A 144,179-nucleotide genomic window follows, 5' to 3' on the forward strand; every position below is an offset into this window, starting at 1 on the left:
GTTGTACTGATCTAACAGAAAGTGAATCAATAACTAACTGCAACTACTTTGGCACTTAACTCTCTGCTGTGATGTCTGCTTCACCAACCGAGCTGAACTCTCACTGATGCATTATGTGATTCACTGAGATTTTATACAGCTGTGTTGAATGATATAAATTCTGTATCATCTAATTTCCTGGGGGGAAAAAAACACATGACTGCATTGATGTATTGTATATATTCTAACAATGTGAAGAATAAATATTTTAGCAAATATAACTCAAATATTCCCAAATATGTCACTTTAATTTCACCTTCAATAGATTTTAAGCATAGATGGGACAGTATTTTTAACAGCACTTGCCAAGATTGCACCCTTGACACCAAAGAGATAATCCTTGATGTCTGGTGCAACATTCAATACACAAATCAAAGAGTAAAACTGTGTACTCTTAACTTGATCTCGACTTAGTCTTAAAAATTAATTTTCTTATAATGGCTGTATTACATGAAGTTCGCAGTGACATTTAATGTTTCAATATGCTGCATTTATGGGACTTATATTTTGTTTTATTGTTATTTTGTTGCAAATAACAAATAGGTTATGTGTTTGTCAAAATAATACAGGTTTTTTTTTTTTACTTTAACAGCTTATTGTGCCATCATTTTAAGGAAGTTTAGAGATTTTACAGGGAACACCGTGTTCCAATAGTCAGCAGTAATGTATAAAATATTCATTGAGAATTGTATTTTAAAAATTTTATTCAAATTTACTTAACCTCCTCAACTCTGGAGTCATCCATGTCTTGCAGAGGCTGTAGCTGGCTCAGTTTAAAAGCCACAGTTAAGATTCTGGGGTCAGGTTGTCTGGAAGGGAGCTAAATAACACTTCAAAGCTAGGCTTTATTATTTATTTTGGCGTGGGAAAAATTGGCATGGAAATTTTCAAAGGGGTCCCTTGACTCTCTCACCCAAGGATGTCTGAATACAAATGGATTCTGGGCACCCAAGAGTCTCCACTTTTGAGAAATGCTAATCTTAGTAGTTTTGTGCAAAAAACATGCAGTTTTGTACCAAATCAAAGCATGATTTTCTCTGTGGTGTTCCTAAGTTTTTGATGTCTTGATCTAGTATTTATTAATTCTTACATGGTCAAAAGTGGTTAAAATCTGCCCCAAATCTGTGTAATAAATGGCATCAACCCAAAATAAATCACAATGTTTAGTGCAGATTTATGACTAGAAAAAAATGACACAGAATGTTGAGCTGCATCTCAAATTAATATTCAGGTTCTAGCTTTTAGAGTATATAAATATCTACCTATATTTCTATGTGGTATATACTGCTGACCTGCTGTCTTGCCTCAAAGTCTCCCGTGTGCCTCCTAAAAATGACAATTGGCTTTCTATTTCTTAATGCATTTTCTCATTCTTTGTTTATATCATGCCTTGCTTTTGTCCCAGCTGAATCCTTTTTCTTTTGCAGATCCAACAGCCTAATTTCCCTAAAGGATCATGATTTTTAAAAATCATATTAAACTCACCAGTCCATTTATTGCTGCCTCTCTGTTTAGACGTACCTGCAAACAAGATGTATGAGGCGAAAGTGTTGAGGGTGACCAGCAAGGCGGGCAGTAGGGTGCCAACGGGTCCATCAGGGAATCCTACGAAGGCAGCGCCCCACTGGATGGAGGAGAAGGTGGGAAGGTGACCTGTGGCGTGGAAGAACTGGGTGGCAGCCAGGGACCACAGCACCACTGGAGTCCAGGGCACATTAAAGCCGCCTGACGGGGAACAATCAAAGGAGTGTGAGCAGAGTAAAGAAAAAAGTGATAGCCCATGTCATAAGGTACAAACAAACTACACATTCTGAGAATCTCACCAGCATATGTTCCATGTAGGCCACTGAGAGTGGTGGAGGAGGCGTGGATGTGCAACAGAGCTCCCATTTCGAGTAGCAGCAGGAGGAAAGACAGAGCCATGCCCTCTGGGTGCAGCAGCAGCAGGCCAATTCCCAGCAGGCCACAAAACAGCAGCAAAGGGGCAGAGTAGACAGTTCCCAGTCCGTAGGCCTCCACAGCGGGCCTGCTGCCCACCTCAGCACCGCCGCTGAACTCTCCGTCATCCAGAGAACGACGCATGCGCTGGTAGATCTGCGGGATGAGGTGGTGCAGCTCAGCTTGGGGGCTGATGCCGGTGCTGGCTCTGTAGCGGGGTGGGGGCAGGGTCGAACCTCTGGCTGATGTTGCCGCTCTAGTCTTCACGAACACGGTGAGAGGGTTGAGCCAGATGAGCAGCACCCCCAGTCCCAGGAGGACGAAGGCGGCCCTGGGGAGCGCCAGCTGCGCCAAGCCGATCAGCTCGGCCAAATTCCTGAAGCTGTCCTCCGGAGTGGCGCCTACGGCCCAGTGGAGTGCCAAGCACACAGACAGCAGCGGCAGGATCCAGCGGGCCGTGAACACCGTCCCGCCCGAGGAGTTGAGGTTACCATAATGGCGGAGGCAGCGTCGCAGCAGGTACGTCCACAAGCCCAGGGAGCAGACAGAGAGGACGTAGTGGAGGTTCTTCAGCTGGTTGTCCTGCAGCCGGGATAGAGGCGAGAGGAACGGCGACGGCTCACAGGAACCCTGTTCTTCCCGACAGCCGTGGAAGGAGAGGGAGAGGTAGAGGCTGCCGATAAGGAGGCCTAAGCAGGCGAGTAGCGTGCTGCTTTCTTTTCTAACAGTTGATGGGGGCAAGGCTGCGGCTGGCAGGAGCCCTGCAGCCTTCAGAGGATCATGGCTGGGAGGCAGGAGCAGGCCGTCCCAGTTGAGACGGATGGGAATATAAAGAGCCAGAGAGAACACCAGGAAGGTCACGGCACGGCCTTCTGCGATCACGTAGCTATCTGAGAGCAGGGAGGCACAGCGAAGGAGCGGCACCAAGAGCGGGGGGATGAGGAGGCGGCGTGGGGTCAGCCAGCTAGTGCACTTTGGAGCTTTAGATCCATTCTTCGCCACAGTGATGGCTCTAGATCGATGAGCTCTCCAGAGAAACAGAACCTCAGAGCTGAGGGCGGCAGCTGCCAGGCACCACGCCACCTCGACGTAGCCCTGTGTGAGCAGCTGACTGGCAGCCACGCAACACCCCACCGTTAGGGCCACAACGACTGGGGCCTTCAGTCCGGGGCTGTTCTCCCTCATCAGCACGAGGGACAGCTCAGACAGGATGAAACATGTCAAGCAGGCGAATGCCAGGATGGCCAAACCCACTGCCATCTTCAGCGGGTTGAATCGAGCCCAGGTGGCGCGGCAGGTGTCTCTGACGGAGGTGAGGTAGGCCTGCAGGGAGGCGGCCAGCAGCGGGGAGGGTGAGCGACCCTCTCTGATCGAGGTGAGGTACTCAGAGGAGAGGCAGGAGAACTGATCCTTCAGCTGAGAGAGGCTCTCTGGAGGGATATCTTTGGCCATGCCAGAATACGTCTCCAGGAAACGGTTGACCTTCAGAGACACAAGAGTCGCATGAGTTAGTTAAATACACAAAATTACAGAACATGCTCCAGGATATGTCAAGTCTGAAGCATTTTCTATGTGGAAACAAAAAAAATGGTATTTGACAGCTCCTCAATAAGCAGAGTACCTGTTTTGCGTTGATCCACAGCGCCTCCAGCTGGCTGAGACCTCCAACTGCATCTTCTGTCTGCCCATGAGAGGGGAACAAAGGCAGGAGAACCTGCCCCACGTTGCTGTACGGGATGGGAACTCCCAGCAGCAGAGCCAGGGTGGGCACCAGGTCTGTCTGGGGAACCACTTCTGGTTCACTCTGCAAACATGAGAAAATCAGTGTTAATAAAGGGATAACTACCAGAGTTACTATAGCTTCTTATTTTTCCATTTTTGTTTTCAGTTCAGTTTAGTTTCAGTTAGTTTCCAGAGTAGGTTTGTTCATCTCAGTCTTCAGTTATTATCAATTAATTCGCTTTTTCGAAAGTGTTTTTTTTTTTTTTCAATTTCATCTAGTTTTAGTGAGCTTTAAGTGAGACTTTGTAACTTTTGAAAGAAGAATGAACTCAATTGTCATATTACAAAAGAAAAGTTGAATTCATAAACACTAAAGTACACCCTTGTTCATTCCATTGTACTGAGAATTTGTGCTGCTACAACCTTATATGTTTACAGTGTATTTTTTGAGGCAAAATGTTTGTATGGCTCATTGCACAGCCCTGGTTAAGAGGACTGGTAATAGTAAATAATCAAAAACAGAATTAACTTTTAAAAGCAGAAGGTTTTTCTTCCTGTGAAACTTTAAGAGAAGCTTGTTCTTTTTATACATAAACTGAGCAAACTTTGTGCAACTCATCTGTAATTTATAAATAGCAAAGGATGAAAATTGAGATTTTGTTTTCAGAGGATGAAGAAAATCGGCTGGTAAAGTTTACTTTAACCTCAACCATGGAGGTTATTTTTTCAGTGCCGTTTATTTTGCCATTTGTCTGTTTGTAGCAGGATTATGGAAAAACAACTGGCCTCATTTTCATAAGAATTGGTAGAAGGGTGCAGCAAGGAATAAGTCATGAAGTAGTTGCTATGGAGGGCTGTAAAAATGCTTTTTTCTTCTATGGAAACCTAACTACATGCATCCAAATGTGAACTATCTGCAATAAAATCCACCAGAGAGATGAAGGAAAAATAATCAAACTTTAAGCTTCATGAGAACATGCAATAATATTAAACATGAACTTTGCGCTTGCAGATTGCTTTTTCTGAGAGCATTTCCAGTTGCACTATGATGATGGTAACTGTCTGGCAGGTTTATATATGCTTGTTGCAACTGCAAGTATAGTAATTACAGGCAAAGAGTGGAATTTTGAGCAACTAACTGCAAAAAATCCCCAAAAGTTGGCAAAGTCCCTGAACTGCAAGCAGACTGTAAATAATTGGCTCAGTTAACACAAGCCACCACTGCAGTGGTGTGTTTGGTGGATCTGTTCACTCCTTGTGAAAAATAACTGACTGCTGAATAATGGGTTGTCTCATAAGACATCACGTCTAATAATCTTCCCTTTCCTCATAGTAGTACCATTTCTGTGTACTCATATTATGATCGTGTTTTACCAAAAATGCATTGTATGATGTTTCAATTAAACCGCAATCATGAAAATCAGTGCTGAAGTTCACATTTCCAGTGAGAGATCTACTTTTATCCCTGGAAAGGCGGAGACCACCTGCCAGCATCCATTTAGAGGATTTGGGGAACTGCACAGCCGACCGTGAACAGAAACAATCATGCGTGGATGGTTTGATGTTTCATATTCATAACACAGCAAACACTCTGTTGATTTGGCAAGATAAATGCAAAGTAAACTGACAGTTGCTGATAAAATAAGAAGAAATATCAACATGCAAATAAAAAAAATAGTCACGAAATCAAATAGTCACAGGATTTTCCTCTGGTTCCTTAGCAGCTCATTTGCGGACCAAATCTGTTGTTTGACAGCTCTTTATATTCTTTAAAAAGGTCCAGGAGTCAAAAGTTTCTTTCTGCCAGTCATGAACAGAAAATAATGAATCTGCTCCTTAAACTTTCAGCAGTCTAAAACGCTGTTTATCTCTCACTCTGTTTTTAATTTACATCTAGTTAACCCATTACTGAAATCAGGCCTTTAGCTGAGACAATACAGGATATCTGATATTAAAGGGACAGTTCAACCCAAAATCAAAAACTGCATATACACATATTTTTCCTCTTACCTGTCCTGTACCCGCTTTGCTATGAGTTGTTGAGTTTTGGAGATATAAACCATAGAGGTGTCTGCCTTCTTTCTGATAGAACTAGACAGATGGCACTCGGCTTGTGATGCTCAAAGCACCAAAATACATTTGAAAAACTCAACAGCAATGAGTCTTTGCAGAAATCATGATTTGGTTACTCAAGATGATCCGCAGAGCTTGGTGTGAGCAGTTTCAAGCAGAAACTTCTTTCTTTCTACCCAACTGCACCTGCCAACCACATCACTGAGCTTAGGGAAGTGTGAATCTACTCACGGAAAAAAGGCTACAGCTCAGTTGAAAGAGATACAATTAATGTTTACATCCTGCACCTTCATGAGCGTGTGCCTCACGTCTGCGAGTAGATGTACACTTCTTTCTGCATAGTGATGCATTTAGCAGATGGTAGAAAGAAAACACACTAAAATATACTACATGAAACTGGTCACAACGAAAGAGAAACTGCTATTTGGTTTTTCAAATCTTTTAAATGAAATCTCTTTAACCAATATCTCCAAAACTCTGCACCTCACACCAAAACAATCTAGACAGATAAATGGCACTACAGGTAAGTATTTATTTTTGATTTCGGGGTAAACTGGCCTATAATTAATTAGCTATTATTACAATTTTGTAATTTTTTTGTATCATTACTGTTGATTCCTACTAATTCATATAATTTCTATGCTTTTCAAGTGGTTACTGAGGGTTTTAAGTCTTATGACTTTAATTAGGATTTTTGTTTACATAGACCTGTGATTTAGTTTGTTATTGCTCTACAATATGGTAAAAAAACAAATAATAATAATTTTTAAATCACACTGCAATTACTTTGACAGATGTTGCGATGTCGCTATGATTCACGATTGGTGGTAACAATAATTTCTGCATCAAAATGTTCATTTAAACTGAAATAAACTATCAAAATCATGACGATTTGGCATTTAGTTGGGGTCTCCACCAAACAATCTGGAGAACAAGATCTGGAGGTCGGGGCATTGCTGCAGCACCACAATACATCATTATAATGATGTTTTGTTGCACATTTTTCCTTTCCACATTTATCAAAAAATGCAGGTTGTATATTGTGATTGTGCATATTTTGATTTAAGTGTCCAGCCCTAATAATAACTATATAAAGCTTCTAGAAAACTGTATTAAATACTGTTGCATTTAATTTTATTCATTTGTCAGACGCTTGTCTCCAAAGTGCTGTATGAGTTTAGACCACAAAATAAAATGCTTTTTCTCATTTCCTTCCTTTGCATGACTAAATTAAATTATCTCATGTTAAAGCTCACCGCAAAAAAAGGACACTACTTCACGAACCTGGGACGGTGGTGCAGGAAACAGAGGGGAAGGACTGTAGAGGAAGATCGCAGCGTCGGTCTCCTTCTGACTTTCTCCACCGTGATCTCCGGTGTCTGTCATCCCGTGATCTCCCATCACCACTAAGAGGGTGTCATTCTGCAGACGGTCAATCACAGACCTGGAGTCAAAGGATGAATGTGGTCAGAAGAGATTAATTAGATTAAATTCATGATTTCTCAGGTGTGGAATTGATCGTTTTAATGTTTAATTATTAACAGTGTTAACAATTGAGACATTCAACAATTTTACTTCTTACAAAATGGCTAATAGTGCTAGTGAAGCTTTACACTTTATACACCTGCTCATTTTTTAGCATTAAATATCCTCCCTATGTATTGTTTTGTTAAATTTCGCCTTTTTAATGATTATCTGTCTCAGCATCCCCCAATAAATACTAATTAACTAAGGGACATGACACATTGACAGTACTACAGGTGCACTATGACAGCACATGATGGGGATTACAGCTGGGGGACGTTGTCAAACAAGCCTGTAGCAGCTGTACTGTTGTCTGACCTGATGACTCCGTCCATCTGGGTGAGCTTGTCAGCCATGGCTGGGTGGTCGGGACCAAACCTGTGACCACAGTGATCCACTCCGAGGAAATGAGCTACCAGGACGTCCCAGTCATCCCCCACCACTGTCAAAACCAACAGCAAGTGACAGACGGAGAGATATGCAGCGCAAATACAATACAAGAAGAGTACAGAATAAAGAGATGCACCCACTACTTTGCATACTAGTTGCTGAAGATCATGGTACAATCAAATCATATTAACCAAATACATACTAGTTGTGTAAAGGTGCTGGAGGATCCCATTGTCCACCGTGTGCAGATCCTTGACATTGAATGAGGGGAAGGGCAGAGATCGGTGAAACCTCTTAGGAAAAAGACTCTCCCAAGTGTCATCACCCATGAACACCACCCGTTTTCCTATGAAGGGACATACACATTTAAATAAATCAGTCTAAATCATAGAAGATTATTAGTTTATTCCGACACATTCTCACATTAGATTTGACAGATTTTGAGATGTGATTGAGCACAACGTATGCAGAACAAACATGTCTGTAGGGTTATATAACTCGCTGGATTATTTTTCATTTTTCATTTTTCACAAGTAAAAATGTGAGATGGCTTTAAAGTGGATATGAATCAAAAATGCTGTTAAAATCCTTTAGATTGCATCTCTGGTCAAACTGTGCGCCCATTTAATAATATATGCTGAAAACAATACCAATTTCATTGTATTCTCATGTCAAAATCTATCTATCTATCTTCCTGTAAAAAACAATATGCCATGTGCTAACATATCATATCATAACATCCACCCAACACTTAATCTTTTACTTTCAGTGACACAGAGCTAAAATCATTTGTTAGCTAACTAGAAACAGCATTTTAAGTTGGGTTATGACATATCTACTTTTCAAAGTTTCACTTGGGAAAATGTTTTCCTAGAGGGGAATCCAAGATTTGCAAAACTCTTGCAAGATGTATGCGTGTTATTTCTTAATTGAACTAACTAATTCTGTTTTATAATGTGACAATGCTGTGGTTAAGATCTGGGCAGCTTCATGGACAAAAAAAACACATGGTGAGGTTTAAGGTAAGATCATGGTTCGAGTTAAAATGATCACTCTAGCTGGTATATCAGACTTTTACAATATATACAATATCAGCTCTCTCTCTCTCTTTAATGCTCCTCTGCACTAAAATCCAAAACAGTCTTTGTTTTGCTGCTGGAAATATCTGTCCTGACCTATTCTCAAAGCCAGGACCAAGGTCCACATGTGGATGGAACAGTGAGTCAGTGCAACTGACTACCCCTACCCATTGATTTGATGTACATACTCCACCTCAGGTGTCTATAAAACTGTGAGACTAAAACGTATTTAAATTAGGAAGGGGCAGTAGGGGCGATCGTGACAACTGTGCCCTCTTAGATGCCCCACTGTGAATCAAACATGATTACGTCTCCTGTATGAAGGCCCATTGAGCCAGAAAATGTGATAAAGTGTCCTCTAGGTTGCACTTCCAGCAGAGACACCGTAATGCCCCTGCATGCAGCTGGTTTTATTTTACTTTCCACAACTGCACATGTATATGTTTGTTTTTTTCTCTTTGATAACCAATTTTCTGGGCATATTCTTCTCTGCTGTCCTACAAATAATGTCAGTGTATTCTAAATTGGAGTAATGTAGTATACTATAACTGTGTAACTACTCACCCACTTGCCCAAACTGGTGGATGAGGTTGTCCTCCAGGATGGCACTAGAAGCGAAGTTATTCCCTACATCTACAAAAGTAGGCAGGGAGCCAGTGGTGAAGCCCTTGATCCTCTGCATGGTGGTCGTGGGCGGGTCGGCACGGAAGGGGTACAGGCGGCTGTGAGAAGGCCTGACTGAGACGGTCTCCTCCAGCACGGGCAGCTTGTTCTCGTAGGGTCTGGGCGCCGTGTTGTTGGGGTCGAACCGGGCGAAGTCGATCTTGAGGGCGTCGATGATGAGGAGGACAGCCCTGCGGAACCGCGGCTGGGCGCGGCAGAAGTCCCCTGGCTCCCCGCCGGGCTGCAGCACGTCTCCGCAGGTACTGGTCCTGTTCACCTCCAGCCTAACCAGCAGGAAGCCACCCACAAACAGGTAGATACCCACAAAGTAGACGGCACACACCCAGAGGAGCAGGGACAGCACCGGGAGCCCCTTCATCCTACACACACACAGACACACACAGGTGACAGCAGCAGTAGTTACAGGTTAAAGGTAATAAAGTCACAGGTGCAGCTCTCTATGGGAAACACCTGCTACAGCAGACGCTAATGCTTGCGGTAACTTAACAGCAGCACCAACTTCCACTCAAACTAATAAAACCGGCACACGGTGTCCCGACGTGACAGGTAATACTAACTAGCTAACGTTTAAAGGAGGACAGGGTTAGTAAGTTGTTAGCCGCGGCTAGCTCGCCTCGTTCTTGTCACTGACCTTGTAGCAGTCTGGTTTTCGTCCTCTCTCGGCCGGAGGGCGGACGTGAGTGTGTGTGTGTGTGTGTGTGTGTTAACAACACGGGTACAGGTGTCTCAGGTAAACAGAGAACGACGCCACACCACGCTCACCTTCATTGGGACACCGGTACAATGAGATTAGATGGCTGGTGACGGCTAAGAGGAACTTCGGCGTGCGTGCAACCCGGCGGAAGTATGCGGCGGATGGATTTGTATGTAGCACCAAATATTATAGGCGCATTTGCCCTGAATTCCGTCTTTCAGGTACACCCTAAAACTGAAAAACCTTCTGTACACTCGCTGAATTACATTCTTTTACCTCCATTGAAATTAATTTAATTTGAAATGTATTTTTTTCTCTTTTGTATATGTAGGTGTTTATTATATGTACTATATTAATTTAGTTTTGCCTTGTGTCTTTATCTGCAGCTTCTCTTTTTAATGCTCTTCTTTTTTAGTTGTGCTGGAACATGGTTTACTTTCTGTTTGTTATTTGAGGATGTATCAATAAGGGTCTGAGAAACATCAGACACACCTTGATTTCAACCATTGGACAGAATAACTGAGACGAAATATGAAAACAAAATTATTTCCCTGACATTGAATTCTTAACCAAGTCTGTCAATCCTTAAGAAAAAATAAATAAAAAAAAAGATGAATGGATGAGAAGTGGACGTCACCCGTTGCTGCCCTTCATCATAAATGTATGTTTTCATAGTTGCACACTCTTTTATTCTTATTTGGTTATTTTTATTATTTAGTGATGGATAAAAAATATTACAAATGTAATACATTACAACGCAAACAAAGCTACCTGTCTCAAGCCGTTCATCATATTGTGTCCGTACCGTCTGCAGGGCAAAATAAAGGGCACAAACACCCTTGATGAAAGAGAGGGAAGAAGGAGTCGTGTTAGTTTGGTTAACTCAACCAGGATTCTGTGGATAGTAATCTTTCGAAAAAAAAAAAAGATGAAGAGCAGACATCTTTTGTTAAATTAATAAACAATAAATAAATATACATTTTTTAATGTTTAAGTCTGTTCCATCTCCATTATGATGCGTTATATGCTTTGTCTTCTCATATAGAAGAGACCAGGGGCAATTCTAACATTTTATGTTTCCCTTTGTAATTCACAGACAACATGAAATACACTGGTCATATTTTACATGTAAACATATGTCAATTAATTAATGATGAAATTGATATATTTTCAGTAATAAGGACAATACTATAATATTCATTTTAATGCAAGCAGTCACCAAGATGTCAGGCATTATTAATTCAAAGCAAAATTTTCTATTTTCACAGAAGACTTGGCATCTATTCGAGATGCAACTAGATTTGAACTGTTTGAATCGAGTTAAAAGTAATTTCATAATTTATTTTTTTGAAATATTTACATTTTGAACCAGAAAAGTAAATCAACACTGATTTTTGGTGATAACATCTGCAGAGGTGTAATGATCCCGCTCCTTTTTCACCAGCAGAAAGAAAATTCTACTGAGCTTGTGCAATGTCCTCCCTCTGGCTTCTTTTCTGACCGAAGGAATCAGGTGTGTTACAATTGCCCCTGGTCTCCCCTACTGCCAACATAAATCCTAAGTAGTTTCTATAACTTCTTCACACTACATTCAGCTTACTATGCAGAATTCAGCAGCTTGTGATCACTTGTACCATACCTTTTACTGCTTTAAAATCACAGTGGCACATTTTGAAATCTATTTGCTGACACAGAGACCATGTTAACCAACTTATTTTTATTTATTTATTTTTATAGTTTATGGTAATTTAACATGTCTGAACCCAGTGTCCCAAAACGTGTAGGTCAACATAAACATCCGCTTTCAAATCATACTTTCAGTTTTTCTTCATCAATAGTTAGAACACAACATTTGAAGAAGTCCAGTTCGTTTTCACTTTATTCTTCTAACATAGTCATACATTTTTGAACAAGTGCTTCACAACATCCATGTCATAACGTATACATACTGAAGTCTCTTTACTTTTTGAGCGTCATTGTTGGATTATTTTTCATAATCTGTAAGCATCGGTGAACCCTATGAAATGACAAAGCTGGCCGAGAACCATGACATGTAATAAATATATCCCATAAGACATAAGAGTTGAATACAAATATAAAGAGGACAGGAACATTTGTCCCTTGGGCTGACTTGTATACTTACTTGTTCCAGAGGGAGTGGATTCTGAGTAATTTTACAGCTTCTCAAGACTATTTCTAAAGCAAATACTAGATTAGACTTTTCGGGGAGATACTGTTTTAATCTAACATGGGTCAAGTTGTGAATCAACGACACTTTGGGAAACTTTCCACCATTCTGATGCGTACAGCCAGACATCAGTCAATACGTGAGTCGCTGGTCCCAATGATGCTGACAACAGTCACTGATGTCTGTAAACAGGCCAAATGAAAGCAGATGCCTCACCTGAGCTAATTGTGTTTGCCACTTTAACCCTAAGGAACCCACAGAACCCAAAACAACTTTTTGGACCAGCCCTGGAAGACAGGTCGCAAAAAGAGAAAGCAATAAACACAATTGTATGTTTCACTTAAAGTTTAAAGAAGAGCGGTCAAACTCAAAATGTTTACATACAAATATGCAACAATACATACCTCAACAGATCTGATGCACACAACAAATTGCCGAGCAAAAATGAATTATGATAGTAACCCTGGGCTTCTTTCACTGGCAACGGTGGCTAATAAATCTCAAAACTAATAAACCTGCCATCAATTTCTCCATTTATAGCCTGTCAAAGTCACCGGCGTGAGTTTTTGTCTGAAGGCTGGTGTTAATTTCCCAATCTGGCAATAACTGAGCAGTGATGATTAAAAATCCTCTTGTAAAAGGTGTGTTTTTCCCAGGATTCCACGGCAAAACATCCCAGAAGATTAGAAAGTTTTTCCTGTCCTGCCAGTAGAAGGTTTGTGAACTCTGCTCACACAGTGATGTCTTGGCCCTGATAACTGGAACATAAACTGCCTCTTCTGGTTTTGTGTCATTCTTCTGCTTTAAGTTCATTCAGCCGGGTCCAGTGTTATTGAGATGATGCCGACTGGTTCACGGGATCTTCGCTCTTCTCCTCCAACGCTGCCGGCGCTGCTTTTGGGCTCGTCTTTGCCAATGTGCCGTAAATGGTCATAGCCTGAGTGCAGCAAAACAGGATGAGAACCCATTAAAGTTGTGATTGAAGGAATTTAAACAACAACCATACTTTATCTGGTGGTTATTAACATATTAATTCAAGAAGGAAATACCTGTGTGACCATGCCGCTGATGTCACCAGTGTTAGTGGGCAGAAGGATGGTGTTGGATTCTTTGGCAAGGTTGGAGAAAGCAGACACGTACTGCTCAGCCACACTTAGCGAGGCTGCTGCATTTCCATTCTGCACAATGCACAATAAAAAATATACAAGTTAACTGAAAAATCTTTATCAGCTTTCATGAATAAAACTCTGATCATTATGGATGCTTCATCAGTACAAGAAAAAAATGTCCCCATGGTAAATTGTGATTATGATATTAAAAAGTCCTGATTATTAAATTAAAATGTCAAAATGAGATAAAATGTTGAAATGATTAGGATATTAATAAGATAAAAAGTCAGAATTCTGATTTTAAAAAGTCAAAATTATGAGATAAAGTCATAATTATGAGCTAAAACATAATTCTGAGATTAAAAAAAGATGAAGTTATGACAAGAAGTCATAATCAGGAAATAAAAAGTAATAATATTTTAAAAAGTCAAAATTACAATACAAATTGAAATTCTGAGATAAAAAAAACAAGTCTGGTTTAAAAGTCAAAATTCTGAGACAGAGTTGGAATTATAAAATGTCAAAATTGTGATTAAAAAGTAATAATTATGAAATAAAAAATAATAATTCTGAGATTAAAAAAGGTGAAATTGTGAGGTAAAAGTCATAATTATGACTTTAATTATGACTTAATGTCTTTTTTTTCTTTTACTGGCAGACATTGGCTTCCACAGATCGTGGTTTTCTCACAGAAAACAAAAAACAGTGTTTACCTGTTCAGTCAGAGCGTCCGACAGCAGGCGGATAGCTTTAGATTTTGCCTCTGCTTTGACCAGAACTGCCTGAGCCTCACCTGGATGGAGCACAGAATCGATCAGGGACATAATACAACTTGTGAAATCATCTGAAATGTTTCAGCAACTCCAGCATTTTTGTTTTACTTAAGCTCAAACCTGGAGCAGCAGAAATGGCAGTAAACAAGCACGGTCTCACTCAAAGCACAGAAGCTGCATAAAAAGTACAGAGACAAAACTAGTAAACCTGCTCTCTAAGTGCACCCACCAGCCGCTTTATTGATCTGCTCTGCTTTTTCACCCTCCGAGGCCAGAATCTGAGCTTGTTTACGACCCTCGGCGACGTTAATGGCCGCTTCCCTCGTCCCTTCAGACTCCAGCACTGTGGCTCTCTTCTTTCGTTCAGCCTCCACCTACAGAGTGAATAAAAAGCGTTAAAACTTTTTTTTCTGTGATTTAAACGTCTCTCTAGCTTGCCAAGAGCCTCACCAGGAAAGAGCTGAATTTTATAGTGGCTTTTGTCTTGTTAAGACAGTTAAAACAACAAGATCTCTCGGGCTATGTGTTCTAAAACCAAACATTAATGCCAGACTGTCATTATTTAGGAAATTGCATTTGTTCCTGAAGGCATACAATGAGATTAAACCCCTTTAATTACTCTGATTTACTGACATATGAATTTTAACATTTAGTTTTCACTAGTGGAAATAACATTGAACATGTCAAAATGTTAATTTAAGATGTATTACCCGTTTATTTCATGTTTCGGGGCATTTTAACAAGTAAGAAATGAACTATAGCTATCTTTAATTAAAATTCCTACCACTCAAAATGACATTATGGATATAATATATTCATTCGCCCCCACCTGCATCTGCATGGATTCTTTGACACGAGGTGGAACATGTATGTCTTTGATTTCATAACGGAGGCAGCGGATCCCCCACTCGTCTGAGGCTTGGTTGATAGAGTGGACGATGTTGGAATTGAGGGACTCCCTTTCCTTGAAAACAACAGAACAATGAAATAAAAATGCAAACATCACAAGTGCTTACGACCTTTCGTTTGCAGCCTGTGGAACAATGTGACATGAAGCAGGAGGCGTCATTACCCTGAACACTTTGTCCAGTGTGAGTTTGCCCAGTTCTGAACGCATGGTGGTCTGTGCCAACTGTGTGACGGCGTATTCTGGATCCTCGACGCCATAACTGGCCTGGGGAGAAACACAATTGGTCAAGAGATAATAAATATTACCTATCTATCACTTTGATTAGAGTATAACAACGCAATGGAGCAGACAATCATTTCCGCATACCTTAAAAGGGTCTAAGATCCTTAGGTAAAGCACTCCATCAATCTGTAGTGTTACATTATCTGTAAAAACAGATAAATACATGTACAATCACTTAAATTTTGCCACACAAGCTCAAGAATTTTGTTGCTTTATTGATCCCTCACCTAGAGATACTGCAGACTGCTCCGGAACATCAATCACAATCTCTTTGAGACTTTGCACATAGCGAACTCGGTCCAGTAAAGGTATAAGGAAGTTTAAACCCTAAAAGAGACAAAGGGGTTATTAAGCTTTTGGTTTTAATATCTGACACAAAGCGTTACGTGATGGGGGGGGGGGGGGGGGGTATTACCGGCTCTAAGATCCGGTGGAAGCGGCCCATTCTCTCCACCACCCAGGCTTCCTGCTGGGGCACAAACAGGACCACGGTGTTCATGGGAAGGCTGGACGCCCATCGCTGCTGGGCAGGCGTTACCCACAGCCTCGGCACGGTCCGCTGGGTGTGTAGCTACAGAGACACACAGTTACAACAACATGTCGTCAGATTGTAGAATTTCAGCTCGATGAATGACTTTCATGTTTTAAAATCTATCCTGAAAACATAATTTAAAGTTCCAAGACGTCTTGGCTGCAAAGACGATGTCACCAATGCCCCAAACGATTTCCAGAAGCCAAAGCTGGTATCTTCAAAGAGGATGTTTTTATTTATTTTTTTTTTTATAATCGGTAGCATTTTATGTACAGTACCAGTCAAAAGTTTGGACACATTTCTCATTCAAAATTTCATTCTCAAAATTCATTCTTGATTTTTTTAAAGAAATTATTCAGATTATACCAACAGTGTGCAAAGTTGTCCTCAAAGCAAAATGTGGCTACTTTGAAGAATCTAAAATATCAAAGAGCAAAAAACTTTTGCACACTTGTAGGTCAACAGGAGCGAAGGAAAAAGACCATGGTTCGAAAAAAAACAAAAAAAAACAAAAAACAAGAAGACTCTTGCACACTGTCTTCTGTACTTAGTTTTAAGATTCTTAAAAAGTAAAAACATATTTTGCCTTATTTTCACAAACTTTTCTTACTACATAATTCAATATAACTCCATATTTCATACTTTTGATGTCTCCAGTATTTAATCTACAATGTAGAAGAAATGATAATAATAAAGAATAAAGACTGAATGAGAATGTGTGTCCAAACTTTTGAAGGGTACTAAATATTTGATCTTCTCTCTTAATTTAATTTGCTATATTAATGTTTTTTTTTTTATTTTAACTTGTAGTTATGTTTAATTTAGAGTTGTCGTGATACCAAAAAAAGGAACTGAGAAAATAGCACACAAAATAGGATAGTTTTCCTCTTTGTGTAGAGCATGGAGTGTAGCTTCTATTGAAAAATCACAGATACCTCAATACTTTTGACAACCTTTGTATATAATATTAATCAAAATGCAAGTTTACTTTTGCAGTACCCTGATGTTATTTCTTAAACAAAGATTATCGGCACATAAACCAATACCAGATTTTTTTTAACTCCCTAATATCTGTATCAGCGAGGCTCATTTTGCAATGAAGAAAAGCAGCGTATTGAAACACTGGCGAGTTTGTAACCTGCCCATATTCAGCATTTTTTATTTTAAATGTACATTTCCTACCCAGACTGAGTGTTTAACCTGTCAGTCAGCCGACAACTAAAAAAAGCTACGTCTCTTGTTAACTGTGTGATACATGTAGCTGGATAAAGAGTGACATTTTCTCCATTATTAACACACGGATGCACTCTGAATGACACCCACTTTACCACCCGGGTTGTGAATAACTGAGAGCCGGTTGTCACGAGTTGACGAGCGGGGTGCGGTTATAACGCTTCATTTACCTGCAGCAGAGCCCCGCCGGTCCGACACAGCGTCCGTAACATCATGCAAACACAGAAAACTACCCGTATAAAGAAGATTCAGCTTCGAAAACTACACTCCACCAAAACTCTACTCATGTGTATGACCCTTGCCGATCAGGAAATGAAAGTTACATCACTGGTGCGACAGTGAAAAAGTCCGCCAGCGCCGGGCAACAAGAACGAAAGGCTATGGTTCCGCGCGCACAATAATTGTGTCTGCAACTTTAGATAGGTTTCATCAGCCACTAGCCTTAGTACTGCTACTATTAATGTTCTTTTCCTGTCTTTTCTTTTTCACCACTAAAATCTAAAAAGTTCATCCTTGTCCAGGTGGTCACCTGTGCCAAATTTGAATATTTTTCCTCAAAGGGTTCTTGAGGTATCATGTTCATGAGAACTGGGTGACCTTTAGTTCATTCTACTGCCATTTTTACAACTTTTATCTCTCCACCTTTTATTTGATCCTTTATTCTAATTTGTAGATTCTGTCTAGAGTCCCTTAGTCCTAGAAAAGCCATAATCATCCCTGGTTACCCCCTCTATCCCTAACCTTATCCACCTCTTTGAAATGAGGCTCGGAGTTTACTCACCAATTTTAAATCAAGTGCATCAGCCACAGAGGTAGAACAAGTATTGTATTACTGTATTTGCCACTACACCCCTGATTTAGATATATTTCCAATGAACGTTATGATGGTTAATTTAAGACTATATCTAAAAGTTATTTGAAAATTAGGGAGCCATGCCAGCATGTCAGTGGATCTGGTCCACCATGCAGTTAATTTGGGGAGCTTCACCCTTGAGGCCACTTTCCTTAAGTGATAAAAAGGCATTTTTGTGTTGTAAATGATGGAACATCATGAGACATTCTGTTTTCATTATATTACAACTGTTTTAATCAAATCAGACTCAGATGAATCAAATCACTTGATGATTTATCACTCCATTTTTCATTTCACATCTGTTTTTACCCCTCTGTTTTTCAAAACACATGCATTTTCATCACCCTGATCTTTATCAGTTATTTTTAATTCCACCCCTTGTAGGCAAGATAATAACAATTGTATTAATGCTTCAGGACCCAATGTAATGACTCACTACATACACAGGGTGGTGCTGGTGTTGTTTTAGCTCTGCTGCAGCTGTACAGTAAAAGGGAAAAAAATCATACTCAGATCTGTAGATTTCTAACTTCTTGTTGTTTGGGGTCCTTTGGTTTATGCCATGGCTGTTCAAGAGACACATTTGAATGTGGGAGCAAAGGTTTGTTCAGTAAATACAAAGGAGAACCTCAGCAATTTCTATACACACAATATAATAATCAAGGGAAATAAATGTAGTAAATTAATCACAAATTAATTAGAATAATAAATACAAGCTGATTGTGGCAAAGTCATAGAAAGGAGGGACTCTACAGACTGGCTACAGTATTGTAATTATTATTATTGCTATTGTTATTAATGAAATATATATTATGTCTATATTATTTATCTATTACATAAATAAAAGTAAAGAAAGACTTGTTTTTTGTTGTTGTTGTTGTTATTGTCTTTTCACAGCCTTAGTAATGTAAATGGGCTTTTAAAGACATTTTACAAAAGAGGCCATTGAAAAGTATGGGAAGCCCTGTTTTCATTAAAATATAGGAGTCAAATTCAGTGAAGTTAATAAAAAATAACACAAAACTGAGAGTTATCATTTAAAGAAGTCGTGAAAGGGCTCAGAAAGTCACCCTCATAAAAAGTTACAGGTGTTTGGTCTGTTTAGAGTCTCTGTGCGTCACCTGTTTCTCTGTCCGACCTGTTCCTCTCAGCGATTGGACGGATTTCCTTTTTGTTTAAGCGGCTCCGCCCTCCTGCGCCGCTCTGTATTCTGATTGGACGCACCAGACGCCAGTAACAGGTGCCTCCTCGACCCCGCCTTCCCCCCTCTGTCGGTGCCCTCAGGTTGTTCGTCAGTCTGAAAAAGCTGTGATGAGTTTTAATAATGGCGTGGCCGTGGCGGGGGGCCGTCGCTCTCTGCCCGACTCCAGTATCAGAGAACCACCTGTAAACATCGACTCGGAGCTTATCAGCGAGTTTGTGAAGTAATTTAACGGATAACGTTACAATGACACCGGACAGAGAACTAAATCTCCGCTGACAGCCTGCTCCGCAAACTGTGTGAAACTACTGGACTGTCGCTGGAAGCGCTTTGCCATGTCGCTACTGTGTGTCAGAGGTAAGTTTTACTCTTATTTTTATTTCTTTATGCGGTGAAAAACGACTATAAGTGTTAGTTTAACTCGTACAAGTCGAGTTTGTTTAATTCAATCTGATAATGTCAAAAAAAAAATCTTACAGAACAGGTTCTCTGGGAGGGGGCATCCCTCCTCAGGGAGGAACATTTTCCAGAAAAGTGGCTTGAACATTTGTCCTGTCGTGATTTTGGGTTTTTTAAAAACCCTGAGTCGATATAGGGATAATGGAAAAAATAGTGAGCATGTTTTAGGTTGTTCTCCCAACCAGGATATGATTTGTTAACTTTAATTTATTGGATCCTTCCATATAGCCTATCATACCAGCTGTTATAGCCTAACAGAACCACTGACCTGTGGTCTGTTTTGACTTTGACATGTTACAAAAAAACAGTAGGCTTGAGTAGAGCTGCAACGATTAAAAGTAATCACAAACTATCCAGCGATTCAAAGTAATCAGCAGCTATTTTAATAATCGATTATTCGTTTTGAGTCATTTTTTTAATTAAAAAAAAGCTTCTGAAATGTGAATACTTACTCTTGTCTTTAGTCCTCTTATGACAGTAAACTGACCATCTTTGTGTTTTTGACATGAGACATTTGAGGACATCAACTTGGGTGCTGGAAAACAGTGATCAGTATTTTTCACCATTTATTGACTTTTACCGGGCCAAACCAGTCATCGATTAATAATTAATTGAGAAAATAATTGACAGATTAAACGATGATGAAAACAACTGGTAGTTGCAGCAGCAGCCTTGAATATAATTCAGTCAGTTTAGGATGATCCTGAAAGTCAAATAAACTGGATCATATTTGATTGTTAAAATTAAGGGTTAGGCTGTTTGCTTTGGACTTGATAAAGTAATAACAATAATTATAAAGCTTATTTGTATAGCACTTATAAGAGTGATTATAAGCCTTACATGTAAGGCACTGTATCGCTGGTTTCACAAGAACACTATTTGATTATGGGAATTTTAGTTTGACTGACAAAGATATGATCAATGAATATATGATAATGAGAAAAGCAGTTCTGGGTCTTTCAGTTAAACTGATACCAGTACCCTGGTGCAGGGGCCCTTGTGGGACCCGGTTAAGGTTCCTCATGGTCCACACACAGCTTTTACCTTAGTGTTATCTTCCCAAACTTAATTTTGTGTAGATGGGCCACATTTTTTCATTCATATTGGGGGAAAAGTGATTATAAGGGCAACTGTTGTCTGCCCACATACTATGGTTGCAACTAATGATTATTTTCACTTTTGATTTATCTGTTGATTATATTCTCAACTATTCGATTTGTAGATTGATCTACAAAATGTCAAAAATATGATGAAAACAATGTGAACCAGTGTTTCCCAAAGCCCAATCAATCCAATAGTTGACATGTAAAATAGTTGATGGTTAATGGTTGCAGCTCTACCATTTCCAAACAAAATAAATGAAACAAAGCTATACCAAAAAACGCTAATAACAATATAATAATTGACTGTGTATATCATCTGTCAAAACAAGGGTTACATTGACAGTCTTCTAGGCCTAAACAAGACCAAAGCAAATCAGGCTGGGACGGGTTAACACAAAAAATAAGTTTGAGGACAATCCTCGCCTGCTCAAGCATCCTTTACTGCAGCAAAGCGTATTATGCAATATCCTGTTCTGTGACAACAAGACCGATGCCCAGCAATTTCGTCCAATGTTGCCAGGACGAAAAAAAAAAAAAAGACAGAAAATCATGCCGTAATCTCAGAACAGAGCTGCAGGCTTCTTTACTTTTATCCACATCTGTAATGAAGTAGCCGAACACAGGGAACTACTTGTAATATCATATATTTCAAACATTGCTGCATGTAAGTTTTTTATAGTGTTATTATATTAATTAAAAAAAAGATGGCTTTCATCATAAGACAACCCATTTTCCTCTTTTCTCAGGATAATATTCATTTTAAACATGGTAGTTACTGAGTCATGTTAACATTTATGTTTTTTGCGAAGTTTGACTGTCTGTCTGCTATCCTCAAGATGCCAATCAAATAGAGATTTTTTGTTGTGCGACAGTGAAAACAGACCCTTTTCACAATAGTGGTTTTGACATGAAATAGTAACATAGGTGTAACCAGTCATACTGATGAAGTTTCTGTTCCATTAAGGTCAAAAAATTGTCAGGGTGCTGCTGTTGTGCATGTTGGCTCACTGGGAAGGCTCTGCTTCACTAAATGGAACATGATTTTAATTAGTATCATTGATAACACCTGTGTTTACCCTACTATTTCATATCAATATTGCTGCCATGAAAAAGGTCTATTAAGGAACAAGTGGTAAGTTTGTATCACACTTCTTCCCTTGTGTAGTTACCTGAAGTATGGGCAACAAATGTCCACCCAGTCATTTTCTCTGTGATAAACAGAGACAGGATGTGCTAGCCACAAAATAAAAACATAGCATTAACATGCTGTATCCCTTTTAAGATGAAAATGCTGTTTCAATGCCACAGACAAAAGAATTTTCAGGCATCATTTCAAATAAACTGTGTGCAAAAAAACAAAACTCTTTCTCATACTCCTTGATAACTGTGTCAAATCGATGGCATCCTTTTCAGAAATGATGTGTGAAATATCATTGCATGTGAATCAACAAGTGAAATTTCATGAGATTACAGTGGGCAACTAACTACTACTATAACTACTACCAATCTATATAATAGTCGGGTGTGCAGCTTTTTTAGTGTCAAAGCAGTGAATATGCTTTCTTCTACTAGTTGTTTATCTGAAACTTGATCTGCCAGCGTCCATAAGTCCTGTCGAATGAGGAGAAGGAGGTAAACACTTGGGTTTTAAAAAAAATACTGTGTCCGACATGCTTTACTCTCACAGTTTTGTTGCTTTCTACTAAATTATTGTTGCTAGTAGATTTGATGTGAGAACCATAAGTCAGACACAAGTGATTCAAGCATTCTGTCATGAACACACTCTCAAAGATTTCGTGAACATTTCTCAGAATCCCTGTTTGTGCATCCTTAAGGCCTCATTTTACCACAGACTCAGCTAATTCTTGCCAAACATCCTTCAGATACCTCCACTAACGTGTTTACAAAAGCAAACACCTTCTGTCCTGATCTGAAGTTTCTTTAATACCTTTGCAAATGTTGTTCAAGCCACTGTTGAGTAATCACAGATGTCAAAATCCTCATCTCAAGATGCAGCAGCCCCAAATGATCCTTGCAGTAAGTATCGTTTGACTGGAGAAGTTTTCTCTGTTTGCCCCTTAACCGTCTCTGATAGATTAAAGTGCTTAGCTTGCTGGTTAATTTAGAAAGTCAGTTAGCTAGCTAAGAAGCCAGGAGGTACTTGAGTTGGCTTTAAGGTTTGCATCTTGTGTGCAAGTACAAGTTGGAAATCAGTAACTCAGTGTCCTTTTGAGCATGCGTGATAGTATTCAGGGTTTCCCTCTGTGTAGTCCTTTTTTTCTAGATTTTTTGGTTTTGTACTTGGTACTGAGTTATTTTGGCCTATTGGAAGGCCTGCATCCAACCCTTTAGTCATGTATAAATATGAATAAATGTATTATTTTGGTTCTATCTAAACAACCTGCTGACAGTCTAAGTTAATGGATGTTTATTAGAAGATCGTAATTTTATTAGTAAGCTAATTTGCCCCTTCATTGGTTATGTCTGTTATTGAGCACAGAGACACTTTTTTATTTAAAGGTTTTAACTCTGTTAATATGGAGAGGAGAGTCAAACGGAATGAAGAAAAAATCTTATCTGCAACAAACTATGTTTAATCTAGGATTTTAAAGGTGCATTATTTTTTTTCTCTACTTGGTTTGTTCTCCAATTATGAAAACTAAAAATGGGGAAAAATTAAAAAGCTGCATTTCAGTTCTTTAACTTGACTGGTTGGATATAGGAAATGCAAACATCTGGATCCTTGGCACTTTAAAAAAAGAAAAAAAATCTGCCTCTTCTAAATAAGTAATTGAATATGTCTGCCTGAAAGATACGAGTGACAATACCCAGCCATAGCGCCATTTTCCCATGAAGCTTAATATGCCAAATCTTATATTTAATATAATATAATAAATTCTTGTGATGTGAGCGAGGGCTCTTTATTTTTAGGCAGCTTGTGGTGCTTACACTATAAAATGTGGCAGGAAACTTTGGTGTTTAGCTATTTGAAAGTTATGACTGACACCCTTCATATTTGGTGAAGCTGCAGATAGTCCATTCAAAATGGGCAATTTCAGACCACTCTGTCATCACTTTCTCACAAGATGAAACTGCCGTGATCAGTGTCAGAAGCCTGATAACTTTTGGACGTGCGGGGAATGTAAAATCCATTAGAAAATCTGTTTAAATCTGTCTGCTCCAAGTGAAAAATCAAGGTATTTTTATGCAAAAGCTGAAACCAGGGAGCATCAGAAGTGAGTCAGGGATCAATACACCACACTGACAGAGAGAAAAGCTCCTGGCAGGGAAAAGGTCACACAGAGGCAAGTCATTGTGGTCCCACTTACTTCAGAAAGTTCAGCCAAATATGCTTTGGCAATCAAGTGTTATTGTACTAAATGGGGCTTTTCACTATAGAGCCTGCTCACTGTCCATTATTGATTAGTGTTATGGCGAATGTAAGCAGCCCATAGATAACAGAAAAAAGGGTGCCGGGGCAGGGGCAGCGTGATTAGCTGATGTTGTGACTCATCCCCCGATAGCTCAGCTTGACAGTGTTGCTTATTTATTGCTAGTTGAGATGCTTCATCTCCATGGCGATGTCTTTACACAACAGATAAGTGGTTGCCCTCACATGTGGACATGTGTGAGGAGACTCCTGCTGTGCATCAGGACAGGGCTGAGTGGACACATGGCTCATGGCTCCATGATGCTGCAGTATTGGAGGAATACAGATGCTGTTTCAATGTGATCAGTTCATTGACAGAATACCTGGTATTTTCTGAGACAGAGAGTGGTAGTTTGTACGGGTTACAAACAGATTTGTCTCTTGGTTGGAAAGAGGAGTTTTTGTGGTAACAGACTTGTGGTGTCCCGCAAGTTTTTAAGGGAAGTGGTTGTGGACAGAGTTGATGGTACTATTTCCCATGTTGTCCATCACCCAGTGTGTCACACAGTGTTGGAATATGAGGAAGTGGGCCTTGACCAAACTGTGCTGGAAGGTGTTAGGATGTTGCAAATTATAGCAGTTTGATTGTCTAAATTGTGGGTAAATGTACAATAAAGAGATGTGATTTTCTGAACTCACTAGACTGTTGTAGCTGTTCTACCCTACTTAGGAATTGTATCCACATTACCGATGATTATTTAATCTTGTTAGGGTTTTTCACACCGCATATTCTTGCCTCAGGGTTTTCCTGGTTTACCCTGGAATAACTTAGCTCCAGGGTTCAACAATAAGGACTGCCCACCTGCCTGGGGAAAGTAAAATGCCATGTCGGGCAAGTAAATCTGGCAAATCACTTGCCTGACCAGGCAAGTGAAATAAAAGCATTAAAGCACTGAACTATTTTGACAATTGATAAAACATTTTTCACGCTGAATTGCAGAAACTTTTGTGTTTAGCCTCTCATACATGGAGATTCCCTGCTTTTCTTTATTTTATATGATAGTAAAGTGAATATCTTTGTTTTGGACTGACAAAATGAGACATTTAAAGACATCACACTGAACTTTGAAAAACTGGAATGGATGTTGTTGTTATTTAATAACCACTCATAAATGAAACAATTTGTAATTTTGGACAGGTGCCTGGCTGAGCAAGTGTAAAGAAACATTATTGTTGAATCCTGTGTAGCTTTTTACAGACATGCATTGTTAACCCATGGTTAACCTAAGCCCAGTGCTTTATATTTGGCAACACTGTTCTCCTGTGTTATATGTCTGTTGGAACACCGACTAATGTTTAGACTGACATGTGACTTCTACGTCTCCACTCCAGCCTCCTCACACTGGCACCTTTGTTTAGTTGCCTCTCAGGGGATAACCCTGCAAACTTAGGACTAATCCTGCGCCATAGCAGGACCAGCAAGTTCAAGGCTTAAGTCGGGGTTAGCCAACTTTGGAGTATACCAGGACTGTACCAGTGCAAGTTTTGCCAGGGGCTATGAATGTTTGCATGTGTAAAAACGTGTGCAAACTTGATATCACCCACAAACAAATGTGCAAGCTGATCTGTTAACTGTATCCACTGAGGATTGCATCTTTCAGATGTAGAAGACAGCATGCACTGTCCATTTAGCACATATGCCTGAATGCATTTGCTATATGGCACGTTTCTACCCTACCCTACCCAATTTATTGCAGCCTATTTGCAGCCTATTTGCAGCCAAACAAAAACTGAACATTCACAGCTGCAGCAGCCTAAAGAAAATTAGCACTGACCTTGATTTTGTCTTCCTATTTCCTTCTTTTCACCAATATCACATTTTCAACTGGGTTTTTTTGGCAGTTTGTGCATCTGCCCCAGTTGTGCTTCAACAGCACGCACCTCCAGTCTTACCACATCATCCACAAAATGCAGAACAACCAAACGTGCAATTTATTTGAATGCACAAGCAATTTAGCACTCTTTATTTGGGATCTTAGTTAATCAGGCCCAAAGAATGCTTTAAGCCGTGGGCTAAGTGCAGTGAAACAGCACCACTAGTCATCTCTACAATATTGTCACGATATTGATATCAAGGTGCCTGGTGAAAATATTGCAGGGCTTGCCTATTTGCCTGAGGCAAGTAAAATGCAATGTTGGGCTAGTAAATTTAGGAACTAACTTGCCTGACTGGGAGAGTGTTAAAAAAATAACTTTTGTTTATCAATTCATCAAAAATCCTGTTTTTAGCCTCTCAGACTGGACTTTTCACTATTTTCTGACATTGTATAAACATTGCAGCCCTTGCATTGCAGTTTTTTTTACTTGCAGGGCTAGTAAAATTTGACTTCCAACCCACTTGCTCAACTGGGCCAGTGGGAAAAAGAACATTAACATTGAACCCTGTATTGTAACATTTGATTTGGTCTATATTGCCCAGCCCTATATGTAAGTAATGCATCAGACTGATACATGTTATCAGATGATATATGGAGAAAAAAGTGGCCAATCCAAATATTTAAGAAACCGAAATAACAACTCTTTGTCACTTTTTGTGATAGGTGGATTGATGGATGATTAATATGTTGTAGATAGATAACCTCTCTATTGTGCAATTAATCGACCAATCATTGCAACACTAATCATCAATGAAAAGCTACTCAGCTGCATCAGATGTAATTGCTTGGCACTGGTGAATTGGTTCTGGCTTCCTATATTGGTCCTTTGGTTTTATTGCCAACTGAACGGCATCCACACAGGATGTTGAGCTTCGTTCATGCATCATCGCGCCTTTTGTTTGCTGAGTTTTCTGTTGACATACTGTCAAATTTGTTTTACTCTTCCTTTGAAAACCGTGATGTAGCAGTTCTTTGTCATGGCACACACTCTGGTCATTGGAGCATCCAAGAGCACAATTACAAAAAACTGGATCACTAGTTATCACAGCTGCCTCAACACTGGCTGCTCGGTGCCTGCCAATTTGACTCAGTAGGCAAGGTGACAGTACAAGGAAATGATTGAATAAAGGAGGAGAAACAGAGGCTGTGCAGGACTAAAAACAACAGAACTGCAGGCGGAGTGGCTGAGTGTAGCGAGCAGCAGAGTAGTGGAATTATGAGGGAAAGAGACAGAGAGGGAGCGCTTAGAGATTGAGGGAGTAATCCCCTGGCCATCTGTTGCTCTCTCCCTCTCTCTCCCTCTCACACTGGCCCCACCTGATCAGATCCAGCAGCCAGCACAAAGAGGAAGTAAACCACTGCCTGCAGCAGTAGAGACTCTGCTGTCACTTCCTCTTCACACTTTCCTGCTTTTTGCCGGACCTTTCACTGATAACGCCCTGTTGTTTTGGAATATCCACACTTTTCACTTTTTCATTTGTAAAAGGCCCTTTATAAGTCCCTCTTTTCCAATATGAATTATAGAGTCCTACATGATCACGCGATTTTCTGCCAGAATTAGAGATCAGGATTTAAAGGGACACCCCAAAATTTATATAATTAGTATAAAATATTTTTCCCCTTGCTTGTCGTGCTATTCATCCATCTAGATTTTTTATGTGAGTTGCTGAGTTCTGGAGATGTCTGCCATAGAGATGTCTGCTTTCTCTCCAGTATAATGAGACTAAACTAGAGATACGATGATTAATCGAGTGATCCGATTATTCTACCAGAACTTTATTTTCCATGGGAAAGAAAGTAGTTCCCACATCAAAGTAAAGTTCTGCAGATTATTTTGGGTAATCAGGTCCTGATTTTAGGAAAGATACTGGTTTGGATTTTTTCAAATGCATTACCAAAAAAATATCAAAACATTTTGGGAGTGTTTGCTTAGGATGACATTTGATCAGCCATACTTACACGATCCTGATGTGTCACACTAGTAGACTTTTTTGCCATTAAATTCTTACTGAAAAACACCTAAGGAGTTTTTTTTTTTTGTATTTTAAGTTGTTGGTTAATCAGTCATGAATACAGTACAGGCCAACATGTTACACAAAATTGCTCAGCAATTCAAACCATGTTTTCAGCAGTGAATACTCATTTCATTACCAATAGACATTTTCTCACAGCAGCCACTTTTATATAAAATAATCGGGTAAACAGAGGTGTTACTAGAGCCTGATATATCAGTCAACTGATATCTGCCTGATATTGGCAAATTAAAGCTATGTTGGTCCGTATTGGCATATAGTCTGATATGTGCTGATATCAAAACTTTTGCAGTTTTAAGATGTAGTGGAGAATTCTGCGTAATACAATTGCAATAAATTTTGGAGGCCATCGTGGATAAAAAAAAAAACTATACCGAAATAGCCAATCTTTTCCTGGATGATCTCTTTAACTTATGTCGGTCATATAGAGGCATCACTAATAAACTGAGACTAATTTATAACCATCTAAAACTCCTTGCAGTAGCTTTAAAGTGGATAAAAGCCAGACAATGCCCAGTTTTATAAGTAGTCATGTGGCTAACTGACAAATACAAAGGCAGAAATGTGTGTGTGAAATGGATATATTACTTTTTTCATTTCCTATGCTGTGGTGAAATTTTACACAGCTTTTAAAGTTATAATTTGCACCATTTTCCTAAAAAAATGTATAGACTCATATGAACATAATTCCTTTCATTCATCACTTATGACCCTCTAGAAGTGTGTCTGTATCTGCCAAAACCCTACTGTCTGCCTGTATTTTCCTATTTTCCATTGTTTTGCTGAGCTCAGGATACTTTACCAACCCTTATATAATTTTTGTCTGTAGGTTATTTATGAATTGATGTTATTAGCCACATGTCTAAAGGGTGTTTCAGATTCAACTGTGCTGACATTTTCAGAAGAATTTATGCAGAATTTAAGCACAGGGAAAAGAAAAAAGAAAGAAAAAAGCAATATATTTGTAACTGTGTGAGCTAAATGGCCTCTGAAGCCATGGTGTGCCCAGGACAGAAAATGATAAGCATCAGTTTCCACCATAATGGCCCCCTGGTTTATTGCCCTCAGCTCTGTGTACCGCAGTCCTAAATAACACCATGCAAATTAGAACATAAGGCCACTGTGCCAACTCATTTGCCCCAGTGACAAAGCCTTAGTGGAAAGCCAAAAGAAAAAAATCACACTGCTGTTTTTCCACTGCTCCCTTTCCGCTTCACAGTGAAATGTGTGTGCAAGACAGGAAACACTTCAGAAGTAGTGACGAACAAGATTTTCTTTCCTCCTCTATGATAACAAAGTAAATTTTTTCCCACTGACATCCTGAAAGGCAGCACCAGCCTAAGCTGTACTTCTTCATTTCTGTGGATATTTGTGGCCAAAATTGTGACATGTGGGAATCACTGTGATTGTTTAATTCATATAATCAAGAGTGACATTTCAGACAGAATGGAGAACAAATGAATACTTTTTTCTCCCCTTTTAATGCACACAGAGAGACGACAGGGGATGGTGCATGAAAATATGAAAGCGTCATTTGTGTCTCCATCATCCTGTCCTGCCCATCTGCCATCTCTGGCTCCAGAGGTTTAGTAGGTTACATGCCTGAACACATAACCCTGCCACAGCAATCACAATTAATCCCTTCCAAAGCGCTTCACAATCCCATAAATGTTATTGTATAGATGCATCAAGGGGCAAGAGATGATGATAGGTCTAAAAATAAATCAAAATACATCAGCAAGCATTCCCCCCACCCGTTAAATAATTTTTATCGAGATTTTAGGAGATGCTTTCTGGTGTCAGACATTTTTCTTTATTTTTTTTCAGATTTCTTAATACCCATCTGCCCCGTTCCACTTTTTCTATTGTTTTGCATGTGTTTATTTTCCAGCTGTTGGGTTTTGTGATACAGCTGTCTAGGCTTATGTTTGTTGATTATATTAAAGTTGGTATTCTGCAATCGAATGTAAGTATTTTTTCAGCTCTGATCACAAATATTCCAACATATGGGTTATATTTTAAGTAGTTTTTTTAGCGTACCTGTGCTGTCATGTGTCTCTTTAGAGATATAATATTTGAGAATGAAGATGGACATTGAAATCTAACTATTTTGCATCTAAGCTCTAGCAGACGTTAGGATTATTGTTCCAGAGAAGAATAAAACACATTGTGTAACAGGAGATTAAATAAAGATTAGCTCTTCAATCATGGTTAATATAGAAGAGTAAAGGTAAGGCAAAGTGATGGGAAAATGGAGATCAGGCAATTTACATGATAATATCATGAATTATGATGTTTGTGTTTTGTTCCATAATATAACCACACGGTCAGGTGAAGTTTTTGTATTTTAATAATATTTTAACCCACCAAAACAAACAGCTCATCTATGTTGATCGAGCTGCACATGAAGTGTTCCTACGTGTGCGGGCAACAACATCATGAGGCTGGCGATGTGTTTGTGTGATTCAGCTGTCACGAGTCGTCGACTCACGGCCCTCATGTCTGCATATAAATGAATTTGTCACACGTTCAATAACATGAGAACCTGTCCATTTTTCATGACTCATGCCCAGATAGCTATTCTGATTTGTTTTTCCCTCCTGGTTCACCAGTGTTCTATACATGCTATTTTTTATTTTTATTTATTTATTTTTTTTAATCAGGTTATAAAGTCTTGCTGAAAAACTACTTTACATTTCTGTAGATTCCAAATAAGTTTACTTAAATCTAATCATTATTTTTGTTTTGTGTTACAGTGAAAAAAGCCAAGCTCCAAGGACCTCCAGGTGAGTACCTTTTTTGTGTTAATAAATCTTTTTACTTTTTATGATCATTTACTGTAGCCTGTTTGTTCAGTCTAGTCACACACTATCCCATCGTTCAAATGTCTAACAGTTTTACACAAACACTCATCTCACTCCTGCTTGAATTTGGATAACAGGAAACTGTAAAGCTGTAGGTCTTATTCTCAATTTTATGGAAGGTCTGAGCATATTTTGTGGGTCCTGTTGGCTTGTAAAAGGGATAGTTCAGGTTTTTTTGAAGTTGAATTGTATGACATCCACAGTCGGTGTATTACCTGCACTAAATGATAATGAACGAAATAATGAAAGTCAGCAGCAAGTTGTATTTTTAGCCATAAAATGATAAAGGCCAATCTAAAAAGAAAAGAATATTAAAAATATAAGCCAAATATTATCCAGTCAGACAGGTGGGTCAGAAATCTACTTGCCTGAAGTCAGCTTTCAATTGCCACCATACAAATAGTTTTATGTCACTAATTGTCATGAATTCTTTATCTTAATTTTCATGAAATCTTTAAGTAAATGAAACTGAACAAGGACAAAGCAATAAACACACTTGCAATGGACTTTTTCTGCTCATCCACTGTCGGGAGGTTTGGGAAGCTGTGTATAAACGGTGTCTGGGGCAAGTAGGCAATCCTTGTTGCTGAACCCATTTTACTTTGCAGCACACAGGAGTTACTGGTTTACCACTGCCTCGATCTGTTATTGTGTTATTTTATGACTTGTGTTCTATGAAGTAAAATTTCAGATTTTTTCAATGCACTCTGGTTGTTTTGGAGAGAGCGAAAATTAAAGTATACAATAAAATATTCTAAATATAGTGTACACTTGAACAAATATTGATTTTTCTAGATGGATTAAATATATTTTGCTGCTGATCCTGTCCTCAGCTGTACATTGCTTTACTTTTGCAGACAACTACAACTCTCTACTACAACAACGCAATTTTGGAAACATTCCACACGCATGCACTTTCTCATGTAGGTTAATCAGCCAAATTCTGGCAAGTCACTGAAAGCTCGGGTTGATTTTGCATTATGTAATCCTGTGTCCTTCCACGCCAGGCTTTGCTCAGGTGAGCTTAGATCGGTGGCTGCTAAGTCCAAATCCCCTCCTCCTCCACCTAAACAAATCCCCTCTAGTGTTCAGCCTCACGCCTTTCTGTAGCTAAGCCCTGTGACGTTTCTGACGAGAGCAGGCAGCAACATGGGCAGAAAGTCACCGCGGCTTTGGGTCTGACATTTTGCTCTCATTCTCAGTCCCCAACTGACCCTGTGCTCGCTGAGGATAATTGCTAAAGTTAATTATCCAGCAGGTCTCTACGTTTGTTCAGCATGTATTATCCTGTCCCTCCCCCTCACCTTTGGGAATTTTTTTTGATGTGTCTGCATTGTGTCACAAGCATCTCTGTGGCACAGATATATTGGTTTTACATAGTCAGCCTGTGCTGCCTGTCTATAGCCTCCTCCCTTCGTTAGGTCACACCACATGTGACACCTGTCCCAGAGCAAACATGAGGGATAATTCAGTTAAGCCTGTCGTCTGCCTGCGAAATGTAAACATCAGTGTCTCTCTCTTTCCCTTTATTTTTTTGCTAAAGGGCAAAGAAGGATTTGTCAAGCTCAGTCCTGCATTTTTAGATTGAGAACACCCAAGGCTATGTTCATTTTGTTTTTTTTGTTTTTTTTTTTACAGTAAACAGTGGACTGAAATGAGTGCTTTATATTAGAAGCCAGTCAGTGGCGGCCTTGTTTCTGTACTTTTATTTTAACTCAACTTATGGTTGTTCACAATATTTTTCCCGCTCACTGAAGAAAGCAGCAGAATCTGCTGTCAAATTTGGTTTGGTTCGTTGGTTTCTGTTGTTGATCCTGAACATAATCATATTATTAGAATATAAAACTAATCAACTCATTTGCATCTCATCATGGGACAAAAGCATGATTTTGGCACATTTTACTCTTCAGTCAGGAATATTTTCAGCAAGCTTTGCAATAGCGATCCCATTTCTCATCTTCAGTTTCTTTTGATCTGTTGGACACATGAAGTCTGGAGATGATGACTGTCATGCTACAATGGGCTTATGGGTACTGAAATGGATCATCTGCTCTCATCTGCACTTCATCTTTTCGTTACTTACAGGAAAGGCTTGTTTAGATCAGATTCATTTTTTGGCCATTATGCCACTATACTTCCCATTCTTGTGGGAATTCGGGGAAACAACATACTCAGTTATTAACTGACCCTTTGTTTGCTTAGGAATTAATTATAACTTTAAGGTTATTTAGTATCCCACTTATTATGAGTATGATAACACTAACTTACTGTGCATTTGAAGCCGTGTGATTTATTGGAAAAGCCCTTAAAGTTTACATAAGGCTGGTCTAGAATGTGTTTGTGCTTGTGCTTCCACCACACCTTCAGACAGATAGCTGTTAGGCCTTACTTTGGAAGTCTTAGCCTATATTAAGTTGTTTATAGAGAATACTGTACATGCAGAACAGAAGGTGACCTTGGATGGGCCAGTGTTGGTCTTTCCGCTGATTGCCACAGGAAACCAGGGTTAGATAAGGGCAGTGTATTGCTGGATTTATATGTGTTCAGTCTCTGAGTGTATTCTTCATTTACAAAAACAATACTCTGTTCAGTATACACTGTTGACATTATGTTCAGTTCAGAACTCTGCATGTAGATGTAGAAACTTCTCATGAGGTGGTCACAGCAATAGTAGAAAAATCCTCCAATAGATGAATGTCTTCTGTTGCATGCAATATTGATGAGAGGTCTGAATTTGAAATGTCAGCCTTCCAGCTGCATGCGTTTTCCTGACTAATTTATTGAAAAAACTCATCATCAATCAATAATAGATGAAGACGCTTGATGGAGGGGCTCGGAGGGGAGGGGGTCGTTCGCAGGCAGCATTAGTGAGGACAACATGGACAGGACAAGTCATCCCATGATTCATCTCAGCTGAGCCCTCCTCTGCTCTCTTCTTCTTCTTCTCCACAACACACTGACTGGTGTGCTTTCACTTTGTCGCTTTGCGTGTATTGGTGTGTTTACGCAGCGTGTGTGGTTAATGGAGAGAGAGAATGAAAATATGTGCACACAGACGTCTGTGTGTTGTCATGCATTTTACAAAGCTAACTTTTTGAAATGCCCACGTCAGATTAGGTTAGGTAGAGGCTCGATGTGTGTGTGTGTGTGTGTGTGCGCGCGCAGTGAACTCTGGCCATGATATTGGCAGGACTGATATTATCAGTCAATATTGCATTATTGTGGCTATATCAGTATTTATGCACATTGGCAAAAAATAAATAAAATGGCAATTTGAGAGTTTAAAGCTGGAGTGTGGGACCAATTACATAAAGCCCATCATGGCCAGATATATCTCTCAGTATCTTTTAGTTTTAGTTTAGTTTAGTTTTTAAATTTGGTGTCTGTTGCAATATTTCTGTGCTAACAAAGCAGTAATGGTGTGTTTTACTTTTTTGATGCTCCAGATAAAAAAAGAAACTTGTTGTTCGGAGGATTACAGTAAAGAAAGCAATCAACAGCTAAGATAAACACTAGCTTTTCTTTGTTGGGGAGTGCTGAAAGACAAGAAGGAATGTCTCATTACCTTTCTTTGTAAAATATTTGGAATAGGTTATTTAACTAGTCCAACAAAATAATGAATAATTGATTTGGAACTGTTTTTTTCTCCTTTGTCCTTATTTGCTTGCGGAGATTTGAAGAGAGTGCTCATAGGTGTGGGAGGGATCGGGTCGGGCTCACCAGTCGGCACATGACAAAAGCACACATCAACACTATTTGTGTAATTACTCTCTCTGCCACAAGTCCCACACTGCAGGTTTAAAATACCAAATTATGATATTTTGGCCAATAGTCATTTTTATACAACAGAAACATTTCGGGATCCTTTACATTTGGTTATTAAGGACCAAGAGACCAAGAGGTTAAGTGAGTGGAATATTTTTGTTGAAAATTAAACTGATTGCTTTCTGGTAACAAACTATGCAATGGAGACTCTGTCATTTATCAGCCAACATATACACCAATATCGATACTGACTGATGTTGTTGTGTTTTTTATTATTAGTATTCAACATTAACCATGGGTTGTAGCCATAAAAAGCTACTCTGTGACAACTAAATGGTCTATTCCATGTAGATGGTCCCTGTGGCCATCAAGCTTATACCCACTGAGAGCCATTGCCAACACAGTACAGGTTTACCAAGTCAACTCAAACTGCTAATGTGATCCTTACAGAAGAACCAGAACACAAAACTATGATAAAAATTAAATGGCAACTTTCTTTTTTTTTCTTTTTTTTTTTTATGAATTGAAAGAGTTTAAGTGGCTTGAATGTGACACATCTATGGATGTAATGTTCCTCAATGAGAAGTCTGGCTCATTCTTTTTGCAAGCAATGACTTCAGGAAACATCAAATCACAATGCATGGGAAAAGTGGACAATACAAGTGTCCAGTTGAAGGAAGGTGTTGCGTTAGATTGCCTCTTCTCTTTTGTTAATGTGTACATGTGGGCCACTGAAATGTACTTTGGCTATCAAATTGAGGAGTGTGGGGCAAATGCTTACAAATATTAGTGTGTATCCCTGGTTATTTTTTTTTAATGGTGTGATTTCATGTGCATGTTTCAGTCTAAAAAGTTACTATTTTTTTAATTAATTAATTTTTTATTTAATATTAACTGTTGTCATAGTTAGGTTGGGTAGCATTCAAAAATGTTTCTGATACTGATACCTTGACTTCAGTACTGGTTCCTGAATGATACTTGTTTGGATACTGAATCTATATTAACAAAGAAAAGAAAATTACATTACACATTAGGGTACAGTTACTCACTTTAAAGGCAGAGGCTTTTCAAAGACATGGTGATTAAAAAAACACAATAATGATCTTGTTTCCTGGCATCACATAGTGTTTTTCCTCCATGCCACAATATGTAACGCTAGACAGATCATCACCAGCATTATTAGATCTTGGTACAAGCATGCTGCTTGTTTAATGACTTACTGACACTGATGAGATTTGCTCCTTAGGTATTGAAAGTTGGTATCGAATGACAATACATGTATTGATACACAGTATTATTGAGGCATTTCGGTTGATGCCATAAAAGTATCAAAGTTTGACACCCAGCCTTAGTCATAATTAGTAATGAGACCTCTGTCACAACTCTAAATAAAACTAAATTTAAGGGATCATTGACAAAAATGTTCCATGTTTCTCTTGTTTATGTTATGGGTTGGGAAAAAAGTCAATATTGGCATCGACCTGATGGATCCAGTATCAGTCTGGCTTTCATGTGCAGGCATACAGAATACTTGGTGTTTTTCCAGGCACTCGTTGCTTCTTCCTTCTCAACAGTGCAGATTGTATCAGCCATATAGCAGACAACACCTGCTGTAAAGGTCCCACAGCCTCTAAGTGGCTCTTATCTAATCCATACATCCTCTTCCCTTATCTCATCTCTTCTATTCATGGGAGCCGGCCCAAATGTGGCACAAGGCATGGACTATCTAATTAGGGAAAGGCTTGAGCATCCCCCAGGCTTCTTTGTAATAATGCCTGTGTTTTGTTGCTACTGTCCCCTTGACACTAATTAGGTCTGTGTGCTGCCAGTCATGCTGCTTGTAGGGTGGACAATATGTCGGGGTTTGGGGGTAGTAGCTGGGCGTTTCCAGTGCAGGTTTTTGTTTTGGGACCTATTTTAATCTTTATTTATGTTGTGTGTCAGTGGAGTGTTGTAAGAATCCACCTGTGTCAACTGTATGTTGTCTCATTGTGTCAAGAGTTGCGTTTACTTATCTGGCTACTGTGTTAACGGCCATGTGCAGGGTAAATGTTTCAATATGTTGCCGGGGTAACCAGCAAAATCTTTGTTCAGTGCGGTCAGGTGATCTGTCTATAAAGGAGCAGCTGATGCCTTGTTTTTATTTCCCATACACCGTGTGTGTGCGTGTGTGTGTGCGTGTGTGTGTGTGTGTGTGTTTGTGTGTGTGTGTGTGTGAATGCAAGGGGGCAAACACACTGACAGTTCAAAAAAAAAGGGTATGAATACCAATGTATTTTGTATATTGTATTCTGGAATTTATAGATAAATGCATGTAACTCATGTAGGGCTGCAAGTAATGATTGTTTTTCAGTCATTTTTTTCTTACAAAAAAGACTCTCCGATTATTTATCAATACACTTTTTTTTTTTTTTTTTTTTTACAGTTTTATTAAGTGTGTCTTATATTGTCTGCACTTTTTAGTGTGGTTTGTAATTTTCAGAATTGAAATGATTCTTAATTCTTGATTACTTGATCAACAAACAAATAGTCATCAGCTATTTAGATAAGTGTTTTTTTTAATTAATTTCTTTTCAAGCAAAACATTATCTAGTTCCAGCTTCTTACTTGTGAGGACATGCTGCTTTATTTTGTCCTACAGATAGTAAACTGAATAATTTTGGGTTTTGGACTGTCAATCTAATAGAACAAACAATGAGAGGACCTCACTTTGGGGAATTTCATGATTCTCTGAGATTTTGTACGAACCAAACAATTGATCAAGGAAATAATTGACACGTAAATACAGATTGACAATAATTATAATTTGCAGATCTAGTGATTTTTCATACTGTAATACTGTATAGGAACTGCTATGATGGTACCGTAGTAAATTAGTGCATTCTAAAGCCATGCAATAAATCCAACCATCATGAGGGCTAAAAATGTTTCTTAAATGTTTTAAAGAGATTAATTCAACTCGATGGTCATTTTGGAGGCTGTAGTCTGGTAAATTGCATTGTGACACACTGAGAGGGTTATCTAATATTTAGGCTACACGCATTGTTAAAAAGGGTGTGGAGACTTAACAAAAACCAGGGTCAGTGTCCCGTTAATATCTCTGAATGTAGGCTATTAGACCAAATCCAAGAGTAGTACTACATCATTTTGATGAATTATCTTTATTTGTCAGGTATTAGTCAGTGGATCAGCCAAAAACAGACAAAAACAACCCCCATCTGGCATTTCATTACTTAATTTCCAGAAAGTTTACTAAATCATATTATATATATATACAGTTTATAGATATTAGTATTCATTCAATAGATTTTTTTGTACTATATTTGTTATGCACTGAAAAACCAATTCTGATTCTGATATCACAATATGACTACATATAATGTGATCCATATGATCCAGCTCAGAGTTGTCACAACACATATTCAAGATCGGCATTTCAATCTCAGCCTTTCCTCCAGCTCCTCCAGCTGCTCTTGTGCCCAGATAGGGGGTCGGATTTATGCTGAGTCGCAGGGAGGACCACCGTTGGCGCAGGGCTGGTAACTACCAGAGCAACACTGAGCACGCCAGCAGGCACGTGTTAACGCTCCCTCGCCCCACTGTGGGAAATGAAAAGTGGTGGTTGTGTCACGAGCCGCCTAATCCCCCCCACCCCTCACCGATCACCCCACCCAGCGCTGACAGCTGGTGCAGACGGTTGCTGTGGCTCTGCTGCCCAAACGACGCTACTGGCTGAGAGGAGGCTGATGGAGATCACTGGGTGTGAAAGTTGCCTGTACGCTAACAGATTGACAGACTGACAGATTGAATCTACGTCCCAAATGCCACTTTTAAAAGAGTTTTAGCTGTGATCATTTGCTACAAAAATCGCCAGCAGCCATATTTAAGCGTTGTTTGTAGATGTATTTGACCTTTGACCTAAGTGTATTTCTATTGTACGCTTGATAGTATCAAGGCTGACAGAGACCTTTTCTGCAGTAGTAACAGGTCAGGAGTGACTTTCACTTCATTACATCATCAGCAGACCTGCCCCCTCTGTTACATACTGAATGTTTAGAGGGCAATTATTAAGAGTAGTTTCAAGAGAAGCTGTAATTCACAGTGCAGGAAAAAAACATAACATGCAGTTGGATCCTGTACTTGTATCTGCTGCGTGGCTCTCATTGGAGATTAACAGGGTCAGTTTGCTGACCTGGCTTGGCCTGACTTGGCTTGGCTTGGCTTGACATGGTGGGGGGGAGGAGACTTATCTGCTTTCACTCTCACTTGAGCTCCTGATGCCTTTTTCACCCGCACAAAGCCAAAGTGGAACTGGCCTGGTTTGTATTACTTCTATCAGTTTGAACGTCAGATCTGCTGCCTGTTTATTTTAGGAGTGTTTCATTTCATAACCCGCTCAAAAGTACATGATTTGTCCCAGCTGTGTTTGATAAGTGACCCTTCAGATTGCTGCCGATATGTTAACACTGTACAAATAAACTAGAAATAAACTATCTTCTCTACCAGTCATTTACTCCTTATCTTTTTTGTAATAGTCATACATAATTCTCCCCTTAATACAAAGCCTGGGTAACACTTTATTTGAAGGGGTGTGCATAGGATAAGTCATTACACGGTCATAACCATGTCATGATGCCTGGCATAAACATAAAAATTACATAACTGATCAAATAACACAGGCATGAACATCCATGAAGACCCCTTGCCTTCATGGATGTTCATGCCTGTGTTATTTGATCAGTTATGTAATTTTTAATGCAAAGTTGACATTGTTATTCAAGCCAATAATGTCTTTGTTATGACAAATTGACATTAACCAAAACAAAAATGTCTTTGTTTTAGCAATCTGATGTCAACCAAGACAAAAATGTCTTTATTATGACAACTTGACATAAACCAAGACAACATGACCTGTCAGTCTTTGTCACGAAAACTTGACGTTGGTTTTGACACTGGCAGTCATGAGACCATTTTAAGTGTGCCGTGAATATTTGACCCAAAGTGATCAAGATGTGATTAACTTTTATTACACTGTCAAATGTTTATAACAGTGTCACGAATACTTGGACTACCTGGACAAATAAGGTGGTACTATTTGGACTTGTCATAAAGATGTCATTAGATGTTAGTAGGCCAGTTTCACAGCTTGTTAGCTTCTAACAATGTCAACTCTGCATTAATAATGACCGAATGACACTTGACAACAGTCATAAACATTCATAAAGACTCCTCCATGTTCATGAAGGTTGTCATGACATAGTTATGACAGTATAGTGACTCGCATACACCCCTTCAAATAAAGCGTTACCCAACCCCTCTTTATGTTCTCAGTGTATTGTCATATCATCTCAATATAATTTAAACTGTAATCTCCCTTTTCTTTTGTTTCAGACAAGTTCAACACCTACGTGACGCTGAAGGTGCAGAATGTCAAAAGTACAACTATCACTGTACGGGGGGACCAGCCCTGCTGGGAACAGGATTTCATGTTGTAAGTTATTAAACACAGACACAGTGGCGTTATGCTTCACGGTTTATGGAACTAATTCTACTTGAATTATCTCAGTCACCACCTATAAGTCAATAGTAGACGTCACAGAGTATAATACAAACTCTGCACATCATACTAGACTGTAAATTAACACAATCAGTATGATCAGTTTGGTTTCTTTGTGCTTTCTGTCCTGTCCCATCAAGAAAATCATTCCCAAAGGGCATCTTTTTGCACTGAGAGCGCAAGTTTTATGTGTTTGGTGATGTCTGGTGTTGCAGAGCCTTGATGTAAAGCCCTTCATAAGACATGCTTGGCAGCCAATCGGTCTGTTGCTGATTGAGTTTTCTTAAAAGGATATTAATCTGTGAGAAACTGCGTACTGCCGCTCTGTGCTGTCAAAACTATTCAATAAATTACTGAACAGATCCTAAAAAGAAATGGTCCAGGAGCTCTGATACCCCAAATTAGCTATATTTTGTTTGTTTGTTAATATTTGTTATTTTTATTTACACCCTTGTTCCTACCTAGTGCTTAGAGCTGTAGGAAAGGTGTCTGATTTTCAAGCTGTGCGGCTCTTTCTATGAAAGTATCCTGACAAACAGCTGCGGTTCATTTCCTCCTTGTAATTCATTGGTTTAATTTCCTCATTTCACTTTCCCTGTGAAAGGTATCTATGGCGACGAGAGAGTCATCACGTTGTTGCATGTGTCATTGTTTGTCTTTTGTGAACTCCCTCATTGCAACAGTGTTTGTTTTTCCAGACCTTCATCCTTCTACTGTCCATTAATGATGTGTCGGCTAGGTCTAATTCAACATAAAACACAATCGTTCATCAGCGTTTCCAGAAAATGCTCGGCACCACCTGTTACAACAAAGTATGCTCATTAGGAGATGATGACTCAGCTCAAGTAAAATCGAATAAAAGGACGTCCAAATTTCCCAGCTGTGAACCTCAGCAGCTAAATTGTAGCTAATTCTGTCGAATTTTTCGATTCGCTTGAAATATTTTTTTCTGTTATTTACCTAGGAGTAGCCTGACATTTGGGAAATAAGCCTACGTGTATTGGCTTCCTTGCTGAGAGATAGATGCAAAGATTGATATCCCTTTCGTTTCTTTACAGTAGATATAAGGCTACTGCTGCCTGTTAGCTTAATTTAGCACAAAGACTGGAATGAAGTAGAAACTGCAGTGAAATGTACAAGTTTGTGGGATGCATGACAGCTCCACACCATCTCTTCGCAAACATATATATATAACATTAATGGGAGTGTGTCTGAATTTGGTTATTGGCAGATAGAGCTAGCTGTTTCTCTCTGTTTCCAGCTTTTGTGCTAAGCTAAGCTAACTCGCTACAGCTTCATATTTACCATGCAGATACAAGAATGGTGTCAGTCCTCTCATCTAACTTCTGGATAGAAAGCGAAAAAAGTATTTACCAAAATTTCAAACAATTCCTTAAATGTTAACATATCTTAGATTTACAAAAGCACTGCACCATACTGTATTGGACTGATTTCAACCCATGGTCAGGAATATGTGGTTTTGATATGCTATGAAAAACAGTAGCTAGTTTGTGTCCACCTTGTTGCTTTAGCACTTAAAGTACTCATGTTGGTTTGCACAGAATAGGAGCCTCTATAATTAAGCTAAATGCATTTCTGAAAAGCTTGAAATGGTTATAAAGTGATGTGGACCTGACGAACGATTAGGGAGAGACTCGCCACATGTTTTCAAGATAAGTGGCTATGTATTTGCAAGTCGATTCCAGTCAGTTAGAGAACAAAAGTGGATTTACAGTATTTTTGTTTGTGTCTTAATTCCTAACCCTAACTACATGGATAATAATGCACGATTATAAAATGATTGGAAACAGACTACAAATAGCATTGTAAGTTAAAATTAGCAATGGTTTGGTATTAATCCCCTCCTAGAGTCATTTGTTCTCTGCTATTTTGAATGAACGCTGCTATTTTGAATAAAGCCTAAATCTCTGCACCTGGACACCCTGATTACTCAGCGCCCTCCCCTTCTCTTCTCTCAATTAGCTGCTCTCTTTGATTATCCTTCCTCTCATCTTCCTTTTGTTTGGCCTGTCGATAGTTGTAAACTGCCACAAATGAGAATATGCAAATGCCCTTGTCACACGGCCCCTTTCAAATTTGATATGCCATTTTATTGCTGTCATCAAGCTGTTTTTGAGCCCTTTGAATAGCATGCTGAATGACAAAACAAGGCTTGAATTGATTATGATGGCTAATACACAACAAAAAGAGGAAGTGGCCTTTGTTATCAGCCAGTGGTGGCGCCTGGCAGTAATTATGTAGAAATTTCTGGTTCATTGAATGTGATTTGAATGACATACTGGAAAGTTTTTTTCGCTTTTGATAAGAAATCTTCAAAGTATACAGTTGTTGTCTGGCTCTTATATCCACTGATAGTTTAGTATATCAGGAAAGGCTTAGTTTCCCATTAGGGATACACGCACAGATTTTGGCCAGTTTGTCTTATGTCGATGTTTTTTTTTTAGATGACTTCTGATACCGATATGTGCACGCATTTTTTTCCACTTCATTGCAGAGAACATCAAGTCTCGTATGGTGGAATTAACATAATATTATGCTTACTCTTATCGGTGTTGTCATAAGTATCACATAATGAATATTTAACATGCTTTCAGTACTGTTTTTTCACAGCATTGACACTCTGGCACCAGGTGCACTGCAGTGGTCCTGCCTCCTCTAACTTATCCACAGCGCCATCTTCTTCTAATCACTTGTCTCCTTTGCCATATCTGTTGTCATGTTCTCGCCTCATTATTTCTATTTTTAAATGAAAAAATAGAAAATGTTGTGCCCCAAATGTTCAGTCAGTTTTTGGCGGTATTGCAAATTGTTTATAATATTGGTATTTTAACCCCTAGTCTCCAAATTTTTGTTGCAAAAACTGTGTGAACCTATTAGTTAGTTATAAAAGTTGGTTAAAAAAGAAAACTTTCATTGCAGAGCCAATCCAAAGTCTCTATGGAAACCCTTCATATTGGGTTGCTGACATGCAGAAGTCATGTGCTTACTACTGAATAAATTGGGGAGATCGTCTTGGTAGGTGGTGAGATCTCTGTCAGGAATTGCAAGAGTATATCATCAAAAATGGTCAGTTTGGGCCAGTAACAGTACTTCATTTTAAAGCCTTTATCGGCCAGTACCAATCAAATGCTGATATTATAATGCATCCCTACTTTACATTACTTGATACCTGAATAATGCCTTTGTCCTCAGTGAGATCAACAGACTGGACCTCGGCCTCATTGTTGAGGTGTGGAACAAAGGCCTCATCTGGGACACCATGGTGGGGACAGCCTGGATTCCTTTAAAGAGTATCCAACAGGCGGAGGAGGTAGGAACATGAACACACACATCATACACAGTAGTCCACAAAAACATGAATACTACATCATTTTTTTTTTTACCTCCATAGACATTCAGATACAGTTGGGCTTCATTGTTAAAGGTAAATATCAATATGCATATTAAATTCCAGGAGGGCTCAGGCGAGTGGATCTTTCTGGATGCAGAGGTGCTGATGAAGGCGGATGAGATCTATGGCACCAAGAACCCAACACCACATCGAGTCCTACTGGATACTCGCTTTGAGCTGCCTTTTGGTGAGATACCAGAGTTGCCAACCCCCCCTTTTTTTTTTTTTTTTACATTAAATCACCTGAATGAGGCAATAACCCACACTTCTGAGTTCAGGTGCTTATGTAAGAAGTTTTCCCTGTGCTGTCATCTCAAGTACCCACTCTGACTACAGTGGGTGCATTAGTGATGCAGAGGGTGCACAAGTGATTCTAGTTACCATGGGGCAAATCAAAGCTTGATCCGCTGAGTTACACAAAGGCCACACATCTTTCCTGCTGAAATGTCAGCAGTCTGTTTCTGAGGCTACACAGGAAAAGCTATCCAGCCTGGGGCAGTGTGGAACAAATTGATGACGTCTTCATGTCCTGTAGTTTCATGCAATCACAGCTTGTACTGATCTGTCATCTCAACTCGAGTATAAACATACATAAAGAACACTTTTGAACAAGTAATGACTTGAAACAGGACACTGTTAGATTATCATCTTGGATAAATTTTGTTTTACTGTCCAATTTCCTTTATCTGGTTCCATGGGGGATGAGGACTTTTTGTCTTCCTTAAATTGGGGGCATTTACTCATCAGTGGCAGATTCTCTTTTATTAACTTAGGTCCAGTAAATATAATTATATCTTTGCTAGGTCATTCCATTGTGGCCAACATGATTAAGGAACAATTAAGGATACTTTGAAATAAAAAAAGGACATGACTTCAGGTCTATAAGTCTTATTCACTGTTTTCTGAAATCATCCATAGCAAACTTTGCATATATATTTAAATTAAAGCTACACTGATTGTTTTTGAATTTTCATTATCCTTTTGGCTCCTCTCTGGTCTCCACCAGCTAGTTGCTAACTTGTCTGTGTGCCGTCTGGTGCCGTGCAGTTAACGTAGATAAGAGAACTGAGACTGAACTGTTGAACTATTAATGACCCAAAAAACAAAAACAGTGAGCAAAAAGAGGTTAAAAGCTGCTAGTTAAATGATACTCACGAAGAGTATCTCCTTTTATTTATTTTTTTTTTTTTACAATACTTTTACAATAACTTTATTAATTGGTAATTTGATCATATTAAACAGAAGACCTTTAATGTTTTCCAGTAGTAGTAGCCATAAGACACTCACTATACCAACATTTTAAAGCTGTTTATGACTGGACGGGTGAAATGTCCCCTGTGCTCATCCTATAGTTGGGCTCAGACCTTGTGATCGAAAGGCATCAAAGTTAAAGCAGGGCGTCTGTCCGCTGAGTGGGAGCGAGCCACTTTCTGTGTTTTGAGAGGAGACCTTTTCAAGGTTGCAGGAGGCCATCATGACTCTCTGTGCCACCAGAGCCATTCATTAAAGCTGTGGGTCGGCGTGTCTTTGAAGCCCTGGCCTTTGTGTGTGAGGCCTTTAATGTGCATCTGTCTACAGAGCAGCGCAAATCCCCCTGAAAAGTGGGAATGGAGAGAGCACATCATCTGGTACTAACAGTATGTATTTTATGTGGGATAATGCACATTAGTCAACACTGACTGAACAACATTGATGAAAATGTGCTGGGGTTCGCTTAGCAGCTAATTTTGCACCTGTAGTTTCCATATAACTAAAATTAACAAGCATTATCTACAACAATGGAGTGGATATTGGTGGGGAAAAAGGATAATCTGATTTGATCCAGTAGCCTAAACTATCACATAAATGCTAAAATAGATTTTTAGCAACATGCTATAAAGAGAAATGTGCCACAAGTAACACAGATGAGCAGCTTGTGTCATGTGAACAGTAGCCAGAACATGAGTGAGACCTGTCAGCAGTGCTGTCACCATCTCAGCTGTGCAACTTCTTTTAAGATCAAGGAAGAAAAATAGCACAAATGCTGCTAATAGCTAGGTGTGTGAAAAAATTGTAATAAAGCAGTAGTGGCATTGCATAACGAGTCATGTTGCGTGCTATGTATTTCTTCCTTCATGGGAGTAGAATATTTGTTTCACAGTTGGAGTATAGTGTTTTTTTAGATGGCTAGGTCAAGTAAAGAGCATCCATATACATGTATTATTAAAGCCTAGTTTTTAAGAAAAGGAAAAAGACCGTATTTGATTGGTATTGGCAGATAGTCAAGGTTGCTGTATTGGTATTGGCATGAAAAAGTAATATCGAGGCATCACTAGTCTCAAGTCATAGATATAGTTTGATAGGTTGGTTCAAGTTTGAACAAACTGTGAAAAAAGCACTCCACTCCTTGTAATGATCAGTTGTGAGGCAAATGTTGGCTTAATTTCATAACAGTTGTACCCTCCTTTCGCATATTACCTTTTTTCAGTTAAAATAGTTTTTCTGCTTTCTGTTAGTATTTTTATTCTGTGTTAGAAACTGTAACTTGTACTACCTCTCAAAATCTGTTTGGTATGTGACTGTCGTGACGCGACTGTAGCACCAGTGGATGTTGGATCTCTGTTGCTGTGATGAAAACATTTTCCTGATGTTTCTGGTCCCAAAACAGTTTGTGGCCTTGCTAACTATTTCTTTTTCCTCATTCCAAAGACGTTCATGACAAATTAAACAGGCATAAATGTATTATGATGGCATCCCAGGATATGATGCTTGAAAGGCGCAGGATGTTAATTTTTAACATGAGTTCACATGTATTTTTGTTGTGTGCATGTTTCGGTACCAGACATCCCAGATGATGAGGCACAGTACTGGACAGGAAAACTGGAACGCATCAATACCATGAGAATTGATGATGAGGCAAGTGCAATTTTGTATTAAGGAAACAGCAAAGTTAGCAAAAGTACACACATTCTGTCCTCAAGTAGAATTACAGATACTTGTGTAAAAAAACAAAAAAAAAAAAAACAAAATTAAAAACTTACTTGAGTTAAGGACTTTTACAAATTTGAATTAGTAACCTAAGTAAGAGTAAAAAAATGCTCAAGTACTCAGAGTTATACTTTGAAAAAAAGTATCCCCCGAAGGACATTTTTACCTGCTGTTTTGTTGCAGAGCTGTTTACTTCTAGTTAAATATCTTTCATCGTTCATCTTGTTTTTTGTCATTTTATGTCTGTTTTTGTGTTGTCTTTTACGTTGTTTTTCATCTTGATGGGTCTTCTTCGTCTTATTATGTCTTTCAAATTGTTTTTTGTCTTGTTACGTCTTTTTTTCCTTATGTCTTTTACATAGTATTTTATCTTGTCACCTCGTATTTTGTCGTGTTTTGTCTTCTGTGTCTTGTTATACCATTTAATAAATACTAAAGTAAAGTACAGATACTTGAAAACTCTACTTAAGTGCAGTAAGTAATCATTTGTACTTAGTTACTTCCCACCTCTGAATAACACTGTTAGTGTGTTGTAAACTGTCCGACTGGTTCTATTTCATGATTTACTTAGAAAAATGTTGTTGTCTTTTGTTTTCTAAAGAAAACAAGCGTGTGCAATTCTGTTTATTACCTCTTGTCCTAATGACTAAACTGCTATATTTACTGTTTTTTCAATTAACTTTAGTGGAACGGTGCCAGTAAATTACTGTGGTAATAATAGCATAATGACATCATGACAAACACTTGATGACTGTTGTTTTTTACTTCCTCTCCTCTCCAGTACCCTCTCCAGGATGACGTTCAGAGTCGCCCACTGCCCTTTGCGGCCTCCCAGTGCTGTGAGTGTGCCTGCCCATACTGCTCTTGACCTCTAGATGGAGCCAGTTCTTCACTCTTCTTACTCTCAGGCTCTGATATAGTTTCCTCTCACTTCCTGCCTGATGTAATAACAGTTGAATCAGAGTTGAAAATGAAGTTTAAACATGTCAAATTAAGTTTATATAATTTCAAAAACTAAATTGAGTTGAGTTAAATATTCTCACTGTTTACAGTCTGTTAGTTTGTTTTCCACTCTGAGAACCACTGATGGGATTCCTTCATCCTCCCGTTATAACAACACAGGGACACTTTTTTTTTTTTTCACAACCCCTGCCTCCTCTGACTGTGCCTCTCACTTGTAACGTCTGCACTTTCACCAGGCAACTATTTCGGATGGGCTGACCCACTGAGTATGTAAAACACACTTTGATCAAATTCTCCCCCTGGCCAATCCTCAGTGCCCTCTGCATGTCCTAATGCCCCATATCCCTCAGTAACATGTAATCTATAAGGTTCCATGCATTTTGGTCTCATTATTTCACTTTAACACTTGATTTCCCTCAATTTTTTCCTTAATCCCATTTGGCTTTTTTCCTTTCCTGTTCTTGCTGTTTTCCTATTTTCTATGCTATGTCGTTTAATATTCATAACCCATGTATACTTAAATCACAAATTACTGATTTAGCACAGTAGAAAAATTGTCAAAATATCAAACATATTCATCTTTTTCTATTCATTTTTGGAAAAACTCTAATAAGATGTAACAAGCTGTTCTTTATATCAAATTAGACAAAAAACAGAAATAATATGTTCATTATTAGACAATATTATCTTACTGGAGGGTGATTAGGGGCACATCACAAGTGCATTGTTGCCCCACAGTTAGCTCTTATCAAATTTCAGTGTGTAAATTGCAGTTATATCACTAAACTGATAGGTGGCAGTCTTTGCTAAACTATATTCATGTGTCACCTTGACATCTCGTTGTCCTCCGACTTTATATCGGCAGAATCAGTTTATCAGTTTTACAGAATCAGTTTCTCCTTCACCCTCTCACTTTATCGCTTTGAAACGATAAACCCCAGCTCAGCTGTCCCCTCTAGCAGACACCAAACTCATGTTTAGGTCTTGAAAGAAGTTTTCTAAGAGTCATTACTGGGGTCGGCAAGGTCACTTTCAGAAAGAGATTGATGTGATGTTGGTGCTCTTCTTATGACCAACATTGATCTATTATTATAATTCGAACTTTGGTTACAGCTGCATTTAATTATTCTGTACAGGTTTTGTCTCCATATTTCTTGTAGGAAAACAAAGACTAAATTATATTTAGTTGAAGCTTTATCTATAAACTTTTATTGCATTGATGAAACAGCAGATTTGAGCAGCTGAATGTCTTCCATGTAGTAGACAAGCTTGCATGTATAAGGGGATATAATCTTGTTAAAGTGCATGACCTTTGCCCTTTCAAACCCCCTATTAACCTGGCATCCTCTGCTTTATTTCTTCAGCTCTTAACAGTCTTGTCCAGATAGGCAAAATCTGAACAAGGATGCATCCTCAGCTTTGACATGGGTTAATGATAAGCAAGAGTATTTTTTAAGAAAATGCTTGCTATCACACAAAACGCACTTACTGATGTTATAGGAAACAGTCTTTTATTCATTAATCTCTTCATCCTGTTGCAGCTCTGGACGACCAGGACAGTGCTGTAGATGACAGGGATAGTGACTACCGCAGTGAGACAAGTAACAGCCTGCCTCCACGTTACCACACGACAGCTCAGCCCAACTCCTCCATGCACCAGTATCCCATGGGGCCCCGGCAGCAGCACCACCACCCAGACTCCTGCACAGACTCTATCCACAGTTTTGACCTGGACTACAGGGACCAGAGAGGAACCAGGTAGACCACTCCACAGAGTCACATGCACACTCCCTCACTCATATAATGGTAATACAACATAACCCCAAACTATGGCTGTAGAAATGTTGAATCTAGCTGAAGATTCAACAACATCGAGTTCAACACAGAGCAATAATAAGCTCAACAAATGTAAAATATATTGCAGGGCTATTTTACCAATTGCATTGGAATGAGCATGTTTCCTCTCAGTAATAAAACAGCAGCTCTGTATGTTGTTTTATTATTTTGCCAATTTAATTATTATTTTACCCCTTGTTTAATTTCTCTTTTAATCATCATGCATCTTCATTTTTTCTTTTGGATAGTTTACCTCTCCAAGAACCCAACACGGCTGGAGCTCTGTGCTTTTATTTGTTGTATTTGAGCTGGCTTTCTTTTGTGCCATAGTAGATGCTTCATTCAGCTGCGTCAGTAGACCAAGAGGGATCTGTTCTCTAGAGGCGGAATGGATTTTGTCACACCCTATATCCTCAGCACAAGTGCTGGAATGCATTCAGCCCTCTCTTGCTTTTTAATTCATATTATTGTGGTTGTCCGCTGACTTGCACATCAGGAAGTGTAGGAGAATATTTGCTTGATTGGACTGAAATTAGAATGTAGTTCAAATGGCCAAAAGTGTTTGTGGGAGAATGCTACTAAAATTGTGTATTTACATGGAAATAATAGGAATACTGGAGGAAAAGACAATATCTGCAATACTACTGCTATAAACATTATAATACACTGTTGTTTTTATTACCACCATACAGCAATTTGAGTTCAGTTTTGGGATGAATAGTCTTGGTGCATGGAATCTACTTTTGTGCACTCTTGGATTGCCATGGAATAAATATGTACCAGTGAGACTGCTGCAAATCTGCCTGTGCTGACTGATAGCGAGTTGATCCGGATAATTCTACGTCAGAAAAAAAAAAGTGATTACAGCCAGGGAAAGCTCATTGTTCATGTTTCTTTTTGTCTTGAGGGTCTGTTGTGTTGGTTAAAGGTCCTGGTAGTTTGAAAGCCTCTGAACTTGGTTTAGCCATATCACAGAGGAAGTCCCTCTGTAACACATGGAGAGAGTGGGTCAGTGACACGCACACGCATTTCATTGGTGATTAAAAACTTGTTCAATGTACGCCATATGGTGGTGATTTACCATGTATGTCTCATGAACACTGCTGCAGGCTGAGTGCTGAAGTACTGATAAGCATGACTGCTGTAGGGATTTACAAAGATCTAAATACAGTGAGACTTACAAAAATAGACACACGCACACTTTTGCATGCACAAACAGTTTTATTACCCATGCACATTAAAATGCCTAACATGTTGTTGCAGGCAATTTCTGTAATTTGCTATTTGTTTTCAGGTATCTTAGCTTTCTGATTACAATGTAATGAAGCTGTCCGCCAAAACCTTACAAGATCGTCAGCTGCTATATATTTATTTAGCTTGTAATCTGATAAGAATGTTGTAATCTTTCTACAACATTGATTACAAAGCTGATGAGCATGATTGTCTCTTTACATTTGCATGAAACTGTTCTCATCTTAACTTCTCTTTATCATTTTGCTTAACTTGTGTTTGCATTTTTTCTTCTTGTTTGTTTGCTTCTTCTTTTCTGTCCCTGTACCCTTTCCAATCCCTTGGTTAAATATATGCCATAACCTTAACAAGATCATTAAACCAGAAAGGAAGGGTCAGAATTATACCTGTAGATTCTGGCATGGGTGTTGAAGACTGGGAAAACAAATACAAAGGGCAGGGCAAGCCTCAGCTGAGTGACTTCTTAGATGATGAGGAAGACAACGTTATCCTTCGAATGGGAAGGCCCTACCCTGAGCCACCACACACACCTATCCGTCAGAATACCCAACGAAGTGGTTTTCTGCCTGCCACCTACCCTGAGGGTTATGACACTATTGATCGGCGGCGGAAAAAAAAGATAAGGGACCCAGGAGGGTTGCTCAGTACAGAGGCAGACAAAATGAGAGAAGAGGCTTTTCCCTCTGACCTTGCACTGCTCCGTGAGAAGAGAGGGGAGCTGTTTATGCGTCAGGTGGCAGAGATGCAGGAAGAGGAGGAGCGAATGACATCATGCCTCAGGCCATACAAGAATGGGCTTCTCTACAAGACAAGAATGTGGGCTAAAAATGAGCTGGACAATACTTTGGAGAATTATGTGGCATACAAAAAAGAGCAAGAAGCTAGAATGAGGGCACGGTTTGATTTTGATTTAGAGAATTCTGAGGATCTGCAATACTCCATAGGAGCGGAGGAGGATATAGATGACATTGCCTTTACAACAGAAGACTGTCACCCAGAGAACACAAGACATTACAAAGACAGGTATTCTTTCTCCTATGAGGGCCACATGGAAACTGCTCAGGGTCCTCGAGAGAAGAAGTCTGGAAAAGCCAAAATTGGAGGATGGGCTACAGAGGCAATGCTCTCTCCTGTAGAGGAACCAAGTGATGAATATGTAGACCCTATGGATGAGCTCCAGTGTCTGGTTGAAACAGTTTCTGAATACCTTGCTGAAAAAGAGGAGGAAATTAGCAAGTATGGTTCCCTTCCTAAATCAAGCAAATCTAGGCTATCATCTCTTGGTAGCAATAGAACTGATTCTTTTGGAGAGGACCCATGTAGTTCATCAAAGGATCCTAGAGGAGAACCCCAATCACACACTCCTGACCAGAGTATTTCAGGAGTAAAAAATGCAATGAGCTCATTATTTAGCTCTCTCACTGACAGAGTTGGAGGAGGCCCCAAACAGCCTGTCCCATCTCCACAAGCAAAATCTGCACAACCCTCACAATCTGGACTAACAAAACTGTTCTCCTTTATTCCTAAATCAAATAGTGCAGCTCCTATAGCTGTTGTATCTCCGGTAGAAAATTCTCCTGAAAAATCATTCAGTTTTTTGCCTTCTCAGCCACCACGTGATGCCAAGACACAAGTTCATAATCAAGAAACAAAAGCTCCTATAAGGAGTCAGACTCAAACAAGTGCAAAAGAATATGTACCTGACTCTGTAACCAAACCTCAAAATGCTCCAGGAAACTCAGTCTTGGGGAAACTGAATCCTTTAAAGCTTTTTTCAGCAGGAGATAATGGGAATTCAACTGAATATAAACAGCCATCAGAGACCCCATATTCTCAAGGCCATACACAGTGGGATGAGAAGTTGGATGGGAAACCTGCTCATCAAGGTAAACTGCCAATGACAGATGAAGGAGTTAGGAAATCAGAAAAAATAAGTAGTTCATCACAGGAGAAACATTTGGGTCAGAGGCAAAATGAAAATATCTATGGCAGACAAAATCCGATTATTGGCAAAGAAGAAAATCTGCCTACTTCTGGGCCACCAAAGCTGATGGGCCAAACACAATCAGCAAACACTGGATTCTTTAGCCCATTGAAGAAGTCATTCAGTTCATTGATCACACCTGTTGTCCCTGTTCCACCTCAGGGAGCACCGCCTGTGGCAGTTTATCCAGTGTTTAGATCGACGGAGAATCCCCAACTAGAAAAACCAGTTGAAGACCCATCATTGAGTAGTAAGCTTAAACTGCCTTTCCTCTCCTCTGAAAATGTCTCCACTCAGCAGCGTCCCAAAGCAGAGGGTGGCATCCTCTCTGGTTTTTTAAAGTTTGCATCCAGTGACGATGTTAATGCCTCTGTGAACACACAGAATCCTGTGCAATCACATCATGATTCAGCTTCAAGAACATCTACCACCTCGGCACAGAATTCTGCTGTGCCCCAGGACAACACTGAGAAAGGATGGTTTTCCAACATATTTAATCCTACCCCTATTCCTTCTGGTTCAAACCAGACTATGACCAGTAATCAGCAGCAAGTGCCACCTGGTTCTCATGCACAACATATATCAAATGAGAGACCAACACCAGCCCATCATGCAACGCAGCATCAAGCTCCAAATCAACCTGAATCACAAAGTTTTTTGACAGGTCTTTTTAAAGGGAGCTCCACAGAGGACATCCCTCATATGGGCTCTAATCAACCCAAACAAGGAGGTCTGCTATCTGGACTTCTTAAATTTGGCTCTACAAGTGACCTATCTGGCAATTTGCCCCAGCAAGCTTCCCATAACAATCAACAACCCAGGAGCAGTAATCCTCAACAATTTCCTCATCACTCTCCCCCACAACAGAGTTCATCAGCTCCACAGAGAGGGGGCCTTATTTCTGGGATCTTAAAGTTTTCATCAACAGAAAATGTGCCACAAAATGTACATCCCCCTGAAGATGACAGGTTGAGAAACATCCCTGGCAATTACTCTGCTCATCAGCAGGCTTTAGATGAAACTCAGACACAACCTCAACAAAAGGGGCTGTTGTCTGGCTTACTTAAATTTTCATCCTCTGAGAAAATTTCAAGCAGCCAAACAGTTCAGCATCAACAATGCAGTGGTCAATATAATCAAGGGGATTTCAACCAACAGAATACTCAAGGTCCAAACCGAGGCCCTCTACTCAGAAATAGAGCACCAAGTCAGCGAATTGTCCAACAGGAGACAAGTAAACCAGGCTTTACTCGACAACAAACAGTTCCACTCCAGCACCCACCATCCCAACAAGGTGGTCTTTTATCTGGTCTTTTTAAATTTGCTTCAGCAGACAATATAAACACACAACAGCACCCATCAGATCAACTGCACGGAATTACCCCAAGTAAATCCAGCTTAGAGCAAACAAGAACAAGGAATAACCCAATTTCATGTGAAAATCAACCACAAAATATCTCAACACAAAAACCTTCTCAAGCAAGTGGTCTACTTTCTGGGCTATTCAAATCCTCCTCAGAAAATATGCCTCAACAACAGCAGCCCAAAATCATTCATGAGACACAACAACAAATCAAAGTGCCAAGCAACCAGTCTCCTGTAATACAGCAGGAGACAGCAACAAGTCAATCTGGAGTGCTGTCAGGGTTGTTTAACAAGTTAACAAAATCATCTGAAAGTACTGACACAGCCTGCCAGACATCAACAGGACAATCATTGCATCAGAAAGCCAGTAATTATTCAGCCACAATGAAGACCCCACAGCAAACACAGCTACACAATACTGTAACACAACAATCCTCACAAGAACATGCAGCGACAGAGAAGAGGATTCCACAAACTGCCCAGAAAGGGTTTTTATCTGGACTGTTCAGCAAAAATGTAACTGAGGACCCTTATAATCCTAAACAAGTAGAAACATCAGGTCAGAATACAGAACAACGGACACCCTCAACTAAGGTCACAGAGTTGCCTTTGGGCATATTAAAGAGTGCTTCCTCAGACAACTGTCAAAGAGTTGTTTCAGGTTCTCTCAATCCAGGACAGAGCAGACATGCTTTAGTAGGTGCACCTGCTTCAATTGATGCTGAGAGTTTAGACTTAAGAACATCAGCTACTTTTGCGAGATCTCTTCAGAGTCGGGCAACATACTCCTCGATTAGCACAGGTAATTTATCTCAGTTATATTATTCTGGCTCACTTCAGTCAGTTCACCCAGTGACTTATAGTACAGGAAATATTAATTCCCTTTTACAAAACCATACAACTTCCTCAATAATGGCTGCACAACCTTGTATTGGTGGAAGCAATTCCTCTTTGTATGGAGCTACAGGTCAAAATCTTTACCAAGGCCAGTTGTCTCCTTATGGAATTAGTCCTTCTTATGATGAAAACCAGTGGATCCGTGAAAGTGCTCTATGGCAGCATTTTCAGAATGAATCACTAAATTATCAATTCCAGGGAGAGGATCAAGTGTATAGACAGAGCTGTGAAAATGTGCCATTACAAACATCTGCTCTTCAGTGCAGCTCCTCAAATATATATCAGCCATTTAACTCTTCTACATCTTGGCAAGGTGTTTGTCACCAAGAGCAAATTGGATCATATCAGATGGAGGGACTTAGGAATGATGATCCATATCCCAAGAGGAAATTATGGAACAGTTATGACGACTTGGGAAACATACAATATTCCTCTAATGAGGAGGGTGCGTTGAACTTAACTACTAAACAGAGTAATGCGAAGTTTGGGAAATATCACTCTTTCAATGATGGTAGCACTTACAGCTTGAATGGGGTTTCATATCATGAAGGCTATTATGAGGAGACTGCACCAAGCTTATCTTATTCGGCTAACTGGCAATATGGAATGGATAATCCAGTCCTACAAAATTTTCATACTGATGGCATGATCCATCAGAGTCAGTTTAATTTGAATAGACCAGTAGACACAAACTATCCTCCAGGTGCCCAAACTGAGATGGAAGACTCCCTGTATCTCGAAGACACTGAATGGTATCAACAGTGGCTTGCTCTTTTGGAACAAGGAATGTGGTGGCCAGCAGAAGATGGCGACTGTGGCTACTTTGTTTATACAGACCATGAGTACATTTATGCCTTGCTTACAGATGCAGTGGGTGAATACGTTTATGCATGTGCTCCTGAAGGCGAGTCTTGGGGAAATGCACAGAACCTAGATGGTTTTCCCAGTGCTTGGCTGCACAATGAAATGGTTTGTGTCTGTGGCTTTAAAATTCCACTTTACAATGAGGATGAGCTTCTTTGGTTACCTGGGCAGGATAACTGCGATTCTCAACTTCTTAATGCTCCCCTAGATTTGTCTGCTGCCTATAGAAAAGGAAATCAGATCATGAATTTAAATCTTGAGCAGTTTTCTCAAATGTTTGAAAATTCATTTCTGTCTCAAGGACAACAAAATGTCGATTTTACATCTTTCAGATTAAACAAAGTTAGGATGGATCCGAGACAGCCCAGTTACATCTATGATGACCAGTGCAAAGATGTTATTGACCTTTCCTGTCATAATAAAAACCGCATCGGCCCTTATTGGAACAACCAGGAAATTAAGTCATTTCTTGCTCAAAAGGTTGCTGTTTCTCTGAACTCTACTCCCACTATGAATTCAAATCAACAGCTTCTTTATAACTGTTACCAACCTAGCCAACGGCGGCGTTCATCCACTGGGGTTACAGTGAAGCATATTGATGATGTATTGGAGGAAGAATGGAGGCAGAGAGTCTTACCAGGAGAAGAACAACCCAATCGTCAAGTCAAAAAGATTTCTTCCCTTATATCCTCCTTTGTGGGCAAAGCATCACAGGCAGAATCAAACAAAACTGGCATATCCTCTAGTGAGCAACCTACTGACAAAAGTTCAAAGAACATTCTTTCATCAGGTTTCCAAAGTTTGAAGTCAAAGATCATCAAAGAAGAACCTACTGCTGTTGTGACTCAGCCAGAAAGTGTTAAACAGACGCAGAGACCAGCTACCACGCAGGGAAGAATTTTGCCCACAATACCAACAACTTCTCAAGTGACTCACCCCACAATACACCCCACAATACAATCACATACAACTTCACAGAAACCAAGACTTTCACGTCAAGGTACAATGGTACAACAAGCAACCCCACCACCACAGCTCAATGTCACAGTGCCTTTAGGATCAAAAGAATCTCTCACTAAACCGGGACCATCTGGACAACTTGCAGCTGAAAAGCCAGTGGATATACCAGTAGAGAAACCCACTGAACAACCACAGGCAGGCTTCATGAACTTTCTGAAATCTGCAGTAGGAATAGAAGAACCAAAGCCAGATCCCCAGAAATGTTCTCAGACACCTCCCAGTCAGCAAAACAAAACTGGCAGCACTGCCTCATTACCAGGTAGTACTCCTTCAAATACAGAAGCAACAGGAGTATCGAATCTCTTTGGCTCAATAAGCAGCCTATTTAGTACGGAGCCCTCTCCACCACAGAAACAGCAAATGAGACCCAGTGTTACAGAGGGCTCACTAACATCAGCATCTAGACCTAAGGGTATACAGAGACAACAAACAATGGACCAAAGTGGTACCTCTCGGCCTTCACAGAGCCAACCGCCAAACAAAAGTATGTCCCAGGCATTTCCTCCCAATTCTTCCAGAGGTCCTGCTACAAGCCAATCAGAAACTATGCCACCTACAGAACAGACAAAGCCTGACACAACTAAGCCATCTGGTGGACTTTTTGGATTTTCAATTGGAGAAATGCTGGGAGGATCAACTGCAGCTGCACAATCTGGACCAACATCTCAAACACCTGCATCAGCTACAGCTCCACAAGAAGAATCACTTGGTAAAAGTATATTATCAATATTTAGTGGGCCAAATCCTCCACAGGCTTCATCTAATACTGGGCCTTTGCCTCAAGGACATCCACCAAGCGCAGCTCCACAACCTCCTCAACAAGAATCACTTGGTAAAAGTTTATTATCAATGTTTGGAGGATCAAGTTCTCCTCAGCCTCCTCCTCAAACCAAGCCTGCTGCTGAAATACCACAGCAGGGTACTGTTCCTCCAAAGGATCCCCCAAATACAGGATTCCTTTCAATGTTTAGTGGTCCAAGCACCCAGCAGTCTCAAGCCCAGACAGGATCTCTGCTAGGTGGGATTCTGCCTGGGTCATCAAGTTCAAATGAAAGTCCAATGAAGGGACTGTTGTCAATGTTTAGTGATCCCAGTCCTCCACAACCTCAGCCTCCAGCACCATCACCTCAACAAAGAGCAGCTCAATCGCAAACCCAAGGGGAACCTCAGACACAATCCAAACCCCAAGCACAACCTCAAGCACAGTCTCAAGCACAAGGGCAGCCAGCCACCTCTGTTCTTGGGGGGATATTGGGTGGCTTGTCTTCCTCTAATGAAAGTCCAAGAAAAAGCTTGTTCTCCATGTTCGGTGCCCCCAGTGCTCCTCAAACACCAGCAGCTAGTAGAAGTGCAAATTTGTCTACATCCCCAGGGACTGCAGAACCCAAAGAACCCGCAAAGAGTATACTCTCTGTTTTTAATGATGTTGTGTCACCTCCACAGCAAACTCCCAATTCATCAACAATCCAAGAGCCACCAACTACCTCTTTACAGCAAAAGTCACCCCAAATTTCAACAGTTTCCACTAGTCATGCCCCAGCAGCAGCAACTACCAGTGGAATATCAAGTGAAGTTCATGTTAGCGCATCCACTGATACTACTGTAGATCCGACACAGAGTGCAACGATTAAAGACACTGACATTGCATCTATGGAACCAAATTCAGAAAGTGTTGCTGTCCGAAAGGAAACAAGCACAGACAGTGCATCCCAAGAGCCTACTCCTTCTAAAGAACCACCAGCTTCTGGCCTTCTGTCTATGATCACTGGGTCTGGCCAACAGACCCCGTCCCCACAAGCTGGATTTATTTCAGATAGTCCAGGAAAAGGTTTACTTTCATTATTTTCTGGGCCCAGTACTGTTGGTCCTTCACCTACAGGATCTGCACCTGGATCATCAGGCTCCAACGACTCACCAGCCAAAGGTTTGTTTTCTGTGTTTGGAGGTTCTGCCCCTCAGCCCTCCTCCCAGCCTGGAAGTTCTCTATTAGGTGCTATGTTCGGAGGCTCTTCGCCTCAAACCCCAGCTTCTCAAACAGGGGGATCATTACTAGGTGGTTTATTTGGAGGGCCTGCTCCTCAGCCTGCTCCTCAAGTTGGTCCCACCAAGATGGGGGGCTCTGCTCCTCAGACATCAGGACCTCAGGCAGGGGCATCCTTACTTGGAGGCTTATTTGGTGGATCTGCTCCCCAGGCTGCAGGTCCTCAGACTGGAGGGTCTATTTTGGGTGGGATTTTTGGAGGATCAACAGCTTCAACTACAGCACCTCAGACTAGTGGGTCCTTCAGTGGAATATTTGGTGGGGCTGCAAACCAAACATCAACATCCCCAAATAGCTCTATACTGGGGGGTATTTTGGGGGGATCATCTTCTCAGACAGCTACTGCACAGACTGGTACGTCTCTTCTAGGTGGCATTTTATCTGGAGTTTCTGCTCCTAATGAGCCACCTGATAAAAGTTTACCTTCAAAGCTTGGAGGATCTGTTTCACCCGCAACACCCTCTCCAACAACTACACCACAATCTAATGATAACAAGGAAACATTAAGTACAGCTCCTTCCGACACTACTTCAAATACAACTGTTCTACCAAAACCCAGCGCTGACGATAAGACTGCTCCAGCTCCAGCTGGTACTGAAACATCTGTAATTGATATTACTACCAAAAGCAAAGAGCAGGGAGATACACAACAACAACCTGACAGTACAGTTCAGTGTGTTGAGGCAAGCGTACCCAAAGCTGATGCCAGTGTTATAGAAGAGGTTCATTGCCAAGATGCTGACAAACCAATTGCTTTGGCTAGTGATACTCAATCCAAAGAATCAGAAATCATTCCACAAGCACAACAACCTACAAGTCCAGAGCTTGTGAGCGATCAGTCGAGTAAAGATACAATACCACCTAAAGTAGAAGAGGAAACACCAGCTGCTCAGCCAGCCAGTGCTGTGGTCCAGGAACAACAAAAACCTCCAGAGCCACAGAAATCTGTTGGTGACTCACCAGCAGATGCAGTTACAGGTTTTATGTCCTCCCTCTTCAAACCAACAGTTGCACCCACTGAAGGTCCTCAGCAACAGCAAAAAAGCTCCCTTTTTGGACTGGGTGGAACACCACCCCAAGCTGCTACTGGTCAGGGTGGAGCATCACTATTAGGAGGTATTTTTGGTGGGTCTAACACAGAGACAGCAGCTCCCCAGGCAGGGGTATCATTATTGGGAGGATTATTCAAGGGGTCTGCTCCTCAGGCTGGTCCTCAAACCACTGCCCCCACCACTGGAGGAACAATATTAGGTGGAATGTTTGGAGGAGGATCCACTGCAAAGCCTGCGGGTCCTCAGACTGGTGGATCATTACTAGGTGGTATGTTTGGAGGATCTGCAACAACAGCACAGTCTGGTGGTTCTTTGCTTGGAGGAATGTTTGGAGGAGGCACTGCTCAGACTGCAGGACCACAAACTGGAGCATCATTACTTGGAGGCATAGGTGGATCGTTATTTGGGGGTATGGGGCAGCCATCTAAACCATCTCAACCAATGCCAGCTGAGCCTAAGTCAACATCTGGCACTACTTCACAGTCACAAATTAAAAGTGAAAGTGTGCCAACTAAAGTTTCCCCATCTGGCACAGAGACTAGCACAAATAAAACAGTAGACTCAACCCCGGCAGCTAATGGTCAAGAACAATCAAGTAACCTAACAAGTAGTAGTGCCATGGCATCTGAGGCAGCTTGTTCTGAAACCTCTGCTGTCACAAGTGCTTCAACAAGCACTACATGTGGTGTCACCCATCAGGCAGACAACATAGAAGGAGACAAGTCAGCTGTTGAGGGTGAGATAATACTTGAGAAGCCCATGGTCATTAAAGGAGATGCTGAGAGTAAAGAAAGTGACAGTTCAGTCCCACCCGATATTCAAGAAACACATGCTCATATAACGGCTCCAGCTGATCAGTTGCCCAACAATGCAGAGCCACCTCAAGCAAAGTCTCTGTTGGGTTTTATATCGACACAAAGTGATGCAGGAAAATCTCTTGGATCCCTATTTTCAGCAGCAATGCCATCAGGTGCTCAGTCAGTGCCTCAGACAGAAGGAGGCAGTGGTCTATTTTCAGGGCTGAAAACCCTTTCTGGAGGCCTATTTCAAGAGGAGAAACCTGAGGCTGGAAAACAAGAGCCACCCACCACTTCATTATTTGGGACAAAAATAAGTTTTCCTTGGCAGGCAGAGCCACCCAAGCCACAAGCGGCCCCAGTTATAATATCTCAACCCAAAACTAACAACAAGCCAACAAGTGGTCAAACACATACTGTACAAAAGGTTGCGACATCTGATGCCCAAAAAACTGAATCGGTAGGTCCCACAGATGATATCACAACCCCTCAGATTTGCATCTCCACTCCTGAAGTAGATCCTTCAGCATCCCTGACCCCAATGGAGAAGGAAAGGCTTGTAGAAACATACCCCTCTGCAGGTCCTACTTCTGGAGTGCAGCTGGACAACCAGTCCGAGAAGGATCTATTGAATGCAAAAAGGCTAGTAAAAGCATAATAAATGGTATTCCCCCTCACCATTTATGATGCATTGACACTGAAAAAAAATGTATTCCCTGTCCAGCCCTGCAGTCCAACCATCCTCACTATTTTTAGTATTTTAGCATGAATGTATGTATGTCTGTGTGTGTGGGAGTAATCTTTGATATAGATTCTGTTAACTGTAGCATCTATATAATTTGACGTCATTTTGAAACAGAATTCCAAAACAAAATTTACATATTTCAATAATCATTGGCACTTAGCAAGTCAGTATACTTAAAATTCATAAATTTATTAAAGAGACATGAAATACCTATTTATACATTTAAATGTAAGCATGACATTACTAATAGTGTAAATTTTGTTTGCACATGGAATTCTGTTATCATTTCATTTGTGTTGTATATTATTTTATATGGTGGAAATTCTTTTAGACATATTATGATTATTTATTTTATGCAAATCAAATTTTGTAAATCCTTAGGATTTAAACCCAGAAATTCAAATGTTATAAATGTAGCTAATCTGCATTCTGGCCCTTAATATAAAATTGATAATAAAATGCCACTTTATAAATGGTAAAATGTCAAACTCACAGATAAACTCTGCATATTTTATTGTCATCCATCTGTACTTCGACCCAGCATCTCCATAACCTTACTAACTATCATACACTGTATATGTGTGTTCTGTTTTGTGGGCAGGTGAAAGGAAAACATTGACAATAAAATATGCAGGTAATTGTGTGCAAAATACTCTTATGCATGGCATTTTTTATTTAAAAATGCAACTCTAATGTAGGAACAGCATATGCAGTGTATAATGCATACGCTAACACATTGATACACTTTTTTCTTTTACATTTTCATTATTTTCCAACATGCGACAGCCTCCCTGCAAGGTTGGGTATTTTCTAGGGCATGATGTGGTGTGTGTAGCTATACCAATTGATCATTTAGAGAGGTTATTAATTAAAGTAGACCTTTGCGAAATAGTTCAATAGAGTTTGCACACAATTCTTAGTAGATGGGTGGGGTTTATTACAGTCCAAAAATTATTAATTGGGTTGATTGTTTAAGCAGAATTAAAAGCATTGAAACTGTGAAGAAGCGCTTAAAATGAATTCTACGTAACAATCCCCATCTATCTAACCTTGGAAAATTATAAAAATTGGAAAAATATAAACCAAAAAACTATTTAGAAATAGTGTTTGACCTATTTCCAATCTCAAGAAAGTATTCTAACATTGAATATTTCCCCACTCCTCTCTCACCTTTGTAGTCCAGTGGAAAGTAGTCGCTTTGGGTCATCAGGAAACCTGAGTCAGACCAGCTCCCAGCTTAGTGAGACTGGCCAGGAGAGCACTGGAGGGTCAGAACTGGAGGAGTCCTTCCACTCTTACCACAGTACTGGCTTTCACCCCTCTACCAGAGGGGAGCCACGCACCAATGGACATCTTCAGACCAATGGACATTCTACTGTCGGTGAGCAGGAGATGCTTAGGCTGACCCCTGGAGTAGGACAGGGCCTGAAAAACGACACTATAGCAGAGAGAGGGTCCTCTAAACTCCAGAGGTAAGATTTTTGCTCAGAATTCACCTCAGTTCTGAATGTACTATGATGAACAGGAACTGAGAGATTCTCTCCATCTCTTTCTGCTGCTCTGCTCTTAAATCCATATAAAACAGGTTCCACGATGATGGGCCCCCATTACCCTTTTCCCCATCCAGAGTTCGTTGGTTGAAGGCCATCAATAAAGTCAGGGTTCAGCTCCGGGAGGTAGGCAGTGTTTCACTTCAGTTCTTTCACCAATATCTGATCTCTTATCATCTCTGAAGTCTGACTTTCTCATTCTCTTCTTTCCTACTCTACCACACATAGTCAAATATTATGTATGAATACAAAGAAATGGTTGAGTTTAACCTCTTGGTTGTTAAAGAAGGTGCACCAAAACGTGTTAGAATATCATTATAACTGCCATTGTTTTATTTTTTGTTCTTGTTTTTTGCAACAAAACACAGCTCCTCTGTGCCCTTGTGGTTGCACACATGAATTCTTTGGAACTATGGGGTACACAGACAGATTTTTGATTTTCTGGTAGATTCCACTGCAGAAAGAAAGCAGTTTCTACATGAAACAGGCCATGGGAAAAAGTATTTTTGATTTTGTGGTGGAATATCCCTTTTAACTAGAGAGGTGAGATAATTCTGCCCAGTTTTCAAATTTCTTTTCCCATCTCCATGTTATAGAATTATTCTTCATTGGCAGTAATAATTTTCCTGATACATAAGCTTGTAGCATCAATGAATTTTACAATATAGTGATTACAGGATTCACAAATACTTTGTGTCTTATCCCTGAGGAATAACTAAACAATCAAAATAATACAAAATAAAAACAATGAAATACATACATGTAAGAAGAGAAAAAAAAGTATTAATTGGTATTAAAGGTGACCATCTTTCAACAAACCTGTTTTCAACTGTAATCTCGGTCTGATTTTCTCCACAATAAAGACCTTTCCTACTGTCTCTCAGTTGCGTTGTACTGGGGAGCTGTGGCTATAAACAGAAATCTCTATCCATCGTATTAGCAGGGAACATCCCCAGTTTGTAAAGTGCAGGATTGAGAGCAAAGTTAATATCCAAAATCAGTTTAATGTCTTTGAACACTCTTTCCCAAGTCCAGGAGCTTTTGGTTGTCCCAGAATATATATGAAGTCCCACACTGATCTACATCCCCTCCAACATAGTTCAGATGTATTGCTGTATTATGAAGGAATAGATGGTGTAAAAAAAAACTATCCAGTTTTCAAGTAATATTGCATTTGTAATCCATTTCAGAGTCTCTGCCTCCTCTCCTGCTCTCAGTTTCAGTCTTCATTGGTTTACTTTTTCTCTCAAGGCACTGTGATTGAGAGGCTAACATATAATGTCCCTCTGTTGATGTAAGTCCATCACTTCCTCTCTCATATAAATTATTGCGTCAGGGACCTATAGGCTAATTTGCTTAATAATAGATTGTTCACTCATGAGTTCTCATGCTCAACTGTGAGTGGTGACTGCAGAATATGACTAATTTGTGATATTAACTTAAACGTTACCGCTGAGTATTTTGCAGAATCTATGAAAACAATCTAATTTTTTTAAGCAAATGCATAATTAAACAAAATCTTTTTCTTGCCATTTGTATTTACCACCATCGAACCCTCTTCATCTCTTGGTTATGACTATTTTCTCATGCTAGAATTTGAATCTAGTGAGAGGGAGGGATGTAAGAGATGAGGAGGTGTGGCAATTACATCAGCTGAGCTGTTTAACTGTGAAGATCTGTAACATTTGGAGCCCTTAATTTTTCTGGAAAATACAGATTTAGGCACTTATTTATTTCAGTACATCCAGTGTCATTTTATAAATAGAGTAGGAAATCATATGACATTGTTTTGATCACTGTCATGTAATTTTGTGTCAGAGTCAGATGCCATGCCACCTCATATTGAAAATTTGTATCCAGTGTATGTCAGCAGATGTTGAATCTAATCCTAACTCTAGGTCCAATCGGAAATCTGTAGAGAGTGGTGGTCACAATGAAAACATCACAATCTCTCAGCCCTAACTGGGTTTCATCCCCTTGATAAAGCTTTTTATGGCACAGCAGTAAAGGAGTAGCTCATATAGAACCTCGCTCGGCTCCATTATAATGATTGGTTTGCATGGACTGGTCAAGACGAACATGTACTGTAAACGATGGCTGATTGAAGACATGAATATAAATGGAAAGTGAGGTGAAAGCTGTCAACTCTAAGTGCCATTTATTACAGGACAAAGGGAAACACTTAGAACCCAAGTCTAAATGCTGAAAAGACTGTAATGAATTAGAATTGGTTGTTGATCTGTCTAGCAGTGTAGCAGTGACCAGCATAATATGAATGCCAGACTTGACACCATAACATCCATCCATTCAAAAAATAGAATGAGATGAGATGTGTGTCGTTTGTACAGTTTTCTTGATACACGGGCAAATCTAGACTAGGAAGTGGAACTGGCTGCCAGACTCATTTCCAATATCAGTTTCAATACCCGTATTTGATCTGAGTGAGCTGCAAAGAAATCCCCTCCTCTTCACAATTTTCTATTAACAAGGCAAGGAAATCACTCTTACTGAAACCAGTCATACTGATATGTTTATCAGGAATGTTTTCATTTTTTATGAATAGAGAGAAAAATCACAAATATCAGCCACTGGCAGATGTGGAAACAGAAAAAAAAGAGTGAATGAGAATGAGAGCTGGCAGTCTCACAGCCTCAGATGAGCTTTGTACTTGGAATACATTGCCAGAGGACAGAAGGAGAGAGAGGAGAGAAAGCATGCAAGAGGGTGGGAGGGAAGTAGGGATGGCTACTTAACCGAGGGTGAACTGCTGTGTGACCGTGGTCTACAACTGTCGTGCTTGCCGTACCAGTGATAGAAATGAGGGATTCAGCACTTCTCCATCAGTTTAAGAAGCTGGTTCGATTGAGGTAGAGCAAGATATTTTGAAGAAAGACAAGGGAATTGCCATCATTTATCTGCTCTGCCACCCTTTATGTGGATTTATTGGATCTTCCAAGATGATATCTACAGGTTGTTCTTGATTACAGTTTTTTTCTACTCAGGTAAGCCTTACATTTTAATATGTATTTATGTCCTTTTATGCATTTAGTCTTGAGTTTATATAGTCTTTGGATTAAAAAACACATGTTAAATATATGTTAAGACATGATATACCCAACTTATGTTTTGGAAGTTTAAATAGAAAAGGTCTTAGATCTTCTGTCTGCTAGAACATGTACAGATATTACTGAATTTCAGCTGATTTCATAATCGACTGATCTAAATTTTCATTGCAAAAGTTGTTCTTTGAACTTAAAAACTTCAAAAGCAAGATGTCTTCTTTTTTATCAAGGCCACAGACCATTTAGTAAGGAGAGAAAAGAGATTGCTGCAGGCTGTTACCATGATTGGCCTGGAAAATGGGCCTGAGCCTAACCAGCCCTTAACCTTTCTTTATCCTGGACGTTTAACTAATAAATCTCTGGAGTCCACAGATCATGGCTGTCTGTGAAAAGTACCAGTGATCCTCAAAAGTATTGCTAAATTAGGTATAAAAGATTTGGTAATGCCAAATATCTTATGCAACAAAAGTATTCAAGCCAGATGTTCTAATTCATATTTATTTTTAGCATATTTATGAACTCATCAGAAATTATAAAACTTTTGCAGATGATATTTTAATAGGAAGTGGAATGCTTCTACATCATTTCAGATAGCCTAATTCCATTCAGCTGGTAAGCTCGTCAGCTTTATTTCAAATTTGGTAGTGATAAGAAATATTCTATTCTAATAGGCTTGATTATACTTCTCTACCTACCAAACCCTTATCAGGCGAACTCAAACTTTCAGTGCTCAAGTGCTTATTGGAGACCTCCAGTGAAGGGGTGGGCTAATGTGGTTAGTAACTATACACTCTGGGATAATTAAATTAACAGCATAGGGAATTGACTTTCCAAAGCGAAACTTAAAAAATATCATAGTTTTGTAATCTTATTATATTAACTAATAAAATAAATTTGCAAAATACTGGAGGTCAGCTTGATAATTCAAATAGTGCAGAAAAAACCTAGAAATCAGCATGCATCCTTCTAAATCCATAGTGCGAGAGAGGCAAAAAACTGTTTTCTAAGACTGAAATTATAAACTACGCAAGAACATTATTAGAAGACAATGCAAAGGCTGTTGCTGCGTTCTTATTTGCAGATATAAAGCAATAAAAAGAGATAGATAAACAGTTCACTTATTGATATTCCTAAAAGGTGGTGTTTAACAGTTAAGTCAGTGTGTCAAGAAAGTGTCAAGAAATCTAAAATCCTTATTCTCCTTGACACTATAATGATTACTCTGTACTGTACTGAGCTGTGTCTAATAATGTACATAATATGAAAATGGAAGGCGCAAATGATATATATCCATATAACTGTTCAGCATGTGCCCTTTCAATTTTCTAAACAAGACTATGTTTAGCAATTTTACCAAGTGGTTGACATGCAGAAATAATTTTATACACATTTAGACTATGTATGTTCCCAGATTTTGTGATGTGATCAAGTAGACTTACTTTGGGGTATTCAATAACCCCTTTTACTGTGTACATTGTAGGCAATGGGTCAGAGCTACCAAGCTGTACAGCTGGTATGGGTGTGAAAGAATGACAGGCCTTAGAGGAGAGAATTGACCTGTCATCTAATTACCAAGCTGCCTCTCCAAAGCATCCTAATTACAGAGATCTCAGCAGCTGCATTGTGTTCATTCTGCAAGTTGCTACTCTGACTGAGGGGAAGTCAGTTAAAGAAACACTGTCTATACTGATTTTACACTGAATAGCGTAGCCTCCCACAGTCACCTCAGATGTACTGGAAGATTTTATATGTGCTTAAAAATATTAAACTGACACTTTCATCTGCAATTAAAGCAGCATTCTGCCTCCCTTTTAAGCAAATGCTCATATTACATACATAGCCATTATTTGTTGACTATTGAAACATAACTACCTTGTAGATTCAGAGATTTCTCTCTCCTAATTTTCTGGTCTGTCATAAAATTAATTCCAGTAAAAAAATAATAATAACAAAAAGATTAATGATGAAAGTATTTGTTTGATTTTAAGATTTTCTTAATTTAGTTGTTATTTTACAGCAGAGATATAATAGAATGAAGATATAGCAGAACTACCAACCAAATGAGATTACTATAATACATTTAATTGACACACAACCAATGCAGATTTTCATTGTTTAGAACATAACTTGTTTTCTGTTGTCAGTCATGATGCAGGTACTCAGTCATTTGAAGTTCAAAATATTGGCATAAGCTTACACCACTCTAAGGAGGCATCACTGAGGCAGTGGTTTGTCCATGTGTGGGACCAGCTGATTGAGAGTGCCACTACTCAGGGATGTTCCCCAGAGGACACCTCAGTGGACAGGATGAACCCTACAAATCAGAGCTACTTCCGCTTTCACCGAAGAGGGGAGACCTGCAGAAGAAGAGGTCGCAGAGCCCCAAAGTGGGGAAGAGCCTGCGCAGAAAGCTGCAGAAGTGCCTGCAGGGACCGGAGGAGAACTCCCTTCATGACCTGACAGCAGTGGACACCAAAGCTGACCTCACCACATCTGGGGAAAACAGTAGTTCTGATTGCCAGGATGGCATTGGGGTTGTGAAAGACACTATACCTAGATTCACTGAAAGGCTCAAAAATGAAGAAGAGAAGGAGGAGACGGAGGATGAGGAGGCAGAGCAAAGCTCTAGTAACATAGTGGAACATATCCTCAAAGAGTTGAAAGGCATCAACAAGATCCAGGAGGAAATTTCAGACCTGAGGCAGTATCTAACGTCTGTGCGAGGCTCAGTGGATGAAGTATCTTGTTGTGTTGATGCAGTGCTGAGTGAAATAGGTGAGCTGTACTCTGGGGCTTCAGCTGCACCTCATCCTAGCCCTGTTTCTCAAACAACCCGCATCAGGCGAGGAAGCCTGGGTAGGCAGAATGCCATAACATCTTTTCAAGTGGGAGACACAAGTCCACTGTTGGATCGTAAAGATTGTGGAAAAGATTTAGGTGGTATACCATCTCACAGATCGCCCAAACAATGGCATGTTGATAGAGTTCCCCTCCAGTCAGACCAGGAAACAGACCAAGACAACTCAGAACAGAGTTCAAATATACACATGGTGGGCCCTATAAAACCTGACCCCTGCTACCTGGAGCTTCATTGTGGCCATGGCTACCAAAGCACCAGCTCTTTGTCATCATGTCTCAGTTCCAACTGTCCAGAAACAGGCTTTCTCTCCGGTGAAACAGAATATGTCAGGTGGCCCTCTGTTGATATGCAGCACAGTATAAGTGGAGAAGGAGGTTGGAGTGAGGAGGACATCTGCTCTTGTGCAAACAGTACAGAAGAGCTAGAGAATTGTCTCGGTGTTTGGGACAGGTGTGCCACAGAAGAGACACAAAGCAGCACACCAGGACATTCTTCACACACCAGCTCTGAGCATCTCTCATTGCTGTTTGGACACCATTACAACTCTCCTTCGAGTTCTTCCAGTATGGTGGACTGGAGGCCACCCAGACAACAAATTGAGGAGGAGAACTTGGAGTGTGACTGTTCTGCAAACTGCCCATACTCACGTAGTTCTGGTTACCACACCATGGATGCTTGTGTAAATGATCTAGGTAGCGGGCCTTCACGGAGTCTGAGTTGTTCCACTGTGCTGTTGACAGACTGTGATGATGGTTACCTGGAGCCACATTCACCGTGCGATGACTGTCCATCGTCTGGTGACACTCTCGATCTGGGCTCTGCTGACAGTTTGGACAGGGAGTGGACGGATCACAGCCTCTCCAGGGATGACGCAGTAGAATCTTTGTCACAGGATTCTTCCGAAATAGATTCTGCTAGTACTAAGACCCCAAATGTAGGTTTTGATGTAACTGCTTTTAGCAAGGCTGTATTCACTTTCAGATCAGCTTTAAAAGGGGCTCTGAAAAAGTTGGATGGAACCGACCCTGAAGACGTAAAAGATGAAAGTGAGTCCGAAGCATCTCCATCCCCTGTCAGACAGGCCAGTGTACAGGAGCAGAGCAGTACAGAGTATACAGAGGGAGAAGTTAGTGTGACAGAAAATCACACTCAATTTGGAACGCCAAAAGAGGACAGTGAGGCTTCGGTTTACTTGGATTGTAATGAGACACAGGAGAACCTGCCATGCGCCCTTCAAGCATCTCCTCATGAAGCAAGCCACTCTCCCTGCACTCCAACTGAGTATCACTCTTTGGAGGTCTCACAGGGCAAAGGAGAATGCCCAACAGATGGAGAACTGTCCAACGTTGATTTAACACCAGACCATTGCCCAGCAAGGCATGGTGAGAGTCCACTGGGTCCACTACTCAGCACGGATGAGGTGCGGTTAAGTCCAATCAGGGAAAACCACATTCTTGATGAGACAGATCAAGGAAAGCCTACTGATGCTAGTCACAGAGAGCGTATAGCTAATTTCCAGCGCATTCTGAGGGAAAAGAGGCAAACCCGTCATAGACTGTCCAAATCTGCTCAGGGATCCCAGGGGTCCCATGGCTCCCAGGGGTCCCATGGCTCTCAAGGGTCTCAGGGGTCCCAATCTCAAGACGAGTTTGTCCCAGGTACATTTAAGGATATTTTCATTTACTTTATCACTGGCAAGCCCAAAAATACCAGCAAAAAATATACCTTAAAACATGAAATGAACTGAATAAATTTACATATAGCACTTTATATAGCTTATTGATTTAAGAATAATTTGTTGATTTGTTATCTCTCTTTAAATTACTGCCTGAAAATATACCCAAAATAATTTGCTCAACTCGAACTGCTCCACAAAATTGCTAATTCTTCTGTGACTTTTTTTCCTTGCAGAGTTTGGGAGAGAAGATTATCAGGTTACTCTTATAACATTAGCTCTATATCTATTTCTGTCTACTGTGAACCTGAGCCACAGTTATTTATTGTTTTTGATTGATTTTGATTGTTGTGGCATAATTGTGTGTTTTTTTTCCCTCCATTACTTGTCTTTGTCAAAGGGAATGCTTGCTTGCACCCAAAAGCATAATGCACTATATGCAAATCATACAGGTTATGAGTTGGGTAGACATATAATATTGACTGAGAACTTCATCTTGCAATTCGAGAAAAAAATCATTCGTTTCATCACTCTAGTTATTCTGTATAGTAAATAGTTCATCGTTGGTTTCATTCATGTTGTAGCTTCAGCGTACAACTTTTTAGTTTTATGTTTTCCCCAGAAGTTTTTTCAAACACTGTCAGAGACTCATTGTGATTGTGAACCCCGGAGGGATCTCCATCAAATTCTGTCATCTGAGAAACAGATACACAGACACTGATGAAAGTTTTCGCCTTCGAGGGAAAAGTAAAAGAAGTTGTGTACATGTGTAGTCCCCCAGTCATAATTTTGATGTTTTTTGTGAAATCCTTTCAAGTGTTTGCTTTCATGTACTTCTTCTGAGGTTTATGAGGTTTCTTTTAAAACATATTCAAAAAAAGGTATTTTAGATTATACTTACATCTTGACCTGTGAAATAAAACTTCCTCTGCTGTTTTCAATCTGTATAATGTTGGTCCACCATTTCACATACCATCTTTTATAATTAAAGTTCAGAAACATTGATTTCGACTTTGCATGTTCTTTAACATCAGAGAGGTAAAAATTCAACCAAATGCAGCTTTCCATTCCCTTCCTCTTCTCATTATATGTTGCTGTGTGTCAGCCTCAGTATGTTTGTATGTTAGCCTAAATTCTCACATTTGAAATCTTGTAGGTTCGAGATGAAGAACCCAATGCTAGACAGGCCTGGGTCAAACCAGGGTAAGTCATATAGTTAACACATATTTTTGTTGTTGGTTTGCTTGACACACTTATAAATATCATTTTTGGAAATTAATAACTGAGTAAGTAGCAATAAATGAGCATTTTAATGCTACTTGTGACTACAGCCATGCACCATGTTGTAATTGCAATGAAAATGCCCTGCTGTGCCCTGTGTGTTATTGTATACGAAGACTTGTTCTTCACTTTAACACAATTTTTGTTTGTACACAGTGGCGGATCTGGTCTGTATGGAATTGACAGCATGCCAGACCTGCGTAAAAAGAAGCCTCTTGCCCTGGTCAGCGATGTGGTCAGTACTAACCTCTTTCATTCACTATATATATATATATATAAATTGTATGTCAATATGTCATCCTGTTTGTTTTGTTCTTTCTTTGTCAGTGCATGTCTTTCTATTTGTGAGACCACCACAGAAGTCACAGCTATATTCTTATACCTTTGAGCTGAACTTGGGATGGAATTGTTATCAACAAATCGACACAAATATGAAATAAGACTGCTAATTTCTCTCTCCCTCCTCTCTTAAACCTGAAACTATTCCCCACAACTCTCTTGAATGCATTCACTCTCCTTGGTCAGGCTATGGTAAGTTATTAGAACCCCCCTGCCACCCCCTTTTGTACTAAGGTGCAAAATATCAAGTAGGACAGATAGGACAGTAGTTGCCTCAAACATTTATGGCTAAAGCATGTGGATCCCTTTGATCACAAAGCTATTGTTTGAAACAAATGACAAAGCAAATGAAAATATTTGCATGTATCCTCTTGGTTATGGGTAGCTTTCCTTCCTACTTGATATTATCATTAAAATATATAATCAACATATTATTCCCCCACTTTTTCGTTTGTATTTTTCTTCACTTGCTGAGCGAAGGGTAGAATACACTACTAACATTCTCACAAAAAATTCTGTTAGTTTTATCATTTTACAGTGTTTATGCTGGTTTAACTATCCTTTTTAGTAATCTCTTCACTAGTTGCTTAAAACTAATAATACTCACATGGGTTTTCTGGTCATCTAGTAAGAGTTCATCAGTGGGAAAAAATCCTCTAATCCCAATTCCAAAAAAGTTGGAAAGTTGTGCAAAATGTAAATGAAAACAGAATGCAGTGATTTGCAAAAAGGTTTCAGCCTATACTGAATTGAATGCCATACATGGCAATTTATTAAATGTTCAAACTGATTAACTTCGACAATAAAGTTTATCAGTTTAGAAATTAAATACCTTGTCTTTGCACTGTATTCAATTGAATACAAAGAAATTGCACGTCATTGTATTATGTTTTTATTTCCATTTTATACAACATCCCAACTTTTTTGGAACAGGGGTTATATAAAAGCCCTACTCACCACCCTACCTCCCTAGCAACCTTTTTAACAATACTGACCTTAATGGTTATACTAATATTTTAAGGTGTGCTTGGTTGTGGGTTGTATACACATTTAATAAATGCTAACTTAGCCAAAATGCCATTTGTCACCTATTGTTCAGTCTCTCGTCCAAGCCAGGAAGGCGGGGATCGCATCTGCCATGGCTGCACGGTCCTCAATCAAGGATGAGGAGCTGGTGAGTGTAACAACTTAAAATTTCTCTGCCTTATTATGGAATGATAACATCATTCAGAAAGATTTCCCCTCTCTGTAGAAAAACCATGTATACAAGAAGACCTTGCAGGCCCTCATCTACCCCATATCCTGCACTACACCACATAACTTCGAAGTGTGGACTGCCACTACACCCACATACTGCTATGAGTGTGAGGGGCTACTGTGGGGAATAGCTCGCCAAGGCATGCGTTGCTCTGAGTGTGGGGTCAAGTGCCATGAGAAGTGCCAAGAGCTGCTGAATGCTGACTGTCTACAGCGTGAGTACTGCCAAGACAACGTTGAAATTCTCAAGTGTGATCAAAGATTGCTGTGTCTATGGGGAAGACTCAAAGATCATGAGCAGTTTTTACCAAATTGTGGTCAAAACAACTAGTTTATTTCAGCACATGCCACCAGTGAGACAATCCGTGTTTGTTTAAATGTTAAGGTGCTGCGGAGAAGAGCTCCAAGCATGGAGCTGAAGACCGCACTCAGAACATCATCATGGCCATGAAGGACAGGATGAAGATCAGGGAAAGGAACAAACCAGAAATCTTTGAACTTATCAGGGAAGTGTATGTCATCAGCAAAGCCATCCATGCGCAGCAGATGAAGACCATCAAGCAGAGCGTCCTGGACGGCACCTCAAAGTGGTCAGCCAAGATCACCATCACAGGTACCCCACTGATCAAAACTGACAGAACACTGATCAATTCAGTCACTACTTTAAAGTTTACAAATTAGCATGAATGTCAACAGTACACTATGTGACCCTCTTGATTCTCATGGTTGTTTGTCCATCTTTGTGGTAGTTGTTTGTGCCCAAGGACTTCAGGCAAAGGACAAGACAGGGTCCAGTGATCCGTATGTCACTGTTCAGGTGGGCAAGACCAAGAAGAGAACCAAGACCATTTATGGCAACCTCAACCCTGTCTGGGAGGAGAAGTACCACTTGTAAGTCCCCAAAATGTCAAAAACTTTCATGTGCAACATTCTTTCATATAGTGTGTCAAGAGTAAATAAGTCAGATTTGTCTCTTTTCAAAAAAGTCTCTATTATCTGCTATGGAATGGCATCCTATATTATATTATTCTTTAGTTTATGTTTTTTCCATTTCTGTATTTTTCGCTAGTGAGTGCCACAATTCCTCAGATCGAATTAAAGTGCGTGTGTGGGACGAGGATGATGACATCAAGTCGAGGGTGAAGCAGCGTCTCAAGAGGGAATCTGATGATTTCCTGGGCCAGAGTATAATTGAAGTCCGAACACTGAGCGGAGAAATGGACGTCTGGTACAACCTGGGTCAGTATACTGTAAAGCAAAAAGTATAATATTTGTATACAAGGAGAGGAATGAAATGTGGTATTTTTAGATCCTTAAGGACTTAATGGAAGTAGGTTATAGCTCTTATAGCTGCTACAAATTGAATTCCTGTGGGCAATGATAGTTACAGCTACATTTTTTTCTCTTGGTGGTGTACTGATGAGAAGTACAACCTCTGGGGTCCTCAAGACAAGATTACAGTATAAAGATTTTTTCCCTGTGGCCCTTGGATCATGACAGACTGCATGTTGTTCCTCATTTACCATGTCTGTTTTGCTTAGTTCTACCTCAGGCATTTTTCACTACAACCTCTTCAGCAACCTGGATTCATTGTACATTACTCTCTCACAATGAAGGACTGATCTGCCTCTGATGAGCCGTACAGTCTTACTACATACAGTATGTGTGTGTCTGTTTGGTGCCAAGAGTTCTATTTTCAGTCCAGTCAGTGGTTTGTTTGAACCTCATTACCCCTGTTTTTTTTGCCTGCAGCCACAGGCAATGAGTGGCCCGAAGGCCCATATTGGCCTGCATGAAAATACTGGCATTTCCTTGCAAGCTTATTCTATGAAGTCCCTTTGTGCTTCGAAAAAATAACTTGTTTCATGATAATCACCAAGACTATTCCCCTGGGTGTGAAGATATTTTCATTAGGATGAAGCCTGAATAAAGTTTTACAAGCACTCAGGAGCTGATTGATCATTCCCTTGTGCTTTTTTGTATGGGCACTGGTTGTACAGCACGAATAAAGATAGCTTGGATATCTCTCTTGATAACATTTCCTCCTGCTCATGTGTTTTGTATTATGCAGACAAAACACATTGTCTTTGGAATAGGTCTGTAACTAAGGATCATTCTCATTGTCGGTGATCTGTCGGTCATTTTCTCAGTGATTTGTTTAGTTGATTGGTCCAAAGCTAAGATGTTTACAACTGAAAAGTATTCAGTTTGAGTCAGAGTAGAGTAAAAAGACAGAAAATAATCTCATGGAAACAGAGAATTTTGACTCAAGCAGATTAATCAATTATCAAAAGAATTTGCAATTAATTTAATAGTTGACAGTTAATCAATTAATTGTTGCAGCTCTGGTTTGGAATTTCTGAATCTCTGTATCTCCGTCTGGTGTTGTCAGGTGTAGTCAAACAGCTTTTATCCAGACATCAACTTCCTGTTGGTCCATAAACACTCCCCAGAAGTCAACTGATAGATTTACTCACCTCAGACATTATGTCACTGCCTTGATCTCTATCTAAACCATCTCTTGTTTGTATTTAATTAAAGTGCTGAAATTGACTTCACCGTGGCAACAATAAATCGTTTACTGCAACAGCATGACACTGAATATGAATGTGCCAATAAATCTGCTGTTGTTTTAAACTGGGAGACATGAAGTGATCGAGTTAACATCCTTCTGATAATCACATGAGCTAAATTCTCTTTTGGTTAGGAGTCATTAGGAATTAGAATTCGAAGGAAATTAATGATCAGTCATGTAATATGCCCCATCCATTTCAAACATTTTCCCTCCTCCATCTCTATCTTCTGGTGCTCCAAAGCGCTCCTCCCCTCCTGTCCTTCCTCTCCCCCTTTCTCCTCCTGATGTGTGATTATCAAGTAGCTGCACTCCAGTCGGAAATCGACCGCTCTGGCGACATGTACAAATTACCCATAATGATGTGCCTGTCAGAGCAAATAGCAGGGGTGAGCCGCCGAGCACTCCACCTCCAGAGGAGCTCTGGCTCAAGTGTCTTCGGGGATCAGGCACAGATCCACGCAGCCCACTGCCATTGTCTCCCTCACTATCAGCTGGAGGACTTCTATTAGCGTTGCCGGCACTGCACTGCCATCAAACTGTAGAAACAGAATCCCCTACAATAGAACTGCCATGTTAATGGTCTGTAATTACTGTTGTGTTAACAGACCTGGTTTCTGTGTCACAGATTTGGATCAGAGTTATGAATCGAGGATGTATTTGTGTTTAATTACAGAGAAGAGGACGGACAAGTCAGCTGTGTCAGGTGCCATTCGCCTCCAAATCAGTGTGGAGATCAAAGGAGAGGAGAAAGTGGCTCCGTACCATGTACAGTACACCTGTTTGCATGAGGTATGTCACTCACCGTGGCTGATGCTCTTGTCGAGAACCTAAACACAGGATGTTGTTTAACCTAAAGTTTTTCTGATTCTCTCAGTAAAGTAACAGCCACCACACACGTGAATCTGCTGAAATCTAATGGTCAAGTTTGCCTGCATATGTGACAGGATTAAAAATGCTAGATAAAGATACTCTTGTATCCAATTGCATTATCCCATCTTGAAAAACCTATCCAAATCAATTTTGAATAGGGTTTGCAATAGAGATTAATATTTTTCCCAAAAATTAGACATTTTCTATCCCAGGAACAGAAGCATGCATCCTGAAATCGAAGGAAATGCACTTGTTTTTAAGGTATAAATTCAGCTACCTTAAATACATTGGTCGTATTTCAGTCTATTATGTAACAAGGAGAAATGTGGGTTCCAAATTTGACCACTGTATTATCTGGTGGTATCAATTGAGGCAAAAGAACACCCTTTAAACATTAATCGGCATCATAATGAGGATAATATTAACTGTGCAGCAGCTTGAACTTCACCCATCATCAGACATCATGTTGTGTTAGTCTAATTTAGATGATGAAAGAGCCACAAGTTACAGTACTAACTGCCTTAACAGTCATTAATACAGTGTTTAATATATTTAATAAGAATATAAACTAGGCCCACATAGTTTCTAAATATATTCCCATATGTTCTGAATATTTTAAAAATGTTTTTCCTGGTTTTCCTGTTTCTTTATTTCCCAGGAAATGGGAAATTGTTCCTGGGAATCCTGTTTCCTGCAATTAAACCCTATCTTACAGGATATAGCCTGTGCTTATAAGATGGATGAGAAGCACCCTTGAGGAAAACCACCTCCATACTTATCATAATTAGTTCAGATGTGTAAAAACTTTTCAGATGACATTAACACAGTTTTTCTGTCCTTTATAGAACCTGTTCCACCACTTGACCGATATGCTCGGCCAAGGCGTGGTGAAAATCCCAGAAGCCCGTGGAGACGATGCATGGAAAGTCTACTTTGATGATGTGGCACAGGAAATAGTGGATGAGTTTGCCATGCGCTACGGAATTGAATCAATCTACCAGGCCATGACGTGAGTCTGAGATACCACAGTAGACAGAAGAAGACTTTACTTTCTCTCTCTACCTGTCCATGTGTTTGTCACCTCCTCATCCACCTTCCTTTCAGCCTTTTGCTCTCCTATCAAAGTGCCTCTTAATGCCGTTGTCATTCCCTCTTGGCCTCCAAATGAAAGAAAATCAATTATAAATGAGCTGAGGACGGATTTGTCTCAGTGAAATGTCATGCTCCTTATAGATGCCTGTTAGCTGAGCCCATCGTTCACACAAAGCACACTCCAATGGGCCATCCTTCAGCCTAAACGTGCCAGCTCACTGATGGGCAGGTGAAATGGCCGTTCCTAATAGGGATCATTAGGTGAAAACAAGACCCCTGAGAGGACACAGGCTGACCAAATAAAGGCGCAGCTATGAGTGAACTGCCTTTTGTAAGAGTGAGCATCACTTAAAGCTTTGCTTGTGCTTCTCTCTACAGGCACTTTGCATGTCTGTCGTCTAAGTACATGTGTCCCGGGGTTCCTGCAGTGATGAGCACCCTGCTGGCCAATATAAATGCCTTCTACGCCCATACAACCGCCTCCACCAATGTGTCCGCCTCTGACCGCTTTGCTGCCTCCAATTTTGGGGTTTGTAGTACTGTATCTCTCTCTCTGTCTCACACACACACACACACACACACACACACACACACACACACGCACACACACTCGCTCTCTCTCCTTGTATTTTTGTCTCTCTCTTCCTTTCTCTACTACTTTACATACACACATTCAGCCTCCGTCTTTCTCTTGTTATTTTTCTGTACATGTCTTTTTCCTACTATACATATACACTCTCTCATCATTTATTTTTTATTTTATTTGCCATACAGAAAGAACGCTTTGTCAAGCTTTTAGACCAGCTACACAACTCCCTGCGCATTGACCTCTCAACCTACAGGGTAAGATTTTGACTGTACTAAACTGGCAAATGTGCCTGACACTCTTCACAAATCTTATATAGTTGCCTTAACATTAAAATATTGTTTAAGTTGTTTAAGTAAGTTAAGTTGTGTTAATAGTGATGCTTTATTGATTTTACTCAGAGTTTCACTTGTTTTCATGAATTTAGGGGATACAGTAACCCATTTTCAAAAAAGAATGGATTATTCTACCACTACTATTTTAAATAGTGTCTGCTTTTTTAAAGTTAAGCAAATAAGCACCGTCTGTCTGCAAGTCTAAATTGTAACAGCAATTTGATTTACAGTCTTAAACAGTAGTGGGGAGCTTAAGGTCTCCGTGCTGGTTTTATTGGTATGTACTTTATGCCTGTAATGAATGAGGTCAGTGAAACTTAATTAAACTTTCTTCTGCAGAATCACTTTCCTGCCAGCAGCAAAGAACGCCTGCAGGACTTAAAATCCACTGTGGACCTTCTAACCAGCATCACCTTCTTCAGGATGAAGGTAGTGTTTAATCCACTGTTTCTTTCTTTTTACTGCAGCTGCTCTTTGTAGAATCCCAGCAAATCCTTATCAGCTGATGTTTGAATGGGACATTTTGTCATAGGTTGACCATGTATAGGGATGGGATTTGTCAAGATTTTATACCATACCAATATTAATACGGATACTGCTCATTGATACTGATACTTATCAGTTCTCTTATTGAAGTAGTAGTACTCACCATTATTTGGTGCAGAAAATTAAGATATGACATGAAAAGATGTGAAAGGAAGGATGTGAAGGAAACAGTTATTTTAACATCACTTTTTTTGCAGAAGTGACAACAAGAGTTGGTGTTATCATTTGTACAGGAGCTTGTCATTATCGGTACTTGGTACTAATCAGTAACAGGTATTGCTGTAGTATTAGAACTTAAATTGGGCCTTAAAAAGTTGAGCCCAAACAGGCCCAAGCCTGACAAAATTCTGTCCCAACCCTACCCAAACCCCTCCCTCATTACCATATTTCAGCCAAACCCATTTTTCTTCACAAGCGTCCCTCTATGTACCAAACAGTAGGAGTTGGGGGGATTTGAACTGGCAAGGGCAACTACTGCTACTGATGATAATAATAGTAATAATAGTGATGATAATAATAATGATGATACAGCCCAAATCCAACATAAGCCCATGGAATATGTGAAACATACAGCCCAACCCAACTCAAACCCGCTGAGTCCCATCGGGTCCCATCGTGCTCAGGCACAGATCTCAAGCTCTATTTAGTACCAGTTCTCGATACCAATCCCTAAAGTCACAACCTGATAATTTATATCCACAATATTCCAGTTTAACCCTGTCGTCAGTCACTGTAAATGATTGTTTGCAGTCACTCACAGCCAGCATTGTTATTTCCATCTGGTGTTCAGGTCCAGGAGCTACAGTCTCCGCCCAGAGCCAGCCAGGTGGTGCGGGACTGTGTCAAGGCCTGCCTCAACTCCACGTACGACTACATCTTCAATAACTGCCACGAGCTGTACAGCAGACAGTACCAACCTGTTGACACAGTGAGTCACACTTTAATCATCCAGCTGTGCCTTGAGACTGCCAGGCATTACAGTGACTACATCTCTACTAAAGCAGACACAAAATCCATTCTACTGATTGTGTTCAACCTCTGTCAAGTGTCTGATTGTAATGTGTTCTAATCCAGAACAAAGAGGAGCTCCCACTGGAGGAGCAGGGTCCGAGTATCAAGAACTTGGACTTCTGGCCCAAACTCATCATGCTCATCGTGTCCATCATTGAAGAGGACAGAAACTCCTACACACCTGTGCTCAACCAGTTAGTAACAGTTTTCCTGTTGGCACTTTATGTAACACTGAGAGTAGAATCAGATTCTTTGATACTTTCAAATGGTTAGAACACTTAAAGGGACAGTTCACCACAAAATCAAAAATGTATATTTTTCCTCCTATCTGCAGCATTGTTTATCCATTTAGGTTTAGAAACTGCTCACAGCAAAGTTTGTGGATTATCTTAAATGGCCAGGTCATGATTTTTGGAAAGAGACATTGCTTGTAAGTTTTTTTGGTGCTTTTCGCACCACAAGTGAAGTGCTATCGAGCTCTATTATATTAGAGAGAAGGAAGACATCTCTTCAGCTGGTATCTCCAAAACTCAGCAGCTCAGACCAAACCAATCTATATCTATCTACACAGCATTACAGGCCAAAGGAAAAATATGTATATTTTGGTTTTGGGGTGAAATGTCTCTGTATGGATGCTTAAATCATGATAATTATTTGATTTTTTTTTTTTTAATTGTCAACCTTCTTTCAGATTCCCTCAAGAACTGAATGTAGGGAAAGTGTCAGCAGAGGTCATGTGGACGTTGTTTGCTCAAGACATGAAGTATGCTATGGAGGGTAAGTTACACTCATTATCTTTTGTCAGATATTCATTATCATGATTTTGCAGTGCTGTATCATTGGCACACAGTGAGTTATCATCATTCCTGGATAATGAACTGTTATGTTAGTTTTCAGCATATCTCTTTTTAGAATGAAACCCATCAGTTTGTGATGTTTTTCCCCTTATTCATTTCATTTCATATTAAATCTCTCAGTGCCAAATTCATTCTCTAGGTGGACATTTATGCTGGGAAAAAACATCATCTCCATCCTGTCTCCAAATACAATGCAAACATTGTCATAAATGGATCGTACAGTAGATGCCAGTCAGCACAACCCCAGTTTGGTGAAGCAGAGAAGAGTACCAGCACAATTCCAGTATTGCTGTGGACAGAGTCAGCAGGAAAATGTATTTTACTTTTTAATAAAAGTTCCACCTTAACAAAAATCAGTATCAATTTATGTATATGCTATATTTAGAATATTTTCACCTCTTAATCTGGCTGTCAGACATCATCACTACATAAGCCATATATCACTCTCTCCAAAGCCACAAGACTCCTTTGGCAAAAACAGTATTTTTTCCTCACAAAACACAAATGTTGCTAGTCTGCCACTGCCTCAGTCTGTTAGTTTGCATGTGTTATTATGTGACTTTGATAAATATGAATTAACATTCTAAAACACAGTGGAAGACCAGCAATTCTTGTTTTGTACTGATTTTGCTTAAGTAGTCTGGTTGGTTTCTAGAGAGCAACTGCGTTTTTTTCTGTCAGAAAAGGCTGTCAGACAAGGTAAAGCAGTGAAAATATTCTAAATATAGTGTACATTTAAATGATAATGATTTGTTTTTAAGTGGCTAAAATACATTTTGTTGCTGACCACAGCAGTAAATTGCTTAGCTTCTTTGCTGGTGCTCCTCTCTGCTTCTTCAAACTGGCATATGCTGTAGGAAATGCACTGATTATTGAAAACTACTTCTCACAACTCTAGTTAGAATAATCCGATCCCTTTAATGTGGTGTGAAATCTGCAGGTATTGTAACATATGTTTGGGTCCCATTCCTGAATCACTATCATTAAATAATATATGCAGTACAGTACTATCTGTTTCTGCAGTATCCTGTCAAGCCATACCATAGACTCATTATAGTCTTATTCTGAAACTGGAAATAGCAAGAAGAGAGGTTCTGGGCTAGAAATGAAGAAGTGAAAGACTGTGCAGGGTTTGAAAGCTGCTTATGTCTCCCAGGAGCCTCTCTGTGATTTTTCTCTGCTGTACTGTACTGTACAGCACCACCAGTCCTCCAGAGGCAGTCGGCTTTTATCTCAGCCCCTCTGTCCTCAAGATGAATCCTCTACAGAGTCTTATCACTGTGAAATATCTGTTTCACACACACATACTACAGAAGTGGTGGCCCTTTTCATCATGCATTAATATAAAAAGAGATGGAAAATGTTCAGAGATGGAATGAGTCCTGAGAGATTTTGCTCCAGAAGCAGTGCTAAAGAGTTCTAAAAAATTAATAGTAGTAGTAGTTTTTAGTAGGTCACCAAAAAGATACTCAAGTGCCTGGTTAAATTTGAGCTATTCATTATTATTGCCTATGCAACAATTATTTCAATTCCTTTCAAGTTGATGTGGCTTAAATACATGATGTCTTTGCAGTCATTGTAATTAAAAGCTGAAAGTATGACACTTGTAAAAGAATTTGTCTTTTTTAATAACTCACACAGATGTCACTGTCAAGTCATGTAAATGTATGGGCAAATACATAAAACAAAATTAGTGTGTGTGTGTTTTTGGTCTTTGAATATATCATCCATCAAAGCACATTTTCTCCAGAGAAAATATGTAGTGATAAGTGATGTTGGACAAAGTCCACGGTTCTCATTCTTTGTAAGAATAACTCCTGGGGCCAGTATGTCAAAAGTTTTAGTCTGTATCAGAATCATTGGAATAAGATTAAATCTCAAAATTTGGTATTTGAGAACCAGGAGATGTGATCCCACAAAAATGGGATACTGATTGACTTTTTTTAGGGGAATTTCAAAACTCTAAGATGGAGAATAGGATCGTTTTGAAGCCTAATGTTTGCTTTTGCTAAACTTTGGAATTTATTCTGTTTGAAGATGCTTTCAGTGCACATACAGTCATGTGAGGAATTGGTCAAAATTATCAAAAAGTTTTTTAGTCCACAGTCCAAGTTACCGCCTACACTTCCCATAATGCTACTTGATGTCATCAGTCTCTCCCACTCTCTGGCCTAAACTCATGACAATACTCACAGACTTTCCTTCATGTTTTTGTGTCTGCAGAGCACGAGAAGCACAGACTGTGTAAGAGCACCGACTACATGAACCTGCACTTCAAGGTCAAGTGGCTCTACAATGAATACGTCAAGGAGCTGCCAAACTTTAAGGGCGTTGTTCCTGACTACCCATCGTAAGTGTTTTTCATTTTATTTACTCATAGGCAAGGGGAAACATTTCCTTTGGAAAAAACATATTTTTGAGCATGCAATAGATTCATTGAGGTATTGGTTGGGGATATAACACCAGTGAACCAGTGAAAGAATTAGTTATTTGATAAAAATAACAATAATTACAACTTCGGTTATCTTTGTTTTATCTTGTAGATGGTTCGTACAATTTGTGCTGCAGTGGTTGGACGAAAATGAGGACGTATCTATGGAGTTTATGCATGGAGCCCTAGAGAGAGACAAAAAAGACGGAGTAAGAAAATTAAAGTTGACCTTTCATATGTTGTTACCTTTGCCTCATATGCTATTGTTTATGCATTGTTTGTGTTTTTCCTTTTGCCCACCCTACACCATCTCAGTTCCAGCAGACGTCTGAGCATGCTCTGTTCTCCTGCTCCGTGGTGGACATCTTCACCCAGCTCAACCAGAGCTTTGAGATCATCAGGAAACTAGAATGTCCCGACCCCAACGTCCTCGCTCAGTACAGCCGCCGCTTCTCCAAGGTAAACCCACTTCACTGGGTTGAGAAACCTGAAAACTACTGTCACTGATTTGTCTTGCTGTAACTCTGTGAAACATGTTGTGGATTTAGGTCTAAAATGTCCAGAACTGATAATGAATTTTACTTCCAAAAGCAGAGTCTGACTGTGCCTACTTTGTTAGAAACACTATAACATATTAGGCAGATTACAAAACAGCTACAGCATTGTCTGGAGGCACATTCACTGTTTTTGTAAAGGGAATTTGATATTTCCTCATTAAAAAGAAATGTTGAATTGGACATAATACTCCCTCCTGGGGGACGGAAGGTCAGCACAGTTTTGTATTTTGGGTTTTGCTTTCCTGCATGCCAGAGAACACATTAAGAGACATTTGGGAATATTTTTAATACTGTAGTTGGGAGGGATAGTCTTTCAGACATGTTAAATGTAATATAATCCCATTATCAACACTGGGTTAGAGGTGTGTATGAGAAATACATTGTAGGTAATATTAAACTGTTAAATTGTTTCAAATTAAACTGTTCCACACAAACTCTTAATGTGTTTTTTCCTCTTCATCTTTACAGACTATTGCCAAAGTTCTTCTGCAGTACAGTGCCATTCTGACCAAGAATTTTCCTTCTTATATCGACAAAGAGAAGATTGTAAGTTTTCAACACTTTATAGCTGGTTATCATTTTGTGATTTTTCATATAAGACCATTTTATTAAAGTAACATCTTATCCTGTAATATATTATATTATATACTATATAATAACTCCAATAAAAATTAGGGGGAATGTATTGACTCTTGGCCGACCCTCCAGTGGGTCCTTCATTACATGAGCATTGTTCAATTTCAGTTTCAATTCTTTTAAAATGATGCTTTTGTTTTCAAAGTTGAATAATTGCACTAAACAAACGAAAGAAAAGAAAACCAGTCCACCCCAGGGGAAATATGTTTTTGTTCCACTACCTCCTCATTTGCTTGGAAGGACTAAATAGAAGAATAAACCCCAAGAAAACAACAAACAAACAACAAAAGTAGTTCCACAGCAAAACCAGTAATGCGCTGCAGGGAAACAAATATTAACAGCCTTACAAAAATATTAAAATACTCACTGATTAAATGTTAAAAACTACATGCCTAAACTTTTAAAATACCTGGTATAGTACAACAATCTACTTTCCTACTGACAACCAGCCTCCTTCAACCCAGCAGGCAGGTCTGAAATACATGAAAACAATAAATGTCTGACACATTCAGACCCCACAGCACAAAACACTACAAGTAGAAAACAGCAATAGGCTCTACAGTTTTCCTCCACTCAGTGTGGAATGTGGAATGAGATGTGCGCCTGCCCCACTCCACCAGCCTGAAACTTTGCCCTGCATCTGCAAAACCTCACTAACTCCAAGCCAGCTGCCACAAATGCATTTTGTGTTTAAAAGATATTTCACACAGCAGTCACTGCATTCTCCTTTAGATACTGAAGAGTCCCTGTTACATGCATGTAATCCCTCTGTCCTTTTGCAGCCGTGTGTCCTGATGAATAACGTGCAGCAGCTGAGAATCCAGCTGGAGAAAATGTTTGAGTCCATGGGTGCCAAACAGGTAAGTCTAAAGACAAAGGTGTGGATGAGATGGGCCTTTGCATCATACTGGACTGATGACAGTAACTAGTATGAAAAACACAAAAAATCAAATAAAACACATCTTACTCAAGCACAAAAAGTTGATATTTAGGGGTGATCGTATTCCTCTCATGTATCAGATTGCAACAGAGGAAGCACGGGTATGTACAGTAGAGTAGTGGCAGTTCAGACCATGTGAAGTAGATTGGCAGTGCTGGATTAGTATAGTGGATGTTTATGCTGTGAATGTTATTTTATGTTACAGTCAGGCTGTTAGAAAGGTCTATATGTCGTCCCTGTGTCTGATGTGATGCTGCGCCATACATCAACACTGACACAGATTAGACCCTGTGCTGCCTAATAGGCTAGAGAGACTTAATTAAATCACGTCCTCTGTTTTAGCGTCCTTAGTGTAGCTCGGCTAAGGACGATCAATAGTTTCTCTGTCAGCTGTGACCTTCCTCTGCTTGGAAGCCCTACCATGCTTTTAATGTAGTTGTAGTGTAGTGTACTTTACAGTCGGTCGTAGGTTTGTAGCTGAAGTTTCAACCAGTGTGTTTACTCTACAATTAAAGCGAAATGAAGAAGTGGTGGAAGAGGAAGATGAGGAGGGGGAGGCAGGAGAGGAGGAGGTAGGTTTCCATCATGGTCTGAGCAGGGCAGATATTTATCCATATGAATGTACAACTTCCATTCAGTTGTTTTATCAGTTTAATGGTGTGCAGTACACGACAGTATTGATTATTTCCCCTCTTCCTCTGGCTCGGACAGCAGGCTGTAACTGAGGATGAGGAAGCAAAGGCTGTGGTGGGTACTATGGATGGTAGCAGAGTAGATTCATTAGAAATAGTTTAAGCTGCAGCTAGTGCAGCTGAGGTTAATTTGAATGTCATTAGTTGTGCTGGTGACTGATCATAAACCTAAATATTGGACCAAATATCATCCAATAGTTGTTGAGATATTTCACTCAGACCCATAAATGTCAAGCTTGTGGTGGCACCAGAGGAAAAGTTAGGGGATCCCCAAACTCATCAGGATTTATCATTTCTGACTCGACTCTGAATATTTAGTTTTAGCTTTAGTTAAGGCTAGTCAAGGCTGTCTTACAAGTTAGCTCACCAGAGAGCTACATCAACATGTCACTGCGGCAGAGAGTGCAACAGTAGCTTTTATGATCCCAGAGAAAGTAACACATTTCTGTGGCGTAATATTTTTTACATTTATACAATTTTATATAAAAATGTTTTTTGAGAGAGTGATTCATGTTTTTTCCTCTCTTTTCTAGCACAACAATAGAAAGCTAGCTTGGCAGGCAAGTTCACTGTATATGCAGACATGTTTTGTGTGACATGACTGCATATACTCTCATGCTGTGAAAATTGAGGCACCAAAATTAGCTTGACGTAACAACAACATAAAAGTTATTGTTTTCTGTTGTCTTTTACTGCCCCTCTCAGTTTGAGGAGAGTGATGATGAGGAGGAGGAGGAGGAGGAGGAAGTAGTGGAAGAAGGGGAGAAAATTGAGGTTGAGGTTTGTGGCAGTCTGAATCGGTTTTAACCAGAACCTTTAACCTAATCGTTCTTGGAGTCCCAGACATTCCTGTGCGCCCTGTTCTTCCTGCTCCCAGCCACATCACAGTGATACTCTTAACAAAACAAGTCAGCCCCGTGGTCATTGTGGTGGAGTTTGTTGTGTGCGGTTTTCTTTGTCATCTGTTGTGATTTACGCCTCACGTTTTCACCTTTTTTCAGTGGCATTATCCCTGACTTTTCCTCAAAACTTGTCACTCATTTTTCCAAAAACAAAGGCTATTTCTGAACTTCTTCTTGTACCTTTTTGTTAATTTGTATTTTCTCTAACACTTTTTTTTGTCTGCCATAGACTGACAAGGAGAAGGTGGGTGTTACAAATAGAGCATATGTATTCCAGTGTGGAACAACTTGCAGTATTTTTGCTTTTTGGTTAAATTGTAATTTCAAGTAGCTCGCAGCAAAAGAACTCTGATCTTGGAGTTACTGTCGACTCTATTTTTGTCTAGTTGTTTGATCATGGAGTTCCTTCTGTGTCGTCAGGCAGGTTTTTTTTTTGACAGTTTTCTTTTTTCTTTTTTTTTTTTAAATCTTAAAACATTCCCACCATATAAAGATGGATGCACCAGCAGAGAAGGTAGGTTACATGCATACCCAAGATTATCTGCTGCCACAGCACTTTGTATAATGGCCATCAATCCTCTTTAGTTTCCCACTCAATATAAATGAACATCAAATTCCAAATGAGAAATGACAGTTAACTGAGGTTCTTCTCTGTGCTATCATAGACTGAAGTTGCATTTGAAGACAAGAAGGTGAGTGTAGGTGTTCAGACTCATGCATATTAATGGCTCCGTAGTCTCAGGCAAAACAAAACACATACAGCACATTACAAACAGAACACCATCCATCCCTAGCTGCCTTCTCTCCCCCTGAAGCCTTCCCTTTGTGCTGCGTAGCAGAAACGTCTCAGTCTCTCCTCACTAATGGTGCCTCGCCACCCTGACAGGCCATGAATCAAAGGCCCATTGGATCATTGACTTAATGAGCCGCACCATCCATACGGCTTAGCTCCCCTGCAGGCTGTGCTTATTTAGATGATGCCACAGTATACCTGGGTTAGGTATACCAGAGGTCATTCATGGATCTTCCACTTCCCTACTTGTTCCCTCCTCGCCCTGTGCTTGTGAGACTCACTTCTTGTACAGTAAAGTATCTCCTGCAGTTCTAAACTTTTTTGTCTTCAATGTGCTCTCTTTGAAAGTTGGAGACTACTGGTAAAAAGGTGGGTTTGCTTGGCTGTATGTTAAAATTTTCTACTCCTTTTTTTTTTACCACAATCATGGTTTGTGATGGACATTTTCTGCTGTAGAACATTAAAGTGCCTTGCAGACCAGAACCTGCCCGTGTCATCCCTTTGATATCCCTTGGTATGAAGGATAACATGATGTAACACAAACTGCTGGTTATTGAAGTTCTCTTTTAGAATCTGAAATGCAGCCATTTGTAGCTTCTAGCATTTGCATTGAAGTGCAGCTTTAAGAAGTTCAAAGGTAGTTTGAGGTGTTCTGGTTGAAAGCTGCAAATATGAAATGAAAGCCTGTTTTAACGTCCTCCATGTCCAGAGAAGAGCTGGCATTTACTCCTCTCTAATGATTTTCTCTGCATTTTTGCAGTTTTGTGAAAGCTTTTTGAGTTTACACATTTCAGACCTTTTCATAATGCAGTAAATGACTCTTGATCAAACTCTTAACTAATGGCCTCCTCGGCTTCTGTCTGCCTGTCTCTTTGCAGATGGACTCTGAGGCTAGTGACTTACTGAATGACCTGCAGGTGAAGTTGAACAACGTGCTGGATGAGCTCAGCAGCACATTTGGGAACAGGTAGCATAATCCTGACCCCTCCAGAGAAACACAACCAAACACACACACACACACACAGTGGTGAAAGATGTATCCTTTACATAAGAAAAAGTACCCACTGTACCCACTTTCATAACTTCAGGTCTCCCTATCAAATAAAGGCAAAATTCCCAAAACATAATCTAAAAAAAAAAAAGAAAAAGAAAATGCTACCTCAGTAAACGTGTATAAGTATAATTAAGAATATGTACTTAAAGTATTAAGAAGAAAAGTACTGACTGCAAAAAATGTCCCCTGTGCCTGTTATACTAGTATATATTTTATGATTATGTCTCATGTCTTAATGTGAAAGCAGGATTTTACTGTTGTAGTCGGATTAGATGGACAGTTTTGAGCTATTTTGTATTTTGCACTGTATCTTATGATTATTTTCATTATGGATAACTCAGCTGATTAAGAAATTAAATCAATTAAAATAGTGAGAAATGTATCACAATTACCCAGAGCAAAAAGTCACACCTTCACCAACCAACAGAAAAATAGAAAATTCAAAATTATTACAAGTACATTAAAACAATTAAAAAGAAAATAAGAAAATCTTCATATTCACAAATTCATGAAGCTGGAATAATTTACATAATAAATTACTTAGATGATTATCAGAATAATCTATTATTTTTCTGTCAGTCAACTAATTAATATTAATGTTAATGTTAGCAAAACATCATATTTTAAAAACTCTTCATAAGTTTTGTGCAAATCTTAATTTGGAAAATAAGGAGTGACTAAATCTGTCAGATAAATCTAGTGAAGTATGAAAAACAGTATTTCTCTCTGAGATGTTGTGGAGTGGAAGCAGAAAGTGACTTGAAAAGAAAAGTAAAGTACTTGAGTAAATGTATTAGTTACATTCCACCTCCGTGCATTTACAGTGAAATCAGTAAACACATATGCGTTCTTGCTGACTGATCATTGTCTTTCCCCAGTTTCCAGAGCCGTATCAACGATTGCATGCGACAGATGGCGTCTCTGCTGTACCAGATCAAAGGGCCGCTCAACGCCAACAACAAAAACCAGGTGGAGGCCGACTCTGACAACATGCTGCGGCCACTCATGGATTTCCTAGATGGAAAGTGAGTGGATTAACGAAGATTTGAGACAGTTTTGATGATATTATCATGTTTTCAGCCACTTTGACAGGTGTAATCCTCTCTCAAAAGCCCAAATGCAACCCTGCCTATTCATTCATTTTGGTGTCATAAATCTCTATCCTGGAAATCCTTCGGAAATATAGAAGTTTTTAACAATTTTTAACACTGCTCACAGAAATTAAGTTCAAGACGCTACATAACTTTCTATAATCCACGTGTTTCATCATCTTGTGTGTATTTGTGTGTGTTTTGCAGGCTGACGCTGTTTGCCACTGTATGTGAGAAAACTGTACTGAAGCGTGTGCTCAAGGAGCTGTGGAGGATCGTAATGAGCAGCCTGGAGAAGACGATTGTCCTGCCACAGGGCAACGATACTTTTGTAAGCTCAACAACATTCAACATCATCAGTCTAACGGCTGCGTGTTTGCCTTTGCATTTGTAGATACTGATAATTGGTTTGACTTTTAAGTGCAGAAACCAAAGAGAGTAAGTCAATTCTTTTTTTTTTCCAGGGTGCACAGATTCTCTCGGCTGCAAAAGAACTGGGTCAGCTCTCCAAACTCAAGGTACCATAATGCCTTCATGTGTTTCGTGTTAAATTCCCTGCTGGGGGCTCAGTTTTAGCAAACTCTGACCACAAAATGACTCACTGAGAGAGAAGTGGATTTATTTTTGTGGAATGAACTCATCTCTTTGCTCATCTTTTGGATGTGCAGGATCACATGGCAGGGGAGGCTAAGAGTCTGTCTCCCAGGCAGTGTGCTGTCATGGACGTGGCACTGGACACTATCAAGGTCAGTTTATACTGCAGGTTTTGGTTTCATTAGGATGTAGGGTAGACGGCTCAAATTAGCCTCATCAACTATTCATCCATTAATCAAATACTCTGAAAGGATATGTAAGCAGCTTGTGAACATAACTTATCTAATTGAACAGACCAGGCAAAAGTGTGTGGAGGATAAAGTGGATGAAATGAGGGGTGCCTTTTATAAATCAGGATTAGCAAGATACTAAAATGCTAAATTCATTTTTTTTTGCTCAGGACAGTGATCTTTTTCACAGTGAAAGGATAATGCTGGCTATTTTCCACTTGGACCGTATTTTAAAAGGATAGTTCAGATTATTCAAAGTGGGGTTGTATGAGGTATTTACCAACAGTCAGTGTAGGCATGGTCCCAGTTACGAGACACAGAGAGGGGCACCAGCATAGAAGCTAAGCATGTACTGCTGTGGATGGGGTCAGCACCAGAAGGTATTTTAGCCACCTAAAAAGGTCACCCTAAAAAAATCAATATCAGTTTGAGTGTACACTATATTTAGACTATTTTCAATGCTTTGCTTTACCGTCAGGCAGCCTTTTCTGACAAGAAACCGCTTTTATATAAGCCAAATATCATTCTTTCCAAACCAAACGAACTCCATGAGCAATATCAGTAATTCTATTTCACAGAACGCAGGATTTGTTGGTCTACCACTGCCTCTGTCACTTGGTGTGTTTGTGTTATTGTGTGACTTTGGTGGTTGAAGGGGGTAGTTTGGACTCAACAAAGTCACAATAACACAAACAGTAACAATCTAACAGACCGAAGCAGAGGTAGACCAGCAACTCCCATGTTCTGCAAGGTAAAATGACTGACCTAGAGTTAAGTTGGTTTGGAGAGAGTAATACTTGGCTTTTGTAACAGCGGTTTCCTGTCGAAAAAGGTGATGGCAAAGTGGTACTTCATTGTAAATCTCTATGTAGTGTCCTTTAAAACTTTTCAAAACTACCAAAACCTCCAGAGCAAATACACCAAATCTTCTTTATGTGGTTTAAAATACTTTGGCCGAAGTATAGCAAACATCCTGTTGTTCTGACTCACCACCTGTTTCCTTTACAGCAATATTTCCATGCAGGAGGCAACGGGCTGAAGAAGGCGTTCCTGGAGAAGAGTCCTGAGCTGTCCTCGCTACGCCACGCTCTGTCCCTCTACACTCAGACAACAGACACACTCATCAAGACCTTTGTGACCACCCAACACGCACAAGGTAGTTCAGACCAATGTCTAATAAGACATTTAGAAGGGCATGAGAAGGAAGCATTTCCCATGGTAGACCAGCAGAGAGCAGTATGTGTGTACTTTGTGTGTTTCAAGAGTTTCTGATGCTGACATGTTACTGCTGTCTTCTCTTTATCTCCTGTGCTGCCTCTGTGCCAGTGCACAATGGAAAGGGTATTAGGTTAACTCCCAATGAAAAAATACAGCCCAGCAGGGGTAGGTTTCATTGATCTGACAGCTCTCCTCTCCTTCCCCGTCCGCTCTCCCTTTGTACATTTTTGTTTTGTCACTCTGCCACTTCGGTGGACAGGTCTGACCTTATCCCAACCTTTCCACCTGTATCCCCTTCTCAGACTGACTGCACAACGAATGAAAGTTTCTTTTTTTCGCCTTTATCAGGCCAAATGTAAGCTGATTTATGTATCTGGGTGTGCGTTCAACCAGGTTCAGGTGTTGACAAGCCAATAGGTGAGGTGTCTCTCCAGGTCGAGCTGCACACTAATCCTGGGAATAAGGAGCGGAAAGTGAACGTCAGAGGTCTGTTTGAGTTTCACAACACGAAGCTAAGTATGTGGCATTTTTAGCCTCATCGGTGTTCTCATCTGATGGATGTCCTCTGTGTGTGTCTGTTTTTTTTCATGTTTAGTCATCGGCGCCACCGACTTGAAATGGCAGACGTCCGGCATGTTCCGACCCTTCGTGGAGATCACTATGATCGGGCCTCACCTCAGCGATAAGAAACGCAAATTCCAGACCAAATCCAAGAATAACAGCTGGTCTCCCAAGTTTAACGAGAACTTTAATTTGTAAGTACTGCAACAGCCCCTCCTGCTGGATATTTTTAATAGATAAAAAAATAAGCAGCCATTTAAATCAAAAAGTTTATTTCTTAGCTTTACGGATGTGTTGTCCTTGATTACTTTGAATAGTTGACAATTTCTTTGATTTTCTTTTTTTCTATTATTATTTTTCTTGCTAACCAACAGCATCAGTAGCTATGTAATTATTTCTGGCTTCAGGTCATATTTATTGACAATATATAACAAACCTGACTAATGTGTGATGTGAAAAGTCAATTTTCAAGTAAAAATCACCCCCCCTCTCCAAATTGAATATATCCCAGAGAGCTTTATGAATTTTACTCTTTTTTTTTTTAAATATCTTACACTGTGAAAAAAGGTCAGAAAACTCAATTTCAAGGTAACTGTCTGAGTTTTCAGTCAAACTCAAATTAGTTTGGCAATGAAACAGTTTTGCTGACCTATGATCTCAAAAGATTGAATTTATTTACTTTTCATCTTTATATCTTTATAATATTGAATCTTTAAGTTTTAGAAACCTAAACATTCTGCATTTCAAAAAAAGTGAAACAGTGAGCTGTGAACCTGATTTGTCATTATTTTGGTGCTGGAAAATTAAATGCTTGCAATTGAAATGTTAAATTATTAACCATTCACTCATGCAGCTTTAAGACCTCAAACCTCTGTGTTCTTCTCTCCCCTTAGTGTTCTGGGTAAAGAGGACGGCTTCGAGTGTTACGAGCTGCAGGTCTGCGTCAAAGACTACTGTTTCGGCCGTGCCGACAGAGTGGTCGGCCTGGCCGTGATACAATTAAGAGAAATCACAGGGAGGGGCAACTGCGCCTGCTGGCTGCCGCTGGGCCAACGCATCCATATGGATGACACGGGGCTCACCGCCATGCGGATCCTCTCCCAGCGCTCCAACGACGACGTGGCCAAGGAGTTTGTGAGGCTGAAATCAGAGACTCGTTCAGCCGAGGAGGGCAGATGAGGAGAATTATTTTCCTCTCTCTTAGACCTTTGATGTGTCTTAGCTGCTGTTGACTGTTTGGTGGCGCCTTGCCAAGCTCACCGACTCACTGTCATGTTCACACTCTGGGTATTTTGGACAAACACTAGTTGTCCGTGTTCCTCAAACACTCAACATTATTTACCGAGCTACTGTACAGCACACAACCAAGTAGACACCGGCTCAGTCAACCTTCACACTCACCAGCTGTCTGACCACTTACTCTCATTTAACCTTTTTTTTTTTTTTTAACCTCTCTCGTCATCAGTGCACACGCCATAGCCTCAAGGAAACAGAGGATGCCAGGCCCTGCCGGAGGGCCCACACAAGTTCCCACTCGTCCCCAGTGTAGTTGTGCAATAACCCCACCTAAACCCCTCGAACCGTGGCCGTGTGTTTGATGCCTTACACTCTGCAAGCTGTGAATGTGTGAAGTAAAAAAAACATGTGTTTTGAATGCCACTGTGATGGTTTGAGTAAATGTGAAAATATTGTGTACTTTATCTCATAAAGGGGTCTTTTGTTTGATGAATGAATGACTGGTTGCTAGGAGAAAGTCTTCGTTTTTATGGACTGTTAATTAATGAAGACAGAGGGAGTAAAGCTGATTAAATAAGGTTTATCTTGTACAGTTAATGTGTCAAGAGAGGGTACTTAAAGTAATAATTTGACCCCTTATTTTAAAGGATTGTCCAGTTAAATGTGTGCCTTTGCCATACTAAGTTTCTATTCTTATTTCCCATGAAAAACAGCAACGATATAACCAGTAAATAATAAAATCAAAAAACGTATGCTTTAAATAAAATCTAAAGAAAAATTAGGCCAACCATGTGAACATTCACTCTGGCCTGAAATCAGCTCCATTAGCTCTTGGCCCATGTTGGCCTGTGTGTAACCATGAAGGTGCAGCCTTCTTATTTATTTTCTTTTTATACGTATTTATTTTTGTCTGTGCTTTTCAGAGCCCATGATTTAAAATGTTGTTTACAACTGGGAACCGATATATTTGCCAGGACAGTGTGTTTGACAATTTGCACAGAAGAGTTTCTTTACAAGACAAGATACACATCCTCAGAATATGGAGACAACCTGGTGTTTGTTATAGAATTGACTCTTCCTGAGATCCATCCTTTTCACTCTGTGCTCCAGTTGCAGTTGAGCTCGGTGCCTCATTCAGCTCTCTCCTTTCCTGTTTCCTGTACTTGGATATGCTATGTGCCAGGCTCATCTATGTTGAAAATGAATTTGACAAAAAAAAAAAAAAAAGTGTTGCTGAGGAACCTGTAAAACCAACATATATTGACATCTGAATTTAGCTAAATGCTAGCCAAATAACTAGCTAATCAACATCAGTCATTCGTTGGCTGGTTAGCAAGTGTTTTGCTAACAAAGCAAACAAATTAGTTAGCATGTTGCTGCCATTAGCTAGTAACACTTGAGGTAACTTGGGGTCTCTAATGGGTTATTCTTTTCCTGTTAAAGCACCATATAGTGTCACATCTTAAGCCATCTAATGTTAGCACAACACTAGCTAACTATCTAGCTAACGTAAGCTTACTAGCTAGCTACTGATCGATGTAGATTAGCTACCTAGTTAAATAGAATTTTGCTAACATCTTCAAAATGTGCTTTTCTTTTCAACGTACATGAGCCTAGCACACTAAGCCTATGAAACGGCAAAGGAGAAAGTTGTACAGGTACCAAGCTTGCTCAACTGTCATTGGAGCACAGCATGAAAGGAGGCGGGACTTAGGAGGGGCTTATCATTTTTGGAACACAGATCAAAAAGGGGCAGGAATTAAGAAGTGTCAATTACTAACAAAGTTGGCGATTTGTATCCTCGACTCACAATAGTGATGACTTGTCTTTCAAAATTTACGGTGAAGAAATAATTACATGTTGAACTGAATATGGTAACAACTTTTTCTTCCCAGCAAAAGAAAATCCGAACATTTGAGCTCTTCAGCCGCTGCGTTGAACAGGAGTGTAGAATCACTTATGGTTTACATTTATCTTCCTGCTCTGTTTTCTTCTGCTCTTCCTATGAGAGGCCTTACTTTGGTGAAAAAACAAAACACAAATATGTGTAACTTTTTAAATGTTTTTTTTTTTTTATCCTCGTGTTTCCTTTGGCTCTCAGAAATGAGGACTGGCCACTTTTTAGCCCATTATGATGTCAAATAAGTTTTCCAAGTGATGTTCCTTATCATTTTGTACTTTTTATCTTTGATGATATTGCAAACTTAACTATATAGGTTATATTTTGTGTTCTTTTCCTCCTGGTATTTTGTAAATGTTAATCTTCTTTAATAGTTCACTGTATTGTAAGAGATGTTTCAGATTTATGAGCGGGTCATATACAGTGAGATGTGTGCCAGTGAATTTGTTCCTAACTGAATGAAGAATATTAAAATGTTACTCTTAATGAAGGATGGATTATGCTGAACCTCAGTGTGTGCACATTTTTAAGCTGATCACAAATTCACATTCCTCTTTGTTACAGCCCATTACTATCCCCTGTGAATAATAATTTGTTATTGGTTTATGAGGGCAGATGTTTCATAGCCATTCTGTAATATACACGTTCCTTGTGCCAAGTTGCAAGTGTTTTTTTTATTTCTATATTTTCTAAATTTGTTAACCCTTGCACTATCACTATCACTGCAATAGTTAACAAGTATATCACAGTTTGTGGTGTTTTCTTTGTATTGTCATGACTGAAATGTTGTCACCATGTAAACACTCTGATTAATGAATTTTGTATAAAGTATTTGAGAAGTATCTATTAATGTGTCTACTTGTTTTTTTATACAGTACAATAGAACAACAACTTTTCTGTCTTAGCAATTTGCTAAAAATGTGATGTTATATCCCACTTTAGCATCTTGCAACTAATGAGACTATATCAGATAATTCAAAGCAAGACTTCATTAATGCTTCTGTTATGATTACTGAGACCTGAAGATTATACACGGTTGAGTTATTGTGTTATTTTGTCACCTTCACGAACTTGGACTAAAGTGAATATTATGCAGTTTTTAAGAATGATCAGCTCTTACATAGTGTCTGTACGTAGTGGATCAAATTTCAGTGTAGGAGGCATTCTTGAGGAGGTGGCGTGGGAAACGACTCGCCTCAACCATAGGTTGTATATTAAATAGAATTTCAACCTATTTAATATTCAGTGTACGGCTCCAACTCACTATTTATATCGCAGTTCTCATGTTTGCCCTCACAATTGCTACATATTGCGCCTTTAATATGAATACCAATACATTTTTTTTTTATTTTTAATTTTGATTTGTCATTCTTGTGGGCCTAAAGTGACTGTTACATTCTTCATTTGTTATGGCAGCCTCCCTCTGTGGCTTGGCTCCTTTTCCTGTCAGTTTTGCCGGTGGCCAGTCTTGAGCCTTCCTTGCACACAGTGCTAAATCCCAAAAAACAGCAAAGTCTCATAGGAAAATGGAGTATTTAATAGTACTCAGACTTATTCTTGTCCTGGTCAGAAATGGCTCTTTTGTCGGTACAGGTTGCTGACTCCTGCTTTACTGTTTCCTGTCGAGGTCAAAGCTGCATCTCCCCAATCATCAGGTCTGTCTCACCACTTACTTTGCATGTCTATTTGCTTGCAGGCACACACATACACACAAAAAACTAATTTGGCAAGCGGTTCACGTTGAAGTCCCCTGGACAACACAGGGTTCCTTTGTGTTGGAGCCCACGTATTAACTTCCATTTCTGAAAGCACAAGGATGTGCATTATCAGTCATTAAGTCACAATATTCACATCTGTCATAACTCATTTTTTAGTCATTATAAATGTTTATAATCTAACAAGTGCCTGTTTTTCTTCACCGGTGAAAGAGGCTGAATGTGACTAAAGGAGCTGACATCAAGAATGTAAGTCTGAGCATGCGCACTCATCACAAGGTGTGTTACACACCTGACAGCCCAGATCACAGCAATAATGTTGGCCCTGATTGGCTGGAGCCGTTCACCTGTACTGTTGTTTTACTGCCCCTCCACTCCTGCCTCGTCTCACCGTCCAGGTCCAAAGATCGCTGCACTGTTTGCTCAAGCACTGAGCTGTTAGTCGCGGGGGGATCCCAGCTCTTCCTGCACGAACCTGAAACCTCCACTGTCTCTCACCACCACACCACTTCACCTGTCTTCCATCCTGCGTGTCTTTCATCCTGCTGGAGGCCCCAGTTGAACCCCCTTCTCTGTGTGGGACTAGTTTGGTGCCTGGACGTCCAAACAGAGCACAGACGAGGGCCTGGATTCACTTTATCTGAAACGGAAGCAAAGGGGGGACTGAAACTTATAGTTTTTTCCCTCTCTTTTGGTTTTTTTGGGCCCTGTGTTCCTGTGTGTGTGCAGGACTTAAAGGACACAAGAAACCACATTTTTGTTTGAGGTATGTGGCTGATTTTCATTTGTTTTCAGAGATTGGGAAAATGTCTAGCGCTTTTGTAGAAAAATATCACAAAGGAGCCCACATTTTATACCTTCTGAAACATGATAAACATAAAAAAAAAAAACATGACTTATCAAAGTCCACTTCAGGTTCACAATAACTCATTCGATTTCATAGTTGTGTGAATGCAAGTTCGATAATAAAGAGAGTGAAACATGACCGGCTAAAACTTTTGGTTTGGAACTGGCTTTCTAAACTGTACACACACATACAAATCAGGACATTGTTGACCAGGACAGTGTAGTGGTGCGAAAACATGTCCCAATCATACTTTTTTGACTTGTTTTGAAAAGGAATAAAGGCGATATTGGTGGTTTTGTTGCTTTGCTATATAGTCAGGGCAAGTATCATCCACTGATTCCCGGTCTCTTTGGTGTATTGTTATAGATTTCCTGGTCCATTTTGAAAATTATCTGCTGTTCGAAGATACAGGAAAAACAAAAACCTCATCCTTTTGTTGTGTTTTCAGTGTCTCAGAATTCTTGCCCGACTCTTATTCTGAGCAAGTCAAACGTTCATGGTCATATGGTTATCTTAATCATAGTGGGTATGGATTATCTGTCATAGATCTCTCTCTGGTACAAAGGGTTGAGAAAGGAGTGGCTCAATGTCTTTACAGCTCTGCAGCACAGATAAGTCTTGAGGATGTTGCCTGACATCACCTTTAAGAGAGACTCATGAGTGTCTGACATGTCATAGCCTTCAAATCTTTAGAGAAACGCACAGAAATATAGCTTCAATTTTGTCATTTTTGACTTTAAGAACAAACCCTGGTCTGTATTTTAAAGAGCCTATTTTGTCTGTGTTTAACATTTAAGTGAGGACCTGAGTTATTGCTTGTCATTTTCTTGGTACAGTTTTATTTGATTTCAATTCAATACCAAGTAATATCAAGGCCAGGATCACCGATAGTCATAGGACAAGTGAGATTAAATTACACATGTTCAAGTCTCAAGCATCTCCCAAGTTATTGTGGTGAGAATCAAGTCAAGTCGAGTCTCTGCCATGAGTAAAGCAGTCCAGTCAAGTCATTCCTCAGGTCAAGTAAGTCACTGGTCGAGCCATAAGAAATTCTGATGATCCTCTCAGTTTGATTTAACTTTAAATCAGTGAAAAGACGGTGATCATGAACGGTTCATTTTTAATATTTGCAAAAAATGTTGCAGCCTGATTACACCTTATAAATCCTACTGATGTCTGACATTTTGTGGCAAACAAGCCTCAACAACAGAGAATGAGATCGCGAGAGTTGCATATGCAGGCAAGATTCATGAGCACACAGCTAGCTGTGTTAGCTAGTAATGTGTCCACATACTTTAATGGCATTAACATAACCTTTTTGTTTGTAGTGACAGATGAAGTTGGATGTTGTGGTGGTCGCTGCATTCTTCTTACCGTTATCATTGATGACATAATAGTTTAATCCAAGTTGAATTATATTTGCAATAGCCCCCACCATGATAGGTGCCACGTGCGTTGGCCACGGCTGGTCTGCTTTATCCTAGGTTGCCCGATTTACATGCATTGCACTTGAAATCATGTTTCAAAATCAAAATGTAACTTGCCAATATCTAGAGGAAGAAGTCCTTTTGAGTTATTTGTCTCAAGTCTTAGAAAAGCATGTGGCTTTTTTTTTTTATTATTATTCTCTTTTAATTTCTTAATTAAATGCATGTTTAAACACAAGACAGTTTAATGGTAAATAAAGAAATGTTCATTATGTGAATGTTGCTGTGCCCACAATGTCATCAAACATGTAATGGGTCCATTTTTTGGTATCGCTCCTACTGATGCAAGTATTAATACTCAAATCAAGACTTCATATTGGTGGTATCGGTACTTTGGACATCAGTCCACCCACTCCTGCTATCACAGTTTGGCTAGAAACTATTGCTCGGATTTCTTTGATCAGCAAGTACTGCAGTTTGCCATTAAAGTAAGAAGTCAACTGACAGTCTGCAGCACCAGTTAGACAATCATATTTACCAATCACACCACAAAATGGTACTGATGCAGCTGGACTGAATGGACAATGAACAAATGCTGTTTCAAAGTAATATTCTGTATCTACAGTATAGATATTTTTTACAATGAATCACAATGGTACTCAAACATGACCTTCTATAAAAAAAAGCTGGTTCCTTTTCACTGTTACCACAGTTTCCCCTTTCAGTTGCTGACTCTGTTTAGTCTAACTATAAAGAAATGACTCTCTACATCACTAACTAGTGCTCTTTCTGTAGGTGTGAACTATGGAAAAACTGAGCTAAAGATGGGGTCAGTAGCGTCATTCTTTGGCCAGTTGTTTGGAAAAGAGCAAAAGAAAGGTGAGATGTGATGCTTAAACTCTGTACATTAAATATTTAGTAACTGTCTTTTATCATGTTTGTAACACTCTCGCTCTCAATCTTTTTTATTTTGTCACAGAGGAGGAGAGACACTTGCGAGCCAATGACAGACATTTCAACCTGTCTTACAACTATGCTGTAAGTGTAGAAACTAAAACTTTGTGTGAATGAAATGGATAAGATGGGATGAGGAGGGAGAATTCAGTGTCTGATATTTGCGCGCTGTTCTTACAAATGTCATGTGGCGTGACGGTACGCAGCTGTCATCTACATGTGTTACATTTGTCTGTCACTTTGTCTCCTTCAGAACAATGCCATCAAGACCTCCAAATACAACATTTTTTCCTTTCTGCCACTTAACCTGTTCGAGCAGTTCCGGAGGCTCGCCAATGCCTACTTCCTCTTCCTCATGGTGCTTCAGGTACACATTTTCTTTGTTAACCTCCTCTGGTGCTGTGATGCAAATCACCATGGACTGGATGTATGGCAAGCTACACGTTTAAATTCACACCCAGGTGTCAGTCGCTATTTTCACCTGGGCCAGAATAGGCAATGTGCCTATTTACACCCTGGTGTATATAGCTCAGCATGGCAGAGACAATCACCCAGATTTCTGTGACCAAAAGTGCTATTTGCACCCAGGATGAAATAGCCAATGTGGCTACTTACACCCAGGTATATATGGATTAGTATGGCAGAGACAATCACCCAGGTGTCCATAATTAAAAATACTATTTGTACCACAGATGTAAACAGCCATTGTGGTTATTTGCACCCCCATGGCAGTGACAAGAACCCAGGTGTCCATAATCAACATTGCTATTTGCACCCAGGGTGGAGTAGCCAATGTAGCTATTTACACCCACATGACAGAAATAAACCATGACTTCCATCTTCACACATGACTCAAACCCCAGTTTCCCAAATCTGGATTTGAACCCCAGTCGGGGGAGAGCCCAATTCATCCATCCATCCTTCCTCTATACAGATATTTTGTCACTCTTTATATCTAAACTAGAACAGCTTTAGTCTAACTATTATCACCCAGGTGCAAATAGTCACCCCATTAAATGTTTTAGTGATTTCAAGTGTGGGTCCTGTCTATTTATGCTAACTGATAGTGGCAGAAGTTGATGTTTTTGCTAAATGTTATCCACAAAATATCCAGAGAAAGAATTTGACTGCGTTGTTTAATCCTTCAGATGCGAGGTATTATTAAAGCATTTCTGTGTTTGTGTTCTTGTTAACAGCTGATCCCACAAGTCTCCTCTCTCTCCTGGTTCACCACGGCTGTCCCTCTGATTTTAGTGTTGTCTATAACAGGAGTGAAGGATGCCAGCGATGACATAGTAAGCTGAAATTATGACGATCTATTGGGACTAAATTGAAACACAGTGCTTTATATTTATTTAAATAATTAAAGGGGAATCCTACGGAAGTGCATTGCTGTGACATCAGCATCACCCAACAAAAAATAGATCAGTATCACATTAAAATGTGAAAAGTTTACAGTTATAACAAGATGCTTTTCATGTTATAAGAGGCTTCATTCACATTATTATGACATACCAACATTTCACGTGAAAATTACTGTATGTTTCACATTACAACATGATAACTTATATTGTCACAATGTGATAAACATATCTTATCTCATATCTCTATAATGACATAAAAATACAATCTATCATGTTATAAAGTTGCATGTTTTATATTATAACAAAATAAATAGCATATTGTAAAAAAAAAGATGTTTTCACTTTATTACAACATACAACCATATCACATTATAACAAGTAACTTTTTGGGTTCTAGCAATATACTCTTTATCTCGTTATAAAGGTTTCATGTCATTACATGATAACTTGTTGTTATAACATGAAACGTTTCATGTTATAACAAGATAACTGGTATTGCTATAACACGATAACTTTTTTACACTGTCACATTCTAACAATAGAAGTTGTCACTTTATAACCTGAAACATTTTATGGGATGAACATTATATTGTTATAACATCAAAAGTTTCTTGCTATAAGAATTTGTCATCGCATTATAATGTGAAATGTTTCATGTTAAAACCATCACTTATCACATTATAACAAGTTAAAGAGTATAAAGTTATGGTAAAAAAGTTTCTTGTTATATCTTGATAAGTTTGTATTCTGTAATAACACAAAAACATCTTGTTATGATAAAGTAAAGTTTTCACATATAACATGTTACTGATCCGTTTTTCTTCTTCTGGCATGGCAGCAATATGTAGAATTCCACTCAATATTGGGACAGAAAATGAGCAACTAAATTCAAAGATGTAATTAATTCAAAACTAACATTGTTTTCTCTTTATCCTGTATCATCTGAGTAGAACAGACACAAAAGTGACAATCAAGTGAATAACCGCATTGTGAACGTCCTTGTCGACGGAGAGTGAGTCACTTAAACTTTTCATTCTATATTTTTAATACAAATTCACAGCTCACAGTTTTGTGTGATTCTTGAGCAGTGCTATGATTTCATGGTATGTTTTATGTTCACATTTTCTGTCAGACTGAGGAAAGAAAAATGGATGAATGTTCAAGTTGGAGACATAATCCAACTGGAGAATAATCAGTTTGTCACTGTAAGTATGAAGATGCTACAATGAAGATTAAAAGTGATCTCTGCCAGGGAATGTAATGTGTGTGTGCATTTTATAGCACACTGCAGTTCTAGATGTTTTCATTGATAACGACAAAGTCCAAAGTCCTCACAAGTTTATCTCGTTCTATTATCCTCTGTCCCTTCACTTGTCCTGTTCTTTATTTCATGTATTCATTTTCAGGCGGACCTTCTGTTGTTGTCCAGCAGTGAGCCTCTCAATCTGGTCTACGTAGAAACAGCTGAATTAGACGGGTGAGTGTGTGCAGTGCCGCGCATGTGTGTGTGTGTGCCTGGATGATGGATGATGTCTCGCACCGTCTTGGATTTCCCCTTCAGTCTCATCCTTCTCATGTCCTCTTGGTCTCCCCCAGTGAAACCAATCTGAAGGTGAAGCAGGCCCTGACCGTAACTGGAGAGTTGGCAGACAGCATTGATGCACTGGCTCAATTCAATGGTGAGAAGCAGAAACAGCAGGAAGTAACTAATTACATATACTGAAGTTACTGTAAGTAAGTAGTAGGGTATTTGAACTTTTATGAGTAAATTTTCAAGTCTGTACTTTTCACTTGTACTTAAGTATTAATTACACCATTTAATCTACTTAGTTACTTTCAAAATCATAATTGAGTGATGAGTACAAGTTGAATTAATGTCCAATTTCATTTTCTTTTTTTGTGGTAATTACAAAACAATATATTTGACATTTTTCTGAATTTACCTGCAAATTACCCCCAAATGTCATGCTAAGTATGCGATAATTCACAAGTGTCGTTTTTATGCAAGTAGGTAGTAATTACCATTTAATATATTTGAAATCCATAAAATTTGTGTGTAATCTGGAGGTAATTTCTAAGAAATTTCAAATATATTACTTGGTAATTACCACATATTTACCATGAAATTGTGGGACCAAAGAAACTAATACTCTGAGTAGTTTGTTATTTTTACTTAAGTATTTTTCTAACACCAGTGCTTTTGCTTGTAACTGAGTAATATTTTAGTTATGTAACAGTACTTGTACTTGAGTACAGATTTTCAGTGCCCTTCCCACCACTGTTAAACAGGCACCTACAGTTATAGAGCTGCTAGAATCTGGCCTCTTTACAAATATGATCCAAACCTAATATTTCAGTGAGAAAGAAGACAAATGAGAAGGGATATTTGCAAAAATTTTGGTCAAGATTTTGGGATTTCTCTGCATTGTACTTATTTTTCATTCAAACAGTAAAGTTTGCAGATTTGAATTTATTTGTTTTGTGTGTGTTAGAGCTGAATCTAGATATGGTAGAGGTAAGAATCAATGAAAATTCTTGGATTGAACCTGTTAGGGTGAAGCCAAATAAAAATTTTTCCTCTTGAGTATAAGAACGGCCTAGTCACCACTAACCTTAAGTCAGGTCAGGCTGGCCTTCTTCCTTTTGGACTAGCTTACTATTACGTGGCTTGCTATTTCTTGTGATGTTGCACATGTTTAATATTTATTTATTTGTGTAGCTGTCCATGCTTTCAGCTATATTTCCATGACACAGCAGCTGTACAGTAACCTGTAACTCCCCCTGAAACTCGCCTAGTCTCAACTTAGGTCTGCTGCTGACACTGACCTCTGTCTCCCTCAGGTGAAGTGCGATGTGAGCCTCCTAATAACCGTCTGGACAAGTTTAAAGGAACCCTTACCGTGGATGGACAAGCCTACGCTTTGGACAACGACAAGGTGCTGCTCAGAGGATGTACGCTGAGGAACACTGAGTGGTGTTTCGGCCTGGTCATCTTCGGAGGTAAACTCTCTCCTCGGCACTTTGGCCCGGGGTCATGTTGCACATAGGAGACAAGTTACAGAGAGATAATATATTTATTGTATTATGAACAAGACCGACAAAACAACAGTGAATTGTAATACATTACAAGGATAATGTTGTGTATATGGTTTGTAGTGGTAATAATTAACTCTATTAAGCCACTAAGCTAAACCCAAGCAGTTCATCTTTGGCAGTTAAATGTTGTAGTAGCATTAGCATACATTTTTTTTCAAGTTTGATAATTGAATAACCTGTGTTAGTGTAATTCCCGACCTTTGAACTTTTGACTGGATTTATTATGTCAAAACGAAACCAAAGAAACACAAGAAGAGATATTTTGAGAGCAGCTAACGAGTTTGATACCAAAAATGACCAAAAGTCAAAAAGGAAAGTTTTAAGATCGGGGCCTACATCCACAGATTTGTTAAGAAGTCACTAACTGGAGCACAAGCATTCAAAAAAGTAAATCCCAATATTATAGTACAAACTGAGCATTACACATTTATAATAATAACATTAAGAATATTTGCAAATACTGAAAATGCGCAGCTATTTTTGTGACTGTCAATGTGTCGTAACATTAATAACCTAAAATTTGATTGAAACATTGATTGAGATCGAACTTTTCCAGGTCCTGACACCAAGCTGATGCAGAACAGTGGAAAAACGACGTTCAAACGGACAAGCATTGATCACCTGATGAATGTCCTGGTGCTGTGTGTGAGTTAAATGTCCATGCAACACACAAATACACATATAAGCTGCTCACATGTACACTTGAGCTGAAAAAATGTTTTCTAGGTCAGAGGTTCTCCATTTTTTTCTCAGCCAAGGACACCTTACAACATAGAAAATATACCAGGGACCACCCCATGTGAAGTAATATAATCAAAGCCTTCCTTTGTTTTAACACTTCTACCATGTGTTATGTGAAAGAAAAACTTTAAGAGACATGTATTAGAATATTCTCTGATTTGAAATAAACGTGATAATAAAATAAATGACTCATCTCTGAGTTTAAAATTATACTTTAACATTTCTTCCAGTTATAAAATCTATTAATAAAACTAATGGGTGTGTTGTTCCTTTTCCTACTTACTCATGATGCAGTACAAGTCAATAAATGTCACTGATTACTTCTATTAATGGCCCCTGAGTTAACTCATGCAGTACCTTTGTAAAAGCATTCATTTTTGAAATGCGCATTGATTTTTCAACTGATTGCCATCATCAACGCAACATTTTTAAAATATCAGTATGTGCGATATCTTTTATCCATCAGATCTTTGGTTTCCTGGCGTCTATGTGCTCCATTCTGACCATCGGCAATGCGATCTGGGAGGCGAGGGAGGGCGCGGTGTTCACAGTCTTCCTCCCTCTTGAACAAGGGATCAATGCTTCTCTCTCGTCCTTCCTCTCCTTCTGGTCCTACGTCATTGTCCTCAACACGGTGGTGCCCATTTCTCTCTACGTCAGGTACATTCAAGCACAGAAAGATAACAAAATCAGAAAGCAAGGTTGTTCCGTCCTCACTGTAAAAAAAAAACATGCAGTGGAATCAACTTATCTTTTCTCTTTAACTTGATGTAAATATGCAAGTTTTATTTCTTCAAAATACTTCAACTTAAAATTTCTTGTACTTATTTTCAGAACACTTAAGAATCTATAAACATTAATTATAACTTGATATCTTTAACTTGGAATGATGAGTTAAATCAAAGCATTCGCAGACCCAGCATGTACTGTTTGACGTGTAATGAATGACTTTTCAAACTGTGTGTCAAATCAGTGTGACTGAAGAGTTGTCGCTTCAACTTAATATCTTAAGCTTATTGAGCATGTTTTTTTCAATTATAACTGATTTTATTTGAATTCATATCAAGTTTATTTGACCAGAAAAGTGTTTTGAATCATTGCAAAGTTATCTTAACTTGTCTTTTCAATTCAGTCGCCTGAAAATTTAAGGCAGCTAAAACACTAACTTTTTAAATTTAAAACTTTTTTCCAGGTTTATTTTTACAGTACCCTTGTATCCTTGCATGTTTCATACATATCCGTGTGTGTGTCAATGTCAGTGTGGAGATCATTCGTCTGGGGAACAGCTTCTTCATAGACTGGGACAGGAAGATGTACTACCCCAAGAGTGACACTCCTGCCCAGGCGAGGACCACCACACTCAACGAGGAGCTGGGCCAGATCAAATACATCTTCAGTGACAAGACGGGCACCCTGACGCAGAACGTCATGACCTTCAACAGGTGCTCCATTAATGGGAAAGCTTACGGTGAGCAGCTCTGCTGATGTAAAAACTACACAGTTAAACTGACAACAGCATGGGCTGAATGACTGTTTTGAGTGTATTTCTTTGTCATTCAGGGGAACTGTTCGACTTTGCTGGACAAAGGGTGGAAATTACAGAGGTGAGAGAGGAGAAAACACACATTTTTGTGACCTTTTATGTCAAGTATGTATCACTACTGTATCACTGTATCACTAAGTTTTTGGCCTGTGCTCCTGTTGTTCTTTTCCTCTGCAGAAGACAGAGAAAGTGGACTTCTCCTGGAACAAGCTGGCCGATAAAAAGTTTTTCTTTCATGACCACAGCCTGGTGGAGACGGTGAAAGACGGAAACCTGGAGGCTCAGGCCTTCTTCCGCCTGCTGGCTTTGTGCCACACTGTCATGCCTGAGGAGAAGACAGAGGGTGAGCGCCCTCTAATGGATGATTTTATTACTGCAAGGTTTAAAACTGAACAGTTACACTGCTCTGTTGATGAAATAGGTTTTGTATAGTTGTGTGAAATCCTAATCGAGTTCATGCTTAATAATACAAATTCCTCTTGTTTTTAACTCTAATATCATTTTTCCTCTTCTCATTAACCATTTAGCTCCAGGATTAGACTAAATTAATAGCCAACTGTGTTTAAAGTATGAAAGCCACTAAAACTGATTTGCACTGCCAAAGTTAAATTTAATCTGAGATTAGTTCTAATCAGAGTTTAGCATAACTTGGTTTAAAATAAGTGCACTTAGATTTAAAATTAAGCCGTGTCAGTTGCGCAATTAAAATTAAATCTGTGTTTAGTGAATTGAAGTTTATTGTAATCAATGTATAGATCCTTGCTTAACCAAATTAAAATAATTAAACATAAAAAAAACAAATTTGAGTGCTGTCCGGACATAGTAAGTATAGTTAATAAAATGTTGCATTGTTTGCTAGCTAGCTAAAAGTGTCACATTCTTTGTTGGGTAGGTAAAAAATTGACAAAATGTTACATTATTTGTGAGCAAGCTAGAGAGTAAAAAGTTACATTCTTTTTTTTGTTTTTGCTAGCTACCTAAAAAACATTGCTTGCTAGGTAGCTCAAAAGCTAGTCGGCCTATTTAGCCCAGATGACACTTAAGTTTTAATTTCTTCTCCTTTGAGAAAAACTGACTGAATTAATGAAGCAGTGTTACCAAATAAAAGACTACCTGGCAGCAACTGGCAGACAGTTTAACAGATCAACTGTGTGAGTGAAAGAAAAAAGAGATGCATCATAAAACTCTAGGCAGATCTCGTTGTAAATTGGAGTTTAAAGTACCGGTGCAACAGAAATATTAATCTTTGGTGTAAAAACTAAATTTATGTTGAAGTATAAATTAATCTTTATTATTTTTAAGCAGCGTAATATAAAGTTAAACTATGATTTAATCAGTTTAAAAGTTAATCCTTGTTGGGGCAAGCCAGCCTGAAAGAGCTGAAAATGTCTGGATGGTGCCCTCCAGTTTTGATATGAACTTTTTTTCTTCCTTTCTTCTCTTGTCATCTTTATCTCTTGGCAGGGGAGCTCTACTATCAGGCTCAGTCTCCTGACGAAGGCGCTCTGGTAACCGCGGCAAGAAACCTCGGCTTTGTGTTCCGCTCACGTACGCCAGAAACCATCACGGTCATGGAGATGGGCAGAGAAGTCGTCTATGAACTTCTGGCTGTTCTTGACTTCAACAATGTGCGCAAGAGAATGTCGGTCATAGGTGAGAGAAAGTAGTGGCACAATATTTGTGTAAATTACATGATTTAAAAAAATCACTATTGATGCATTCAAGGACGCTCTGATACCTGGGATTTCTGTCTCGACTGCTCAATACTATGAAAATACATGAAAATGATCCTAGAAACAAGTCTATATGTCAGCCATCATCACTCTGTCCTCGCTAAACACCTTCCACCGTGATTTACAGTGCGTAGCCCTGAAGGCAAGCTGACTCTATACTGCAAAGGAGCCGACACCATCATCTTTGAAAGACTCCACCCGTCCTGTAGCAAACTAGTGCAAGTTACCACAGGACACCTCAACGTGAGTGATTCAGTTGGATTTTTATGATGTGTTTGCCAATATTAGACTAACGTACGTTCTGAAATCGTCCAAAATTACATTTTTGTTTTGACCTGCCTTGAACCGTCCACCCACAATAGGAGTATGCAGGCGACGGCCTCCGCACGCTCGCTCTGGCCTATAAGGACTTGGATGAGAGCTACATGGACGAGTGGAAACAGCGCCACCATGAGGCTAGCGTTGCCATGGAGGGACGAGAGGAGAGACTGGATGAACTTTATGAAGAGATAGAGAAAGACCTGCTGGTTAGTCCACGCATTGGTGATAGATTGGCATCATTTCAGTCCAGAACAGAAATGATGCCTCACATGAACAAAAAGATCTAATATGCAGATTTAAGGGCCACTTAAAACCACATTACTTTATCACCATGTAAAGTAGAATATAAGCATGGCTTTCAAAATTATTATTAGTATTAGAAGTGTAGGAAAATTTTGTTTGAAACATATGCAAAATGTATAAATTTATCACAGAATGATACCTACCTTAACAATATCATCCTGTACTCTGTGGTTTCCAGCTGTTGGGAGCGACAGCTGTGGAGGACAAGCTGCAGGATGGCGTGCCACAGACCATAGAGCAACTGGCTAAAGCTGACATCAAAATCTGGGTGTTGACTGGGGATAAACAGGGTTAGTGTCACACATAATGTATATTCCTGTTCAGATCACACATTTTAAGATGACTGAAGTAATAAAGTAACATAATGTGAAATATATTCTCATGTTCTCTCACTGTTAATCTCACCCTGCGTGCCACATGACACCTCTAAACATCGTGTATCACCTTTAAATGAACTCAGAGTCAGAGAGTGAATGTTTGGCATGTTTGACAGATTAATTGCATCACATTCATCATAAATGTCGATGCTTTGAAACAGAGACGGCGGAGAACATCGGCTATTCCTGCAACATGCTGAGGGAAGAGATGAAAGATATTTTTGTTGTGGCGGCCCATACGGCTGAAGGTGTCAAGGAGGAGCTACAGTAAGTCAGTGAGAAACAAATTAACTGCAGTACATGATTCTTTTTTGTAATGCATTGAAGACAATCAAAATGATGAGCAGTTTTCCACATTACCAACACGCCTACAGAAGGACCAGTGAGGGAAGAATTATGTTAACTGTCAAATAGCCATGAAGAAGAGGAGTGGCTGATTAAAGTTAAACATTAAACTCAATAAACTGATATTAGCATGTTAATACTTAAACCTGACTGGTAATGAATTTATGTTAAACCACTGGTCTCTATCCAAACTCAAAAAATCGAGTTTATAAAAATGATTTAAGAGCTTTTTGTCAACTTACTCAACCATCTTCACGTCCTCCTGTTTTCAGGAATGCAAGACGGAAAATGTGTCCAGAAGCTTCAGACGAGCCGTCTGTGATTAGGTCCCGCGCAGGCCTGTTTTGGATGCAAAAGACAGAGACAGTGCAGGATGAGAAGGTGGATGGAGAATACGGCCTAGTTATAAATGGACACAGTCTGGTAAGAAGGCTTTTTCAGGCTTTTTGCATTACTATTTCCAGTAGCTGCTGAATCAACAAGAAAGTTTTGTACCTGTAAAAGTCCTGTTCTTCTTTAAATAAAGTTGCCTGACCTGACACAAAAAGTTCTCTAGTTGATCACGATGACTCTAGATGAAAAGTTACCACACTGGTGTGTGTAATTAAAACATACACATCAGGATTTTAAGATATGATCTGGTAAGATAACACTTTATTAGTCCCACAATGGGGTAATTTGGAGTTTTACAGCAGCAAAAGGGCTGGGAAATATAAAAAGAAGAACAATACTAATTACATATTTTATTGGATGATAATACTAATTTAGACTCAATATATATTTAAATTTAATTAACATTAGATTAACAAAAAACAAATGAAGGATTCATCATGATTTTCTAACTAGAATTGACTATTTCTGACTGTATGGAGAAGAATGTTTATTTAATTAATATTGTTGACGAGGTTTAAGATTGCACAGGGGAGACTTGACTAATGACCTCAGTGCAGTCCTGAAATCTCTTCTTCTATTTCGAACTCAGGCCTTTGCACTGGAGAAGAACCTGCAGCTGGAGCTGCTGAGGACAGCCTGCATGTGTCAGACGGTGATTTGCTGCAGGGTCACTCCTCTGCAGAAGGCCCAGGTGGTTCAGCTGGTCAAGAAATACAAGCAGGCTGTCACTCTGGCCATCGGGGATGGGGCCAATGACGTCAGCATGATCAAGGGCAAGCTCATTTGACTCAGATTCTGTTGCAAGAACCGCAAACAGCTGGAACGTGTTAATCATTGTGTTTTTTTTTTGTTTTCCGTTCTGTCCTTCAGCTGCTCATATTGGTGTTGGCATCAGCGGTCAGGAGGGCATGCAGGCGGTTCTCTCTAGCGACTACTCCTTTGCTCAGTTCCGTTACCTTCAGCGCCTCCTGCTGGTGCACGGTCGCTGGTCTTACCTACGCATGTGCAAGTTCCTCCGATATTTCTTTTATAAGAACTTCACCTTCACCTTTGTGCATTTCTGGTACGCCTTCTTCTGTGGCTTCTCCGCACAGGTGAGGGACACGTGTTGGAATTATGTAGCATACTTTGAAGCTTTAATATGTAACATTTCCGCATTAACATATCAAAAATGCCATAACATGTGCCATAGAGTTTGTTTGTCTGTTTGGGTAGTGGAATCAGTTGTTCCAAATGTTTCAAACAATGTTCAAACACAGATAAATCTGTAATCTAGTCAGGGTAACAGTAACTCCCATGATCCAATGCTTCTTCACAATGTTCTCAAACTACATCTACCACCTGTTTTTGTTTTGAATAATTGATGTAATGATTGTGAATGATGTAATATTATATGATATTTGAATGAAAACTTGGCTAAGTATGTTGCAAGTTTCTGGACCAACAACCAAAACCCTTTCAAAAACATCAAACAATTAAACACATTTTAATTACTGGAGGGATCTTTCCAATTTCATTTTTTTTCTTTTCTTTTATTGATGCTTCTTGGACTGAATTAATTAAATAAATTCAAAATTTAAAAAAAAAAAGTTGATTTAAATACACATAAGTTTGTACATATAGAGTAGAGAAGTATGGACATTCCTCCATCCACAAAACAAAATATTTTAAAGCAAAATACTAGTTGTTTACTAAATTTACTTTAACCTCTAACCAAATGGTCATGGAGAAGTGTATGTGGATATATACTTGCATATAATGTTGTAAATGCTGTATTTACATGTTTTAATGTTGTCCTAATTGTTCATGTTCATAGACTGTGTATGACGAGTGGTTCATCACCCTCTACAACCTGGTTTACACAGCTCTTCCTGTCCTCGGCATGAGCCTCTTTGACCAGGTTTGTACTACAAGTAGTACAAGTAGTTGAAAGTTTAAATAGCTCAGCAACTCAAATTCAACATTTTTTGTCCTAATAATATTATATCATATAATTTATCAGTTGCTCACACCCTGGTGTCTGTATCCTCTAGGTTTTCTCTTCTCTGTCTCTAATCTTGTGTTTCTGTAGGATGTGAATGACCGCTGGAGTTTCCAGTATCCTCAGCTCTACACTCCGGGCCAGATGAACCTCTACTTCAGTAAAAAAGCCTTTGTGCGCTGTATGATGCACAGCTGCTACAGCTCCCTCATCCTCTTCTTCATCCCGTGGGCCGCCATGCAAGACACGGTGCGAGACGACGGCAAAGACATTGCCGACTATCAGTCCTTTGCTTTGCTGGCACAGACCTGTCTGCTGATTGTGGTAAACATACAGGTAAGTAACACAACTGTGGTCACCACAAGGATCACAACACACTAAGGTGGATTTTTGTATCAATGTGATGAAGTAATCCAGATTTGTAAGGTCTTTAATACACTAAATTGGCCCATCAGGCCATTGTACCTCTAAATTTCTTAATCAATTTTTTTATTATAATAAAATAACATATATGTGGTTTTCCAGCTGTGTCTTGACACTCATTACTGGACAGCTGTGAACCAGTTCTTTGTATGGGGCAGCCTGGCCGCATATTTTGCCATCACATTCACCATGTACAGCAACGGCATGTTCTTCATCTTCACTTCCGCATTCCCCTTCATCGGTGAGTAGATTCAGCTCATTTACGGAAGCAGAGAGCTTGTTGGTGCCCACGTCTTCAAATTTTAGTCTTTTAAAAGCAGATACAGCCCAATTTGCACAGGTTGATATGGTTTATAACAGGCTGACAATAATAAAAAATAGGTCAGGCGTGGGTTGCTCGTGCATTGACTCTTACAACCCATATAGGGTTGTATAATAATTAACCTTTTATGTTATTCTGAGTGCTGATATGATGCATTTGGAATTCCAGGTACTGCAAGAAACTCACTGAACCAACCTAACGTGTGGCTAACAATCTTCCTGGCGTCCCTCCTCTGTACCCTGCCTGTGGTGGCTTTCCGCTTCATTCTCATTCAGCTTCAGCCCACCATCAACGACAAGGTGAGAGAACACCTTAAACTGTCCTACATGAGCAAATTAGCAAATGTACCCATATTAAGCAGACCACATTAAAGACTTGACCCTCTCTCCTCCCCTGTAGGTGAGACATAAGGTGCGGAAGGAGGCCCTGCCGGCTCCTGCACCTCGCCGCCTGCCTGGCAGGCGTATCAGCACCCGTCGGTCTGGCTACGCCTTCTCACACTCCCAGGGCTACGGCGAACTGGTGACGTCTCGGAAGTTCCTGCTGAGGCTGCCCCTGAAGAGTCGACCGGCCCTGTTTACCCAAACAGACTCTCCTCTGGCTGAGAACCAGCCGCAGCACTACCGCACCATCGCAGAGGAGCCGGAGGAGTCACAAAGCCCTTAGACAGGAGGTACGCAGGGAGGCTGCGGAGTTCGTGGGAGAAGCGTATTTTTTTATTTTATTTTTTCACCACTTGGATTCTTTCCAGGCCAAACTTTAACACTTAAACCTGAGTGTGACTCTAACTCATGGTTTTTATTACTGGATGAATGTTGATGTCACTGTGAAAATGTTGAACTTGGCAGCACAAACAACCTTAAACCAGTGCTTTTGCATGTTTTAACTTAAGTACAACTCTCATATACTTAAATTTATATTATCGTTAACCATTTTCTAAAGCATACCAGAAGCTTCCATAGCCTAAAGTTTTGTTACCATCATGTGGTCAAACCGTCTCCATTGGGGACTTTTTAGAGAAGCTGCATTCAAGGACACTTCCATCTCTGAAATTTGAGTCAGGTGCTAAAATCACTTTTAATTACAAAAGGAGAGATTAAGTTATAGTTATTTCACAATGTGCATATTTCTTTTGTTGCTTGATTTTCCAGCAACACAGATCACAAATGTATTGCTTTTCCTTTTATTTTATTTTTCTCCAAAACAGACACCATTTATTATTTTTTAAATAAACTTTATTTTGATTTTTACCATTCAGAAGAATTTATCTATTCTTCAGACCTTGATTCCCACCCCAGTCCCATCCAAGGTATATACACACACACGTTTACATAAATACGTACATGCAAGTTCAACAAACATTAAATCTAAGTAATAGTAATTGGAAATACTGTGCATATTTAGAAATACAGAAAATCACACAAAAATAAGTAATACAAGAAAAAAATTGACAAAAAACACACACATACAATAAATAAATAGTTTTGAATGATATATATGTATGGATATGTTAGACTATGAAAGCAAATATAATGCTCTCTGTAACACTGTAGTGAAATAAACAGAGACTAAATGCAGTCTGAAAGTCAGATGAAAAAGCTTTCTGTGAACTTTAGAAAATACTGCAGGGAGTTTATACTTAACAAGCTAAAACATGCAAAACTAGTAACTGCAATGAGATTAATTTTGTGTCATGTACACCAATTTTTATGATATTGTTTGTGTTTTTAGAAAGTTAACTTAAAAGAATGTAAATGTTGCCACCAGCTGATCTGAAGAAACTGGATTACCACACTGCCTGCAACATGAGGATGCATTTTGTATTTTTTAATTGTTTTTGTTTCCCTCAAGTGAATTGTACTCAGGGTGTCATCATAAGAAAGGATGAAACAGTGATTTCAGTTTCAGTTGAAATCTGCGATGAACCTATTTTCACTCTATTGTTTACATGATTAGAGGTGTTTTTTTTATTATTGTTCTGGTTTATGAAGGGTTGTATTACTTCAGTCATTAGTCACACATTTTCAAAGTACAGCCAGGGGTCAGTGTTGTCTTTGTAACTGTGTTTTAAAGTAATGGTTTAAGTGTCATATGATGAACAGTGCAAAGACCAGCACATTACATATAAAATCCCTTTTCCGGGTTCTACCTTACACAGATTTTTCTGTTGTGTCTTTTATTTTATTATGTCAGCCTCCTCAGACTCACATCTGATGAGATTTGAGTCGGCTGATAGAAGTTTTAATCACCGTTGTCATTTAAGTGTCTAGATGGGAGAACACATGTGAATAAACCAAATATTTGATTGACTTGTGTAGCTATTTTTTAAAATAATACTTTCACCATTAGGGCAAACTAAAATGGAGAAATGTAGTAACAGATGATACAGTAGAAGAATAGAAAACATTAGTTCTTCATTTGACTGAAATGACGGGTTGAATTAAATTCACATGGTGCAGTTTCACATATTGTCTTTGTGCTCTTCTTTATGTGAAATTACTAACTTACTTTTCAAACTGAGAAAATGCAACAGGAAATCAAATTTACTTGTAACATTCGTCGGTGTGACTGAGGTTTTGGTTCAGATTAATATCTTAAGCTTATTAATCATGTTTTCTTAAGTACAACTGAATTCATTTCAAGTGTATTTGACCAGAAAAGTTTATTTATTTTGAATCATTACAAAAGCACAATTTTGAGTCAAACTGGAAACTGACTTTTTTAAGTTAAAACAAAGAGTTTATTTTTAGATTGTACTATATTGGAAGGCTACCGCAGAATGCTAAAATGCAAGATGGCCAAAAACATAAAATTTTGACAAATAGGCTGTTAATAGACCATAACCATGGCAAATGTTTGACAAATGTCAGATCTTATAATGGCATAAAATCTCACCTGTGCTTTCTCAAGTAGGCTACACATGAGAAATGGAGGTCACAATTGCGGTTATAACATTTCTCAAAAACTGAAGATCAATCAATACAGGAAGCAAAGGAACTGAAATACATACCATAAATACAAGAAAATCATCATAATGGATTATTATGACAAAACAGAGTCATGTAGATAGTGTAGATAGATTTATAGAAACATGCGTAGATGCACACTGTGTAACGGTACATGGAGACATCAGAATCAGAACCTGTGAGGACAAAAATGTCTGATTATTGTAAATATTTCATAAGCTGACCTCTTTTAGGAAGCCTCAACCAAAACCTCTTCCAGATTTGTTTGCATTATGTATGCAGTCTCCTCCTGCCTGCCTTCCTCTCATCTCTCACATGCTCTATTTTCACTTGCATGTCCCATACATACATACATGCATACATACTGTACTGTACAGTTATATCTGCACACACACACACACACACACACACACACACACACACTGCATTCAACCCACAACTGCAGTGTCCTCTGGGGCTAGTGAGCAATGACATCACCAGTGGAGGGCTGCCCCAGCATGGCAGTCATCCAGAGAAGCTTTACGTTTGCTCTCTGATCCACAAGGAAAAGTCACAGGTTAGTGTATTCCAGTTTATGAGACAAAGCAATAGTATATAATCATCTAACATAATATAGTATTATACAATATTCACAAACCACAAGTGTTAATAAGGTTTGAAAAAAAAGCTAAAGCTCCTTAAAAAATACATAGAAATTATATAAAGTCCTGTTTGTTTAATTGTATTTTAAGGATCATTTGATTTCATAGATTTTGCAAATCAGATCTCCTCATCTGGTTTCAATAGAAACTTATTATTAAGAACTTGATGTTAAATACTGTATATTCAGCATAAGGGTTAAAAAATAAAACTCCCTCTCCTCCAGTTTAACCCTCGCTCTGCTCCGCCCCTTATAGCCATGCAGCAGAGTCAGCAGGCTCCAGTGAAGGTCACTGACTGATCCCACAGTATGGGACAGGAATGAGGACTGGTATGCTTTATAAATAGCCTCTCTGTGTGGCACACCCAAACCACGATCATGTACTATTTTGCTTTGACACAAACTCAAATCATATTTCTGATCAACCTGGAAATTGTCTAACTTTTACCGCACATTTTAATTTATACAACCTCCCTTTTTGGCGCATATCGTTTAAAAATGAAGTCAGTGATGGAGCAGTGACAAAAACAGAAGCCAGTTAAATCCCTCATGCTATTAATAGACACTGACATTTATTGTGCTGGTAATGAAAAGCAGTTTCGGGGACAGAGAAGAGAGAAGGAAATGAGTCAAGCACAATGTGGGGGGCACAATAAAGCACAAAGATGCACACAGAGAGATACAGTGATACATGCACACCCTTTGATATTATCACACAATCTCCCTGGGTCAAAGTTCAAGTGGAAAGCTGCAGTCTGCTCTGACTGTGTGGCTTCTGTAAGAGGAGACAGGAGACTCGACTTGAAGTGAATTTCACACTTGGCGGTCCAACTTGGGCTGAGGATTGCTGTGTGTTTCATTCGACCAGGCAACAGTCAACAGAGCTGCTCTGTGCAGAACAGATCTTTAAGAAGCATCTGAACACACAGAGGAAACAGACATCATGTTCATGTCATTTTCAGTCAGAGATATGACATTATCTCTGCTCGTTTGTTGAACAGATTCGTGTTCTGCTTGGCCAGAGGCAGAGTCTTAGTGGTGATTATCATTCAGTGACTCAGTCTGTGCACCCAACACTTTGGTCCAGAAAATAATCTTGATAACTTCCTGCCAAATTGCCATATATTTTGGCATGGACCGTGGCTTTTAATGCTTTGCTCTCCTTTCTCTCTTTTCACTGGACAAGCACTTTGTTACACAAAAAGGCATCTTGAAATCTAATCACTGCATTTTCAACTAACTTTGCTTAGAATATTAATGGTCGGATATTTTTCTTAACACATCTAAATCTAATTGACTTTTATTGATTGTTCTGAAACTTACTGAGCACATTCATGTTAAGTGAATCTGATTTTAAGCCACACTACTGCTTTTTTGGCCACTTGGGGGCAGCAGAGAAAAGTTGTTAACCCAAGACTTTTAAATGTCCAGTTTGTAAGATTTATAGTATTGAGGTTTATTGACAGAATATGGCAGAAATGGAATATAAGTTGTTGTTTTAATTAGTGTAGAATGGGGAGAGTGATGCAACGTGTTTGCAATCAGCAAATTCATGGCAAGATGCCACCAAATCCCACACACCAGTCCTTAAAGTTGATGTAGGGAACCTGTTAACAAACCAGTACTTATTTATACACTACGAGTAGTGAAGCAACATTAGTAGTCAGTTGGAGTCCTATTTCTGGATTCCTGGTGAATGTAAGATAAATATTATCTCTCTTTTGGCTCTGTTTTTGGTCTCCACCAACTCCTGAAGCAAACAACTGGCTATATAGAAGCTACATGTTCCAATATGTTCACCAGCTAGTCTCTAACTATGTCTGTCTGCTGTTTTCTACCGAGTAGGCAGTGTCCAATGGGTTCTAAGAGCTTTTTTTGCTGAAAACAACAGCATGCTACAGCTGAAAATGACACTAGGAGAGCAATGACATTGAACTAAAACAGTAAACTTGCAACAGTACAACCAAACAATGAACAGGAACTTGCTATAAAGCTTAGTAAAAGCAAGGGGATCTGCAAAGTCAGGTGCTAAATCTCTGTAGGTTAGGGTTGGGTCACTATGAGTGACCCCTTTCACATTATCAGATTGTCATCTAATCCAAATACGTTTTACAGCTTTTGATTAAGTAAACCCATCACAGGATTAAGGTTTATGAAGTGCTTGTCTATTAAAGATTTTTATGTTGATTGCATCAAAATATGATTTGTTGAATGTAATTCATAGGCATAATTTCTCTAGAATGAGAAAAACATTTTAGGGTGTTGATTGGAAAGCTTTGTTCACACCAGACAACCTAACTCTGTATGAGAGGAACCTGACAGAGGGGTGCTTCCGGATTAGACCGATGACTCAGTGTTAAGACTTTTGCCTTAACAGAGATCAAACGTCAGTCCAACAGTGGCTTAACTGTTTAGATGTTTGTCAAATAGTGTGTGTCTAAGTGTGTTTGTGCGTATGTCTATGTGAGATAAAGAGAGACACACAAAGAGTCGTCTATAAGTAGAGTGTAAGTGGTGTCAGTTGTAAGTCTTGCGTCTAAATAAAGGATTACCTTCAACCTTAGAAAGTGCACACACCCCCAGCTGCCACATTAGCACTAGTGACGGAGTGTGCTGCATTTACTTACACTCCACGAAACCAACACCTATGACCCAAGAGATCATGCTAACATTATCAATAACCTCTGCTGGTTTTCTCTTGAGATATTTAATCAGAAATCTTCTCCAGAACTGCTAGTTCTGGTTCGTTACGTTAAGTTTTTCTTCTGATTGGCTTTTTTCATTTAGTCAATCACAATCTGACATAGGAACAGAAAATGTCCCTGACATCTGAGGCTTTCAGTGCAAACAGATAACATCATGTGTTGTTATATTTGGCTCTCTGCACTGGGGCAAACAGGCAAAAGTTCCCTGAACTCCTGTTGTGAACTAGAAATCACGCGACTTAGAGGTGGATAGAGCTCTCTTGACCCCATTTGAAGTGAGTCAAATGAGTCCCTGGGGCCGTTTTCGGCTAATCATATGAAGGTCCGGGGTTCAATGTCAGAAGGGAGGCTCCCATAGGTATCGGTCAGTTCAGATGGAGGGGTCATCCAAATGTGGAACCACAGCAGGGCTCACATTTCACTTGTCACATTTGAATATAGATGGCACACAGTGGCAGGTCAACATGGGGAGCACATTAGTCCTTCTGATTTCTAATGGGCTGGAAAAATGTGTGTTGCATTCTTTTAACACTTTATTGAAGGGGTGTGCGTAAAACTCTCATTACACTATCATAACCATGCCAACAGGTGTCTCCATGGAGGAGGATATATGAATGTTTATCACTGTTGTCATCAAGTGTCATTCAGTCAGTTAGGTCATTTTTAATGCAAAGTTGACATTGTTTGAGGGATCTTTATTATGACAATTTGACACTCTTATGCACATCCAGTCAAGTAAAGTGTTACCCAACAATTTAATATAGAACTTTTTTATTTATTGGTGGTTCATTCTGAATGAGCACTGAATGCTATGTTTGTCTATGTACATGGTTATTCATGAATTACTGTGCATGACTTATTCTGAATTCTGCTGTTTGCTGGACAGCCCAATGAACCATCAACATCTAACATACAGATGAAAAACCTGCTCTCCTCCTATGCTGCCTCTCCCTTCCCTCTTTCAGCACTGCTTACGCATTGGTTTTATCCTCTGGAATAACCCCACAAAACCTTCCTGCTCCCTGCAGTGCAGATTAATCATTTACAGGACTGGCATAACATTGCATTTGTGCATGCGTACGTGTGAGTCTGCACTCTTCATCATCCACAGAGTCCCTGGACTGGAAGATGAAGAGCAGCCTCTTTTCAGATATAGTGGAGTCACCTTCAGCACGGAGCTGAGTGGAGCTGACAAGCTGGCATGAAAATACGCCTGCTAATGACGCTTTCCCTGCGTGAGGCACCTTCTGAGCCAGCTGGATTGAGAACAAGGTCACGGTCTTCACTCTGGGTTTGAATCACAGACATTTAAATAAAGAAGATTTGGGCATCAGTTCAAAGAGACCTCACAAGACCCAAAAACACTGAATCTATCTGTGTTAGACTATTTGTTTGTTGCAATAGTAGTTAATGATTCAGAGGAATTTAGATAGCAACAGCACATCATTTGTACATGTTGTTGCTTAGCTGAAAAAATAGAGTGAACCTTCCATCTTGAATTGTGTATCATATTCATTTTCAAAAGTTAGTAGCTGTTTTTAATACCTGGCAACAGTTAAATATTTGTAAAATCCACTGCCAAACATAATCCAGTCTACTGAAGTAGTTCAAGTAAGTGAAATCATTGAAAATTAATTTCCCAATTATAAATTATTCAGCGAGTGGGACACTTGTTTTCCTCAAAATAGGAATAACTCATTTCAGAACAAAACTCTTCGATAAATATTTTTAACAGCAGCCAATCTGACATGAAATACTACATGGTGGTCTACTGGAAAGGCTCTGCTTCACAGGACCTTGACTTGTATCATTCATGATACCTGTGTGTATCCATCCGTCCTCTCCCCAGGTTTCGAACTCAGAGCGTCTTGCTGTGAAGCAACAGTGCTAACCACTGTACCACCGTGCCGCCTCCTGCATGTATCCTACTATTATATATCAATATGGTCGGTGTGAAAAAGGTCCCTTGCATCCGGTTTGACGTTCAATGTATAAACATAAAAGAAATGTATACATGACAGAAAATTTGTTTATTTGATAACCAACTTCACCTTAGTGACATTCAAGAGCATTATCATCACAGTATTGCATAATATATGATATGAGATATATAGTATATTCTACACTGATCAAAACAACTTAAACTTGAAGTTGAAACTGACAGAATTAGTTTTGAAGAAAAATATGAATATAATACAGTTAATTCAGTACAAGTTGTAGTGAAACAAAGAAAATTATGGCCAGAAAAGTTGCTTCAAAACGAAAAGCCACACTTTTTTGATGCATTAACACATTAATATAAAAATTACATTTAAAAGGCACATTCATAGAACAACAATGGGACAGTCTTGCATGCAGAGTCCCACAAGATAAAAGCAGCATCAAAGTCACAACTATATCACAGTTTAGTGGTAAACGCATTAGAATACCTGATATAACACCAGTCATATAGTATACAGAACAGTTATTGCTTTGATTATTGCTGTGGTAAAAGTGAACTATGTGCATTTACTCTGACAGATTGTTGGGGAGTATTCAAGCAGCATATGGACAGTATAATAAAGTCTCCATTTATACAAATTAAACACTTGCATTAAATCACCCTCTTTTTAAGAGGTGCAGTTTGCATAATTATAGACACTGCCACAGAAAAAAAGAAAGACGTTTTTATGTAATTCTTGTCTTTTGATGGCAATCTTTTCATTTCCGTGAAATATCCACTTCATCACCAGCTATTAGAGGTCAATCCTCTAAGAAAAGTCCCATTAGATTTCACCCAGTAATCATGGTGGTGGAATTTGCAGGTCAAAATACATCTAGGCATCTGAGCTCAATGTGGTTAAAATTTCAAACAGTAAAACTTTTGTGACGAGAGACTTTCAGTGTGAATTAGGTCATAACTACACATTTAAACCTAGCAGGTCTGCAACAATTGTTTTTTATAGCTGATTAACTTTGTTTAGTCAATAAAATGTCAGACAATAGTGAAAAAGAGAGGGACATGGATGCAGACCACACCAAGAGCATGTGTAAGAGGCACCTCCACAGTTGAAAGGAAATATGATGCCAACTGCCACAAAACCAAAGACAGTTATTTGATAAAATGAAAGAATAAGATACAGGATATGGATCATAATTATGGAAATTTTTTCCCTCTGATATACCGTCTGGCTGCTCTGCCTCAACTGATTCCCGGAAGTCCCTGATGGAAGGAAAGCTTCACTTGTTGGTAAAGTATCTAACTGCTAGCTGTTCAGCCAACTAGCACACTAGTGGTCTGGCACCATAAACATTAGCTGCAGGACGAACTGAGTTAATTGGCTAATGGCAGCTAGTAGTAAGCAGCAGTTTAGGAACAAGAAAAGCTATCTGCCCTTCAGGAAATGCCATCATCATGAAACACTTTCTCATAAAATAACATCTAGCTGCAACAAAATCAGTGACTAAAGTAGCAGAAACTCTTCACTCCTGAGGTACCTTTTCTGCATGCTCTTGCAGAGGTCTGCATGTCTGCGCTGGGTACTCTTGATAAAAAAAAAGCCCATCAGATTTTCTGACAGCCCAAGTGACATCTTTAAATTGCATGTTTCCTCTGACCAGCCAAAACTTAAAAGGTAGCTATTTAGTTTTACAATTATATAAAACAGAAAACATAAATGATATAAAACAGAAAGCCTTTTTAGAAATTGATTAAGAACTGAAACTTACTTAGGTATTTAAGTTCTGCTGAAACAGTGGTCATATGTAACTTTGATACCAAACCCAGTTTTATCCTAGGCCTCTAGATGTTTTTGGACCACCAAATTTACCAAATGTTACTAGGATGTATTGGAGATATTGTGATACAGTATAAAAGAGTTACAGGTGTCATTTTAATTTTCTGTATCACCATTTGAGTCTTGCAATGGGCTGTACAAATAATCTTGAATTTTATCTGGTCCTGTATCCAGTACCAAAGCTTACTGTGCATGCCACTCTCAATCGTCCCCTCACCTCACGTCTTATAAGTGTCCCCACCATTTGTGAACAAGCAGGTCATCTCCGTAGCCTGTGTCAAGGAGGCGGTTTCCACATTCCTCCCAGCGACACACCTCACCCTTGTCCAACACCACAAACTTCCACTCCACATGGCTCTCTGCAGGCAGGCTGACCACTGTGGACCAGTGCCCATCCTTGGCCCTCTCTAGTGGGATGAATTCCTTCCAGTTCCCCAGTTCCTGCTGGTTTCCTGTGACAGCCACCGTCTGGTATGGTGACTGGGTGAAATAATGGATGCGGAAGGTCACGTTGACATTCTGGGGCATGGGCTGGACTGCCACAACCTTTTTGTTATTTTCCATGTTTTCATCAACAAGGGATAGAGTGCTGGTTTGTTTGACTTCACTAGAAGATGGGATATCTGTTGTATCTACACAAGTGCTGTCTGTTACAGCAGAGCTATACTGGCACTCTTCTGTGGGGGGCTGGTTGGTTTTTGTGTGGTCTTGGGTAAAAGATGGGGCAGAGGGATTCAACCAGGGGAGGACTGGGTAGTTACTCTCCGTGATCCATTCGTTATTGTCCATAGTCGCCTCCATGATGCTGATTTCAGTCTTTTCATAGTCCTCTTCTTTCTCTTCTGCTTTTGTGTCCTCTTTCTTTTCAGCACTTACGCCTGCCTTCATCTCTTTAATTTCTACAACCTCAACAGCAGTTTTCACGTTTGTCTGTATTGTCAGATCATCGGTGAAGCTAGTGACGTTGGCTGTAATCTGTGCCATAATCTGATCCATCTCTCTGTGGTAAAACTCCTCAATCTCATGGCCAAACATGTCCTCATTGGCTGCAAATGATTCATAGTTAGTCGAATCTTTGGGCTCACTGCTTGGTACCTTGGAGGAATGTGATGGGTAAGGCCCAAACACCATACCTGCTGTAACTCCATTAATGACAGATACAGCAATATCATCAGCAAAGAGGCTGATTTTATCCTCTCTCCGTCCCTCAGACTGCAGCTCATAATCCATCACCGGCAGCAACATATTTTCAACAACCACGTCAAATTCATTACTAACGTCAGGGCTGACAGCCATGCTTGAGATTCCACTCTCATCACCAACACCAGGAGATGATATGCCATTATCCCTCAGCTCACTTTGCTCAAAAGACAGCGAGTGAATTTGACAAATGGGAGGGACGATGTCTTCAGCCATGACAGAAACAGCACCAGTGGTAACTTCAGAAAAATCTTCATTTTCTTTTGTTTGGTCACTTTGTTGGTCTTGGGATGAAGACAGGATGTCACGATGAGATGTTTCTTCAGACATTATAGGTGACGTAATGGTAGCATTATCAGAGGTGGGTGCATTAGTGGTAGCATTAATCCTTGCCAAAACAAAAGATTCATCATGTTCCATGTGGTTACTCTCTTGGTCTTGACAAATGGATGGCAGCTGAGGACAAGACACCTCTTCAACTATTACAGAAGGAGTTACACTTTGAACAGTACCAGGATCTGCAGTAACACTCAACTTGTCAACAACTTCAATATCTATCATTTGGAGACTTTGCTGGTCTTGTTGTTGGTGGTCGTACACTTCATCACTGCATTCTTCAGCTAATACTATCATGCCATTTCCTTTGTTTTCAGGCTGATTTTCTGCTTCGTGTGATGGCATTTCAGGACCAAGAATAGTAGAATCAGCGACTTCATCCAGAGATGGAGCTTTGTCTTCTTCTTTGTTTTTCTGTGGTTGCTGAGAATCCAACCACAAGTCAAGGGAATCTGCAATGCCTGAGATTTTAGCTTTTGCATCAGTGGTGAAACCTGACAGACCATCGTCATGATTATCGACCTTGACGGGTGTACTCAAAGAGGGCAGGGCCACATCTGAACTGCCATGTTCTTCAACAATGTTGTCAGTAGTCAGCATTGTGTCTTTCACTTGATCATCAACACTGTAAAGAACAACGTCCTCTTGATTACACGTAAGACTATTTTCCTCATTTCGTTCAATTTCTACTCGCTGCTCGTCAAAGTGTGGCAGGTGGTTGTCAAATTCGACAGTTTCTTCAAGTTTGTTCAGTTGGTCTTCTTTTACAACATCTTCAATCACTTCATGAGCTTGACCACCATCTTCATTCCAGTCGCTATCGCAAATGGGCGGAGACACCGTGTCTGTCACATGATCACTCTGGTCCTGTTGTGTGCATGGCTGGTTTGTTTCTTCTTCAGATGTCGAGAAGCAGATCTCAGCTTGTTGAGCAATTACCTGGTGGACTACACACTCCTCTTCTGCCGTCTCACCTTCATCTTTCTTCTCCTCCTTTGGAAAGAGGCCACTGTTACTTGAATAACTACTGTAATCAATACTATCTGATTTCACTTCCTCAAACTCTTCATCTTTGCCAAAACAGATCCAAGGGGCAGATACATTTTGGATATGAATGACAGGCTCTTCCGGGGTGCTGTTTGTCTCCAGTGTGATTGCATTATCCTGTAGTCTGTCGTTGTCACCCATTTCACCCATATGAGGGATTTGTTCAAACAACACTGCATTGTTCAAAGCACATTGAAGGTTTTCCTCTTCTTGACTGATGTTCTTGTCACCATTATCCTTGACAGTGGTCACATCCTCATCTTCCTGGCATTCTGCTTTTACCACCTAGAAATATAAATAAAAGGTTAATGCCTGCAGATCTAACTTTGTCACACTGTAGATAAAAATACCAACAGGACACAAAGTACACAAGTGTGTACCAGAAAAAACTTCCTGTGGCTGATCTCTTAGTCTGTGCCAGTCTGAAACCACAGAGACAATGAGGTCGAAGAGAAATGGATATGTAGGTGAGAGGAAATATTCCCTGTGGGTTGGTGCTCCAAATCTTTAAATAAATAGTTCAGGCAAATTGGGAAATACACTTATTTGCTGAGAGTTAGATGAAAAGATTGACACCACTCTCATATCGGTCTGCTAAATATGGAGCTATAGCCACACCTCTGGTTAGCTTAGCTTAGCATAGCAAAAAGACTGGAAACTTGGAGAAACAGTCCAGATTAAACAAATAAGATGTTTGCAGGTGCTGGTAGCTGGATTTTGCTACCTTGAGACAGAACCATTTCCTCCTATTTCCTGTGTTAGTGCTATACTAACCCAATCATCTCCTGGCTGTAATGTTTAGCTGCGTTGTTTATGCTACGATCATCTGCTCTAACTAATTCCCAAAATGTCAAAACTATTTCTTTAGGTCTAAGGCCTGTCACCCACTTTTGAGGTAGTTCTACATGCCTACCTAAAAACCACTGATCCCAAAGTACTACTTACCTTCAGCACAAACTCATCAGCAATAATCTAAGAACACTAAACATACCATTAATCTACTGTTGTTTAAATAAACCTTAAACATGCACTGAACAAAATACACATTGAGAGTTGTTGAGATACCTTAAAAAACCACATTATAAAAATTTCTGGCTAATACTCTTAAGCTCTGAAGATTGTAAATGTTGCTGGCTATACACAGGTGATTAAATCGTTCAGAACACTATTTTTGAGTGTTATGAATATTTGAATAACTTTTTTTTTGCAAAGCCAGTGGCCTACACAACAAATACTGATGACGTAGGTGTTAACACATCATTAACAGTACCCCTCCACACTGTCTGTTCCCACCCACCTCTGGCTTGTAAGAGACAAACTGGTAATTTTCACACCTGTTCTTTCCTTGGATGACTGCTGAATTATCATATACTGAGAATAGCTCTATTTGCAGATGGGTTGGCCATCAACAGCTCCTCTCTGACTCACAGACTGAAATGTGCATGTTATTTGTTTATTCCCCTCTCACAGCTCTACCAAAGGAATCCACTTTCTTCACTAAATACTGTTTTTTGTTTCTAGGTCAATGATTTGGCAAGATTTTTGATTTTTATAGACCTTCACAACAAGCTGGCCTATACAGCCCAGAGAAATTATCACCTTTGAAGAAGTAGTGACAGCTAACATTTTAGCAAAAAAGGTACCTATTTGCACATCCTACAATTATGGATGAAGGTGTAGGGTATGCACTGTAAAAATGCTAAAAAGCTGCAAAGAGTTCAAACTAAGCAAAGTTCTATTAAACTCAGCTGACTGCTATAGAAAGACAATTGAAATTTGTGTTTACCCATGCCTCCGAAATAGTATTTCAGCATTTAACCACAGACCAACTGTGACAGATTAATTTTTATTTTTTTCTGTGTCTTATATATCCTGACACAGATACAAATGGCTGCCTACCTTCTCATCCTCCTTGTTGTGGTCATCATTAATCAGCTCAGGCTCCTTCAAGCAGCTATCATTATCACAGACCTCTTCTATCACGTCCTCAACTGTTTCATCTGTTGCACCCTGCTGGCATTCAGCAGCGACTTCCACCACCATTTCAGCCACGGTGTAAGTATCACTTGGCAGGCGGCCCTCATTGGCCTCTTCTGCATACGTCTCTGCTACTTTGTAAGGGTCCCACACAACTGTGTCATCTGAAGTGATGTGCTTCTCTTCTGGTACTTTAATAGGAGGAGAATAAGGTAGAGGTTTCTTCTCAGCAGCAGCAGCAGCAGCAGCCCGACGGTGTCTGATTTTGAGATTACTCTGAATCAGATCAGCATCCTCCTTCACATTTGATGAGCCTTCATCACTCAGGTCTATAACAAAATATAAGGGGAAAACCCATATGTTATAAAGTAAAAACACTCTGTATTGTGAGGTGGATTAATTTCTAGGTAATATTTATGCCTGACTATAACTTGTAGAAGTTGAATAGATGACAGATGAGAGGTGCACTTCTAAATATATGAATAGTTAGCATTAATGAACCTAGATATTTCATTAAAATTGTAAATCAATATTGATGAGATGAGCATATTTACTGGTTTACAAAGTTCAAACAAAAAACAGGCTATGTTTTTTTTTTAAATTGCACTTTTTCTTATGTACCTTTGTAAAATGACAAGACAGAAGAAGAAAGGATAAGTAATAAATGCAATCAGCAACACTAATGGTTTTTTGGATGCATGTTTCCCTCATCTAAGGTCCCATTTGACCTTGCCAGACTCTCTCTTGAATACCCTAATTAATAAATTGTATCTGTCTGTAGCTGAATCTAGAGTATAATGTTATTATCCCCACATAGCCAAGCCATTAATGCTAAAAGAACTCATAATTTAGAAAAATTGCCCCTGTGAGTGTTATTTTATTACATACTATATTACTGGAACTGATGCATTCATGTAAAAACAGCATTTTACTATTAATCGACTAATCAATTAGCAGATTGATTGTTACAGCTCTACTCATCATTCAGAAAAAAGGCCCCTGTGAGTGTCATTTTATTACATAGTATATTACTGGATTATTACTCGATTCATGTGAAAGCAGTATTTTACTATAATTGGATGTGGTTGTGGCATTTTTATTTATTGTATTTTATTAGTTTAATTTAAAACAATATAGTATATTGTATGAGTTCATTGAATTTCAATTAATTCTCTATTAATAGATTAGTTATTTGGCCGACAATGTGTCAGAAAATGATGAGAAATATTGATCACTGTTTTCCAGAGCCCGCAGTTATGTCCTCAAATGTCTGGTTCTGTCCTCAACCCAAAGATAGTCAGTTTACTGTCATAGAGGACTGAAGAAAACAGAAAATATTCACATATCAGAGGCTGCACATCGTGAATGATGAATCAGAGAATTTCAGCTATTTTTTTTACTCAAAATGATTAATCAAATATCATAACAGTTGGTGACTAATTTAATAATTGACAACTAATCGATTAATCAACTTATCATTGTAGCTCTAACTTCAGTTGTACTGTAGAGGAATAGAATCATGAAGTAGACTATCACAGCTGTATCTGTCTATGTTAGTATCAGCATAAATGTTGTTCCATATGTGTCTGTAGCCTACAATATTTTTTTTTAATTATTATTATTAACAATGTAGATTATTTTCTAACTCCATTGGCAGCATTTTATGTATATTTGATTCTTTTTCTTAGGTACATTTTGTTCTATTTGTGTTTTTTTATTAATAGTTATTAATAATTATTAAAAAGATCAGTGACGTTTATTTTGTCAATGACCTGATGTCATTTTGGACAATAAATTAGCATGGAAATACTTAAGTAATGTAGATGAGTAAAGGACTGTAAATAATATCAGCCACTTTAGTTACATTCCACCACTTCCAGCATTTACCAACAATATTTATACTTTAAAATATCTGTCTGGATCAGTATGAGGTCAGCTTTTACTAATGGCCCAGAGTTAATAATGGCTTTATAACCCGCCTATTTATATCTCTTATAGTAGGATATCACTAACCTAACTCAGGCTCGATTTTAATACCAAGATTATCAGCAGTAGCCTGTTATACTTTGAAATGTATAGTGACCTTACAGTATTTGCGTGATATTCCTCGTGCTCAGATCACCATCATCTGTAGGTTAATATTACTACATATAAATACCTGTGAATTCTTCCACCTGTAAACCGCAGTGATCACGTTATTTGCGGAGGTTTTTTTTACCTGTTGACTCCGGGGAGCTGTGGCTCTCCTCCGAGCTCGGCTGAATCACCGCTGCGTCTCTCTCCTCCCCGCGGCTCCTGCTGTCACCGTCGGCGGCCGCGGCGGTGGCCTTCCTCCGCTTCCCCCTCACGGTCCGGTAGATGACGAAAGCCGCCAGCACGGACACCATCGCCACCACAGCCAGGACCACGGCGGGACCGTGACGGCTGATCATGCAGAAGAGCGAGGCCAGATCCATGCGCCTCTCCACGGCCACCGTGTTTTTCAGCGGCATCGCGATCCGTAGTCAAAACAGCGAGCCTCCCTCCGTCTGCGGCGTCTCCGTCAGCGCGTGTGAAGGCCTGGCTGATCCTCTGGAAGCTGCTGCAGGCTGTCTGCTGCTCCGCACTCCGCTCTTCCCTCCACGTTTTCAAGTGTAGTTACTGACCTCTTGTTGCTGCAGAGCTGCAAAGGGTGCAGGTGCGGGCTGCTCATTGGCTGCCTGGATCACGGGGGCTCAACGTTCATTCATAAAAAGGGAAAGGAGCTTGTTTTTGCAGCCTGTTTCACACAAACGTCCACGCAGCTATTCATCTTATTGCAATTAATCAGGTATGAGGGTGGGTGTTACATCCCACTGACAGGATTAAGCTCAAGTGGAACCACTGACACCCAGTCTGATAAAATACTGTCCCTACTGTCCCTTTGTCAGTTCAGTTTTGTCAATTCAATTCACTTCTTTATTGGCATAACAATTCACATGTGTTGCTGAAGGACAATTACAAGACAACTAACAATAATAATCAAAATAGCAATAGTTCATAAAATAGAAGATAGGTGCATTTAAAAATACAGCTTATAATAAAACAATTAATTATTATTCAGTTAAATCAAGTACAACTGCATATTAATTTACTACATAATGTTTGTTCTATCTCTGCAGAGATTAAGGGTAAGACAACCTCTCATTTAATAACAAGAACAAACAAGTAAACAAATGGAGATGCTGGTGGTATTGGTTGAATACAGTATAATTTATATTTCTACATTTCTGTAGCTATATCTGTGTCCCACTATTGTGTCTTTTCTTGTGGCAGGAAATGACGTATTTGGCAACCAATGCTGCACATTCACACATTTCTGTAAACTTTGGAAACTGGGGCAAAATTTTTCAAAGATTGAGGAAAAAAAGAGGTGGTGTTCTTCTAAAGTTTGGACACTGGACAGGCTTTTTCTTGCAACTGCACACTGCTCAGAGCATCTTCCAAAAATGTGAAGGCTGTTGGTTTGAATACATTTCAATGCTCAAATGTTGGAAAGTTTGGGACTATAAGAAAATCTCAAAGAATTGACAAATTTGTCATCATGAACTCTCAGTTACCTCTCACTTTTGTTATTTGAATAAATAAATACCTTTTGATACATATGTTCCAGTAATAACCTAAAAATAGCCTATATAAATTGATCTGGGTAAGATGATATGATTATACATGACAGCAACAACAACAACTGTACTCTCAACCAACCTCTATGGTGAGATCTGCCATAGAGAAAATCTCATGAACACATACTTTGAAGACATCAGTGATGTCATCACTCCTGTGTAACAGCTCCACCCAGCAGAGATCTGTGGTAACAACAGGAAAGTTCCTGGAGAGTCTGGAGCTCCTCCACAAAAGCTGGGACAGATTAGTTTGATTTACCAAGTCTTTACACTCCATTTCAGTATTCTATAATATAACAATGGATTGATGCTACTTTATAACCCATTACTGTAAAAAAAAATTCAGATTTTCATCAGATACACCCTTTTTTGTACTGTATGAGATGAAATGTTTGTTCCACAAAGGTGCATATCATTTTCTAAATTTCTAAATAAATTTAAAAAAAAAAGTCTTTTGTCAACAAATGCCCAAATATGTTCCTTTGGTATGTTGTCATTCACATGTTTGTAAAGTTTTGATACTAAAGTTTGAACATGGACAAAGCAGGACAAAGCAGGGCCAGTTATTGTTTCAGCTCTCCTGTAAAGCTGATCAAACAACACAGCACAGAAAGGTCTTAAGATTATCTTGAGTAGCCCAATAATGATGTTTGTAATTTTTCAATTTTTTTTTGTGCTTTGAGCACCACATGCTAAGTGCCATTTAGTTCCATTACACTGGAGACTCTGGAGACACTCCATAACTGTGCATCTGACACCAAAAACAATCTAAATAGATAAACAGCACTACAGGCCAGGGGAAAATATGTAATAAATGATATTTTTGATTTGGGGGTACCTTTAAATAATCCTATATTGCTCAACATGTTGCAGTTAAATAATTATGTGTTGTTGCATTTGCATTTTAATACAATTATTTATTACAGTCAACTGTTATTATGCAAAAGGGTATATGATCATCATTTAAGACTTTTATAAAATTCATATTAAATAAATTGTTAGATTAACATGTAGATGAGTCCATGTGTTGAGGTGTGTCCTGTGTGCTGTTGTCTGTCTCTGTGCTGCTGTCTTCTGTCTGTGTTTTCTCCTCCAGGCTCCTCTTGATAGTCAGCTCTCTCTCAGCCTCCTCCACACATGGAGCTTTGTCCTCCTGGATGTGGAGCTTCCCGTCTGGATCCAGGTAGCAGGAGACGTCTTCAGGGTTCAGCCCTTCAGGCAGATCAAACTCCTGTCTGAATTCCTGGAGTCTGTAAGAGTAGAAGGCTTTCTCCTTGTCCTCCTGCTTCTTCTCTGTCTTCCCACTGACTCTCAGCTTCCTGCCCACCTGCCTGACAGACAGCTCCTCTGGGGAAAAGCCTTGAGTGTCCAGGGTCAGACGAAAGTGTCCTCCATCTTTCTCCAGCTGACAGGAGAGTGGCTGCATGGCCACACTGGTTGGGAAAGGCTCCATGTCCTCCAGAATGTTGTGTTGAAGTTTGTCCATCAGCTCCAGACTGTTGTGGAGCTCCTGTAGGTTTCTGTGTAGTAGATCCTGCTGGTAGAGCAGAACTTTGACCTGTGGACGCAGACTGTGGACAGGCCAGTAGAAGTCCATGAATGGACTGAGGGTAGACTGGAGTCCATGAGAGCACAGCATCTTCACTGTGTGTTCAGTGTTGAGTCCTCTTGTTGTCAGATCAAACACTGTTGAAGTGTCTCTTCTCCTCTGTGTGTCTTTCTGTCTCAGCAGTGGGACTGTCCCGACTTTTATGTTCCAACTGGAGGAGTCTTCAGGAACTTTCCTGTCATTACCACAGCTCTCCACTGAGTGGAGATGTCACACAGGAGGGATGACGTGATCAGAACCTTCCTGTTTGATCAGGAACTTTTCTAACTACATTTCATGCTAAATTTACCCAGCAGGCACACAGAGACACACAATAAATGTATTTCACATTTGCATGAATCAGAATAACAAATGTTATTGTCTCTCATGATTTCTCACTAAATCTGGTCTAACCTTCAATAAATATTAGAGGCAGAAACTTATGATATATGAGACCATTTTTTATTCCATTCAACCAAAGAGTCATCAATGCCTCTCAGATTATTTGATTCGGTTCATTTGTAGAGGCAAGAAGACAAATTCAAAAACCATTAAAAACTGTTACACATATGCTGTCTTCAGTCATGTCATGTCTTTAACTTCGTATTGAAAAGTGTGACAATACAAATTGTATACCTTCTACTCATTATCACTTCATTTGTACTGAAAATTAAAATAAATGTATCTTACTATTCTCATAATTATATCAAGACTGTGAGATAAATATATTATAGTTGTGTAATAGTGTTCTTGATTCAGATCCAGTAATTATGAGATACTGATGCATAATGATGGGATTAAGTCTTTAATTTTTATTCTGGACTGAATTAAAGCAGAGACTAAAGTTTAGGATGAGATGGTTGCAAAACTGACCTTTACTCTTATAACAAGGTAATCAGTCAGAGGGGCAAAAGTAACATTGCACAACATCAATTTCAAACATGATTGAATCTAACTCATTTATTAAAAAAATAAATAAAAAGGTTTGTATACATGTGTATGTTGTAAACATTAAAATATGGTTGTGGTTTGCATCATTATGCAAAGAGGGAAGTATGGAAGAGTTTTGTCCCTGCTGTCCATTTCCAGGTGGTCTCTTCACATGGTCTGAGTCTGGAAGAGAATAAAATAAAGGAGTGGACAGAGTGAAGGGTGTAGTAGCCAGATAACATCCATTAGGTGTCATATTTAGGCAGTGACAGACAGTAGTGAAGTACATTTACTTGAGTACTGTACTTAAAAAAGAGATCTGGGCCTCAACAAATACTGTGCAAAATGTGCCTTTGACTGTCTGCTGAGTAAATTTAGCATAAATTGTAGTAAGAAGACTTCCTGATCAAACAGGAAGGTTCTGATGACAGTAACATGCCTGTCTAACAGCTCCATCCAGTGGAGAGCTGTGGTAATGACAGGAAAGTTCCTGAAGACTCTGGAGCTCCTCCACTTAGAATATAAAAGCTGAGACAGTCCCACTGCTGAGACAGAAAGACACACAGAGGAGAAGAGACACTTCAACAGTGTTTGATCTGACAACAAGAGGACTCAACTCTGAACACACAGTGAAGATGCTGTGCTCTCATGGACTCCAGTCTGCCCTCAGTCCATACATGGACTTCTACTGGCCTGTCCACAGTCTGCGTCCACAGGTCAAAGCTCTGATACTCCAGCAGGATCTACTGCACAGAAACCTACAGGAGCTCCACAACAGTCTGAAGCTGATGGACAAACTTAAACACAACACCCTGGAGGACATGGAGCCTTTCCAAACCAGCATGGCCGTGCAGCCGCTCTCCTGTCAGCTGAAGAAAGAGGGAGGACACTTTGGCCTAACCCTGGACACTCAAGGCTTTTCCCCAGAGGAGCTGTCTGTCAGGCAGGTGGGCAGGAAGCTGAGAGTCAGCGGGAAGACAGAGAAGAAGCAGGAGGACAAGGAGAAAGCCTCCTACTCTTACAGACTCCAGGAATTCAGACAGGAGTTTGATCTGCCTGAAGGGCTGAACCCTGAAGACGTCTCCTGCTACCTGGATCCAGACGGGAAGCTCCACATCCAGGAGGACAAAGCTCCATGTGTGGAGGAGGCTGAGAGAGAGCTGACTATCAAGAGGAGCCTGGAGGAGAAAACACAGACAGAAGACAGCAGCACAGAGACAGACAACAGCACACAGGACACACCTCAACACATGGACTCATCTACATGTTAATCTAACAATTTATTGTTAAATGTGTTTTACACAAGTGTTACATGATGATCACGTGTGCTTTTGTATTTTTCATAACTGACTATGATAAATAAATGTTTTAAATTTAAATAATGTTTTCTGTATTTTTTTTATTTTATCAACAAAGGTATCACATATTACAATATTACAACACATTACACATTATTGCATATACTGTATTGTTTATTTTTCTGCTCATTTAAAATAAAAGTCTGAAGAATTTGATGAAACATTGTACAAGTAGCCACAAATCACAGGAAATCCACATATTGTAGACTCATGAATTTATTTTTAAAATATTTGTTAATTCCTTTTCAATAATACATCATCCGCTTCAGCTGAAATTCCTGATTTTCTAAGGCAGATGATGGAAATGATGAATCAAATGCGAAGAAAAGTATGTGATTGCATGTAAACTGATATCAAAACCACATTCAAGGTGGTAATTTACATCATCAAATGATCAGCTTGTTGTCAGGCTTCTGCAGAGGCTTGATGATGAGCTGATCATCTGAATCAGGTTTGTTGGAGCAGGGAAACATCTAAAACATGCAGGACAGGGGATCTTGAGGACCAGGGTTGGGCACCACTGTTCTAAGTGGAGGAGCTCCAGAGTCTTCAGGAACTTTCCTGTCATTACCACAGCTCTCCACTGGATGGAGCTGTTACACAGTAGAGCCAATGTCACTGGAACATTCCTGTTTGATCAGGAAGCTTTCTGTTTGAAATATCTAACAATATTAGTCACAAGTATGAAGTCAAGTGGTTCAGAAAACATAGCTTTTTAATATACACTGATGAAGACATTATGCTTTCTTTCCAGAGTGTTTTAGGAACTTTTCTATTACACGATTATATTAATATTTGTACTTTATTCATGTCCTTTGCTAAGCTACATGTTGTTGTCAGAATAAGCACTATATTGTGTATATTTATGTCTTGAGTGTGTATGCGTGTGTCTTTTTTGCAATCAGGTTCATTCCAGAGAATAAGAAAAAATAACCCCACACAATTTCAAAAGTGGTTTAAAATATTAAGAGAATGTGGGAGGCAGTGAATCACTGAATAATCTTTTTCTAAAGATGTTTTTTTTGGAGCAAATGGGGGGTTGAAATTAGTACTTGCAAACAGTAATTGCAAAAAGCTGCAAAGAAACCACAGCAGTTCTAACATATAAAATATATAAGAAAATGAAAAAATATGTAAATTATGTGCATTATACTACTATATATAACAAGTATAGAAAAGAACTCTCAGACCCAACCTACAACAACTACACTATAACAAGAATGCTGTAAGATTTACAAGATTTAGTAACTTTCACAAATTTCACATTTTTATATTTTCAAAAGAAGTTCATATAATTAGGGACGCACAATAAATATCAGCACTGATGATTATTGACTGATATCACAGTGTATCAGTCTATATCGGTATTGGCAAATATTAGCCGATAAATATTGGCTTTAATAATGTCTGATTTGACAGATGATGTCAATTATTTCATTTTAATTCCTCAGCAAAATGTTCTACAAAAGCAAAAGCATGTTTGTTTTTTGATGAAAAAACTAAATGAACATTTGACAAGTCAGGATTGTTCGTTGTTTCTGTTGTAACAGTGATGTGACTCAGATTTGGTTTCATAAGAGCTGTGGAGTATCAAATTTTAGTTTTTAAATTAAAGGAAAAACTACAGGTTATATGAACTTCTTCTGAATATACAAACGTGAAATCATTGGTTATCTTATTGGTATCGGCCATGTGAAGCAGGTGATTATTGATCAGCTGAAAAAAATCCATATCATCCATCCCTACATACAGTATAACTTGTAGTTAATGGACAGCTGTGGGAGATAAGTAAAATTAAAGTATACAAAAAAGTAGTTTTTCTTTGGCTTGATGACAAGAAACATCACAAATTGTCTTTGAAATTATGAATTGTGCTTGCATTTGCATTTTCATAGTTTTCAATGTTGAAGGTCCAGTGTGTAAGATTTATTGGTAGAATATGGCAGACAGAAATATAATATTCACAAGTATGTTTTCATTAGTGTATTATATTATTATAGTGTTATTTCTTTGAGTATTTCAATATTCTATTTCAATGGAATATTGAAATACAATTGAACTCTGCTGGGACTCCAAAAGTATTAAAAACAATATAAGCCATTGAAACAGTATTAATGACCTCTCCCACCCAGTTTTTCTCTCTTTCTCTCCCTACCTTGTTTACGTGTTAATGTCAGCTATTATCATGGGTGCTTGATCTCTGCCTGGCTCCTGTCTGGCTGTCAGGGCTTTTCTGTCCCAAGAATAGACGAATAGTCCCATAAACGTGGCAGCACAGGGGCGGAGGAGGAGAGAAACTACTTTAGGAACTCTGCTTTTGTTTTATTTTCTATTTGTGGTGCCGCTCTTTGTGTTTCAGGAAAGTGCTGGCAGATCGTTTCATCCCTGGATCTTTAAATATCAGAGGGTTCCTCCATGTCTCTTAGTTTACTTTTGAATTCTTGCGTTTGTCTCCTATCCTGTTTCATCATTTCTTCTCTGCAATCTTCACCTCCCTGATGCCACCTCCATCTCCTCCTTTCCTGTCCTCTCCATCCTCTCCACGCTCTTTCTGACAGTTGGGCGTTGCCGTGACATCCCATTCACTTACTGTCCTTACTTTCATCTCTTTACTTCTCCTGCAAGATGCTGAGCGCCGGCAACACATGGCAACATTTACTGACTCTTTTATTTCTTCTTTCCTCCAGGCCCATTTTCCTCCCATTCCACCCTCCATCTCCCTATCATTGGTGGACTAAGGCTCTCTGAGAGGCAGGAGTAAAAAAAAATAAAAGGGGCACCATCTCTAAACAATGGGGCACCAGTGTGGCAAAAAATGTTAATCATAATAAAAACACACAGGCAACTATTAAACTATTTAAAGGCACAGAGATGCAAAATCATTTTCTAGTATGTAGGATAGCCTATGGCAATGCATTGTGTTTTTTCCACTAGAAGGGCATTTTACTATTTGTTTTAATGTAAAAGGTTAGTGTTTGGGCTGCCATAAAAATTTTAAGTTCACTGAAATTAAAAAGACAAGTTGAGGTAATTTTGTATTGATTAAAAACAATAAAATTTCCTTGTCAAATAATCTTGATCTTAATTCAGTTGTACTTGAGAAAACATGTTCAGGAAGATTAACATGTTGAGTTGAAACAACAATTCTCTTGTCACACTGACAAAAATTGCAAATAAAATTGATTTCTTTTCAAATTTCATCAGTTTGAAAAGTTTAGTTGATTCAACTGAATTTCTGTTTTTTTTAAGTGATTGTTTACCCTTTTTTTTACCCTCATCGCCTCCCTCTATTCCTCACATTCACTCCCTTCACATTTTTCCTTTCCTAACCCTTCCACTCATTTCCCCATCGCCGTCTCAGACACTAATCAACAGGGTGTGTTTGAGCAGACGGCTTTTATTGCCATTACAAAAGCCCATGAGTCAGTGTTGTGTGTGTGTGTGTGTGTGTGTGTATATATATATGTATGTGGCAGTCTGCATCTGTTTATGTTTGAAAGGATGTAGCATTAATTCAATATGGTGACTTACTAAATCTGATACGAAAAAGTGTGTCAACAAAAATCAGCATAGCACACTTTAAAGTTTCTGCTCATCAAACAATCGGTGTTTTGCAGAGGAATTATATAATTTTTCCTAAATCTTAGTGAGGTTGTGTTTTCATGATGCACGTACAAAGGTTGGATTGTCCCTAAACCTCTGGGAAGCATGCAGGAAAACACAAGCGCACAACCTCTGACGCCAGTCCTCCTCTCCCATTAGACGACCAGCATCACACCTAATAAAACAGTCAGTATTGGTGTAATACAGACAGTGCTGTGTGAAATAAAAATGTTGTTGAAATGCAAGCTTTCTCACAGCGACACTGTTTATTATATTGTATATTGTTTTATTTCCTTTTGTGATAATTTTACCCTCCTCTGGTTTTACACATGGAGCTCAGATAATAATATCTTCTGCGGTCTGTGCAGACGCTTTCTGAAGTAAAGTGAAAATAACCCTGGTGATGTCACAGTGATGTCATCAGGGTTAGCTTGACTTAGAGACTACAGATAAGCCTTTTTCATGGCAGCCATACTGACATGATATAGTAGGTTAAACACAGGTGTTAACAATGATGCTAATTAAGATCCAGTTCCATTTAGTGTAGAAGAGTGTTTCCAGTGAGCCGACATGCTGAATATCAGCACCCTGACTCTGTTTGACCTGAATGGGAAGCAACATTGATTAGTGTTACTGGTACCGCCTGTGTTTACGCTGCTATTTCATGGCTGCCATGAAAAAATTGTGCTATAGACTGAAGGTTCAGAGCTTGAGCCTGATTTGGATTTGGATGCAACTGGATGACCGATGGAAAAACAAACCAAACAAACAAAAAAGAAACAATAAATGAAAAACGAGGAGTGATATGCTAGGATTGAGGTTGTAAAACTCAAAATTAAAGAAAAGGAAAAAAAGTAAATTGTCTGAGCTTATCACGTTTAAGAAGTGTCGCTATGATCAGGAAACTTTGGCCATTCTTTCCATAGATGTATAGGTTTATCTGTTAGCCTGATAGAAAAGACTCTTACACGAGGCCACTCTCCCAAAAGGGGGACTGTCCACTGTTCCAAAGCCACAATAAAAGAAAAATGTCCAATTGAACTGAAAGTACCTTCGTCCCACAGCCTATTGTGGCTTATTGTCCAATTATGCTGAATACAAACAGCCATTCCTACTAAAATACACACTCATCCTGTAGTTGTTAAGGTTAAGGTTGGTGTATTACAGCAATGTGCCTTCAGAGCAGTGGACAGGGCTTTCAGTTCAATGGGGCATTTTTCATACAATTGATTGTTTCTTTATAATGGGCATCATAACAATATCATGACACTGGGACCACTACTTAACTATCAGTCTCAAGCTGATCAAGTTCTGTCAGAATCCAGCAACATCACAGGGAGCTAGGGACTTCATTTCATCATATTTTTCAAATGATAGTTGCCTCATGAGACCATTCTGCACCACAAGCTATGTCTGATGCACGACACAGGACGTTCAATCATAACCATATTTCATTTGCAACAACCATTTTTACCCAACTTTAACCACACCACAATGGCATTGCACAAATTGAAAATGATAATTTTCTAAATCAGAGGAAAGATTTCATTTCATTTTGGTCCATAGCTTATTATCAGTCATCTTGACTATCAAGACTGTCTGACAAGAAACTTTTTGTGGCTGTACAGCTTATGACTGTTGTCTCTCAGACACAAAGTTGGAAGTAATGTGAAATCATTTTAGTGTGCAAAAATATGACTTCAATCAGTGGACCCTTGTGCACACCTCCTCTCCAACCAAGTCAAGTCATTTTTGTGCCTCACCCCAACAAAACTTTAACATAGTAGATCATCAGAATTCTTTTTATACTGGTCCTGGTGTATTTTCGAAGGCATAAAGTAATATTGTGATGTACTGTATGAGATCTCTATTATTGGTAACACTATCATGCATCAGCAATGTAAAGCTTCATTGTTGTGTCTGACTCTCAGTAACAATACACTGTCCATGTGAAAAGAAAAACTTGAGTGTTCTACAACTGATGTGTTTATTCAGCGTCTGTGCCCTTTTGGAGTAACATTACAGCAGGTACATGACACATTTTCCTCTGTTACTTATTGTGGGAGGATGTTATATGCAGCATAAATGTCAAATATATTTATAAATTGTGCTCACAAAGAGCAGCTTCTGTAGCGTGCGCGCACACACATACACACATATTTCCTGTGTGACTTTGAGGGTCTCTGGTATTTGAACAGATGTGGCCAGACTGAGCGTGCCTAGATCCCCTCCTGACCTGAACGTGCACTTCCTGCTCCGAAAGCTAACACCCAGAGAGAACAATCGTAGTCTGTACCCTCTGAACACATGCACACACACACACAGGGGTCAGCATACAAGCCATAAACACACATAAAAACACATGCTCACAGATACTTTTAGGAATGGACACACACACATACACACTCTAACAAAGCAGTCAGTGTGTGTTGTTTTCAGCTGAGGTGAGAGTGAGAGTGAACCAGTGTTAAACTGTTTTCAAGACCTTCATCTCCATCTCATGTTTCAGTGTACAAACTCAATTAACTGTAATTTCTTGGATTTTTAGAGCCTCTGTGATGTGTAATGTGTCACACACTTCAACTGACCCTTCCTAAGTTCCACCCCTTTTTTATTCTGTGCTGTTGAGCAAGCAGTACCTCAGTCAGCTTTCTCCTTTACCTCTACGAGTAACATATATGGACATATCTTAAGTTTGCTACTGTTGGTAAAACACTAGTTAACTAACTGGAGGGCAAACTAGCTAGTTAATGATTGATATGGACTAATTAGCCAGTTAGCCAGCCTTTTGCTACCATTAGATAATTTAAGATATGAATATATGTGGCTAGAATGTGTATCTTCAGAGAGCGTAGGTCATTTTCCGTGGAGGCCATGTTTCTACAGTAGCCCAGAATGGACAAACCAAACACTGGCTTTAGTTTCAAAGCCACCATAGCCTCTCCTATGTGTTTGGAAGGGAATAGGAAATAGCCAATGTGGCCCAGAATGGACAAATCAAACACTGGCTATAAATATCAGCTAAACACTAGCTAATAAGCTAGACTAATAGGAACAAAATGGTAGCTGATAGCTGGCTAATGTTTGATGTAGATTATGTCTCAAATTAATGTTTTGCTAACAACATATGAATATAAGTGGCCTTTTTAGGTCCCCAAGCAACATCTCTCAACCATCCTCAAATTTTTTTATTTGTTTTTCAACACAGATAAGCTTAGCACATAGCATATCTAAATACAGGAAGCAGGAAAGGAGAAAGTTGAGTGAAGTACCAAGCCTGCTCAACTGTAATTACAGCATTAAGTGAAAAGGGGCAGGACTTTGGAAGGGTTAATTTTGCATATTTTTTGAAAGGTGTGTGTATCTGTGTTATAGATGTACTATAATGAACCATGCAGCATGCAAAGATGGGAGTGACCACCAGGTTTACTTCCTGGTTATGCAGCCCACTGAATATGCGCAGTACCCGCTTTGTCCCCACCCAGATTTTTGTCTGCAGTACCACACATGGAGCAGAAGTGGAGAGGAACTTGGAAAAATTGGACGTAAGGCTGTGCCGCAATGCACTATCCAGGTTTTCTATACATCTTTGTAGCTAACTATCTAGCTAATGATTGATTCAGATTAGCTAACATTTTTCATGTTTTGAAAGGTGTGTGAAACTATGCGTCTGCGTGCATTAGCCTGTGTCCATTGATATGTGGTAATACGATCCATTTCTCAACTGGGAGATGCTGAACACTTTCCCCGAATGAATGTCGAGAAAATAAAAGCTGGGATGGATAGCTGAGGTCAAAGTGTGACGAGAGAGACAGACCAGAGAGAAAATATGAAAACAATGGGGCGGGAGTATGAGAACTACATAGAAAAACAGAGGAAGAGAGTACAAAGAAAAATATGTGTCTTAAATTAAGATTAAATATACTGAGACAAAGCAAGACAAATTGATTTGAAATTGAGAAAATTAAATAAAAGGAAATAAATGAACTGGATAAAAAGCACAGACAGTAAAACTGAGGAAAGATATAGGCAAAAACAGTGAGCAGGACTGAAAAAAAAACAGACAAAGAGGTCATGGACTGTAAGCTGAATTAATGCCAGTAAGACAGAATGGAAAATAGAGCCAGTGTGGGTAAGTACTACAGGGGAGGGGCAGAATTATCAACACACACACAGACACTATCATCAAAATGAAACTTTCCTTTTTCATCCATCTGTTTTTAAAATCTGATCTGCTACCCATCAGGCATAAATATATGACTAGGGATTTCAGAACAGTAAGATTTCCAA

The 144,179-nt window shown here is 39.4% G+C and overlaps 6 protein-coding genes and 1 pseudogene across 9 annotated transcripts in view; 3 read left to right on the forward strand and 4 right to left on the reverse strand.

Moving 5' to 3' along the window:
• Positions 1-10,304, reverse strand: part of pigo (phosphatidylinositol glycan anchor biosynthesis, class O) — a 13,075-nt gene extending 2,771 nt beyond the window's left edge. The window contains exons 1-8 of one of the 2 annotated variants that reach the window (XM_084746336.1): positions 10,212-10,304; positions 9,330-9,808; positions 7,889-8,032; positions 7,615-7,738; positions 7,057-7,216; positions 3,599-3,781; positions 1,863-3,459; positions 1,561-1,764 (exon numbers count right to left, since the gene is read on the reverse strand). In XM_084746336.1, coding sequence (XP_084602462.1) covers positions 1,561-1,764; positions 1,863-3,459; positions 3,599-3,781; positions 7,057-7,216; positions 7,615-7,738; positions 7,889-8,032; positions 9,330-9,807 — 2,890 coding nt within the window. In that variant the 5' untranslated portion in view covers position 9,808; positions 10,212-10,304. Of the gene's footprint in view, positions 1-1,560; positions 1,765-1,862; positions 3,460-3,598; positions 3,782-7,056; positions 7,217-7,614; positions 7,739-7,888; positions 8,033-9,329; positions 9,809-10,080 lie in introns of both variants that reach the window. The other variant, XM_084746335.1, reaches the window with a different exon arrangement.
• Positions 10,305-12,793: 2,489 nt separating this feature from the next.
• Positions 12,794-17,500, reverse strand: LOC146308191 (stomatin-like protein 2, mitochondrial). The gene is made up of 10 exons (XM_084746497.1): positions 17,341-17,500; positions 15,821-15,976; positions 15,633-15,732; positions 15,490-15,548; positions 15,286-15,387; positions 15,043-15,177; positions 14,443-14,587; positions 14,154-14,233; positions 13,381-13,509; positions 12,794-13,268 (listed from the first exon to the last, which is right to left on the reverse strand). The coding sequence occupies exons 1-10, from the start codon at positions 17,383-17,385 to the stop codon at positions 13,161-13,163; spliced, it is 1,059 nt and encodes a 352-aa protein (XP_084602623.1). The 5' UTR covers positions 17,386-17,500; the 3' UTR covers positions 12,794-13,160.
• A 1,809-nt stretch (positions 17,501-19,309) lies between these two features.
• On the forward strand, positions 19,310-94,289 carry unc13bb (unc-13 homolog Bb (C. elegans)). 3 transcript variants are annotated; one of them, XM_084746597.1, is made up of 41 exons: positions 19,310-19,581; positions 30,883-30,912; positions 40,147-40,246; positions 43,526-43,643; positions 43,788-43,911; positions 46,546-46,619; positions 47,473-47,530; positions 47,891-47,920; positions 49,196-49,412; positions 62,685-62,978; positions 63,092-63,182; positions 71,810-71,856; positions 72,091-72,169; positions 73,373-73,447; positions 73,526-73,745; positions 73,916-74,143; positions 74,280-74,421; positions 74,600-74,769; positions 76,779-76,894; positions 77,821-77,984; positions 78,446-78,596; positions 78,842-78,910; positions 79,328-79,417; positions 80,325-80,462; positions 80,609-80,739; positions 81,237-81,322; positions 83,626-83,752; positions 83,946-84,042; positions 84,149-84,292; positions 84,859-84,936; positions 85,809-85,886; positions 89,232-89,320; positions 90,286-90,432; positions 90,706-90,829; positions 90,963-91,016; positions 91,167-91,244; positions 92,331-92,478; positions 92,649-92,705; positions 92,934-93,026; positions 93,136-93,295; positions 93,995-94,289. In XM_084746597.1, exons 1-41 carry the CDS (start codon positions 19,560-19,562, stop codon positions 94,278-94,280), a joined length of 4,824 nt encoding a protein of 1,607 aa, XP_084602723.1. In that variant the 5' UTR covers positions 19,310-19,559; the 3' UTR covers positions 94,281-94,289. The 3 variants fall into 3 exon arrangements, with proteins under 3 accessions (XP_084602723.1, XP_084602725.1, XP_084602724.1); XM_084746599.1 differs by lacking the exons at positions 47,891-47,920; positions 92,649-92,705; XM_084746598.1 differs by lacking the exons at positions 19,310-19,581; positions 30,883-30,912; positions 40,147-40,246; ... (6 more) ...; positions 62,685-62,978; positions 63,092-63,182 and adding exons at positions 68,288-70,636; positions 70,890-70,912.
• A 4,075-nt stretch (positions 94,290-98,364) lies between these two features.
• Positions 98,365-115,037, forward strand: LOC146308193 (phospholipid-transporting ATPase ID-like). The gene is made up of 28 exons (XM_084745769.1): positions 98,365-98,718; positions 101,022-101,105; positions 101,206-101,264; positions 101,434-101,547; positions 102,377-102,475; positions 103,495-103,556; positions 103,677-103,749; positions 103,951-104,021; positions 104,141-104,223; positions 105,386-105,544; positions 106,197-106,285; positions 106,848-107,041; positions 107,641-107,849; positions 107,942-107,985; positions 108,102-108,267; positions 109,389-109,577; positions 109,785-109,900; positions 110,020-110,184; positions 110,460-110,571; positions 110,820-110,925; positions 111,276-111,426; positions 111,986-112,169; positions 112,267-112,490; positions 113,213-113,296; positions 113,468-113,713; positions 113,903-114,041; positions 114,291-114,421; positions 114,522-115,037. The coding sequence occupies exons 2-28, from the start codon at positions 101,051-101,053 to the stop codon at positions 114,786-114,788; spliced, it is 3,591 nt and encodes a 1,196-aa protein (XP_084601895.1). The 5' UTR covers positions 98,365-98,718; positions 101,022-101,050; the 3' UTR covers positions 114,789-115,037.
• A 9,075-nt stretch (positions 115,038-124,112) lies between these two features.
• stbd1 (starch binding domain 1) lies at positions 124,113-131,424 on the reverse strand. The gene is made up of 3 exons (XM_084746608.1): positions 130,988-131,424; positions 128,692-129,098; positions 124,113-127,077 (listed from the first exon to the last, which is right to left on the reverse strand). Exons 1-3 carry the CDS (start codon positions 131,259-131,261, stop codon positions 124,435-124,437), a joined length of 3,324 nt encoding a protein of 1,107 aa, XP_084602734.1. The 5' UTR covers positions 131,262-131,424; the 3' UTR covers positions 124,113-124,434.
• Positions 131,425-133,316: 1,892 nt separating this feature from the next.
• Positions 133,317-134,051, reverse strand: LOC146308195 (heat shock protein 30-like; annotated as a pseudogene).
• A 1,430-nt stretch (positions 134,052-135,481) lies between these two features.
• LOC146308196 (heat shock protein 30-like) lies at positions 135,482-136,310 on the forward strand. Its single transcript, XM_084745809.1, has one exon. The coding sequence runs from the start codon at positions 135,564-135,566 to the stop codon at positions 136,197-136,199; it is 636 nt and encodes a 211-aa protein (XP_084601935.1). The 5' UTR covers positions 135,482-135,563; the 3' UTR covers positions 136,200-136,310.
• Positions 136,311-144,179: the final 7,869 nt, after the last annotated feature.

This window comes from Lutjanus erythropterus, chromosome 20 (genome assembly GCF_056507025.1).
Source record: "Lutjanus erythropterus isolate fLutEry1 chromosome 20, fLutEry1.hap2, whole genome shotgun sequence".
NCBI lineage: Eukaryota > Metazoa > Chordata > Actinopteri > Lutjaniformes > Lutjanidae > Lutjanus > Lutjanus erythropterus.

Excerpts from the sequence above, each read along its gene's own strand:
- LOC146308191 (XM_084746497.1), bottom strand. The coding sequence starts at position 17,385 with ATGATGTTACGGACGCTGTGTCGGACCGGCGGGGCTCTGCTGCAG. Across the intron at positions 15,733-15,820 it reads TCCACCGGATCTTAGAGCCG|GGTTTAAACTTCCTTATACC; the intron begins GTAATACCCCCC and ends TGTCTCTTTTAG. Across the intron at positions 15,178-15,285 it reads CACTGGACAAAGTGTTCAGG|GAAAGGGAGTCCCTCAATTC; the intron begins GTAATGACGCCT and ends GTTGTTTTCAAG.
- unc13bb (XM_084746598.1), top strand. The coding sequence starts at position 68,395 with ATGTTCCCCAGAGGACACCTCAGTGGACAGGATGAACCCTACAAATCA. Across the intron at positions 70,637-70,889 it reads TCAAGACGAGTTTGTCCCAG|AGTTTGGGAGAGAAGATTAT; the intron begins GTACATTTAAGG and ends TTTTCCTTGCAG. Across the intron at positions 81,323-83,625 it reads CATGAAGTATGCTATGGAGG|AGCACGAGAAGCACAGACTG; the intron begins GTAAGTTACACT and ends TTGTGTCTGCAG.
- LOC146308193 (XM_084745769.1), top strand. The coding sequence starts at position 101,051 with ATGGGGTCAGTAGCGTCATTCTTTGGCCAGTTGTTTGGAAAAGAGCAA. Across the intron at positions 108,268-109,388 it reads GCCTGAGGAGAAGACAGAGG|GGGAGCTCTACTATCAGGCT; the intron begins GTGAGCGCCCTC and ends ATCTCTTGGCAG. Across the intron at positions 112,170-112,266 it reads TGACGTCAGCATGATCAAGG|CTGCTCATATTGGTGTTGGC; the intron begins GCAAGCTCATTT and ends TCTGTCCTTCAG.
- stbd1 (XM_084746608.1), bottom strand. The coding sequence starts at position 131,261 with ATGCCGCTGAAAAACACGGTGGCCGTGGAGAGGCGCATGGATCTGGCC. Across the intron at positions 129,099-130,987 it reads CAGCTCCCCGGAGTCAACAG|ACCTGAGTGATGAAGGCTCA; the intron begins GTAAAAAAAACC and ends ATTTTGTTATAG. Across the intron at positions 127,078-128,691 it reads ACAACAAGGAGGATGAGAAG|GTGGTAAAAGCAGAATGCCA; the intron begins GTAGGCAGCCAT and ends TTATATTTCTAG.
- LOC146308196 (XM_084745809.1), top strand. The coding sequence starts at position 135,564 with ATGCTGTGCTCTCATGGACTCCAGTCTGCCCTCAGTCCATACATGGAC.